The sequence below is a fragment of the Carassius auratus genome, chromosome 20 (assembly GCF_003368295.1).
Source record: "Carassius auratus strain Wakin chromosome 20, ASM336829v1, whole genome shotgun sequence".
Taxonomy (NCBI): Eukaryota; Metazoa; Chordata; class Actinopteri; order Cypriniformes; family Cyprinidae; genus Carassius; species Carassius auratus.
This window is the reverse complement of record NC_039262.1, coordinates 8053032-8178447: the sequence shown is the minus strand read 5'-3', so window position 1 is coordinate 8178447 and position 125416 is coordinate 8053032. Positions and strand designations below refer to the sequence as shown.

The 125416-nt window shown below is 36.6% G+C and overlaps 3 protein-coding genes across 7 annotated transcripts in view; all 3 read right to left on the bottom strand.

Annotated features, from left to right (window-relative positions):
* Nucleotides 1-5125: 5125 nt before the first annotated feature.
* Nucleotides 5126-73587, bottom strand: stxbp5a (syntaxin binding protein 5a (tomosyn)). 5 transcript variants are annotated; one of them, XM_026290815.1, is made up of 27 exons: nt 73012-73587; nt 70115-70212; nt 47572-47653; nt 45255-45355; nt 38606-38740; nt 33253-33316; nt 32219-32302; nt 27551-27674; nt 25305-25383; nt 24687-24841; nt 22949-23021; nt 22692-22839; nt 21951-22018; nt 21436-21476; nt 19208-19428; nt 17961-18145; nt 17066-17191; nt 16188-16339; nt 15604-15666; nt 13278-13325; nt 11823-11873; nt 9409-9690; nt 8270-8639; nt 7422-7587; nt 7216-7327; nt 5738-5958; nt 5126-5593 (listed from the first exon to the last, which is right to left on the bottom strand). In XM_026290815.1, the coding sequence occupies exons 1-27, from the start codon at nt 73147-73149 to the stop codon at nt 5552-5554; spliced, it is 3429 nt and encodes a 1142-aa protein (XP_026146600.1). In that variant the 5' UTR covers nt 73150-73587; the 3' UTR covers nt 5126-5551. The 5 variants fall into 5 exon arrangements, with proteins under 5 accessions (XP_026146600.1, XP_026146601.1, XP_026146603.1 ...); XM_026290816.1 differs by having other exon boundaries at nt 9409-9648; XM_026290818.1 differs by lacking the exon at nt 13278-13325 and having other exon boundaries at nt 9409-9648.
* A 6377-nt stretch (nt 73588-79964) lies between these two features.
* On the bottom strand, nt 79965-111343 carry adgb (androglobin). The gene is made up of 36 exons (XM_026290814.1): nt 111090-111343; nt 110298-110433; nt 109917-110006; nt 108850-108921; nt 108534-108731; nt 107137-107276; nt 106057-106146; nt 104060-104223; nt 102887-102967; nt 100439-100527; nt 100023-100197; nt 99856-99943; nt 99377-99518; nt 96366-96408; nt 94885-95041; nt 94683-94746; nt 93964-94077; nt 93565-93673; nt 93341-93473; nt 91798-91912; nt 91182-91325; nt 90284-90425; nt 90060-90182; nt 88266-88359; nt 87852-87983; nt 87605-87758; nt 87325-87512; nt 87017-87183; nt 85943-86061; nt 85583-85694; nt 82524-82678; nt 81746-81901; nt 81580-81658; nt 81401-81482; nt 80810-80993; nt 79965-80679 (listed from the first exon to the last, which is right to left on the bottom strand). The coding sequence occupies exons 1-36, from the start codon at nt 111164-111166 to the stop codon at nt 80491-80493; spliced, it is 4497 nt and encodes a 1498-aa protein (XP_026146599.1). The 5' UTR covers nt 111167-111343; the 3' UTR covers nt 79965-80490.
* A 1809-nt stretch (nt 111344-113152) lies between these two features.
* The window catches only part of rab32a (RAB32a, member RAS oncogene family), a 15181-nt gene continuing 2917 nt past the window's right edge, over nt 113153-125416 (bottom strand). The window contains exons 2-3 of the mRNA XM_026290813.1: nt 117839-118116; nt 113153-114173 (exon numbers count right to left, since the gene is read on the bottom strand). Coding sequence (XP_026146598.1) covers nt 114024-114173; nt 117839-118116 — 428 coding nt within the window. The 3' untranslated portion in view covers nt 113153-114023. The remainder of the gene's footprint in view (nt 114174-117838; nt 118117-125416) is intronic.

Here is a 125416-nt window from a genome sequence, read left to right as displayed (position 1 = left end):
GTTCAACGTCATAGGCGCCCAAGGCCAGATATGTGAAGCGAGAGCTGATAAAGGAGAAGCGTCTTAAGGGGGAGAATTAGAAGAATCCAATGGGACAGGAGAGACCACCAAAGACCATGGGCCCACCCTGCACATCACATCACTGCTTAAAGTCAGAGAAACTGACTGAAGAGCATGGAACAGATATCTTCAACAATTTCTGGTCCATGTCTTTCTGGGAGACATGCAAGCTGTATATCCAGACTCTAGTCCAAAATGTGCCCATAAAACAGAAGAAAGGTGGTGTTGCATCTTGGAGAACAACGTCCCTATTATACTACCTGCAACTGGCAGATAGACGTAAACTACCTGTGTGTAAGAATCTTTTCTGTTCAACACTTTGCTTTGCCCCCAGAACCATCGGATCATGGTTAAAATCCAAAACTGATCCGTGTAAACCCGAGATCAACAAGACTGGCCCATGTGTGCCCATATCAGATGTTGACCAGACCTTCCTGAAAGAATGGCTCTCTGGACTGCCTACAGTCCCATTCCATAAGTCATAAGCCTAAGTCACTTTTATTGGTTAGGCAATTGATGATGGATCTTTTTCTTTTTGCATACTTGTCCACACATCTGGTTGAATGTACTGTTATAATATCAATAAAAAATAACAATGTGATTTCTAAAAAAAATTGTTTTTTCTTGTTTACCAAAAACATTGAAATATAACTTTTATCAATTATGATATGAGACTAACGATAATATATATATTTATATATACAAAAGAGTTAAATGCACAGTCAGAATTCCTCACTGTTCTCTTGTTCAGTTTACTTAACAACAAACACATGCAACCACAACAGGCATAAGCTTATTTGAAGGCAAAATATAAAACAATATTGCAACCTGGAGAAAAAAAGAAGAAGAAAAAAAAAAAACACTTGAAAAAAACTTTAGGCTAGATTTAACCCAGAGTCACAATTTATGACAAAGTTTAAGACTATTTGGCCTAATGTTTTCTATTTTACTAAACAACAAACACAATCATTCTATTATTGCATATCAATTCTAAACACTGTAAATATTCATCTCAGGCATCATCTTAATTTTGCTTTAATGTGAACATGATTAATGTTACCTAAGTCTGTCAAATATTTCAGGATACTTTAGAACCACGCTACAGGGCTTTTATTTTGAAACGCACTGTTGTAGGCGGGATATCTGCAATCTGTTTTGCATCTCATGAATAGGAGTTTCTACTAGTAATAATACAATTATAGAGCTCTGTAATTGGAATTGTTACTAGTAAGAATTGAATTAAAGAGCTCTCTAATTCAGTTTTTACTAGTAACAATTACAATTAGAGAGCTCTATAATTCAGTTTTTACTAGTAAGAATTGAATTAGAGAGCTCTCTAGTGGAATTGTAGAGCTCTGCAATTGGATTATTACTAGTAACAACTGAATTACAGAGCTCTGCAATTGTATTCTTACTAGTAATAAATGAATTGTAGAGCTCTCTAATTGGAATTGTTACTAGTAAAAATTGAATTATAGAGCTCTTTAATTCAGTTGTTACTAGTAAGAATACAATTGCAGAGCTCTATAATTCAATTAGAGAGCTCTACAATCATAATTGTTACTAGTAAAAATTGAATTATAGAGCTCTATAATTGTAATTGTTACTAGTAAAAATTAAATTATAGAGCTCTTTAATTGAATTGTTACTAGTAAAAATATAATTACGACGAGTAACGCTGGAACGTTTTTTTTGCTGAAAGGGCCTCCCATAGTCCTTCAGCTGATCCAGAGTTGTGCCTCATTGCCGTTTGATCAACATTTTTCCTTGTCTTACTACCCCTCCTTGTGGTCTTTAATAGTATAACAGCATCCTTTTCATATCTTCTCAGTGCTTTGAGATACTATATCAATATTGATCATAGTACACCTCCATGATTAATAAGGGTGAGATTAACAGAAGTGGGACAAATAAGTTCCCTTATGTATCCCTTTATAAATCAGCAGACTGTAACAATCCTTAATAATTTAATTAATAAGAAGGAGTCATCAAAGAAGGAGATGGGTATATAATTGTGACAATCATGTAATTTGCCAGACATGACATCATTTTAGTGGGCGTGGTTAGGCAACATCCAACCTATCACAGCCAACACACTGGCAAATAGGTATGCTCTTCCTAAAGTTCTTTATAAAGAATACAAATAAAATATAAATAAATCTTTTGTTCCCACTTTATGTGTAATAAAATGGGACTGTTTTACAAACTGTTCTGATCAAGAACCAATTTTAAGAACTAGAACCATGAGACAGACAACACAGGAAAGATTTTTAAATCATTTATTTTCCATTGCACAGTCATTTCTATCTACAGAAATTCTAAATTGTTTGTGGCAGCAGATAGTCATAAACATCCAATGTGAAATTTGCATAAAACTGTACAAGAAATTGGCTACAATGAGAAAATACTGCAACCCACTGATAACCGTTATATTCAGGACAGAAAATGAACGAGGCTCTTCTGCATGTTAAAAGTGTAATATTTCAGAATGTTCTGTCTGAGACAAATAAAACACTTCACTTAAAGTCAACATGAAACATTACAAAAATGAATAAATTAAATTTAAGCCAAGAAAGCAACAAGAACTTTTTTTCTCCTTAGTCATGAAAGATCACAAAGGGCAAACAACCAGGTTCACATTAAGAGTGAGTCCGAAACCTCTCTGAAACAGACATGAATGAACTGAAGTTGTGATCAATAAATTCTGCTGGAGTTAGAACACTTATTACTGACATTTACAGCATTACAGTTCAACACGGCTGAATGGATACTTTATCGATTGACAATGACAAAATAGCAACCTAGGACATCAAATATTTCCTGGAAATATCTCATGAGTACATGAGCCAACATCTTGGTAAAAGCAATTTTTGGTTTTGAATTGTATCAACCATGTCGGGGCCTAAAATGTATTTTCCAACACACATAATCAAATGGATGGCATTTTTTTATAATGAACCACACTTGCATGTGATAATTTCAAGGAAAAGCTCACTCACTCACTCGTGTTGAATTCAAAAATCACCCTGTTGTGTCAGTGATAGCATGAACAAACAGATCACACAACAGAAAACAAAGATATGAAGACAAGTAACAGAGCACAACGAGCTCAAACTACATCCTCCTCAAAGCATATATAAAAATAATTTTGTAATAATCGATGATTAAAAATATGACAAGGATATCTATTCAGGGAAATACAGTACTGCAGAGAAAAATACACATTGTACAAATATAATTGAGTTAGTTGATCAGAAGAGATGACATACGAGCAAGATATTCAAAAACAAACCCGGTCTTCAGAAACACTATAACACCATGGCATGAAAACACATCTACAGAGAATATAGAGTCCAACACAGAGAAACATTTAGAGTCTGAGAGAGATTGGCTTTGTTTTGTTTTGTAATTCTTTTTTCCCCCTATTTTTCTTTGTTTGAAGTACGGCATACGAACACATGAAAGGCAGACTAGCACAGCGCCAAAAACATCAGAACAGTCCTCAACACGGAAACTGGTGAAATATGCAGTGGTACTCCAGACACAAACAACTGTCGAACACAGTCAGTGGAATACAGAACTCAATGAAAGAAAATCTTTGGCGTTTGAAAAGATATGGCAACTGTCTTGGGCTCAATTTATGCTCCCAGATTGTCGAACTACTTCTTTCATTCACAGAATGGCAAAAAACTTTGGGCAGAGAGGCAAGTGAGCATCAGTATCTGGAACAACAATGGATCATGTGATGAATGCAACATATATAGCAGCATTTCTTGCAAACCACTAATAAATATAATGGCACTAAAATGTGGTTTCAAGGGAGAAATGGGACAAGAAAGACGTTAGCCGTACAATTTTTATTTTTGTATTTAATGTTGCTAAATTCTAGTTTTCTGGTTTGGAATGTACACCTAACACTCATTGTAGTTGTTTTCACAGATGGAGATGATCTTGAAGTACGTTCTGTGCCACTGCATCACATATGGAGCACCAGTGTGGAACCAGATAGAAACATGTTATCCTGACATTCAGAACTACAATGAATATTGTTTCCAAGTCAGTGAAAGCGTTCCACCCTAAGATTAGAGCTGGAAAACTGCTTCAAATTCCCAGGTATGAAAAGAGCCGTTTCCAAGAGTACAGTAAGTGCTTTTTATTTGACAAATGAAATGTGGACCAAAATATTTACTACAGTACAATCTCTACATGTTCAACTAAAGCATCTATATTAAATCTACGTATGCATTATGCAGGAATGAGAAAGTTGGTCTAATGGACCAAATCAAGTCCCAGAGTCAACGCCGAAAAGACTGTGATGTCATTTTTGATATCACAACAGATATTCTAGCTGTTGAGGTCTATATGGCTGTCTACCCAAAAAAAACATGGATAACTTTAAACCTTAAATTTGCCTACTTTCTTTCACAACGCAGTCCAGACCAGATATTTTCTGTGCGAAGTTTCATTGAAAGTTTAAACATCTGTATAATGTATCACATGAAAATACCATCTTTAAATCACTTATGGTTGGTTTATAAATAGTTATTTCATAATTCATTCATTTACCACATAGATCTGTCGTTTAAATCTCAGGATCCTGTCAACTTATTATAAACCCTCTAGATGGTACTTTAATGTAAAGCATTATTGTAGTGATATTCACAATAATTCCATACAGATATCACCCAAAAAGCATTGTATATTTAATAAGACATACCGTTGATTTAACAAAATAATTTCTAGTTTTTTGCCAAATTAATAAAAATAAATAAATAATCAGATTACAGAATTATACTGAGTAATTTCTTGGAGAAGGGAGATGTTTTCTGTTCTTCTGAAAGGTTTGACTCCTCCGTGTTATGACATCATTTCCTGTGAACGGAGCTCTTTCCGTACTTCACCTGGTGTCTTTGTATTTCAGTTTTCCTTGACAGTCAATAGCGAATATGGCATTTTTACAGAGATTTATATAGTATTATATATATATATATATATATATATATATATATTTATATATATATATATATATATATATATATATATATATATATATATATGCTTTTTTATGTTTTTTGTTTTAGTTTTTGTATTTTTTGTTTAGTCTGTCTGTCTTTTTTGACTACTTACTGCTCTCCGATGAGGGAGGCAGGATGTGATTTGCAAAAAACAACAGCACAAAAACAATTTAAAGACTGAGAGAAGAAATGGAATTCCAGGGCATGCAAAGCCCAGCCGCCATGTTATTAAACAAACAAACAAAAACTGAAGAGTGGACGCCATCATGGTATGGTACTCCTCAGATTTGGGCCACTCTCAGTCTGTGCCACAGTTCTGTAAGCAGACTGTATTTAATATTGTGCTAGGTAAGAGCGAGGGATCCCACTGGTCCAGCAGAGGAGAGATAAAGATGGGACTGAGAGAAGGATTACAGATGAACTAGGCTGTGTAGAAGAGCTCCTGAGTCCCTTTGGGCTCTGCTGTTTTGCGGAAATCAGAACTGGTACCATTTTTTATCCTTACACTTTAACATCATCTGCAAAAGGGAGTAAAAAGACGATCAAAATTAGAGACACCAGCTGCACTGCCACAATGATTATAATGTACATTAAATGAAATGTTTATCTATTTTTACGAAGTGATTCATCTGTTATTGGCGTCAGCTGTGGTAATGCTGTACCTCATGAGCGTGTTTGGAGAATGTGTCAGCGCTGGCCATCATGGCTGCCGTCCGCTCTTCCACCTCGCTCAGTTTTTGCCCTCTCTCGTCCAACGCTATCCGAGCTCGAGCGAGATCGCCCACAATGCCTGACGCTGCCCCCTTCATGCCTTCTAAACCCCCAGGACCTGGAATGTGCTGAGCGAGACTGCGTGGTGCTTTTCCGGCTCCTGACTCGCCGACTGAAAAACAAATAGAGAAGCAGTGTGTGAAAAGAAGAGGAGGAAAGAATGCTGCAAATGAGTAGCACAAATTAGCTCTGGCTTATGACAACATAGTGAAGATGCCATTTTTAAGAGCAGAACTTAGATGAACTTTAGATGGCAAAGAGGCACAGGAAACAGCTAGGCTAGATGACTAGTTGTCACCAGTGTTATTTTTGCATTATATATAGTGTTAAAAAAAAAAAATCTATATATATATAATATTTAATTTTTATAATATATATATATATTTTTTTGTCATGTGCTTGGGTATTTTGTTATGTCCTTTTGTCATATTTATTAAATTTACTTAATAATAAAAAAAATAAATAAAAAAAAAAATAAAAAAAAAAAATATATATATATATATATATATATATAAAATAAAATATATATATATTATTAAATTTTTTTTTAACACTTTACTTGAAGCCTTTATGTGTAATGCATTATAAAAGTAGTTATAATGCATTAATTATGCCTTGTAATGCACCTAATAAATGCACTGTACAATCTCAATTAATTGTTACACTACGCATTTTAAATCCAGTTATTGTAATTATTTACAACAAGATATTCCCTCTGGTTTAACAGACAAGGTTTAAACATAATCCCAGACTAAAATCTAAGTCTGAGCTGTTTCACCTGAAAGAAACATGCTCTGACTGATCTTAAAATATATAAGCATTAATTTATTATTTAAAAGTTTTAAATCAATTTATTTTTTAATTAACAAAAAGCATTTTATATTTCAAGCTCAAAAAATAACAACATTAGTAATAGGTTTTTGTCAAAATTCTATCTCAAAACATAATTATGTTTCAAACACATAATTTTTCTATGTTGGATTCAAATGCCTTATTCAAACCATGTTATATCTGAATAATCTGTAAACTATTTAATATAATGATATTTTTGTAATAGGTGTTGGGTAAACAAGTAAACACCATGCGCAATAAAATACACTGGCATACGTACCAATTATTTTATATTTTGATTTCACACAACATTTATTGTGACTGGGAAATAATTTGTACCTATTGAGAATCTGACTTTATAATTTAATCTACCCTGAAAAATATATTTACTGAAGTAAAAAGTGTGCCAGCTATCTCCAGACTCCCCACATCTAAATGTTCATCTTTCTGTTCGTGTTCTACATTCTTACTATATCATTCTTGCGGATATACTTTAGGCATTTAAGGGTAAAATGCAGATAATGAAAAAATAACTCACAGAGCTCTTCTCTGTCTAGAGACTGCGCTCCTCCTCCGAACAGACCCTTAAAGAATCCCCTGTTAGGAGCTTCAGGCGTCTCCACCGGAGTAAACAGCTCACCAAGCATCTCCTGTAACACAGTTAAATCGTCATCATCATCATCATCTTCAATGATGTCATAAATACTGTGCAACAGAAGGGTCTAGAAGAACAGTTTTGCTCACCTGTAAGTTCTCGCAGACCTCCTGGCTGTAGGTGATCCTCTGGATCTCAGTAGGGGAAGTCAGGTACAAGGCCTGGCCGAGGTTGGTGAAGCAAAACGTTCTCGCTATCCGCATATCTGTCAGGGGTAGGTAATTTACATCCAGCAGTGGCCTCAACCCTGGCAGACTGAAACAGCATGACACAGTGAGACATTTCTTCAGCTCTGGGATTTCTCACCTCCTCTATTATTCAAGAGCTGCAATGCTGAGACTGTGGCAGTGCTGATTTTGTCCTTCAAAATGTGCCTTTAAATTACAGGAAACAAACATTAAGGACATTTGTAGATGATATCTGCAGTAATGCCCCCAAGGTCTTCATGTTGGATGGTTAACTTTGACCTTCCTACTGACAAACACACAGATGTTTGTCTGCCTTTCTGTCCTCTGAAGATTTATAAGCCAAAGCGATTCAGAGAGCAATACAGTGATTAGATATGTGTTGCAGTAGCAACAGGCCCCCTGGCTCTGACTTTGCTGAACAGTGGAGCAAGACGACAATATTGTATACTAAAAATAGAATTATTTCCAAATTTACTGCATGTGTTACAGTATATCAGTATCAGGCTACAAACAATTCCTCACATCACTGAAACAATAACCAGGCAGTCTGCAGATAAACAAAGCTTTAAAGGTTGACTGAGTTGGGATTTTTTTTAGCATTCAATATACTGTATTTGTTGTTTACGTCATATCAATTCTACACACTTTTAAAAGGACATCACAGTTGCTAGTGATTTTTTTTATTTATTTTAAATGAATGCATTTAAATCAACCCTCATCTGGCTTATGTTAAGGGCATCTTCTCTCACCTGAGGGTCATGATGTGTCCATTGGCACAGAAGCAGGCCACACAAATGCCAGTGTTTATCTGTACCACATCTGCCCGCAGCACAAAAGATGTTTCGGTGATGTTGTGTTTAAATACGCAGGTCTGAGAGGGCAGGGATATGACTTTGGCCTGTTTCTCAGAGCACAGCACAGCATATTGGTTTTCATTCAGCTCCTGGGATGTGGATGGGGAGACAGACACCGGCCGTCTCTTACGGACCTTGTCCCGCTCCTCTCCGTTGGCAGGGGCATTGGGTTCATACCATGGCTCAAAAGCAGAAGGGAAGAGAGACCCTGTAGAATCTAGGAAAGCCATGCGGAGAATGCTGCCCTTCAACCTGACAAGAGTTCCTGTACAGAGAGGGTTGAGATGTCAGAGTCAAACAAATTAGCCTTCAAATTAAAGGAATAGTTGATCCAAAGAAAAATGCAACCAAGATGTAGATGACTTTGTTACTTCACTAGAACAGATTTAGAGAAATTTAGCATTACATCACTTTCTCACCAATGAATCCTCTGCAGTGAATGGCTGCCGTCAGAATGAGAGTTCAAACAGATGATAAAACCATCACAATAATCCACAAGACCATAATTAAAGTGCTTTCACTTTAAACCTTTGCTTCTGGCCAAAACATGAGTCCATAAACCATAACTCTTCCTCCAGAGAAAAGGTCAACTTGTCTGAATCAGGAGAGAAATATCCACAGATCAAGAAGTGAAAACAGTTGTACACTAATAAATCAACTTATTTTGTTATGCGAAGACAACAGAGGATGGACTTCTTTTTCCTTTTTTTTTACATTATGATTGTGTTTGAAGTGACAGTTAATTTATTATAAACACACAGCTTTTTGCTTTATAAGGCATTAACCGATGGACTGAAGTTGTGTGATTACTTGTAGATTACTGTGAGGTTTTTATAAACTGTCTGGAATCTCATTCTGACGGCACCCATTCACTGCAGAGCATCCATTGGTGAGCAAGCAATGTACAGTAATGCTAAATTTCTCCAAACCTGTTTAGATGAAGGAACAAACTCTTCTACATCTTGGGCTACTTTTCCAGTAATTTTTCATTTATGGATGAACTTTTCCTTTAAACCTCTAATGTGCTAACTTACCACAAGGGGAGACAATGACTGGTTGCAGAAGCCTCTGCTCTCCAGCAGGGGGCATGTTGAGGGAAATTGCCAGGACTGTGCCCAAGGACGTGCCAACCCACAGACTAGGTGTAAGTCCGCCATCTGCTTTACGGTTGTATGTCTCACAGAAATAGAAAGATGTGACGGCCTCTCGTGCTTCCTTGTCAATACTGGTCACACTGGAGCTCCGTGAGCGGCTGAAGGAGTTGTCCCTGTTGTCTAGGGGTATAGAACCCCGCGGGGGACATACAGAGAGTAGGACAGTAGAAAGTAAAACACAAAAAAGTAAAGCCCCCACTCTGAGATGACAGCCAACAGATTAACAGATTACTTTCAGCCTCTTCGTCTTGAGCAGAATAAAGATCTAAATAAGCACTTTGTGATCATGGTTTATGCACAAGTTAAAACAATACCATTCAGTGTCGAGAAAATGACCTTTGATGTGGGAAATGAGGCAGTCTCTCCAGTGTGATGGAAATAAATGGTATTCCCAAGATTGGAATGACCAGATGCCCTATTTTCCTGGAACACTTACATATTTTAGACCCTTTTACCCAACCTAATTTATTTGAATATTGGTCCATCTTCTAAAATAAATTAGAAGACTATCTTCTAAAGTAAATTAGAAGACCATCTTTAAAATAAATCTGGGGTAAAATAAGGGGTCTGAAAATGGGACTATTCTGGGAAAAACTAGACGTCTGGTCATCCTATCCAAGGTGTGTACAGTCTAGAAATTAAATACAAACAAATAAATAAAAATAATGGAAGAATGTGACAGAGAATGAAATTGTAGTGTCCATTATTATGACATAATATGTGACTGTGGACCACAAAACCAGCTTTCCATTGATGTATGGTTTGTTAGGATAGGACAATATTTGGCAGAGATACAACTATTTGATAATCTGAATTCTGAGGGTGCGGGAAAAAAAAATTTGAATACTGAGAAAACCACCTTTAAAGTTGTAAAGTTCTTAGCAATGCATATTACTAATCAAAAATTAAGTTTTAATATATTTAAAGTAGGAAATTTACAAAATATCTTCATGGAAAATGATCTTAACTTAATATCCTAATGATTTTTAGCATAGAGAAAAAAATTTTTTTGGCTACTGCTACAAATATACCCCAGCGACTTAAGACTGGTTTTGTGGTCCAGGGTCACAAATCCTACTCATTTATAACCTATGCTATTGTTCAAAATTTTCACATTTAAGTTTGTGTCTTAAGCTCAACTTGGCTCCAGAAATACAGCTAAATCAATTCTATTGTGAAATAATTTAAAAAGTATGTTTTCTATTTTAATCATTTAAAATTTGCTTTACTTAATTTTTGTGATGTAAGCTAAATTTTAAGCAGCTATTACGTCAGTCTTCAATGAGTTGCTGTCCAATTTTAAATTTGCCTGTTTTAATATAGTATATAGTATAATACTTCCATAAAGAGGCACTTAAGGATAATTACATTTTAAAAGAGACATGGTCATTGTATAATTGTACCGTCTACACAAACAATTTTGTGCTTGAACCCCAATTATGGTTATATTTCTTAATATTATCAGTGCTGAAAAAAGTTGTTCTGCTTAATATTTTTGTGAAAACTATCATTATAAATGTCATTTTTGATTATTAAATGCAATTAAATGCATCCTTGATGAAAAAATTTTTTTTTAGAAAGAAAATAAATTAATGATCCCAAACATTTGAACAATTGTATACATTTAAAGTTTCCTTATTCAAAACAAATAACTGATATCCTGTAGAAGTTTATATATGGCATTGATATGCGAGGGGACAATCTTTACAATCTTTTTTTTTTATTATTATTATCTTTACATAAAACTACTCCTCTGTTTTCCATTTCAAATCAGTGCAATTCCAGAAAAGTACTCCTTAAGGGAATTCCCTTAAAAACACTCGTGCTGGAAAGTGATGACCGAACTGAATCTTATACTGAATTAATATACCAGCAAATGCTGAACTGGCAAATGCTGACTTGTGTTATTCAGGATAAAGTTAGAAAGACTGACAGAGGACCATGAGTACATGAAAATGAAGCAGTGGTTTTGCCCATGCTTACATGTACCATTTATGAAACACTCAAAAACACTGCTTTTGATAAACCAGTCATGACCCATATGTATGTCAGACACACAAATCAATACAAAAGAAAATCAGCTTCAAATGGACTTTTCTTTCATAACACATTTCAATCCCAGAAACTCGGTATAAACTCTGAAAGTTCGGGAATTCTGAAGAAACCATATTCTTGGGCTAACTGACATGTGATGTTCAAAGCTAATGGGCATGTGGACTCTCCAGTTTCTGATAATGTGCTGATGGACTCCACATTCAAAAGCTGTGTAGCATGAACACAAAGTCGAGGCTTACCCAAGTCTGGCTTTAGCTCAGTAGGCAAGCTTAATTTCCGTGACATCTTTGCTGGAAAAAAGAGAACACCTCTCTTTACAAACACATTGAAGCCTCAGTAAAAGCCATGCAATTCTTGAACGGGTTGTGCTGGAGAAAACACCAAGACAACATAGCTAAAGGGTTTTTTAATCATCCCGAGGGACACAAATGCTTCAAACAGGACAAAGGAGACACTGCAATATTTTTCAGCGAGTCGGAGACAAACATGCTGCTGGACAAACAGTACTGGGATGTAAATGGGTGTAATTTGGTCACACAAAGCCCTGAAAGGAAAAGAATTAACATCAGAACAGACAAAACAATCATTCTCAGCAGCCCATGCCACAAGCATGCACCACATAGGAGAATACAAACTAGACATTATGGCTTATATGGATGAGTTCGTACATTTTGTATAATATATGTATACCCTTGCGGCTTAGGCATACTGTATGTTGACTTATCTGTTATCTTTCATAAATAAACTAGCAGAGAACACGTGACCTTGTTTTGTTAGCAAAAATATCTAAACATTCTTAAAACAAGATAAATGTACTTGAGAGACAAAACTGAATTAGAACATTTTGTTTGTATTTTATTACTATTTTCCAGTGTACGTTACAGTTTTAGATATATTTTTATTAGATTTTTTTTACAATGTTTATGTTCGTTGATTAACTGAATACAAATTAAATTAATGATAGCGCTATTTAGTTTATAGTATTTTTGTTTTATATATCTTGAAAAGTTTTGCTTCTCAATTAAATGCATTTATTTCCTTTTAAAGATGCTAAGATATTTTAAGTGGACAAAATTGTGATTTAAAGTGTTTCTTGTTTTGTTTTGTTTTTCAGTGGTAATGAGCTCAGCAGTCAAAAAAAAACAACAACAACAACAAAAAATTCATTAAGAGAGCAACAAAACAAAAACAGGTTTCACAGCTTTATATAAGAAGTTTATATAAGAACAACTAAAGAAACCTAAATGGACAAATACCTAAAACTACATGTTCTGTTTCCTAATAGTACTCCACAAAAAAAAAGCATACATAAGTGAATACCACTGCTGGATGCAATCAATCTAAATAAATGTGTATTGTTCAAAATCCTGTGCAGAGATGTACGGACATAAAAGAGACATGAAGTACAGGAAGACGACAAACCCAAAACCTTCATTCCTACAGACAGACAATTATAGGACGTAGCCATCGGTGTGGCCAAAGAGAAACGCCTCAAGCAAATCACCACAAGCACATTTCACCATGTCACATGCGTGCTACATGAACGTAGCATGCAGAGGGAATTTCCATCAGGGTTATTCAAGTAACTATTTCTGAGAACAGCTGCTTCCTCTGTTTTGTTCACACATAGAGACAGAGACAGTGTGGCTGAACAAAACCAGTGGAACCTCTTCTACACCGTCATCCAACCTTACCTCCTCTCCCTCCTCCATTGTAGAATTGCTGATGGTTTGACATAAAGACTTTTTGGGAGGAAGTAAAGCATATGAGCAGTTAGAGATATTTAGGTTTTTTCGCGAGCAACATACAGCGCAACGTGAAAGATTATGTATCGACCCGGGTTGGTTTTGTTTGTTGTGCGTTTGGTTTGGCTTTCTGTGGCAGTTGCAATCATTTGTTCTGTATCTGCCCATGTCGTGGTGTTACCGCTAGTGTATTTGCACAATAATTACAGCGACCTTCAGTCAATATTTGATCAAACCACTTGCTGAGAGAATGGCTGCAGAGGTCTGTGCTCCAACTGGAAATACATTCTCATTCTGCTCTGACCTTTCGGAGCAAATCTTGTCTCTATTTTGAGATCTGCCCCGCTCTCCGAGTGTGAATGTCACGCTCTTTCTAGAAGGAGTTTTTTTTGGTTGTATGCAGCTTATCAAGCCACCTTCAGCTGCGCTAAATGAACTAAAGAAAGAGAATGCAAATGCTTTAAGATTACCTTGTCCTATCTGTGTTTTAACCTTGAATATTTTAGCATTTTATATTTGCATTCTATCCACAAAAACAATGCAAATTTGAATAATGATGGCTAAATAATGTTCTTTTTTCCCGCCCCAGAGGAAGACGTGATATTATAGCAAAGGTTAAGAATCTGGAGGAAAAAAAAAAGCATCCCTGGGAAAGTGTTATTTGCATAACATGAATCTAAAACATAAAAGTAAAACCTTTATGTGACACATCTGGGATTAATTATTTGGTTAGACAATTCAGTGACAGTATCTGAAAGCAATCAATACCTTATTAACCACAGTCTAAAGGAACTCTCAACTAAGAGTGCTGTGCTTTACAGTGCATTTACAAGCTTTGGTTGTCTAGTAAATTTAGATTTAATGTGTCCTTTTCGCCCACAGAAACAACTGAGTCTTGCTCAGAGTCTAAGCAGCTGCTACGTTTTTGACTCATTTGCACATATAATTTCAGACACCACTTCCTAACAATTCATCCAGTGTGGTCTTTATGATTGCTGTGGATGTTTACTTTAGCAGATGCTTTGAAACAGAGACCGTTTTGCTGAAGGGCACAATGGTGCTGCTCCTCAGGTCATGAATCACCCCTTCAGGGGTTTGAACCTATGACTTGCTTCTAGCCCAGATGTTTAACCACTATTCTCCCATCAGGCGCGAGCAAGCTGTCACGATGTCAGTCACCATTACCATTCATCACACTGCCAGCCTTCATCAGTCATCTGTGACCTTTGTGAACTTTTGTTCTCCTCCACAGACACATGCACAAAGTTTTAGGATGTTACGTAAGGTGTACCGTTAACACTGCCAACTATTTCAGCAGAGTGTTGTTTAATACTGAGAGAATAACAAAATAAATCCACACATGTGTATACATGATTTTTGATTAATTAGTGATGAATCTTAAAAGAAGCACTCAAAAAATCATTATGTACTCACCCTCATGTTGTAAACATAATTCAGGCTGGTTTTGTGAAATGGATCAATTAAGTTAATGAAAACTCATGAAGGGATGTCAAGATTTTCAGTAAATAATTTCAATGTTGATTTGAGCCCCACACAAAACTACTGTAAGGCTTCAGAAAACCTGACATACACTGTTCAAAAGGTTTAAGGGTCCGTTTTATTATTTAAAAATATTTCAAATATTTTTAAAGAAGTCTCCACATGGCTGTATTTATTTGATTAAAAAAAATAGAACAGTTTCCCGATAATTTTTTGAAATATTTTGTTTACGTTTAAAATAACTGTTTTATATTTTAACAAATTTAAAAATGCAATTACTGAGATGGAAAAGCTGAATTTTCAGCAGCCATTACTTCAGTCTTCAACATCACATGACCCTTTAAAAATAAATCTAATATGCCTATTTGATGCTTAAGTAACATTTCTTATTATTGTCAGCGGAAAATAGAAATCGTCTGTAACAATGTAACTGTCACTTCTGATAAATTGAGTGCATCATTGCTGAAAAAAAATTTTTTAATTCTCACTGACCCCAAACCTTTGACCAGCAGTGTAGGGTTGTAGTTCTTTTCCAAGAAGAAATCTAGTCAATGCTGGTTTCAAACAACATGACAATGAGTAAATAATGACATCATTTTCATTTTTAGGTGAACTATCCCTGTAGTCCTGTGCAGAGGAATCGGTTGAAATGCTAAAATGCCCCCCTGTGGAGCTCATATCATCTGTGTTTCAGCAGACTCCAGTGTCAGGACTAATCAGTATGATGGTGGCAGGAGGCAGTATGGATTGTATCATGCTCCGAGGGGTGTTTTACCTGAGGTGGGGGATTTGCAGCGATCCTCTGAGGTGGCTGAGCCCTCGTTAATGTCACAAAGCCCTGTTGAGAAGAAGAGAAACATGATCGTCACACTATAGAAAACGTGTAAAGTGTGCTAGTATCCGCTACCTTGTGTAAAAGTAGTCTAAGATGTATTTTAGACAGTACAACTGCCTATACACATTAGTGTGAGGTGCAGTGTGTAGCCTTTGCTCTGATCTTGGAGTTGAGAGGCAGATGGGCAGACAGGAGCTGAACCCAGCTGCTCTGATCAGCACTCTCCCTGTGCGCATATCCGACAGATCCCAGCCCCCCGCTAAATATCACTCATTACCCCCGCACATACACACCAGATAATCTAACAACCAATCCATTGCCAAGTCCCAGCAATCATCTCTTCCTTACTAGCATGTGTTTAGCTGCAATTGTGCCATCCACCAGGAGGGGACACACTGTTGTATCCCCTCGTTGCACAGCTGCATGTCCTGCCAATGATGTGCTGTTAAAAAAAGGCTCACTGCGTTCATATATATGTGCTGTGTCTATTATAGATGAAAAATATGTTTGTGTGCATATCAGACCTCCAGAAGGCTGTCGGCTCTTGCGGGGAGATCGCAGTTGTCTCTGATACGGATCATTAGAGCCGTACAATTCCACAGTTCCCAGATTCAACAGAACAGTCTTCTGTAAGTAATCCACTACTGCCAGGCCATTGCTATTGCCAAAGACCACCCTATGTTACACACAAACACAAAAGACAGCGAGTGCTTTGTCAACAAATTCGAAGGATTTTTGGTTTATGCTGGTTTAGTGCTGGTATAGTGATTATTAGATCAAATTAATATAATTTATGCACACAATGATTTATCATTTGTACACATATTCAAAAGTTACAGTAAAGACATTTTATTCTATCCACTTTATTCTATATTACTTCCTATTTTGAATTCTGAGGGGGAAAAATGGTTTATACTGGTATGGTAATACCTTAATAATGCCAAATCAGCATATTAGAATGATTTCTGAAGAATCATGTGACAATGAAGATTGGAGTAAGCAATTTATAAAAAAATAATAATAATAATGTATTGTATTACTGTATAATACTGTAATATTAACTGTATTTTCGATCAAATAAATGCACAGATGGTAAGCATTTGTAACTTTCTTCAAAAACGTTACAAAATACAGACCCCAAACTTTGAAGGATTGTGTATGCCAAGTTTTATTAAGCCTTACAATAATTTTGTGTGAGGAACAAACCAAAATAGGTGTTGCTATTTATTGAAAATATTGATATATGTATTAAAATGTATGTTAATATTGTAAAATATTTTAATATAACTAAAGAACTAAGCAAATATTGTGCTTTCATAAACACTCCTGACAGTCTGCTGCATGTTCCGAGCCACCTGACAAAAAAATTTAAAACAAGTCTTCAAATATTCAAGTAACTCACAAGCCATAGCTGGAGTTGATGGCCAAGCTGCTGATCTGCTGGGGTGGCTCTCCACTGACCCACACCAGCTGTACCACCAGCTCCACCTGATACCCTGGAGACTGCTTCAGAGGACTGCTGCGCACCCTGAGGGAATGACAGAGAGAGGACATGCGAAAAATGATTTCCTCTATAATGTCATATATTACATACTGAGAATGGGCATGAGTACCCTAGCACTTGAACGTGTCATGCTTAATCATAAAAACTAGCAAAATCTTTTAACAACTACACAAAGATGTGCCAAAAAGGGGCCTCACGGTGCACCTTTGTTGTCTGATTGTCAGACAACAATTTGCGTCAATTCTGTGAACACTAACTTTCAGTCAGTGGCAACTACAGTACATCCCTCAAGGCTCTGTTTGGAAACAGGGTGCAGCTGAATGGAACAGAACACAGAATTCCTAAAATGGGTTTGTAAAAGCTAAGAACTATTTTCAACTTGACACTTAAATGTGGTGCAAGTTATCCGTTGGGTTCTCAAAAATCAAATAAACTGATCAAGTGAAGTCCTTAGTAAGACAGGTGTTTTCAATCCAGTAAACACAAGATGCTCTTTGGATCATTGCTGGATCATTTAGTCATCAGGCTTTAAAATTCCTGCATTTAGCAGATGCTTTTATCCAAAGTGAATTACAGTGCATTCAGGCTATCAATTTTTACATATGTGTTTCCGGGGAATCGAACCCTCAACATATTTGTAATCAAAATGTTCTACCGACAATATCATTTGCTTTAGAAAAAAAAACATCTAAATGTAAAAAAAAAAGTAAAATAAAGGCATTTATACGAGTATGCTCAGACTTTTGGATTCCCTGTTATGTGTATTAAAATACAACTTGCAAAGCAGAATTACTTGAGGCAGGGTATGTTGTCTCGGATCCCATCTGATGAGTTGCTGCTAGTGGAGGTGTGTGTCTGTGGGGCGGCGGTTTGTGGACTGGGGGAGGTGCTTGGTGTGAGAGGAGCTGGTGTCTGATCTCCTCCCCCTTCTGGAGACTCCAGATCATTCAGCTCATACTGTAACCTGACCTCCAGTAACTGTAAAACCCACACACACATGTACACAGGTCATTGACACTATTGTGCTTGAGAACAGACGTGTATGAATCAGCTAAACACACTGAGTTAATTGATCCCCATTGGTGTCGCTATTCTTAATATGAGACACACTAATTGGCGTGCGTGTCTCTTCCAAGTGTGTGTTTCTATGTGTGTGAGAGTCACGGGACTGAAGGTGCTAATAGGCTTAATTTGCCCTCATTATACAGAAGTGTGAACGTTCTGTCAGCAGACGATGGTAACACTAATGGTTTTCCAACATTTGCTCTGAGCATGCGCCTCTGTTCACCAATGAGTTCGGGTCCTGTGCCTGAAATTCATATGTCCCCAATATGACTGTATTCGAACATTTGATTAATTATTATCCTGTTTATATGAGTCATGTATTAATATGTAAATAAGTTGCGTTGATTAAGCATTACTAAAGCACTATTGCTTAATTGCTTCAGTCTACCACATTATATATTTTCCAACAATAAATCATATGGAAATTCGAATTATTCACAGATATATTTTCTAATAGCATTATCATAAGCGCTCATTTATTTATGGGTCACGGAAGCATCAGTATGCAAATGTACAGCTTGCAAAAAACCAGTGAGAGGGCAAAATGAACGCAGTATTAATTATTCAAGCTCAATATACAGCTAGATGTGGAGAACATTAATTAAAACGGCTTTGAAAGGCTTAGGGATTTAGTTAAGCATCTGAGTAACAACTGTTCCTCGGATATCCTTAGTTGGCTCTGTAGACGGCACATACACGTACAAATGCACAAAAACATTCAAGTCACTGAACAACATCCATTTAATGAACAGATTTTATATTATTATTAACGTTATGAGTCATGGCAGTTGTCAGGAAACTAAAATAACTCGAGACAGGGAATGCGAGAGAGAGGCTGAGAGTGTCTATAAGGGCAACATTACTTATTACACCCCAGAAAACAAAGATTTTTTTAAGTGAAGAGAAAAAAAATAATCTTACATAATTCTTACAAAATAATTCTAACATTAAAAAGAAGAAACAACCTATTTTTACCTGCACAACCTCTGTGGTGATTTCTTGTTTGCTGAACCTGTATATGATGACATGGGCAGAGACACCAGCCACACAAAGCATGCGGCTCTCGGGACACCAAGACATCAACTGAATGGCAAATGGGTCTTCATCCACAATCTCCGTGTTGGGTTTCTCCTCCTTACAGCGTGCCTTCTCAAACACCTTAGCTGTCTTCAGCTTGTACAAAACCTGGAGCATTACTGAACACATGGCAAATTGAATTCAAAGGAAAAAGTGAGAGATAATTGTAGTCAACCAGTCGTCAACACAAATGTAGTGATTTTTGTCATATTTTCAACTAACACGACTATAATGTTAATAAAGTTAATCTTCAAAAGCATTAAATTGCTTTAAAAATGTAGTCTTATGTAAATCTCAAAACAAATATACATTTTTTTTCATACTGTACATTACAGTGTTTTGATGTCTAAATTCACCTGTGCCGTTTAAAACTGATTTTAGTTTTTGTGTGTTTTGTTTTGCATTTATTAAATTAGACTAGCACTACATTTAATAATGTCAATTTATTGTTGATCAGCCAAGAACATGAAAACAATTACTGTCTTATTGGTTTCAGACAGAACTTTAATATTGATGCATCCTTATGTTGTATTAATTTGAAGAGGTTTATTTTGCATATTCATTTTACATATTACCAGCAATCTGTACATTATCTGTTTTATTACACAACTACCTTTCATTTAAATGAATAAATGAATCAATGAATGACACAAACGAAATTTAACTTAAATTATTTTAGACATAAATCTAACACACTTTAACTAAATAATAGAATAGGAAATAGGTTGCTTTGGAAAATAAGAAAAAGACCACAACATTTTGAGAATAGACAAATCAGAATCTACAGTAGCAACTTCTAGATTTGTACAATTAATATTTTAGAGAATTAAATGAATGATGGAAAGTGTTTCAATGCCATCAAATGCATAAATGTGTTTTGTCCAATTTTTGAGGACCTTTAATCCACTGACTCCAATTGTTCAGTTCAGCCAAAGCAAAAAAATATTAAATGGCATAAGATTAGACTCTGTCTAAGCAGGATTAAAGAGTCCTGTCCAATTAGCTTTATATTTCATTGGTGAAACAAAATGAGGGCCACTTTGGTTTTAAATTATCTTCTACCACTAAGAAAACTCATTTGAATGTTAAACAAGCAATTTTGTGAAGGGTTTGCAACCTTTGTGGTATTTTTTATATTGCAATATGTCCTTTAGCACCTAGGAGGTACAGGAACAGAGGAAACTGTAGTCTGTCAAGCTCACAGTTTAAGCAAGGTCAAATGGCATGTACAGGTAACACTTCTCTCAGCGGTGCACAAGGTAAGAAAAAGCCTGTGAGATCTGGGGAGATTTTGTGTGACATTATAAGGTCAGTCTCCAGTTGGGTGATAAATCACGGAAAATTGCCTTATTGTTAAGGTAAATTAAGTGTGAAGTCAAGCTATACTCCAACAGTGGTCGGCAGAATCCAGTTTTTAATTAGATATTAAACAGCGTTAGTCAAATGTGATCATAACTGTGGCCAAAGTCCCTTTCAAAGAAAATCAGTTCAAATGATTTGCAATGCCTCCGGGCAGCTATTTCAGGCACGCAGCACCAGCAAAATATCAACTTGAATGGGGAATATCATAATCTAAAAAAAACTGCTTTACCAATTCACATTTAAATAACGTATTTCAAAATGGCAATAACATCTGACATAAACTGACCCATCAATGCAGTTCTCAAATTGCTCACATTGAATGAAAAAAAAGCATGTGTTTTTAGGTTGGTAAAGCCAATGGGCTTGTGCAGTCAGGAAACTGACTCCATCCGCACCAGAGCTTCAGTTTTGCCAATCGGCTCCTCCTGACTAATTCCTGTATGTTGCGTGTTGCACTTGCCATTCACAGTAATATGATTGAACTATTTTGATCCACAGTCTTTGCAGTCGCCAAAATAGCAGTGTATCTCACTAGCAATACCAAGGTCATGGGTTCATGTCCAAGGGATGAAAAATCTGATATACAACTTTTGTTTTTAAATAAATGTGTCTGCCGAGTTCAATATGAAATGCGAATGTGTTTAAAGCAAGTTTATGAGCTTTTAGAAACTACTATACTGCACACATTGTGGTAAATGGAACTATTATACTGCACACAAGCGGTAAATAGGGTGAATGTGAAGCCAGAAAGGCTCGGTACATACTTGCTGAAGCATCCCAGAACTTCACTGAACCATCTGCATGCCTGTATGAAGAGCAGACAATCTTTTATTCCAACTGTCTCATACATTTTCAAACATAAACCCACACAAACTCACTGGCACTTTCCCATTACCACATCTTTTCAAACAAACCACTGAGGTAAGCTAAGTTTCTATGTCAGATAAAAGCTAGTCAAGAGATGAGAGGATTTGTTCTTCCCACAGCTGTCAAACCCACAAAAAAAGCAAAAAAAGCAAGAAAAAGCTTCTGTCATCCCATGGGCGTTACATCAGAAAATGCTTACTTTTTTGTCACAGTTCCCTTTCGCTACCATCTTGTCCTGCTCATTACCCTCTCCTCTGCACTCCTCCTTTTTCTTATACCCTGCCTTCTTCTTTTACTCCATTTAAGTCTTTTTTCACCATCTCTGCCATTTCAGCAGAAATACGAATGGCAAGATAGAACAAAGCATAGACACACATTCACTGACTCACACACAAGTGCACACTGCTCTTACCCAGTTATTATTATTTCAGGGTAGCTTTGTGTGCCCAAGCCCCAGTTTCCGCCACTGATAGGCCATTCCTGTGATGAACAACAGAACCACATAAAAGCACTTAAATCCACGAAAGCTAACCACATAAATCCGACATTTCTCGACATATGAGAATAGAGGTAATTTAGTAGATATAGCCCTGAAGCATGTACACATTCCTGGGAAACTTAATAAAAGGAAATCGGCCAATTTGTACGTTTTAGTAAGCGTACTCTTAATATAATGACTGTGGCATGAACTGGCTGCCACAAAACATTTCTCCAACGTGGGTGGAACTGTTATTAAATGGCAGGGGAGACTCCATAGGAAAGCATTTCCTCACGAGGTGTGGAAGCTGAAGCAGTTTATTCAAAGGTATTCAGAAGGGAGTTGATTCAAAGTGGGCCGTCGGAGTTAACCTGCTCCCTGTGGGAGACAGACCCACAACTTACACACCGCACTCCAGTCTTGGCTGAGAGGTCATGATTTCTTCATACTCATAAATACCCCTTCTGTGTTTCCGACCCACATAGTCTAAGGACACAATGTGCTGCACGGCGGGAGCCTGAAGTCACGCAGGCATAGGGCAATGGGGCGATTCATGAGGGACTGTAATTTAGGCACTCAAAAGCCAAGATGCATGTGTGTAGGCAGGACATTTTGACTTAAAAGACATCATTAACCGATTAGCACCTTTAAATGAGTGTGAACATGCTGTTGTACCTTTTTGCTGTAGCCCTGTCGTTTCTGGCGAGACCCGACAGAGTAAAGTGCAGGTATGAGGTCCACAGGACAATCGGCTAAGTACTCACAACATGTCACAGGAGACTCATGAATCATCATGGGATACGGATTTTCAAAGATAGGGTAACTGAAAAACATCAGATGCCAAAAAATTAAGATTGATACTGTGGTGGTAAAGTGATAGCGTCAAACATGTTAGACACAAATATGATGCAAATGCTGTGGGTGATACGTACCCGTTTTGTGCAAGGTCAATAACAACTAAATCCTTTTCGAGGAGGACCACTACAGCATAGGGTTCCTGAAAATCTGCAGAGAAATGAAAAAAGGATGGGGAAAATAATGAATAAATCGCTGCATATTTAAGTATTTTTTACATATATATGCACATATTTTTACATACCATTTACGACTATTGATTTTTTTAAAAGAAATTAATATTTTAATTTGGAAAAAAGGGAAATTAAATTGACCAAAAGACTTATGTTACCAAAAATTTATATCTTAAATAAATGCTGCTCTTTTGAATTTTCCTAAAATAAAGTTTTCAACATTGATTATGATAAGATACGTATCCTTAGCATAGATCAGCACACTAGACTGATTTCTGAAGGATCACGTGACAATAAAGCCTGGAGTAAAATAGAGGTTGTACATCATCAGAAATAAATTGCTAAATAAAAAATAATATAATAGAAAACAGTTATTTCAAAATTATAATGCTATTTCACAGTACTGTTTTTCATCAAATAAATGCACCCTTGGTGAACATAGTACTCGGGAGTATATGAACATGAGAGAGGCATATGGTACCCATTCTGGCACAAATTTATAATAATGTATGTATCATATTTAAGTGGCCTGATCCATTAAAGTGACTAGAGACGTCACTGCATAAGTTTGAACCTTCTAAATGTCTCAATAATGAGTCAGAACCAAAGATGTGTCACTTCAAATATAGCTTAATCAACATACAGATCCAGACACTGTTATGCAAGCAGCCCATTTCTGCCTCACAGTTTGGCTTGATGCAAACTCTAAACAAAACGGTTAAGCCTTTAATGCAAATATACGAACACAGATGCTTTGTTTAAGCAAGAAAAACTGCATGATTATCTCTAAAAGCAAGGTGAATCACATTTTTTTAATCCAGCACCATGCACAAACTAAAGTATGTGATATGATCAGGGTGTTATGTAAGGGATAAAGTACAGTCAGCTTGTTATTACCTTAAAATAAACTCCAACACAAATCATGGTGACTAAAATGATTTGAGTTATCCTACTCAGATTTTCACTAAGAAAAAAGTCCATAACATAGAAAACATTGTTATGTATACTTGCATAATAAATTTATTAATTTCTTTCAAAAAAGAAAAAGAAAGACCCCAAACTCATATTTTCCTCTCTTTCGTCTTTATATCAGTAATGCTTAAAAGCAATGCTGAAATTTAGCTTAACCGACATTTTAGGGGGAAAAAAAAGTTTGAGTCTGGCCAATCGGAACACCAAGTATTTTAAAGAGCCCATAATAAGTATATTTAATATTCTCTTTTTCACAGCAGCAAATTATTGGCAGACTATTAACAAACTAAAGTCCTATCAGCCTTTGCTACAGCTGCCTGCAGAGAGGAAAGAAAACACTTACTATTCATAAATAGCCACCAAAGTGATAAATTATTCAAATGGCTCTGGCAATAATAAACTAATGCAGTCACAGAACTGGATGTTATGAATAGAGGGAGCTTTAAAAAAAAGTGATGTAAAATGTAATTACTAGGCAGCAGTTCCACTGGGAGAGCTCAAGCTCATCTACAAAAAACATGAAAGAAGAGAACAACCCAACAAAACAAAGCTTCAAATGTCAGCAAAAAAACGAAAAGAGAAGAAGTGGCATGAGATAAAAAGACGGAGAACTTATTGCAACAATATTGGACAGAGCAGGTGCTGTTAATGAGTAAATCGACCTACATACCATTAGGATATGGCGTTTCACACAGGGTGAGGAAATCTACAATGGGATAATCCATCTCCAGTACTGCCGTGCTTTTTCCATGCATTACTGTCAAGCATGGCCGTCGACCAACAGTGTCATACGACAAACCACCAGAAAAGATCATAAACGGATCCCTGTTCAGAACACAAACATATTGAAAGTGAGCTGAAAAGCTGAAAAGTTTGTGCTTGTATTGTTCTCAAATTAGATTATTTGCATAACAATCTGAGTGAGAAGCTGAAATTAATGCCTTTTAAAAAGCCTTTTCCTTTAACAAAAGAGGCACATGGGCTACACAACTTTTGTTTATTTGGTTGTGACCTAGAAATCCTGCAGAATCTTAAGTACTTGTTATTTATTGTAACTTTTTGTTCACTTCCAGGTTTAAATGAGCTTGAAATTACATTTTTATTCCATATTTCAATGTGGTCTCAGACTTTTGGACTCCACATATATGTAAAAACAACATTTAGCTAGAAAAGTTTAACATATGCTTGTTTAGCAGCTTCACCAGCAAAAACCAGCCTGGACCCCCATTCATGATGGTCTAAAATGGTCAGAAAAAACAAAACTGTATTGCTGCATATGTGCACTTACCCTGCTCGTGTGGTCTTGTACTCTACTTTAAGAATGGGTTTGCAAGGCTCTGGCTTTTTTCCATCTTTAGGCTGCTTTCCTGAAACAGTGGCAGAAAAAGAGGTTAGGAAACTCTCGGAATGAGTCCGATTCTGTCTCAAACAGTACAATTGGTGTGGACTTACTAAAGACCCCGTTAAATCATCTGATGAGCAAGAAGCCATTCACATATTTCCGATTGAAATAGGAAGTTTTCTAAACAAGTGTTCTGTTCATTTTAGGGGTGTAGTAGCAAATAGGGGGGTTCATATCCAATGGATTAAAGCCACAAAACTTCCTGCACATTTTCAAAACTTAAAAGAGTGAAGTTGTCATTTGGCATTTTAAGAGGAGACTTTACAGCCAACAATCTATCAAGAATTATGTCACCAATAAGTAGACGACTGCAGAGGCTGAGGGTGTCATTTGGAAAAGAGCCTCTCTCTCCCACAGACATGATGTGTGTCACAGAACTACATAAGCACTTTCACAACAAACAGAAATGTTCACTCTAAAACACATTGATTTATGTAATTTTCTTCTCCTCCAAAGCAGTTTGTTAAACGACGATCCTTAAAATGTTAACTTTCCCCCAAAAAATCTTTGAAATGAAAATGGTGATTCCAGGATTTCAGTCTTTAGTTGGGCTCAGAAGAATATTTTTGCCTCATGACCAAAAAGCTCAAATACTGCGTTTAAAATAATTTATAAATAAATAAATAAACTTAAAGAATTGTGCTGTTTTTTTATTTTATTTAAATACACAAAGTAAAATAAGAAAAAATGGAACAGATTTTTAATATGGCTAAAAAAGAAAAAAACAGCGGGGCTAATTCCTCTCTAAACAGGGCCTACTAATGCCTATGGATTGAAAACACAAAAATTCTGACAATATTTTTATGGCCTTTCCCAATTAGTTTCTAAGGGCCCTATTTTAACGATCTAAATGCAAAGTGTAAAGCGCATGGCGCAGGTGCACTCAGGGTGTGTCCAAATCCACTTTTGCTATTTTAACGACGGAATGGGTTGTCCCTATTCTCTTAATAATGTTCAATAAACCAATCAGAGTGTCATCTCCCATTCCCTTTAAGAGCGAGATGCGCTGGTGCCACGGCGGATTGCTATTTACAGGGCGGAATTTGTTAGTAGAAAAGCTGAAGAATATTATGTAAGGGATAAAGTCTCATGCGAAGAAACTTTAACTTCGCGCACGAGCAGATCATCTACGGGACAAGCAGGAATCCACCAAAGCTTCCCGAGGTGAATAAGGCTTGGGATGAAATATTATTTCATTCATCATTATAAGTAGTAAGAGGGTGAATTGCAAATAGGTAGCCTAATTCTAATACACGCAATGACTATTCATGATTACATTTTTATATTTATGTAGCCTACACAATAATATTCTTTTACACTGTTATCCTTTTGTTTTTAATATTTGGCATGTTTGTGTGATGCACATCCCTGTGTGTATTAAGCAAAGTCAATGCGCACTGTGGACCCAACCAGAGGTGCATTTTCTACCAACGCGCTCTTTAAATAACAAAAAAATCTTGCACAATTGACTTTAGACTTTAGACCAGGTTTGAGTTGTTCTATGGCGCAGTCTAATTTAAGCTCCTTAAAATAGCAATGCGCCTGAACACACCTCTTTTTTAGACCAGAACACCTATGGGCCCACAAATGGGCAAGAATGCATTTGCTAATTAAACGACGTGGCGCTGGATGGGAAAATGAGAATGGTGCGGACTAAAACTAGCAAACACACTTGCGCTTCGCCTTGTGTCGCATTGGGCCGGGTGTATGATAGGGCCCTAAATCTGGCTGTTTGATGTTCTCCTCTCATGAAGGGGTTCTTGTATAAAGAGCAGACCGTAGTGGAGTATCTTCAATAGAGCAGGCAAGGCCGTGCACTAACAGGAAGCACATGACCTCACCTCACTCATCACTAAAGACCACAATGCAGACAGTCTACATGGAGGAGCAAAATGAAAATTAAAGCTTCACTTGAAATGGAAATCAGAAAAGGGGAGGTGATTGTTTTAAGCTCCTTTGTGAAGAAAGGGGAGAAAAATCAAATTACAACCCTGCATTAACAAGTCTTTGTGATACAACCTTTTGAAATAGACATGAGAGCAATTAATTTTGCAACCCTTATCCTGACAAAAAATGAATTTGAAGAAAATGAGTTTGTGTGTTTGAGCCAGAAAAAGAGAAAGATCACTAACCGTGTGGCGTGATTGTCTGTGCGGGCTTGGCTGGGGACTTTATATTCCATATGGTCAGTGTGCCGTCTGAGTGACTACAGATAAACTGCTTCCCTTCGTGGTGCCAGGCCACAGAATGGATCGCCTGTAAGTGAGAATGACAGTTCAAGACAGGAAAAGAGCAGGAAACAAAGGTTAGCAATGCTTGCATGGGGAGAGGCAACTCAGTGGAAGATTTCCTAATAGTAACTCACACCGGTAATGCCCAAGAACATGACCCAGGGGTATATGTTGGGTCTAGCCAGGTTGAATAAAGAGGCATGCTAGGATAAGTGAAAAAAACTGTCTTTCTGGTGTTGAGCATCAATACAATTGCAACAAACATTGAAGCTTGTTGTGTAGGTCTGTTATACACATTCTGAATATGTGGCTTCGATGCAACCACAACAATAGGAACCAACAGTTGTGAGGATTAATATCATTGTGATATTTTGAATTTTTCAGGATTTCTTGATGAATAGAACGTTTAAAACACCATTTATTGAAAATTTAGGAACATATATTGGAACATAACCTATTGGAACATATATTAACCTTCCCATAATTCTTTTGTTGCACATCAGTAGCTGTGTTTTTATATAGCTTTGTTTTGTACTGTTATTGTATTGACTGAAGGCTCAGGCAATACTATAGGGAAAACAGTCAGGCCAATATAGCACAATGAATGGTACAGAATTGAATCAAGATGAAGAGAAAAAGAGAGAATGCACAGCATGAGACTGAAGTATCGAGAGAAAAGGGAGCCAGTGAAAGCACAAAGAAGACTGAAAGAGAATTCTCATTATTTTCTAATTAAGCGCAGTCTCCTCTTGTTTAGCATAATGATGGCGGCTCTATCTCTCTCTCCAGCAGACAGTGGGAACGAACCTCAGCAGACCTAACTAATCAATGAACCGAGTGCAACATCATTACAGGAGCATCCAGAGAGGAGGAGCCAGATGAACACACGCACCCACACACACAAAAATATGCTGAAGCACATTCACAACACCCCACTATGATTAGAAAGGATTATATTGCTTGCATAATATATGTTCTGAAGGTACAGAGCAAATGGATTTGAAACACAATTATTCAGCATAAATGTGTTTTACTAAACAAATGACATCCAATGAAGTATGAAACAAACTATTCAGAATTGCATTACATACATTTTCATTTCTGCAGAATATAGTATACGCCAGAATGTAATTTTTTTGAATGCATGGATTACCTGAATGGGCTTCTACATTTGCCAAAATATGCAACAGAACACAGCATGGAATACTGTATCCTATAAAGAAATGCACTTGACCAGAACTTCCTGATGAATAAACTGCAAGTATCTTAATATTGTCCATGATTTTTATCAGAACAAGAATCAGATAAAAATGCAGACTACCCCATTTTATTGTGCAAAGCCTGAGTAGCACTGGTGGAAAAATGCATGCAAAAAAGGGGGAATAAGGTTATATTTTAATAATGTCTCAAATGTTAATGAAATCAAATATATAAATAATAATAAAAAGAGAGAGAGCTGTAAGGCAATAACCAGTAGCAGACATCCATATTCAGATTAGTGATTGATCAGAATACAGTTCATTGTTAAATTACAATCACTATCTATAGTGATAATTCAGTGGCTGATTCCTAAAATTCATAAATGTAAAAGGACAGGTCATACAAATTGATTTCTAAATTAGATTATCGACCTTGTTGGGTTGGTTGTATCCTTGAATACCCTGCAGTACACTAGTATTCCATAGCTTCTGACTTGTAATTACACTCATACAGTGACAAGGACATGTGGGATGACTGTATGGATGTGTGTGTGTATGTCAGCTTGAGAAAGTACTATAGGATATGCCACCTGCCTTATTATCAACACCTTAAAAATACCAGGACCTCTAGCTCCACTCCCCTCTACTCTATCCTCTATATGTTTCTCTCTCTCTTCGTCACACTCTTGGAGATACCCACAGAGACAGGGAACTGTGACACTGTCATACCTCTGACACATGCACGCACACAGAGGCCCAATTAGAGCTAAAGAGGTCTGCTGGCTTTACTGCAGGCAGCCACAACCCGCCTCTTCAGTCCAAAAATATTGCTGCCACTGCCCTCACACACACAAAACACATCATTCCTAGAGTGAACTTCAAGCCATCCGTAACAGGGTCATCTTCTCCAAAAATGACTACTGTAGATGTGTATACATACATCTATATATATATATATATATATATATATATATATATATATATATAAATCATATATTAATTACAGCAAGAGCTTGTTATCAATATAACTGTTCCTCATATTTACAGTTAGGGACAGTATTTTGACTTAGACAATAAGCAATACCCTAGCAACAACTCTAATCACCCAAGCAACCACACAGCAATGACATCACATAAAATATATAACATACATGAAATTACCCGCAGCAGTCGGTGCTGATAACTTAGCAGGCAGTGCACCGACATATAATGCTGTTACCTTACAGGCGATCCAAGCTCGAATCCTGGCTTGAAGACCTTTCCTGTCCCCGCCCCCTCTCTTTATCCCAATTTGCTTCCTGCCGTGTCTACACTGTACTATCTTCATAAAGATAAAAAAAATTAAGCCCAAAAAATTACCTTTAGGAGATCTATACAGGTGGAGCTGGGGAAGGTGAAGGGTTTCTGCAAGCACTTTGCAAACTACTACAGAAAACACTGGTCAAGTATTTGAATATTAAGCAGCAAGCTCATTGGCCGCTGACGCAACAGAAACCAATCAGCTGCACCATGTAGGTATATGTGATCACTAGCAGTCTGTGTTCAGGCCAATCTCTGTTTTTATGACGGAACTTTGTATAGATGCAATGAAAAATTTAGTTTATTATTTATATCTCACTTTATATCGCACACAAAAATTATGAAATGAAAGATTAGAAGGAGAGGGGAAACGAAGATGGAGAAAGCAAGATTATTAAAATCTCTATCAAACAGAAAGTCTGTCCTTTATGCTACTTGCACTGATCCTTTCCTTATCCTTAGTTCAGCATTTCCAACCATCTGTAACCGCATAACTCCTTACCGCCTCAGTGCTAATTCTGCTGCTAACTGCACCTCAGTGACCCCTTCAGCACTAATAGCTTCCCATGATCTGATATGATGTTAATTCTGCTGTCTATTGCACTTCTGTGACCCCTTCAAAGATAAAAAGGTTCCCAGGCAACATCTGCATAACTAAAGACAGTCTGATCAACCTGTCTGAGCCTTTTCCTGGTCTCTCCTTCATAATTATAAACAATAAGGCACTATGGGGGGTCTGATGGACAATAGGGTTTCATGGTACGAAAATGACACCTTGCTACCCCTACGGAGCAGTGAATTGTAGGACATTTATCTCTGCTGTACTAATCAATCAAGTTAAATGAAGGCAGGAATATATCAGACATCCAGCCAGGCACAGTCATTCATCAGGGTACAGATGAGTTGTCCTCTGAGAAATTAACTCTCACTCTCACACACAACACACGTATACGCTAACACACCAATGAGGGAGTTACAACAAGAGATGGGTTTGACATGTGCATGTGTGTGTGAGTGTGTGTGTGTGTGTGTGTGTGTGTGTGTGTGTGTGTGAGTGCTTGCATGTCTGGGGGGGGAAAGCGTGTGTCAGTTTTAATTCCTTTGCACTTTTCTTTGGGCACATCATGCTCATCATAATAACTAATTTACGCTGGCTGCCACTGTTGACAAAAGCCATCGAACCAGATTAAACTGGAGTGGCAGATTAACTGTATGTTCTATGGGGGCTTTTCAGATGCATGTTAATAATTTCCAGGACAGTCAGACAAAAAAGACTATTTCTGGAAAAAATGTAAAATGAAATGTTCAAAACCATTTCAAGAGATACTTGGCCAATAAATGGATTTATAGCACAGCTGAAAGGTGACATTCCTCAAATTTCCAAGTTCATCCACTTTTAGCACAGTTTATATGTAAAAAGAAAATGAAAAATCAGATTTTTTTAAATAAATACTTTCACTCAGCAATGATGCTTTTATTTGACCAAGAGAGACAGTACATTGTAAAATTATATAATGTTACAAAAGCTTTATATTTAAAATAAATTTTGTTCTTTTGAACTTTCGATTCATAATTATTATATTAAAAAGTATTTGAGAAAATTATAATATTTAAAGTAGTTTGTTTTCAATCAATCAATTAATCAATAGATTATTGATTAGTTAATTAATGGGTTTAAGAACAACAACCAGTAGACTGAACAAACATACAAACTGTAATCCTCCTGTAGCTATAGTGCTCACTTTGCTGTTCAGTAAATAAGTTGGGGGAACATGTTGTAACCTAATGAATATGAATGAGTAATGAGTTTATAATGTGTCCCTCCACTTTTCAGAACATTCCTGAAGAAGACCCCAATATGAATGAATGTTTGAGAATAGGAAAAACTTACAGTAGCATCCAAAGTACACACTGCCACTTATTTTATATCTTCCTATGATGCTGTAGCACCAAGCTGAACAGACTACTGTATGTCTCATAAATATTTGTGCAACGCATTTCCATATTCTTAGCATTTGTGCCACTGCAGGCGACAGGAGCCTGGAATTCAACATTGTGTGACAATACATACCTCATCATAAGTGTATCGGTAGTCAGCTCTCTTTGATTTCAAATCCCACAGCACTACGATCCCAGACTCAAATCCTATTATGAGCTGAAAGAAGAAGAAAGATGTGGGGGGAACAAGAAAAGAAGCAAAATATGCTGTGAGGCTGTTGAACCTGACCTGTAAACTGATGAGAGTTCATGGAGGTGGTGATGTAAATCTGAAAGTAAATGATGCGTTTCATCAAATAAAACATTAAATAGCTGTTTGAGAAAATTCTAGTCCTTTTTTCTGATTTGTTAATCCAAACAAACCTTCATTCTCCAACAAAATCAATGAATCAGACAAAACATTCAGCTCAAAACATGGAAGAAATGTGCAAGTTATCAACATAATTCAACTCTGCATTTATTATGAAAGAAATGGCTCACCAGAAAATGAAAACTCAACTCAAAACCTCTTTGTTTTTAAAGATTCAGTGATTGTCTATGAATTGATAAAGTGTCAGAGTTCTGTCAGCCAAGAGGGTGGGACAATGTGTCTAAGGACTTTAAGACCCATTAAGAACTGAGTGGACTTTTTATGGATCGATGCCCCGTTCAGGGGCAGAAGTGGGATGGGAGAGAGAGAATAGATCGTCACTATAAAGGCGCCTATGAGGAGCTCCCAGCTGCCAGAGTAAGAGACAGACAGTTTTTCATCCATACAAAGGCAAAACCCCAGCAGGTGTGTGTGCCGGTCTCTCTGCTCCCTTCTGACTGTGTGCTGGCAATTAGCGAAGGTAAAATGAATGTCTAAAAAGATGTATTTGGAAGTAGCTGGAGCATTTGTTCACCTCCTTCATATCTCCTCGATCATTTGTTTTCAAAAACAACATAATTTGCTAACAAGCTGTGTGAGATTAGACCCAATTACTGAACTGTGCTGCACTGTAGGAAAGAAATGTTATGAGTTCAGAATGGAAAAAAACAAGAGCGTTGTGTGAAGTAAGGGAAATGAATTATTCATGTCAGGAATGGTTGATTTGTTTTCATGTAGTTGTGTAGGGATCGCCTTACCTTGCCCTCATCCATAGGATTGTCACTAATGTGAACGACTGGGCCGGGGTGGGCCTTGGAGGACCTGTAAGAGAAAGACAGGTTTGGGATTGGTGTTAGGCGAGGAGACAGGATAGAGGAGTTCAAACACATAATGGGAAATACAGTATGAAGAAAGTGAGGAAAGGATCCTTGGGGATGACTGTGAAAAACATTTCCAAAATTAATAACTACATATATAATGAATCATATTAATCTCTATTTGGATGACAATTCCTTTCAATAGACAAATACACACTTATCAGAGCAAATAAAACAATGATATATTCAGTCTAGAGAATTTTTCATAACGATTCAAATCCCCCAAACGGTTTGATGGCATGAGTTTAGATACAGCACTGGCTGGGATCATTGAGATTTATCACCACTAAAATGGGATTTTTCTCATAAAAAATATCTTCATTAACAATGCATTACAAAATCCAGGAGTGGGATACTTGCCATGCAAAGCTGTTCAAAATGAAAGGGTTTTACATAATGCTTCGAATAATTCATGACAGGCTCCTATAGAGGCATCTTATATTTGATGTTGTCCAACTGAAACCAACCTAATCTGAATTTTTCCATCCAGATGCTTACTCCATTAGGCTTTTGAAATATGAAATGTATAAGTCTCCACAGACATTCAGACCTCAATAATATTCACAGTTAAAATTTCATTAAATACATAAAAGAAGCTTTGAGATCTCCCCGGGACACAATGGTGTAAGCGAGAAATTTTACAAGACTACTACTGCCCACTCATTTGCAGCCAATGAATAATATGCCATCATTACTTTAGTTAAGAAACAGCCCAGTAGATCGGAAAGAGCAAAATGTTTCATTCTAATAAATACAGGCCTAATAAAAAGACAGCATATACTGATACTTTAATTTACAGAACCCTTCTCTCTATTCATCACAAAACAAGCTGCCTTGCCATCAATAGGTGCTACTTCAGCTAGCAATATTGTGGACACCCATAAGCCACTGATTGTACTGGCAGGAGTCTTATTCCTTTGTACCCTCTGACTACCCAGCAGGCCAACGGTGTTATTGACGGCTCACAGGCACAGCCTTAGACACCTATAGTGGTGACAGCCGTGGCCTAGACAGGGGTCCTTCTGTCCCCTTCAGCTACATTCTGTTGAGCTACAGTGTGATGAGGAGAGACGGAGCCTTATACATCTGTTACTGTGATGGAGCTTCGACAGACAGGGGTCCTGATCTGCGTCTGCGACCTAACTGACAGGTACATGGGGAATAAAAATCTGTAACACAGGGCCCCTCACCTGCTCACCATTACAAAATACTGTATATATGATATTTCTTTAAATATTGCAGTATTTATTATAAATTATTTATCTGTGCAACCTTGTTCATGCAACAAAATATCACTACAGTAAAAAAAAACAATCCAGCAATTTAGTCAATTCCCTATGGATAAAATCAAGTCCTGCCTTACAGGTTTTTTTTTTTTTTGGTTTTTTTTTGGAGCGGCCATTTCACTCTGATATACATCACATTAGTGAAGACTTTCACAACTTCTGTTTCATGCCAACTTTAAGGGTGTTTTCACATGTGATTTCTTTAAAGGAACACTCTATCCATTCAGCCAATCTCTGGGTCTGGCGGTAGCGCTTTTAGCTTAGTTTAGCATAGATCATTGAATCTGATTAGACCATTAGACCGTTGGAATGTAAATGTAGTTCCTAGCCATATAGGCCAAAAAAATGGCAAATTTCATTTTCTGTTAGTCTTAGTACATGATGTAACTACAGAAGAGTTTAAAATAGGAAAAATATTGAAACTCTTTGGTAAGTTTTGAGTGAGATGCTAACGGTCTAATCAGATTCAATGATCTATGCTAAGCTAAAGCTAAAAGTGCTACCACCAGACCCAGAGATAGGGCTGAATGGATTCGAAAATGGTAAAAGTCAACTGTTTAACTCTAGGGGAGTTGGAAAATGAGCCTATTTTTTTTTTTTTAAAGTGGAGTGTTCCTTTTTTTTTTTTTTTTTTTTTTTTTTTTTTGCCAGTGTTTTTTAAAAAGTTTAGTTTTAGCTTAAATTAGTTTGAAAATGACTTAATTTAATTATCCCAAATAGAGTTTATTATAAGTCATTTACTGATTCGGCCATAAAAGGATGTGTTTAAAAAATGAAACATTAATTATGCACATAACATTAATTATGATACTGTATGTACATACATATTATTATCATATTATGTATCAATAATTGCTAAGAAATTATCTTTAAAGATAAATGACGTGCATTATTTTGACAAAATAATTCAAAAAAGTTCACACAGGACAGGTATTTCAATGGAAGTATTTCACTTCATTTTAACAAAATTTCCATAGAGATTAGGAGGCATGGTTAATCTCTTATATTTTATTGCATTTTTTAAACAATCCAAACAGTCCCAAAAGTACACATATTTATTATTTAAAATATGTAACCACAATGCTCATTTGAGGTCCTAATTTCACCACATGAACAGATATAAAACAGCATTTTGGCCATTTTTAAAATAAATCTTATCTAAAGCCTCCATTTGTAAGCAGTAGTATTCATCTTCTCTGTCTGATATGATGAAATGTTCAGTAATCTAGCAGAGAAGAAAAATGTAACCTATCCTCACCCGGCACAGTAACCAAATTCAGTTCATGAGGTCAACGAGTACATTTGGCACAAAATTAGCCCTGTTTAGTTAAAAGACAGAGAGTGAGCGGGAGAGAAAGAAAGCGAAGGAGGGAGCAGTAGCACCTTCACACTGAGGTCAAGGTGGCAAACGTGTTGATAGAGTGACGGATATTAACTACTCCATTCCTGAGACCTCAAAATCCTAATTTACGCTCCCTCCAATCCCTCAACCCTTACTTTAGCAGAAACAGGCTGGTTTTAGAGAGCTGATCACTATGGCAACAAGAATAGGAAGGGCAAAATCTCATTCTGTAACTGCCGCCCTCACTCTTATTCACTCAAGACACCTTGTGATTACATAATTTCACCATTTCACCTACCTAAACCCTCCTACCCACAATTTTTTGAGGTCCAAAATAATCCTCACACTACCTTTTATTCTCATGCTTTCTCTCTGATTGTGAGGAGTGCATGTTGAAATGAAGTTTAATTTCCTGTCATTAGGAAAAACCACAGGGAAAGAGCAACACAGCACAGTATCTGCTTCCATCCCTACCAGCTGCGTGTGTGCACGTGTACACGTGCGGAATCCAAGATGCAATTCGTTTACATTTTAAGTGAGTGCATCCATTTGCTTTAAGCAGTAACACGTCGTTCAAATCGAGTCTCTGAAATGGATGTCAGTTGGTTAACAGACTCTGTATTAATTTCATTAAAGTTTCTGCTATATACTGTTTTAATGACTGTATGAGTACGTATGCAATCCCAGCCTACTGCTGTCTGCTTAACCTTGGCCAAGGAGAGATCCGTACATCAGTGGCTTTGTTGGCGGAGATTTGGATTTATGACAGAGTACTGTCACACCAAAAGACATGCAAAGACTGAATTGTGGAGACAATCTGTTTGTCCAGAGGGCATGCTGGCATTTCCTCACTTGCACCCAGTCTGTATACCTGAGAACAGCTTAAAAATTGCACCACCTGCTATTGTAACCCTTGTAACATGCCTCGATGTCCCCGTGTCAATATGGCATCACACCTCTCCATTATGCCCACCTTTAATCCCCTGACAGCCCACACAGTCAAAGTGCCAACTTACATGCCCCCATACTCTAAAACAACACTGTGCTACTGAAACCTGCAGCAACAAACTGTTTTTCTCAATGTCTGGCATCATGCCTACATCACCCACCACCATGTTATCAAGCCTACAGCAGAGTGGCATGCCAGATTTCTCTCTCTCAAACAGGCACACACCATCTTGGTTAGCTGCTGTGGTGTAGCTACTACTGTGAAGTGCATTCTGAGAGTGTGTTCATGGAGAAGGATGTTTCTGAACACACTTGAATGGCACTGATTTAAAGACAATTTCCTTGTTTTTTGAAGTATTATATATGTCTGATTAATTATGATAAAACATTAATCTAGCATGAAAAATTGCTAGTAATGCATCTCATGTGTTTAACCTTCTCAAATGTCATTAATTTAAAAATTATGTTATGAATTTGATCATGTACAAATAAAAATGATTTAACTTACATATAATATTTAGATTTTTTTTATATTTTGCTTAGCACTACAATAGCATGATACCCCCCCCCCCCATCTGATGAATTCATCAACTTCAAACATTGAAACCTGGTATTTATTGCAATAAATAAATAAGTACTGACCTTCAATTTACTGGAAAAATATTACATATTTTTAGAAAAGCAAATACATTATTTATTATACATATTATTTAACATTTACATTACATTTTATTTTATAAATTGTTTATTTAATATATAATGTGTATTCTAATACCGTATATCGCTAAAATACTGGTGTTAAATTGTATTTAGACATTTACTTAATATTTTGAAAACTAAGAGAGAAAATTTATTATTAATTTATTATTTATTAAAATATTAAATTATATAAAATATTTTTTTATCAGAAATACGATTTTATCACAAAATTAAGTTCTGACCTTATTTTGTGCCCTTCTTGTGGAAAGTACCTTTAACATTTCTTCAATTCACTGCCCAATAATAATCTTCCATTGTTATTTATTTGTGATTTATGCTAATGTGATGTGACTGACGTATGTGTAATATGTTGTGTGTTTACGTGTGAGAGAGACAATGGAGAAAATGCCCTGCTCAGTGACGTGAGAGTAAAGCCACGTTGATTGCCCATTTAGTCTGTCACTACAGGATCAACAGTAAAGGGCGGAGCAGCTCTTTCAACAATTGCCCTTCCTGTCGCAAGGGACACAGCGTGTCTGTCTGCGAGTGTTCGTGTGCGTAAGTACTAAAGCAAGAGGCAAGACAGGACATCTGTCTATACTAACACTGATCCGATCTGACACCTGTAAACACATATGTGTGTGTGCGTGGCTACACTGTCTGGGTCTCAAAGGCACTGCAGCCTTTTCAATGGGTCAGGGAGGAAAACAAAACTGCTGACAAAATGTTTGAATGAATAATTGAAGAACCTGTGGTACCTACGCAGAAGAGCGATGGAGGGAGAGCAGGTGAATTGACAATTTAAAATGGGATTTGATTGAAATGATGGCTTAGTTACAAATAAAACATAACAAGGCTACAGGAACAATGACAGATGTGACATATATGATATATTACAAATACGATTCCAGGTTTCAGTGAGATTACATTTCATTTCAAATGTGTGTGTGGCACTCACAGTTCAATGGCTTTGTTCCACATGATGGTGTATCCTGAGAGGGTAAAGGACTCCACATTCACAATGTGGATGTTTCCTCGTTCCGAGCCGATGTACAGCCATTTACTTTGGAAGGGCAGATGACAGAACGTTATCCTGCAAAAGAGGAATGTAGAGAGAGAAAATGTGTTATTATTTGCAATTCATAAGAAACGGCTCCCATACTCAAAAACACTTTACCCAGAAAGGCCTCATATGTCTCCGCTGAAAATGTAATATACTTTCTTATCTTAATTATCTTTCTCATCTGAATTTATTAGATACAGTCAAAATGATATATCTTTTATTGTAATTTCCAGGGTCATATTAGGTTATTTTTGTCTGGGGCCATTAGGAAAATTGTAAAATAAATTTGGATCAACGCTGAATCTTGATCCAGCAGCCTGTATTCTAAGGATTCTCATACTTCATACTTTAAATTATATGGTTTGGCTGCTCAAAAGTTGCTGCAAGATGTAGCATATTGCTGCAAATTGAATATTTGAGCAAACCTCATATAAGAGCACAATAGATTAGATACACTGGAACTCTTGAAGGTTGCCCTTGAAGGTTTCTTTTGGAATATCAATCCATTTCAGTTCTATAAAATAGTGGGAAGCTAATGTGAAGTAGAAAGATGGACTCTGCACTCATCCATGCATGGATGTAACTGAAATAGGAATTTGTATTAAAGGGGTAATTCACAGCTGACAAGATGGGGGTTTAATAAGCAGAAACTGCATACATAGAGAAAAGGGTGGTAACACCCATAATGCAAAATGCTCGATCAGACTTTCTCTGAGAAGGGACTTTTGCTGACAAATAAATGGTGCTATCTTTGTGCAGGGAACACAGTAAAATCATACACATTGTTCATTTATTTTACTGCAATACAAATTAGGTTAAAAGACGTTGGTCTCTTTTAGTTACTTGTAAAGTTTTTTACAGCACATAGCTTAAATGGTGACTTTAAATTTCCCCCTTATTATTATTTTTGAGACCCCAGTGATCTGTAGTGTCTCTTTTAGAGTTTCAAAAGAGATGTCACAACCTGTGCCCTGATTTACCAAGACACCAACGTCTGTGATTATGCTGTGATTTCAATAAAACACTTTTCTCCAATTTACTGGAGATTTATTCAAATTTTATAGACTCTATGCCAACAATTGAATCATATGTTTACTTCTCCTAAGCAAAGTAGGAGACACATCCGAGACGGTTCATAACATTTCTGACTCCCTCAAGTCTCCAAAAACTATGAAAGATCAACCTTTGAGAAACAGCATTTTTCTGTGGAAACTACCGGTAAGATAAGCAAAACCGAAAGCTAGCATATGTAATATTTAGCGCATTCAAAGTCAGGATATTGACAGTCACATGCTGCATCAAGGAACCACATGATTTTCTTCCAATTAAATATGTTTGCATGTAATTTACGACATTCCTGAGTATAAAAATGCTTAGTTTAGCTTGAGCTACAGTTCTGCTTACTCCAACTCAAATGTACTTTCCTGTACGTCCCAGAGGGATGAAAGTTACTGAAGTCAAAGACTGAGCTACTACATATTGAAATATTACTCAGTTTAAGTTCTATCTAAAGTATTAATTTTCCCAAACTCACATGCATCTTAATGAAAAAGTGCTTTTAGAAAAGTGGGCATATGGTATTATTTTATGAACAAAAGGCTTGTTTGTTTTGGTGCTGTGCAAACGGCTTGCCTCTCACCCCTTTCACACTGCTTTTTCCCTGCAACACAAGTGCACACAAACACCTGCCCCCAACACTTCACACCAGCACCTTATTTATATATTCATGAGTGGAAGAGTGTTGAGAGAAATACCATGCATCAAACTCAACACACTTCTTCCCTGTCCATCAGAAGCCGCTTTCACACTGCCATTCTGGCGAATACATGGGTAAAGTGTTCCGGCAATTGTTCCCGGGTCGCTAGATTTTGCACTTTCACACTGCCAGTGATTACCCGGGATATGTGCGTGCTTTCACACACAACCCGTAAAGATCCCTAAAAGACATGTGACATCAGGGCGTGACGTGTAATGTATGAGACGAAAACGTTAGGCACGTTATACATTCACTGAAGCAAGCAAACGATCTCAGCGTCAGCGCGGAAAGTGAGGAACTAACTGATCTCTGCTTCATTACAGTTTGCACATTTTTTTTTCATCGCGAACATTGATCTTCCTTCAAAACAGCCGGTAAAAGAGTCACGCGATAACGCGTGTCATCACTTCGACACGGCATTAGATCTGGCTTTTTTTCACACAGTGCTCATCCCGGATCGAACCCGGCAATGTTACTAGGTCCCCGACCCGGGTTCAATGCCGGAATCAATCCAGGGACATGGTTGCTTTTACACAGAAGGCGACCCGGCAATGTTCCGGCAATATGCCGGGTCCGATGTGCAGTGTGAAAGGGGCTAGACAGATGCGAGATGGAGAAGAAACTGAAAGAGGACACAAGTTGGCTGCTGACTGCTCTCTATTTTTCTCTCCCTTGAGAAAGGGCAAAAAGAAAAAAAATATTTAAGAGAAAACATAAGAGGCTTTCAAAGAAAACACACATGCAATTTTATTTAAAATGTATGAATGAAAAACTCCAAACACAAACAGCTTTCAGAAGGCACTCGTTTAAATATAGCTATGCAATACAGCTCTACACAAACTATTAGTTGAAATTAATCATTTATATTTTTATATAGTACAATTATACATATCTTAATATTTATGTCTACATTATGTCATTATCTCAGGTAAGTGATCATTCTGTCAAAAGTACTATCCGTTTCTTTAATTGCAAAATGCTTAAGTGGAAAAAAAGTTATGTATTTGAGACCTTTCTGGCACCTTTTCCATAATTAGCTAATGCTCCTTCTTTAATGAATTCATTAATTAGCACAGGAAAAAATGAATCACTTCTATTACTGCGAGTGTGTGTGTCATGTAACACAGAGAATTTAAAATGACATCCGCACATCTACTCCAGGATGACTAGGCAAGATTTATGACCAAATCAAAACACATATTTCACTCCATTCACTTGTATTATTTTTATACTTTTATATTTTGTATCCTCTAAAAAATTTGTATTTTTTCAATTTTCATTAAGAAATTGCTGTTCCCTGCCATTTATGTAGTTTTTTACTATAATGAACCTTTGGTCACAGCAATGTCAGTGAAATCTGAGCCATACAGTTTTTTTTCCCCACCTTTTTTATTTCTGTTCAGAAGAACCAGACACAACCACGTTTACAAATATCAATGGCCCTCCATGTGTGAAAGTGAGGTGTGCATTTGTTCAGATGGCTTTTCTGTGAACGTGTGATAATGAGCTAAATGAGTGTATTAGCATGACAGACGGATGCCCTGCACTCCTGACATTTGGCTTGCTCTTTAATAAGCCTTCGTCCTGCAGGGACACACACACACACACACACACATACAAGCAAAGAGCAAATCCATTCAGGAACAGCCTTAAAAACCTGCCAACCTCCCTGATCATCCGTTATGTTACAGCACCAGGATGGCGACTGTAAAACATTGTGTCTGTAAGGTCATAACTGCTTCAAAAACCTAAACGTTGCCTTTCATAAGGGAAAATTCATTTTACAGCTCTGAATGATGATTGAGACACCGGGCTCACTGAACAAATACAAGAAGATTCATAATCAACGACAGTGTTTTGCTTCAGGCAAGCCAACCGTATAAAACACACAATTGACCAGCTGCACATGTACAATATGGAGGAAAAGAATCTGCTTCGAATGAGCTCTAATCCATTTCCTCCCGTAAACGTTTGTGAAAACAAATATGCAGCATTTAAATCAGTTGAATTTTTGTTTTTCTTATGTGTCAGAATGGTTTGAGTGCAGCAAAAGCATTTAAAGTCAACATAGTCTAATATCTTTTTCCTCCAAAATGCTTTAATGTGCAATCTAGAGAGCATTTTCAGGGAGCAATTTTAACGTTCTATGCCAGGAAAGAGCATTTTTTAACAGGCTGTTTCTCTCTCATCCCTCTCTGGTTGTTGTAACATCTTCCGACAGCTTCTTGTCAGATCGTCAGCTTCTGTGATGCCCACAGTGTCCTGACAGTAGGTCCAACTGTGTTCCTCCCAAAAATATACTTTCCAAAAGAAGCAACCTTCAGCATCTCAGCCCACAAGTCCTTTGTGGGCCGATTCTTGTTCTTGCAAAGACTAAAGTCTCAAACCAGAAGAGACATTCTTCATAAAAGTTAAGACTTGTCCACGCTTCCTAAACACCTCGTTTAAACACGCCCCCACATATCTACATCACTGTGTTGAAAGATTTGCATAACACCACCCAAATGTTTACGCATAGAAAGAAGGCATAACTTTTATTCCTGCTGTAGTATTGTTGTCGCCATGTCGTGGAAACACTGTGAGTTTCCAAAATATGGTTAGGGGCGTAACATTTTCATCACACACTTGAGATATTAGACCAATCACAATGCACTTGACAGCCAGCCAATCGGAGCACACTTCACTTTTCATAACAACGAGCTTTATAAAAATCAACGTGTTTCAGAAAGGCAGGGCACAGAGGAACAACAATAATGAGGTAAATAATGTTTTTTGAACACGTAAACACATTTCTGTGTTCTCACTGTTATACGTAATGATGGAAGCCATCTACTTCATCTTTAATTTGATAATATTACTGAATTTGATCCAGATGTAGTATTTGATACAAATGTGATTATCTCAGCTTTTTGCTCAAAATGTAGTTTTTTTATGAATCCTACCTACATTAAAGTGTTGATAAATGCTTGAAGCAAGAATACATATATTTTTTTTCTTAATTTTTAAGTAGAGGGTCTGATCTTTATTTTGACGTTTTGCATGTTCAGATATTCATACAACATAATATTCTGGGGGCCATGACATTTTAGTGAAAATACCCTGAAAACCCTGAAAACTTTTTTCTGACAACTTTTTTCAAAAATGCTGGTGGGGAAAGAGTTAATCAAAAAGTAGTACATTTCAAAACTTACTGAACAAGTTCTGGCATCCAAGTTATTTTATTAAATGTAATATACATTTTTTCAAATACATAATAATATTAATATAATTACATAAAATTATATTCAATAATTCTAAATGGTACGAATCATAATAAAAATTCATATAATCATAAAACTTATATAAAATAAAATCATACAATATAATTCTACATATATAAAATATTATCGCTCAGAAATACATTGCATTACGCTAGAAAAAAAAAAAAAGTGTTCTCAATGCCAATTCATGTTAACATTACAGCTCAACAGAGAGATGATACCGTTTTTCTCTCAGAGGCACAGCCGCCCTTTTGCAGCCTCAGGGGGGAGACAGGTCGCAAGGGGAAACACTTTCTAAATGTCAGGCACACAGACACATCAGTCCTATACTTATGACCCCTACCTGTACTTTCTGAGGCAGATGCACATGTGCAGAGACCCGTACACACACAAACACACAGTTATGTGGTCAAAACGTGTTCGACCCTGAAAGCCGCTGTTGGCGAGTTGTCACTCTCATCAACAGAAGCAGTGCAGATTATAAGTGAAGGGCTGCCTCATGTCTTATCAGAGTCAACAGCTGTCCAAACCGAATCAGAAGGTTACAACCTTCCTGCACTGATCTATAGCTATGAGTGTGATTAAATGTCTCACACATTCTTCAACTCTTGCCACAAAGCTACAACACTTATTGAAGTGTCCTTAATATGAACACATGCCACTGTTGATGATACTGTTTCAAATAAGTAACTTTTTTGCTTTTAAAGGAGACATATAACGGAGAACTGAATGAAATAAAACAGTGTGATATCATGCAATGTAAATACATCTTTCATAACTCGCCTTCTAGTGTACTAAACTATAAAAAAAATACTGCAAATCATCTGGAAATCTGCCTGTTTTTAACACTGTGTAGAACCAAGTACAATGCAATAAGCTTTACCGCATATGATGGTCATTAAAAGGAATAGTTCACCCACCAAAAATATTTGGAACATAAAAGTCAACATTTAACATGTTCCACAGAAGACAGAAAGTCATACAGGTTTGGAATGACATTAGGGTGAGTATAAGACAGCATGACTAATATGAGCAGTAGTGCAGGAAACCTTGATTTGATGTAAAAGCTGAATTAATAAATAAACCGCTTCCAAAAAAGTAAAAGGCTTTCTACATTAGTTACATTTTTCAATTTTACCACTACTGTTTGCAAACATGACTACACATGTTGACTCGCCTCCCTGTGCGACCACCAGAGAATGACTGTTGTGCTCTGGTTTGCACCTGAGTACCAACAGTGAGTGAGCAAGGGAAACTGAATAAAGGGAGTTAAAGAGAGAAACAGAGGTATCAGATGTGAGTATGTGTGAAACGTAGTTTGCAAACCAGACAAGAGTTGTCGGCGATTCTTCGTTCAATGTGAACGCATCAGCATCTGAATGCTACCCCAGATAGTCGTGCAGTGTGAAAACAACGGGGAACCGATGACTTTGAAAACCATGCAGTGTGATCTCAGCATAACACTGATCAGCAGTCTGCATGCACACACACGCTCAGAGCAAGTGTAGATTAGGTGACCGTGACTGACCTCTCCTTGTTGAACTTGAGTGAGTGCAGCACAGCTGGTCTCTTCTGTCGCAGGTTCCACAGGTGAATACTATCATCAGCCAAAGCACTAACCAGAGCCCCCTACGAGACAGAACAAAGAAAGAGACACCATTTACACAACCTTTGGAATAAAGCCTTATGGAACACCTTGTATCTCACATTATCTACAAGCAACACACAGCCGTTTTTAAGTTTGGGGTCAGTAAGTTTTAATTGATTGAAAGTGACAGTAAAGCCATTTATAATGTTACAATAAATAAACAAATAAACACAAATCAATTCAAATAAACACTGTTCTTTTCATACAAAGTATCCTGAAAATACACAAAAATATTTCGTTTTCCACACTGATAATAATAATAATAAGAAGAAGAAATGTTTCTTGAGCAGCATATTAGAATTTTTTTTAAGGATCATGTGATGATGATGTTGCTGTTTGACAATTTTACTTAAAAACAATAAATTCACAATCTCATATTTCATATATATTACTTTGTGATACTTTTGCACAGTTGATTATCATTCAGTGTTTTGTTGGAGGCACTGCCTCTCTTACTTGCTTGGAAAAAAAGCCCCTGACATATACCATACATCTATTCATTCTGCAACATTTCTGGAGGGCTGGAAGATTCGAGATACAGTGATGGGTGGTGAATGTATGTGTGTGAGAGAGAGAGACAGAACTGAGTGGAAAAATAAATCGAAAGAGAGACAGTGTGGGTGGGACAGACAGAGGGGATGGAGGAGGGATGCTACCACTAAATATCTCCTTTCCATCTAGGCACTGGCATACTCAGACTAAAGACACACAGACACTGCCTTTCCTCTAGTTATAGAGGCTGAATATAAAACAGAACAGAGTCTGTGCTTTGTCCCAGGTGTGTGTGTGTCTGTCTGTGCAGGCTCTGCTTGGTCTGTTGAGCCCCAAACAAACACATACACACTGAGACTGAAAGTGCATACACACAAACATGCACTAATGCATGTGTGAAGGAACTCAAAATGACATTTTTGCTAAAAATAAAAGCTTATGAAGCCCAGCCATCTCCCATCTAAAAGAGGACTATCATACAGCAAAAACAGTATTCTTCATTCTTACATTCTTATTCTTAGTCTAAATACATCTGTACATTTTCAAAATCACTCAAAAAAAAAAAAAAAAGAAAATTTGCAGCTACATAATTTTTTTCCATAAATTTATATGACCAATAATATTAATAAAAAAATAAATAAGCAAGTGAGTAAATAATTTAAATCACTATACACACATATACATATATACATATATATTATATATATATATATATATATATATATCAAATAGCTAAAATAAATAAAACAAATAATGGTCATTTTATATGTATTATATGCCTGTCGTACTTGTTCTTTTGTACTAATTGTACTTTTAACATGATTACATTTTGGAATTTTCCAAACAGATTTTTAAGGTCTAAATGTCAAGCGATCATCTTGAATGTCGTTCTATTATTATTTCACAATGATGCTACTAATAGATCATGATACGACTAATGCAGATGTCATGGTTTGATTCCCAAGGAATGCTAAAAAAAAAAGTCCTTGATAAAGCATCTGTCATCCAAGTGGTCTTAAAGAAGAAGTACAAAAAATAGCATGTTCATGTCAGAAATAACTGATGACTGCTGATGAGAAGTCTGTTTTTATTTTATTTTTTTGTAATAAACCTCATTAAATATATTTAAAAGCATACACATACCACTTTTAATACAATTAAAATACATACAATTATAACCAATTTATTCCTTATTTTCTAACATCTAATATTTATATTGCACAATAGAAATATGTTAATTAAAATGAAATAAACGCAAAGAGAAAAGCACTCTCATTTTCTACCTTCAACCAACCAAATATCAACATTCAAAACAAATCAAGATGTACTTAAATTAATTCAAGAAGAAAAGTCTCTATAAATAGCCCAAAATTCCCGTGAACGTAGAGTGAACTAATCGTTCTGACTTATAGGAGTCACAATCTACAAGGCGGCTTAGTGTAAGAGATCCCTGTGGTCTTGACTGTGGGAAACACTCTGGGGAGGAAATGGGAATATCAGCTTCCTCTCTAGGATCCCTCCAGGCCCACTCTGGAGGACAAGAGGGTTTGTGGCAGCAAAGGCTCTGGGTTAAGAGATCATCTAAGCCTCTTGAGGCTCAATGATGGATTATTTAAACTGCCTCTTGGAGCTCCATGGGAATAGGCTCTTAGCATAAGGTTCAGCAGGACCCAGAAAGAGAGGGAAAAAAACATGAAACACTCACTTCATTTATGAGAAACTGTAGCTGGATGACGGCTGCTCCACTCTCGTGCTGACAGTAACACTCCACACCGGGTCGACCGAATCTGAAAGGGTTCTGAGTCAAGGAGAGAATCAGGATAATCAAGACTAACAAGACCAGGACACTTTTGGGTCAAAATCTGAACATGCCACTTATTGTTTCAGCATTTCAATCCTAATTTGTTTAATTAAAGGCACTGTTCCAGTGAATGCATGTCAGTTATTGTTCACCCTCTGTGGACATACAAGTTAATTACCTCTGCCAATCTCTCTGGCATGGCTGCTAGCAATGAAGTCTGTCAGTCACTGTCAAATCTGCTCTATGAAAGCCGGTAATAAAACACAACAGCTCACTTTATAGACATTATTGTTATTTTGACAACATTTTCCAATGTCACAGACAGGCTCTCCCTGTCTGAAGAGATTATATTAAAAGACTGATCAAGTTAATATTAAAAGTTATTTTAATTAATTGGCAAAAAGTTGGGGGAGAGTATGTAATTTTCAGCAGGCTCATTGGACGCTTGGCACGTGGTGTGTGAATGTTTGTGTCTGTGTTTGTGCTGTAGAGATATAATTTGATGATAACCTCTACTGGGAACTGCACACACACACACAGAAATATTTCCACAGCATGTAGAGCGAGAAAGAGAAATGAAGGGAGGAGAGAGCAAAGACATGTATATGCGTATGCAATCAGGGTGGTGGAAAGAGGGAGGGAAGAACAATTAAAACAGATTAAAAGAGTGATCACTAGAGCTCAAACTGTTGGCACAGAGACAAGATGCAAATACACAAGCACGCAATAAAAAACAACAACATGTAATGGAGTCTCACACTCAGGAGGATTATGAACACAGATACATGTCTGATGTTTGGATATGAGTATTATGAGAGAAATAATAATTATTAATATCACATATTTAAATAATAAATATAAACAGTAGAGTTTATCATTAATATACTAGAATGTCACGTTGTTACATTCATCACCTAGAGGAAGCCAGTAGAGTCATTCAGTGGCTCGTCCCCTCTATCCATCACAGACACTTTGAAGTGACAGGGATGGAAGATACCGGAGGAAATTGTGCATATCAATAAGGACACGGCTTGTATCCTCACAAATCCTCCCATCACCTGTAGCCACACGCTTTGGACCCTCATCATGTAATGACTAAACGCACACAGTGGTCGGCTGATATGGGGAGGAAAGTGGCAATCGGTATGGGTAAAAAAAAAATAAGAAAGACAGATACAAAATACTAGCAAAAATACTAATGAGAGAGATCATCACTGCATAAAGCATGACAACACCAATCTGAGCCAAAGACTCCCTGACATCAGAAACATGTTGAGAAGAGGGCAAAGCAGTAGAGAAAGCGTGAAAGGGAATGCTGGGAAGAGAAAAACACTGCTGACTCTAAGCCTACACGCAATAAAGTCCAGTGGGCTGTTCATGGCTATAAAGAAATCACCCATTAAATCTTTTCACAAACAGCAATGAGCAGGCGAAGATGTTGCCATCCATTACTAGACAGTAACCATGCATTTAATGTATTAATTATGGCTCTGTTCCAAAACCTAGTAAGCTGTCTACAGAGGCAGCATTTTAAGTCATCATAGACACAAAAGCAGTTCCACTGACTAGATTATATCAACTTCAAAAACTCGCTTTGCCCAAATGCAGAAGGCTTGACATATTTGTGTCTTTTATAATGCTTAGCAAAAAGGGCAGATGAGGTTAGATAAACATTGATTAGAAACTTATATTTCACTCAATACGAAAAAGCATTGATAAAAAACAGTTCAGGGTCATTAAAAATGCATCTCTCTGTATTTATCTTACCAACATGCTAACCTCAAAATCTATTAAAATCAATAGTGAAACGAGACTCATTTTTCATTTCTGTAAGAACGCTATCTTAGGAGGCAGCTTACTAGGCTTTGGAACAGAGCTAATGTCTGTGTGGCTACATCAAAGACATTAAGTCAGTCAAAAGTAGGCTGAAGGAGGGACAGAGAAAAAAAAGCAGGAAGAAAAAAAAGCTGCCTACGGGGTCAATAGTGACGTTTATTCTGTTCTGACGTCAGGAGTGTCCAGTCATGCTTTACCCTAAGAGAGACAAGACAACACAACACACAAACAGATGAATATGCACATAGAGAGCTAACATGTTACAGTAAGCTCCAGTGATGCTACCAACTGTGTGTGTAACACAAGCATACGCTCTCTTTCTCTCCCATGCTCCTGGGAGTCATTCATTTGTTTAATACGCTTTCTAAATAAATAAACTCCAGAGGCACGTTTGATTTATTGGGGACCCAAACAATTAAAGTTGCAAGCACTGTGGCTGTCGCTGCAACAAACTGCCTTCACCTTGAGCACGCTTCAGTGCACATACGCTCTCAAACAAGCCACTCTGCAGATACACTTGACACGCAGCGTGCACTGTTAAAACATCCTATACTCAGCACCACTGTAAACACCTAACATGCAACCGGGACGATTCATTTTATTATACTCACTAATGTTTAGCTCTTTTCCAGTACACGCCTGTCTTGGGAACTTTGCATATGGGGAAATTTTTTCTCCACACTCTTGGCTTCCTGCCATGTTATATCTTTGCAGCTTTTATGTGTTGAATCAAGCATGATAGCTTGCGCTTACAGCCATGATTTTTTTACATTACATTTTCAACACGCTGAAAAAGATATACACTATGTTGCAAAAATAAACTGATCAGCGGCCAATACGACCGTAAAACACACATTCTTTGTGTCTATGCAAAAGACAAACGGATGAAACAAATCGGCATACAACAAACAGACAGAACATTAGATACTGTAGAATGACAACAGATGGACAGACAGACGAAAGACAGAACTACAGACAGATGGACTGATAGACATAAACCAACATACAAAGAGACAGACAAATACGACAGACAGATAGCTATTTGTGTTCATGTGATCATCTCATGAAGAAGCATTTAAACAGTAAAAAGTATACAGGAGGACTCAGAAGTGAAAGAAAGTGCTGTGTGCATCATTAAAAGACTCTCTTTCTGTAGGTGGGTGTGATTGATTCCTGGAGATTGGCCACAGAGTATTAATGACCCTGTTCTTCAAGCTAAATTTAGATCTAGCGTTCACCACTCACAGAAGATGCTTTAGACCCTCAAACACACACACACACACACACACAAATATAAGATCTAAGAAGCTGCAAAGGCAAGAGAACAGCAAGGGAAAGAGGAAATAAAAAGCTAGTAGATTCTCTTGTTGCCAGAGGGCAAAAGAGAAAATCTATAATGCAAAGTAAAAGCAGGACACTCTTCAAACTTTCTTAAGGGCTTTCCAAAATTTGAAAGTGAAACCTTCTTAGTTGTTTGCCAATGAGTTATATAAGCTGAATCAGTTCATTCAAGTCTCTATAATTTTAGGGGTTTATTTTCCAAAAAATCATATTCACTACCATTTGCAAAAGATAATTCCTCAGTTCAAATCTCAAAACTAGGTTATACAGCTTTAGGACTTTGCTATAGGACATTGATACAGCTCAAATTGCTTCATCTCATTCGTATGAGTCTGTAAAATGTCTTCTGACTGTATCTCTCCTATCAAATGTGCTTTGTGTTTAAGATGAATAGATGTAGACATAATCGATGTCTGAAAGAGAGAGAAGCACACTGGGTATTGTAAATGAAACAGGATATTGCTACCCATGGGGAGCAACAAAAGACACTCCAAACATCAAATCAATCAACATTTAAACATTCGGTGAGACTGTGGACTGCTTATGATGTTGTGTCTGATACCCTATGGAAAGTCTCAAACTATAAACTAAAATAACTGTTGAATAAATGTTTTGATACAAGGTGTCCTATTAAAACGCATGGCCCCCATGAGGGAAGGCTAGAAAAGTGACCGCAATGCATTAGTCCAGAACACTTCTGTCAGGTTTTCAAAGAAAAGGCAGAAATGAAACATACATAAGCTCATTTGCACTTAATGTAAGGAGGAGTGGAAAGAGGATTATAAGTAGAGGATACTGAAATGTGCTAATATTTTACACATTCACTGTTCAGGATATATGTTATGCAGTACATTAAAGCTAAAAAAAAAGAGAGTTACTTTAAATGATAAAACTAGTCAATGGTAATATTCAAAATTTCATCAGAGCCATGCATCTCTAGGCTTTTGATTCAAGAAACATTGTTAATTTGGTTAACAGCATCAAACTTTAAAGGATAAGTTATTACCACTATCCAATATCCAAGTTACTTAAGTAAATTTTTTTAAGCTAAAAAAAAAAATTATAATGAAGATATTTTTTTTTTCTTGGTATTTGAATGAATTTATCTGAACTACAACACCAAATTTGAATAGATAAATTAATACTAACTTAAAAAAAATGGCTTAAAAACAGTAATGAAATGCAGCAGAAATGAATGACCTGATTCACTAGAATTAATCAGATTTTCAAACTCTACTCTAGAGATAACAATTTACGAGAATATTAATGCTCAACAGTAAAGCTACCAACACAAAATGTTGCTTTAAAAAAACACCTCTACTTGTTGGAAAAAGCAACTGGTTACTAGAAAAATCACTGTCATGCTACTAAAAGTGTGGTTAGAAGTGTTGCTTTGGTAAGATTCTCCCCAACACTGAAATGTCCACACAGACAAAAGCTCATGATTTCTGGCAGGACGATCTACTCTGACTTCGACAAGGTCATGGCGCAATGCACTCACAATAAAGATGGGTAATATTTAGCTTTTAATTTAACAAATGGAGAGCCAACTCCCACTGAGAGACTTTTCTATTTGTTTTCTCCTGCCTTTCCTTCTAACGCTACAGCAAAATCAACTTCTCTTTCACTAACTTATCTGTCCAAGGACACCATATAGCACACACACAGTCAAGAATTCCAGCACTGGAGCAATTCCCAGGGCATAGTGCCGATAAACCAGCCATTAAACAGATGGAAAAGAAGGAGGGGGGAAAAAGAAGAGAAGGTGAGACAAATGGGGAGGTGGAAGAGATAGATTGAAACAGTATTGGAGGGAGGGGAGTTAATGAGAGGGAAAAGAGGCAAGAGAATAAATGAAGAAGCAATAACAGAAGATAGAGGAACAGGTATAAGAACAGAATGTCCTTAAGTGTTGGAAGGGAAAAAACATTCTGTTCTGTCTGCTGAGGATTTATGTGTGTTTAGAATTTGCCTCTTTGTTTTTCAAATTCGGTATAGAAGAAAATGATTAATAATAAAATAACGATTAGTGAATAAGTTGAAGGGTTAAATCAAACCAGCTCCATCCCTTGGTGAAGACAGGAAATTAAAACAAAGAATGAATGTGAATTAAAAAAAAAATACAAGCATTGAAACGTGAAAGAGCAAGACAGAGAAAGAGAGAGAAAAAGAAGTCATGTCACTTTTGAGTGCTTACAAATTGTTGCTGACCCCTCTCAACAAGCCCGAGGGTGAATCAAAAGCCAGAACGTTAGCGAGCTTGTCCACTGACCCATAATACCTCAGCCTCTTCCAGATTCTCGAGAATTCCATCAAGGACAAAGCCTCTGTGTGAAGCCAGCAGCACTACTCAGCTCTTCCCTCTGCCCATGAGTCAGCATGCTGCCTGGACAAGAAACATCCTTCAACACAATCTAAGAAATGCCAACTTGCTGCACTATCTGTTCTTTCCTTTATCCTATTCCCTTCCCTCTAAACTACTAATGCTCCTTTATTCCATGGTTTATATTAAAAGGATGAATTAAAATTGTCATTCTTTACTCACCCTCCTGTCATTCTGATCCTGTATGACTTACTTTCTTGTGTGCAATAAAAGATGCCTAGCAGAATGTCTATGCTGCTTTGTTCCATATAATTAAAGTGGATGGGGACCAAAGTCTATTAAACTCCAAAAACCACAATAAAAGCATCAATAAATGACTTGCATGCCCTACATTCCGAATCTAAGCCATCTGATAGTTTGTTTGAGAACAGACTGATTTTAAACATATGATTCACTGAAAATCTTGCTCGCCAGCAGTGATCACCATTCACTTTCATTGTATAGGCTAAAAAAAAAAAACTTTCAAATTTTGCTATAATTACCTTTTTTGTGTTATCCAGTAGAAAAAAATAATTGTACTGGTTTGGAATGTCTTGAATGTGAGTAAATTATTTCAGTAATGGGGTGGACTCTTCATTTAAGCTTAAAAAAAAAAACACAATCAGCCATACTGCTGTTAACAATCTGCCAATAAACTTCTGCTTGTTGGTTAAATTCTGTTAAACATACACTACCTTTTTTTGTGTGTGTGCATTTTTATAATCTCCTCCAGCAGTGATCTATTCAACTGCACCCCATTAAAATAAACCAGAAAGAGAAAGCAAAATGGGTTTTCTGCCTCTGGAAAAGAACAGTTAGGCACAGCCAAAGGCTGCATAAATCCAACAGCCCTCCCCTGAGATGTACTACATCCCGCCTGCAGCAGACAGGGGTTAAGTGCGGATTTCAAGGACATGACTGTATCTCGCCCAGATGCGAGATGTGTCCCAATGGGAAAGGAATATTTCCAAGGTTAAATGATTGTTTTTAACACTGAACACCTCCAAAAACACACGCTCAGACTCAATGCCACCTGATGATACCCTTGCACACCACTTATATGGCATTTCAGCCAACGCAAATTACCATGAGTGACAGTCTCCTGATTGTCCTGACCTTTACTGTTCTCGTTCTCCTGCCATATCGCATTAGACGGCATGTCTGCATCAGAGCGTACGTGGGGCGGAACATATGGACACCGCTGTGTATAATATCATTACCATCTCCATCAGTCCACACCGACAGTCCTCTAACACCACGTGAAGGAGATTAATGGAGATGGATGAGATGAGGAATGGAGAATGTGAAGTAACACTATGCAGTTTATATATGTAGCAGACATAGACATAAAGAAGAAGGCATTGATTAGTTTACAGTTTTAAGCCCGTTCTAACTGGCACTTCTTTCAAAACTTTCACTTGCCATTTCACTTTTACAATCTACCTCATCTTTGTAAGCCTGGTAGGTAACATTTACAGGGGCCACGAACTGCTTTAGTTTTTTTATCTTGTACTGTTCTCTGAGGTTTACTTATGTTTTCAAGATTTTTAAAAAGTGAAAGTGACTTGACATACAGCCAATTAGGTGACCCATACTCAAAATTTGTGCTCTGCATTTAACCCATCCAAAGTGCACAAACACAGCAGTGAACACACACACACCGTGATCATACAACCGGAGCAGTGGGCAGCCATTTATGCTGCAGTTGGGGGTTCAGTGTCTTGCTCAAGGGCACCTCAGTCATGGTGTTGCCGGCCGAGACTCAAACCCATAACCTTAGGGTTAGGAGTCATACTCTCTAACCACTAGGCCACGACTCCACACAAAACTTCAACTGTTTGAATAGGCATGGAGGATTGTAAACTCAAAAGCAAATGCCCAGTGTTATGATTGGCTAGTAATTGTGTATGATTGACTGTGTACATTCCTCAGAGATGGACGCTGCTGTAGTTTAGGTAAAAAATGCATGAATAACTCAATATATATATATATATATATATATATATATATATATATATATATATATATATATATATATATATATATATATATAAATATATATATATATATATAAAACGATCTGTAACAAGAGACAAAGCAATAGTGACTATTTAATTTAAACATGTTAATCACACTTATGTTGTAACATTATTGTTGGATCCCATATAGGGCCAGACTCACTATCAGCTTGAGGCAGCGCAAACCCTCATCAAGCATTAAAAAAATACTGTCAGGATTTACTAAAGACGCAAAGTGGGAAATTAGCGCTGAAAATGTTTGAACAGTTATTTTTGTGACTCAACATATAGAATATGCATTTGTAGGATTCTCCCTTTTGATCTGTTAATTTATGGGAAGAGAGTATTTAAATAAATCACACAACGCGATTTTCTAAGATTCAATTCACCGTAATTTTTATTTAACATACAAAAAAAGCATGCCTTAAAGCAGGCGGTAATTTGCGCAATTCTTGGTAGATTGCACTGGTCTGTGTTTTTTAATGTGCACCTTGTCAGTAAATCACCTGGAGAATTTTCTCTTCTGATCTGTGCTTTTAATTGAATTGCGCTCTAGTGCTAATTTGCCCAGCATCATCTTTTAAGGTGCTTTTACACTTGGTTGGCTTTTTTTAAGCAGACTCAGTAAGGTTCATGGGTGCACAGCCGAGTTCGGAATACAGGGTTCATATAATCCAAATGAACCGAACTCTGACGTCAATCAAATCCGGGTGCGCACCAAATTATTTTACCAGGGAACCCCCCTTGAAACTAGATTGAGCTAGTTTTAGGCTAGTTTTGAGCAGCAATTGGGTGGGTTTTGTTTGCAAATACCTGGCATTTCTACTCCCTTCTCAGAAGAGTAGTTTTGAGTAGCAATTGGGTGGGTTTTGTTGCGAATACCAGGCAACCCTGTAACCTTCTCATGCTCAAGCGCATACCGGTGTTATGGTATATCTGGTGATGACCATGTTACTGACCTCCCACATTGCTTTCAAACACATTTTTTAACTACCACATTCCTATTTACGATGATTCTGGTAGCAAGTGAAGGCAGCATTAGTGAAAACAGGTTACAGAGCCTTACAGAGAGCCAAGAAGCTCTTTTGGAAAACAAAATATTGTGCGTGATGCTTACTTTGTCTGGAGTCTGGACGTTGGGATGCTCCAGCAGTTACAGCAAGAGAACAGTTATGGCAGACTGCAGCTTCTCACAAAGGGCTGTAGTTTGCTAATAGGGCAGAGAGCGTCACAAATGGGCGCGACTTTCCCAGACTACTCTTCATTGTCTGAATCTGCTTGGGATTATAAAACAATAAGTGAGTGGATTTTTACCATTATAGGGTGGTTGTATTCACACACTGCGGCCACACAACTGTGTTCAAATACCTTTATTTTATAAAAGTGATTTTTGCATTCTTTGGCACCCTTAATGATTGCTTTGTGGCTTTCAACACATTTTTACCGATGCTTCCAAGATTATCATAAGTCATCTTTGCAACTTCTTCAAAAGCACATATGTTAGATAGTATTAACAAATAAGGAGAATTTGCAACAACAATGTAAAATATATCACAAAAAACAAACGCCTGTGCTTACAAGGCATAAGAATAAATATACAACACCAATAATTATAAAATAACGCAGCAATGGCCGGAAAGGGCAAGTGATTATTCCACCAATTGTCCTGAAACAATAGCACTGGCCCCAGGCCAGCGGGCCATCCTTGTTGTTGAGCCCTGAGTACACGTTGAATCCTAAACAGTCATACTGTCTGAATTCTGTCCCCATCTTACTGACTGGATCCAGCTTTGGCATCAATGAAAACCTTCCAATCTCCCTTTCTGATATCCAATTCTGCGTGGATGTGAGTATTATGTAAATGCTGTTGTGTTGTGTACGATGTCACAAGAGCCCTGAGCTAAAGCTGACGGCTAGAGAATGAGAGATATGGGTGCACAACCCCCACCAGCCTCCTCTGCTTTAATTCTCTTCCCTTTTCTCTCTCATTATCTCTCTCTTCGTTGCATGCTGTCACTTACTCCTTCTATACATTCATTCTGTTCTCTAGAATACATGTGTAGCATGCCCCCTGTGTATCTTCTGACCTTCATCCTCAATGCACGTCCTCCAAGGATATCAGCTTTTTGACTCTAAGACATCGGAGACACCTACACACACACACACACACACACACACACACACACACACACACACAGTCTCTGTTCTCCAGAGCAATGTGTCTGCCGGCTTTAAAAGCACCACCACACCCCTTCAGTGCTCTGTCTTCCCAAAGCTCCTCCAGGCTTTGTTCATAAACCTCAGCTTGGCAGCTTGATTGGTGATACAAAACACAGCTGTTTACTATACCCACAGGATACAGAGTTAGAATCAGACAGAGGGAATCTAAAATCTTTTTAATGATTCAGGAATGCATCTATCTCTGTTGAAAAAAAAAAATCACATCTAATAAACAGTGGCACAGTGAACAAAGACTTGCACATACATATGGTGCAGTGCAAATGTCTGGGACTATTTTGAAATTTTAACCTGAAAATAAAATGAAGAAAAAAACATAATTAAATTTCTATGCATTAAGAAATATTGAAAATGCTGTACTATTTCTAGGCATCTAATCAAATAATTTGTGACGTTTGTGAACTCAGACAGTCTTTTATTGAAGCTTAAGACGCTGTATTTTAAATTCTCAAATCATGTCAGATATCATATAATTTATGGTTTTACACAAACACCAAATACATTTTTTATTAGAGAATGCAGATCTAAAGAATTGTCACTTGCAGTCCCAGATATCTGAACACCACTGACACGGTATCCTTCACAAACAGCAAGACACAATACGGCTCATGCTGATTTTACAACATTTATAAAAGCAGTATTTACTAGCAAAGCTTTCACACTCACCTGCACCATTAAATCTTCAATACAGAGGGCACACAGGTGAGACGAGCTTTTGTTCAAACACACACACACATACCCATTGAGCACAGTGTGCAACTTTGGGAAGTGCATTAAAAATGTATGGTTCTGCAGCAACTCTGTAATAGAGTAAAAGGCCAGCAGAGATTAACGGGATGACCTATGTTCTTTTGGTGTGTCGGTGTATGAGTGAAAGTACATCTGATGGGAACAATAAGATCTGAGCACACAGAGCAATTCTATCAAAGTGACTTCAAGGATTTAATAATACAGAATAAATGTACAGATGTGTTAGCAAAAGGCAACATCACTAACAGACTACTATTGCTTATACTTGGAGCTAGAGATTTGAACCCCTAAACCTAAGTATTTCAGCAGACAGAACGACAGATAGATAAATATGATCTGAATGATAGACAGAATGACTATGAAAATTACAATTTTCAATGACAGACACATAGGCTGAACAACAGACAGACTGATAGAATTATACATTTTACAATATATAAAACAATAAACAGCAACACAGATATACTGCATTAGTTAAACAGAAAAACAGAAAGATAAAATGATAGAATGATACACCGATTGACAGAACGACAGATAGATGCTAGCATGATACATCTATAGACAGAGAGACATCAGAGATAGATACATACTGTACATACATACATAAATGATAGAGGGAGAGCGCGAGAGAGAAAGAGAGAGAGATCAGTATAGATTCTTGTTAAACAACTGTTCAGTTGGGCTGGTCCTTGTTTATGTGTGTCTGTTTGTGTGGGTGTTTGCCCTGTCATAGGAGGCCGCTGTTCGCCAAACATGGCCAAAGAAGCAGCATGTGGGAGGTTGCAGAAAAAGCAACACTTGGACCAAAAACCCTGTTTAAACTGTGACACACACACACACACAGTGCCACCCACATCACACTTTCTATCACAAGTGACAAGATTCAGAATACTGAAATAACTGCCCTTCTGTCTCGATTCAATCCTTTTGCTCTTTCCCGTCTTCCATCTCTAGCTTCCCTGTACATTTGACATGACAGCCTAATCAGCAATCCGAACTAATCAGACGTAAACACACAAACATCCCTGTGGCCACAAATGTCCCAAATCACACAGGTTCGGCATGAGTGTGTATGTATGTGCACATTTGAGCGAGATATGCCAGCTGTGTGAGCATTAAGAAAACGGTGACTCATCATTCCACGCATTACATGTGTACCTCTCTCTCTCTCTCTCTCTCTCATCTATAGGGTCTCTGTATGATGTCATGAAAGCAGTAGAGCAGTGCTCTCAGCATAGGACAGGAATTAACATCACAGTCACTTACGTCTATAATGCATGTGTGTGTGTGACGTGGGGGAAGGGAGGCAAGGTATTGCATCTGCACTGATTGCACCGTGTACTTCATGGACTAACAGCACAACAAATTAAATTCAGATTCCAAAGGCAGCAGTTTGTAGCAACAGATACCAGTCTATTGCAATCATGGAAAAAAATTAAAATAGCACAGCTGGTAGAGAGAAATATGTTATTTGGTCAGCGCTCTTCTTTTTATTTAGCCTTTTATGTTAATCTTTCTAGAGTTTCTGTCTAGCGTAAATTTTGTGCGATACAGAAAGTGTAAAGGGTGTTAAAGCTTGGGATTTCAAGTGTGTGATATTGTGAATTAGCACACAGATTCATACTCATACTGCTTATTTTATGATTATTTTTATTTTATTATTTTTCTACTGGATTATATATGGTTTAAATGTATCTGCAGTACAGAGATGCTCACAAGAAGCACATGCAATTAAAAGCTGTTCATTGCTGACAAACAAAAGAAGACATTAAGCAGTTCTGTTTCAACCAATGGATTCTAGGTAAATATTCATCTCATCCAGTGCTCTTGTGTTCTGTATTATACAGAATTTGTTAATAAAGCACTGAAAATGATGCAGCATGTCAGTGAACTATACAGGTGAATCAAACTGAATCACAAACAATTTTAGACCTTTTGCAAACCCATTTGATATAAACCAAAAAAAAAAAAATGCTGTCATCACCAATACCCTAATCTGTCATATGTTCCTGTACAGATTTATCCCAGTACCTATATAAACCAACACTAACATAAGCTTCCGACACAAAGAAGCACTGTGAAAGAAAAGCTGATTCGACATATGGAGAAAAGGCATTAGGATGTGAGTGACAAATCCCAAGAAGCGAGGATATGATTGTTGAGGAAGCTAGATGACGCTCTGATCATACTGAAAATGATTTCCCTAAATACTGGCACATATTTGAGGAATAAAGGTCATGAACTTCCAGTAATCTGTATGCACTCACTTCCATTTTCAGAAATCACTGCTGAACAAACTACAGATTACGTTTTTTTCCCTCTCTTTCCGTGTTTTCATTTGAATATCCTTACTTTCAATTCCTGAGGCAAAAGGGAGTCAAACACAGTTAAGAGTGTGATTAAAGACGAGGTATATTTAGCTGTTCCAAAAGCCCAATGACGCTGACTGTGGTCTTCCTTTTGCTGAGTAACGGAATGAAAAGCTAAGATAAAGCAACAGAAATGATAAAACAACGAGTGGGAGGGACAGGCAGAGAAAGAGAGCATTAAAGAGAAGGATGTTTCTGCTGTTAGCGCTTGATGTGAGTGGTTCTCAGCCCACAGGAAAGCGTGAATGCAGAAAGAGAGACAAATAGAGAGTGGTTTGACCTGCGCACCCACACTACCTCTCTGTCAAGGTCACACCTGCTACCACACACTCCAGTACAGTTTGTTTGGCTGAAAGCCACTCTTGCCATGAGGTCCATTCAGGGACTTGGATGGTAGTACTTAATGATCAAAGGCCATCTCATGGGTGTTACATGCATTGAATCCCACGACTGCTGATGGGGTTACCAGGATCACAGTCCAGCTGCTAAACCAACAGCAGGACAATTAGCCCTTGTTTTCTCAAAGGTGGGGCTGTTCTGGCGACTGGTCGATGGCAATCTGTCAGCATAACACTAAATGACAAACTGCAAATGCTTCAGAAGCCTTACCCAATAAAAAAAAAAAATTGCCTGTTTCCAGAAATTTACTGCGAAAATATATATCTACTGTATGTGTATATATATATATATATATATATATATATATAAAACAACTACAACGAGAACTAGTCACTTAACTTTAGGAGATCAATCGTTATTAAGGTTTTTATCATCTTTAAAAAAAAGTCTATAAATCTATAGTCTATAAATAATAAACACATACAATAGAAACAGTATGCACTATAAATATTAAGCACAATTATTATGATTATTATTAGTAGTAATATGCAGAGCTATTTTGTGAACTAAATCATTACAAATTTAAATGTCAACACATTTTAAAAGTACAGTTGAAAATTGTGGATGCCAGTAAAAAGAAATACTACATAATTAGCGATTTATCTTAAAAAAAATAAATAAATCAAACAACATAAAACACACCAATGAAATGCCGTGAGCTACAGAGTGCATAAATTATACTTTTTATCCCTTAGAAAAACATAGTTTTAACAAATGTTTTACTTTGGATATACTCTAGTTGAATTATGTACAGTACATGTTCACAGCAAAATACAGTAAAGCTTCGGAACTTAATTCTTCACCATAACTTACAAAAATTAAGTTTACTTAAAAAAATAAGTTATTGTTTTATTGTGTACTGTATTAAAAAAAATTTTTTTTAGCATTTCTACATCTTACTTTTTCTGATAAAACCCACTTTCAATGATTTTCCAAAGCTATGTCAACACAACCTTGATAAGCGAAGAATGCTGTTCACTTACACACGTTCTGTGATCTAGACACAAAACACCCAATCAAAGCAAATGTGTGTGTGACAAACATTTGACAGGGGAGAAGCTCTGCTGAAGGGGCTGCAGTAGTGCAGAGTGATGGAGGGGTGAAGGGGAAGAGGAAAGTGGTAGGGGCTCTGGGACTGGAAACCTCTTTGAAGTGATGAAACAGATCAATGAGCCAAAGACAGGCTTTGATGGTGAGAGAGATCAGCTTACAGACAGTTTGCGGAGCCTTGTTAGCGTGATGAAGTGTAAGCTGGGGTGTGTGATCGCGTGTGTTGTGACTGACTGATTGACTTGACTGACGGATGTCACCGAAAACAAAATGCTGAGCTTGTATGCGCATATGAGTGCGGCAATATGTTTGTTTGGTTTCCGAAGAGCCAATGAAGCACAGTATTCCATCGTTTGTGTGTAATTACAGAGCAGGTAAGTGACCTCAAAGGCACAAGGGACTCACAGATCTGCCCAGTTTACCGTGAGAGAGCAGGAGTCTGTCTCGCCTGGCAACTGCATCCCATAAACTGCACTGCACTTTCTAAACTGCATAGCAACCACTTAGCACAAACCGAAACAAAAATCCACTGCAGTGAGGGGGGGGGGGGGGGGGTAAAGACACAGAAAGGAGAGAAACAGAAGGCGTACGGAGGAGCGAGCAGGTGCAAAACAGACAGAGCAACGTCAGAAACAATAAACAAAACCTGAATATTTGGCTCTATGTGAACAATCTGCACTGTTTATCTTGCTAAACTGGTGTCAGGTCTCTGCAATTTGCTATTGTGTTATTTGTTATTGCCTTTTTGCCTTAATGGAAAGGCCATGTGTCTGAACTTTGAGAGACATCACAAACAAAGGCATTGTTTTCCGAAAATGAAGACAATATTGAATCCTTCCGCAACATTTCCATTACCCTTTCCTTGAAAGTGGTGACTCACAAGTGCCCTTATATGAGGATCCAGTTCAGCCCTGCATCCTGTCTGATGGGCCGACACTCCTAGACTGTATAAGGAGGGTAATTTACTGTAAATATTTAATAGCTGCTCTGCAAACGTCACAAAGAACATATTTCTATGACGACTAGGTACCGGGTCCGGCACACGCAAGGCCTTTTTCATGTCTCTGACATTAAGAGGTTTTCTCATGCAAGCCTCAGGGGAATCGGACTGCGATATATGCCGTGCTTATTAGATAAGAGCAATAAAAGAGGAGCATTTCAGATGGGCCTATTCCATTTCTACTACACAGAAAATAAAAAGCACAAGTATTATAGGAGCTTTTTTGAAGAGGTTAGCATAAAAATGAGCTGATAGACTTGAAATTCCCAGGGCCAGGATGGGGTGAACTGAAGTGAACCTAATGCAGACAGGGCAAGTTCAGATGCAGAGATGCTGGATTAATGCGGGTGAAGCATTATAGTAATGTGAATGAGGACCTTGAGAGGTGAGGGAGGGCATAATTAGGTTGGACTGGAGAAGTCAACTTGAAACAATGTCCTGAAACAATGCAAAGCCAGCACACTGTCCCCTAAAATCACTGAAGAATAGCTCATGAGTCCCTAAGAGACCATTCAAGGTAAGATGAAATTAACCAAGTTACAAATGACACATAAATTCATTTTTATAAATACAAAATGAACATTATAATAATGTATCCAATTTAAAACACCAACTATACACACACAAGAAGATATATACATATACATATACATGTATATATATATAAATCAAATATTCTTAGAGAGGGTTTTTAGCATGCACACAGTATGACATGAAAAACGGTAACTGTTACTGTCAACATAGTAAAACCCTTTCCGAGTACTTGCGTTGCTAAATGCATCCCATTTAAAGCACCGCCGACACAGCCAACAGATTCACCGCCTTCACCAATAAATTTCAAGACAATTACTGTCAGAATACAAATGCACAAATGTCTCTCGCTATGAGCATTGCATTAAGACGATTTGTCAAGTTAAAAACTTCTTTCAGCTTTAAAAAATGCATCTCAAGGCCTCTGAGTTCAGTCCTACTGCATTTTATCTAGGGCTAAGAACCCCTTCTCATGACATCTGGTCTGTGAACAAGCCCTTAGCTTGCACAATTTTACCAAAGTTATCCATTTTTGCACATTCCTAATGTGGACACTATGGAAAAACTAAGAATATACAATCATTTATCAAAAAACACCATCATCTGAATGTTATTCTGCACCATTCTATCCCTCTAGGTTTGAGTGCCTAGTCCTTCTGATCAGATTTCTCTGAATTGGTGGCCCTTCCTGTAGTTATAGAGTACAGTAAGTTATACAGTCACACACTCAATCATAGATGGCTGCTGCTGTGCCATTATGGACTTAAACTCCTTTGCTTGAGCCGATCACAGCGCACAACTGTGCACAAACACACACTGCTGCCAATAAGCCTCGCTCCTGTGGATTACGTAAGAAGTGGCATAGGCATCCTCGGGCAATGTCTGTGTGTGTGTGTGTGTGTGTGTGTGTGTGTGTGTTAGGCTCAGCTCTACATGCCTGACACTCAAAGCAAAACAAGTCACAAGTACTAAAACACATACATAAGCACCACAGCCATGTCACAGCCAGTATATTTCAAATCATATGTGGAATCATACAGTGGGACGCATCACCAGTTTCAGCATTCTTAGCAACAGTGTAGCATCACTACTACTAATCATTAGAGACAAGATGAGGTACCTTCGAAGCTGATGTGTAGATGATAATGTTGTGCGTGTTACTCTTCAATATCCATTTCCCAATGGTCAATGGATGTTTCTTTAAGCTGAAAAATGCTAGCCTGGTAATACCAGACTCTGCTACTTCACTTTGCTTCGTAGACAGAGTCTGGAATGGCATAATAGAGAAGTGTTTTCTCTCTCGCTAGGGGGCGCTTGTCTGAAGTTTAAAATCATTCGTTACCCGTAAGCCAATCAGATACGTTTAGTTATGACGTATGTTATGCGCCTGTGCAGCCGCATCAAAGCACAGACATCATGCATCGAACTCAAATCTATGATTGAACTTCCACTGTAAACCTGTTGTAAACACATGATGATGCGAGCGAAATACCGGAGTGAACATGGCTGTAAACGACTTTTGCAGTTTGAAAAAGAGTTGAATGTTCTCCATAACAGAACGAATTGCATCCCGTGTCTCGTTTCCGATTTCCACGGTCGTTTCGGTTTTCGATTTCTCTAACCTACAATGTAAAACTCGGCGCTTAGCATCTACGTCACGGCTCTCAGCCCGCCCTCTGTTCGTTGATTGGCCCGGCTGTTTCCAGACCGGTGGCAAACAGAAAGCTCTGACGCTGTATCAGACTGAGTACAGAAGCGAAATAAAATTGAGCGGAAGTAGGAAGTCTGACATAGTCAGGCTAGAAAAATGCTGCATTCTCAGGCAATATACTATATAAGTCAGTTTTTGCTTCAGAGTAAAAAAAAATAATAATTAAAAGGTTTAATGTCTCATGATATCAAATTTGTATGTCCCAACTGGGACAAATGTTTTTGAAAGACATCACTTATGCAAACCAATTTACAATGACTATTTTCAGATATTTTCAAATATAACTGATTGCTTTGATGGCAAAGCTGCATTTTCAGCAGCCATTACTCCAGTCTTCAGTGTCACATGATGTTTCAGAATATGTTAGTATTTGCTGTCAGATTTATCAATTTAATAAATCCTTGCTAAATAAAAGTGTTAATTTCTTAAAATAAATTAATTTGTTTTCACATAATTGTTAATTTATCTTATTTCACCTGTTTATTTAAAGGGATAGTTCACCCAAACATGACAATTCTGTCATTGATTACTCATGTCGTTCCAAACCTGTATGACCTTCGTTCACATTCAGAACACAAATGAAGACATTTCTGATCAAATCCGAGAGCTTTCTGACCTTGCATAGACAAGACAGCAACAGAACTGACATGTTCAAGGCCCAGAAAGGTAGTAAGGACATTGTTGAAATTGTCTATATGACATCAGTGAAAATTCAACCTTTTTTAATCCTTTTCATTTTATGAAGGTAAAAGACTTTTACGGGTTTGGATGGCAATAAGGGTGATTAATTAATGACAACATTTATCAACTATCTCTTTAACCTTATTGACTTTTTACTCTGAGACGGAAATAGGCTTCTGTAGTATAGACATATTTGCATAACATACTACATAATAAGATGACACCATCTGGTTGTTGTTGGTTTTTTTTTGTTGTTGTTTTTTTTTGAAGGAAGCATAAATGTGTCCTTCACAGCCTATGTATTCCCACAACCCTGTGCCTGAAATTCAGTGGTTGGTTGAAAACATAAGAATAGTGTCTGAACAAACAGTATACATTAATAAATTAATTTAGAAATATCATTGTTTTCTGCCTTTTTCGTCAACCTATGATTTCATGTCCGCAAAGAAATAAGCATCTTTAAATATTTGCTTATGTCTAAAGCTTACTTGAATTTGTTCTACATCACTAGATGTGATATTACAATGAGATAAGTTATCTTCATAGAAAAAAAATATTGTCTGATTGTGTGATGAAGCTGCAAGGTTTTGCACACAGCCTTCATATCTTTCAGTGACATTAAATAAGTGTATTCATTACAAGCCCTGAACATGATCTGTTCAATAATCTGCTACCTATAATGCAGACGAGGCTTGATCATTGTGACATATATCTTCTTTAGAAATAAATACCCCTCATTAAATTTGAATAGATGATCATTGTGAATATAATTTTCAGACTCATAGTGGGTTATGTTCTAAATTACAGTGATTATGACTGTCAGCAATCAGTGCTGGAGACATATTTGTGCATAGCAGCCAACAATCTCACAGTATACTGCAAAAAGAGGAAGTGCAAATACTCAGGAGACTATTTAAAATGTATCTGCTTTACCATGAGGTCATCACACCACTTTGTGCATGTCTGTGTGTGTGTGTGTGTGTGTGTGTGTGTGTGTCTGAGAGGTTGATCAATAGATCTTGCGTGCGAGCCGTACAGTCTTGGGGCCCGCGAGGCTAGTTGAGTTATGTGTCTGCCATTCGCTCTCCTCTGCGCTTGAAAATACAATTCTCAAAGGACAGGGACCACCCAAAACTGTCTGCTACACAATAACCACCATTTCACCACCCACAATTTAATTATTCAAACGGTAGACCATCAATAACAATACCTTAGCCTATAAAAGGTTGTTTAAAACAGAATTTTGTAATTTTCTTAACAACAACAAGAAATCCTGATACTGCAAAATTGGCTCAACTGATGGTGTGAGTTTGGGGGTGGGACTATTTCTTTGTCCGACCAACGGTAGACAGCGGAAGTGTTTCATTTGATGGTGCAGAAATAATTTACACGCCTTTGATGCCAAAGCTTAAAAAAAAAAACACATTCTCTTTCTGTCTCTGATCTTTCTCAATATCTGACTGCCGTGTCACTTTCTGCAAGCGAGCTGTGGGAAGCAGAACACTTTTGGGATCGCAGCGCATTTGCCCGCTGGCCTGAGACTGAAGACTCGTCTCTCTCTCTCTCTCCCTCCCTCTCCTCTAATCTTCAGGATGATTTTGCCAGGATTCTGCCATTCTGGTCTCTTGATCTGCCACTTTCAGTCATTCTCAACCGGGGAGAAGTTTACACAACTGAAAAACAGATCTTCACAGCGCAATGCAGCACACAGCTACAGACACACAGCTACACATACCAGTGTCATCTCATTAGCATGCATAGGTATTCACACATTAATTGTGCATTTAGCACAGAGACTACGTTTATCAAAGTGATGATAGTATCTAAAACTTTATATAAAACAATTTGCATAGAAGATTAAATTAATTGAAATGGTTAGGTGGGTTTTATTGTATACCAGTGTTCAAAAGGTCTGAAATATTTTTTTATGTTGTTTACATTTTTACAATCACTGTATTTAGCTGTATTTATTCATTTTTACTAAAAAAGAAAAAAAATTATTCCTACAATGCGAGGCTTAATTTTCATCACATACACAGTCTCATGTCACATGATCCTTCAGAAATCATTCTAATATGTTGACTGGGGCTCAAGTAACATTTCCTATTATCAATGTTGAAAATATGTACTGCTTAATATTTGTGTTCAGCAGTTCAAAAGAACAGTGTTTATCTGAAATATAAATGTTAACTCTTAACTGTCACTTGTGATCAATTTAATGAATCCTTCCTTCATTTCATTTAAAAAAACAAATACATATATATATATATATATATATATATATATATATACAGTACACAACACAAGTTTGGACACACCTTCTCATTCAAAGAGTTTTCTTTATTCTCATGACTATGAAAATTGTAGAGTCACACTGAAGGCATCAAGGGCTATTTGACCAAGAAGGAGAGTGATGGGGTGCAGCGCCAGATGACCTGTCCTCCACAGTCATCGGACCTGAACCCAATCAAGATGGTTTGGGGGTGAGCTGGACCGCAGACAGAAGGCAAAAGGGCCAACAAGTGCTAAGCATCTCTCGGGGAACTCCTTCAAGACTGTTGGAAGACCATTTCAGGTGACCACCTCTTGAAGCTCATCAAGAGAATGCCAAGAGTGTGCAAAGCAGTAATCAAAGTAAAAGGTGGCTACTTTGAAGAACCTACAATATGACATATTTTCAGTTGTTTCACACTTTTTTGTTATCTACATAATGCCATATATAATGCCACATGTGTTCATTCATAGTTTTGCTGCCTTCAGTGTGAATCTACAATTTTCATAGTCATGAAAATAAAGAAAACTCTTTGAATAAGAGGGTATATATATATATATATATATATATATATATATATATATATATATATATATATATATATATATTCATGTTTCAAAAGCTTCATTTTCAATAGAAACAGACATTTTAAAAAATATATATCAACAAATATGAATGAGATAACATTGCAATTATTACAAAATACTATGAGATTTGTGCCATGTATATCTGACCAGAAATACAAGCACATTTTTGCTAGTCCATCCAAGATTTGTCAACTAACTCTACCCTTGTAGCTTAGGTACACAGAAGAAAATCAATCACAAAATCAAAGATAAGTCTTCATTCATACCATCCCATTCAACTGAATCTTGAGATTCGTTTTGCACAGCAGATAGCTCGGGATGAGATGTGAAGAAGAAAGAAAGAAAGAAAGAAAGAAAGAAAGAAAGAAAGAAAGAAAGAAAGAAAGATGCACTAATCACAATTTGGAGTCTCTTTGGGAGATTTTCATTTGCCCTCATCTCACGGCAGCCGACATTTATCTGATCACAGTCGCTCAAGGAGGCTAAGTATCACAGAACTCCTCAGAGCAAATGAAAAGACAATCAGTTTCTAAAGAAGCCGCCGCATGTACTGTATCAACTTCCACCAATATCATTCAACATCTGACAAAGGGCGGTGTCAAGTGCGCTGTTCTTCCGACTTGACTGACAGCAAATTATCCCGTAGTGACAGCAGAAGAAATATTTTCAATTAGAGCCGCAATCACTGTGAAAAGTAATGTCATGCCTTTGTGTGTACGAATGAATCGGGGAACGTGGAAATTCATTTCGAAATCAAAGGCCATCTATTTGAATACAGAGTGTGAATGCAGATTTTGATTAGACAGGAAGTTCTTTGCCGTCTCTGAGATGGGAATAGACCTTAGTGACTTGTTCGGTATAATTAATATCTGAATTTATGTACTAGGATCATTCATGAGGATGATGAAAGAGTCACTGTACTAATGTGATGTGCCTTAATGATCCAAAAATCCCAATCCAGTGACAATAAACGTCCTTTTACAAAAGACTTACGATGGCTCTGACTGACAAGCCATGACAGCAGATCAACTCAGTTAAGCACAACAACTGGCATCACTTTAAAGCAGATGAAACTTGTTATGTTGTGGGGCAGCATAACATAGTCACATTTCAGAAAGGCAAAACTAACAATGGGTCATCAATGTCCTAATGAATTTGTTTTTAGCTTGACAATGCCCTTAAATGCACCAGTAGTACCAACTAATAACACAACTGACAAAGAAACTAAATACTTACAGACAGGTTCACACTGCACCTGAAACAGAGCAAGAGATTATTTCATTTCAATTGTGAAAAGGATACAATCGTAAAGCCCCATTCTGAGTCCCAATGGCAAGAATTTTCTGGACGGGGTCGAATGCCATCGAGGAGGGCTGATAAGGGAAGCCATGGCGCACAGTCTGAGGATCAAATCAGAAAAGAAAAATGTTTTAAAAAGTACACAATGTTAAGCTTGGGGGCATAATCAGCACTGAAATTTACTTAAAGATTTCAGCAAGCAATTAAACTATTTTACATTGTATTTATTTTAAAACATTTGTTGACATTTTTATTATCTGTTTTTATCTATTTTTGCTTATGATGCACGTTTCACCATTTTGTTTCATTCATCATTTTAATGTGACAGAGGTTTTGCAGTCGTGTTATTGTTAAACTAAAACATTTTTTTAAATGCTAATTAAAACAAAGCTGAAATAAAAATATTAGATTAACTTTATATATATATATAAAATTAAAAACATGTAAAATGACTAAACTAAATTTGACAATTTAATATATAAAAATAATAGTGAATTAAAAATTGAATAAATATTATTACAATAATACTGGTTGTGTGGTATTTACGGTCTTGATTTGAATTATTGTGGCAAAGCACAATGGAGTCAAACTTCCCCTTGGGGACAATTCCATATCAGTTTCAACTATATATATAAATATTCAAATACCCAGCCTTTTGAATTGTTCAAACAATCCTGATGTGCTATAGGTAGATAAAAACAACAGGCAGTGATAACACAGACCTTACTGGATCCAGAGAACAACAACAAAGGTTGACTAGTTACAGGTTTACAGCACTGGCCTCTGCTTAACAGCTGTCATTGTCGCACTGTCTGTTTGAAAACCTAGAGGGTGCCTACACTGATAACACTTCTGAACATCAAGACGTAGCCTACCTATAATGCTATCTAGCTAGGCAGCTCAGTGTGTTTTTAGACGCAGCCTCTCTGTCTGTGTATGTTTGTTTTAGCGGCTAAAGCCGGTTACGTAAGCGGCGCTCGCGGGGACGGGTACCTGTCGGTGAGCAGCAGTAGCAACAAGCTTCACTTCATCCTTCCCATCTCTCTCGTTTCTCTTTTCTTCTTTCCGCTAATTATGAAATAAATATTAAAATAACCCAGCGTTCGTATGCGTCTATTAAATTTCAACCTGACAAAAAGACCAAAGCCTCTGTAAATGCACTACGACAGTTTGTAACCTCGTTAAAAACGTCAAGATTAAGGATTATTCAATTCCGAGCGGTGTTTTAAGAAACAACTGTAACAATAAACGTGCGAGTCGCCATTGTTCGAAAAACGGTACTAAGTGTGAAAATTCCCTTCTCTTCAGAAATCATTTAGTGCTTAATAATCATAACAAGTAAACTCTTGAAAACAATTCATGTGGAAAAGATCTGAAAACATGCTCCGAGTACGCCCCCTTCAATGAAGCAGTCGATGTTTGAACTGAAGGAGGCCTCACATTTATGAACAAACTGAATTGGTTTGCCATTCGTGGTTGTATGCTGAAAATGTATTATAAATCTATTTAAATTACTTTTTAATACTAACTGATAAAATAATGCCCAACAGTCGACAAATATGGAGGCTAAAATGACAATTATGCTGTCATTTGGGATTCTTGTAGCGACTCAGCAGATCTCTAGACACAAACTTAAAATAGCGTAATAAGATTTGTGAACGACTCGGTGTTCAAAAGAATCGAATGATTCAATGACTCACGCATAACACAAAGAACTTTTCGCCACCTATCCTACTGTACTTACAAAGTAAACATAGCAATGTTGAATGTGCGAACTGATTCGAATCTTTTAAATGAATTAAAATCCCAGCTGCAGTGCTGTCATGCTCCTACAGTTTCGGCACATGTGTGAGTGGGTTCATAATCTAAAATGGGATTCATTTGGACGTGGTTTTGCGCTGAGCGAGATAGATGAGAAGAGAGAAGCCTCTGCAGATAACCTGTTTCTCACCGAGAACTATTAACTCCATCCATTGTGCTGCCAGATTTAATCCAGAGAGGGCAGCTAAACCAAATCAACACTTCAAACTTGGCCTTTTCAAAACACATTGCACACTCGCAGTCTCAGAACCTACGTTAGCCAACAACCTAGTGATCTGCCTACCTAGAGAACATTTGGGCACCTATGATGGCCCAAAATTATCCTTCGATAAACATAGGCTTCAGTGTGTGTGTGTGTGTGTGTGCGTGCGTGCGTGTGTCCAAAAAGAGTCAAGAATGGTTTTCGGTTTGCAAGTAAATACAACAATTACACTTTAATCCTGGCACAGTAGATTATGCAAGAAACTGGTTGTTATCCCCCTCCCTCCTCCAGCGTCACCGCTTCATTCTATAACCACACATGATGCAGACGCTTCAATAAAGTAGCATGTTTAACACTGGACACTGAAACGAAAGATATGGACAGCAAAAGTAACCGTGTGGGTTCAAACTAATCTCAGTGTCACGCATGAATATTTTACGCATTTGTGCGCATTTTCCAAACACAGTCAGCTCTTTCCACGCACAGCTTGTGAAAAAAAAATCATTTAGTCTTGGTTTGAGGGTGCAGAGTACGATAGAACATTGTGTGTCCAGGCTAATGTACCGGCGATTTAATGTGAAACGCATTCCGGAGGACACTGTTATTTTCAATAAAACATAGGCTATGACATCATAACGCTTCCATACAGATTAAAATTAGTTTTTCATTACAACATTATGTGATGCATCACATCTAAACAGAAAAGACACGCGTTTACTATATTCTAGTTTATCTATAGATATTCTAGTAAATATGTGGATAAAGTGAAATCACAGCATGCACTGAGTGGCACTTGCGCGAGGTTTATTAAAGAAAATACACACACACACACACACACATCAGGTGATGTTACACATTGACTTGAAAGCTTCCCCACCTTGCAGAGCTGGAAGTGTTCAGACTGGAGCGTCTCCGGGATGAGCTCGTTCTCCTTGGCCCCGAGCTGCGGGGATGGAGAAGGGGACGACACGGCCGTCAAGCCGTCCAGCACCTTACGAATATTAAACTTCTTCATTTTCCCCCCGGTGCGAGAGACGGAGGGGGACGGGAGCACCGAGGCGAGATCAGCCGTGGATGATGAGAGGGAAAGCCGCTCTCGCTCGTTTCTGCAGCACGTCACTTTAAACCTCACATTTTAAGTGTTTTTCACCGTGTCCTCCATGACTAAAGGCTTGGGTTGGGAACGATGATTTTTTTTCTTTTTTTTTTCTTTTTATTAGCGTTTGTGGGGTGTCCGTTTATTCTGTCCCGCTGCGTCTCAAATTCCCTCTATCCTCTGATTCCTCTCACTCCCACTCTCTCTCACTCCCTCTATCCCTTCTGCACGCCACTCAACGCGGAAACACCGCTGCAGCGCCGCGCATGCGCACTCCAGAGTGGAAAACGCTTTTTCCCGGTGACCAGGCAAGACTGTGGAGCGCTGAGTGAGTCTAGCGTCACATTGCAGAAATGAGGGGCGGGACTCTGCACCTGGAGCCGCAGGGATGCAGGACGGAAAGCGCATCAGCTAACACATAACAGTCATAATATGCATCAGCTCTTTAGGTTAGCCTGCACGCTGTAAAATAGATTTGATAGGGGAAATATGTTTTTCAGATTATGATTATGATTTTTTTAAGGTTACTTTCTCCATAAGCACATATCTCTTTTTGGCTAAAGAAAATATTTAATTGGGTTGAATATATATATATATATATATATATATATATATATATATATATATATATATATATATATATATATATATATATATATATATATATAGAGCATCATTTTAAATTCTTACCTGGTCATCTGAATGAATGTAAAAGTCATGGAAATTCACTGATCAAAATGTATTAGTGCAAAAAGAATAAGCTAACTGAAAACGTTAAATTTGTGACTATGTACTCCAATAGTGTGACACTGTATGGGGTAAGTTGTCACAATGGAACCTGCTGCTGTAAAAATATTAAACAGCATATTTTTGTACCTCTGAGACATGCATTGTCTGTAAAGCTGCTCTGAAACGATTTGCATTGTGAAAAACTATACAAATAAATGTGTATTGATTTAAGCAACATTAAACAGGAAATCGGTTCAAGATAACAAAAATGTGTACAAAATGTATTTATAAACATACTGTTGTCTGAATCTATCTGTGTGGCTTTGTTACCTTAAATTGTTACACAAAAGCTATAACTATAAATATGATATGCAAATGTTAGTTTGCAGGATATAACTGAGGTATTTCTCCTTTAAGACAGTTTGAAATAAACATGAATCCACCACTACAGAAAACTATTTGTGCAACTGCAATAAGATTTTAACTAGACTTTTAATCTGAAAACTGAATATTATAAAGGCTTGCCAGCTATCTAGCTGAGTGTTTGCTTTGGTGTGTCTGATGTAAGATAAAGAGGGTCAGACAATAGAGGTCACAAAGGCTCAACCGTCAGTCTTGCCACTGCTGTTTAAGAGTGTGTTGCTAGCAATTGATTTAGACACCTGCCCCTGTTTAATGAAGGCCAAGTTTACTCTTTGCGATATGCAATGCATGTTTGGTAGAGCCCAGATTGTCTCTGTCCATGAGATGTAATTCGATTATTTTGTGGAATATTTTGACACTTCTTAATCAAACCAGCTGCTGAGAAGAACTGTACATGCCAGGCAGTGTGTCCAATTAATTACATATTGCAAAATCAAATTAATACCTCATTCATCCAAATTTGGATTCAGTTGTAAAGTGAAAAGCAAATGCATCCATGTAAATGTAGGGTAACTATTCAAAGTTTAGATTACATACACATCATTATAACATAGATTATTATGACCTGATAAATGAACAGATTTAAAATAAAAAGTTAATCACAGTATGTTAATAAAGTCGATGAGTACCCATCACAACCACGCTGATGAAGACAAACACTGGGCCTTCACTGAGGTTTGGAGATCCCTTTGATTTTCTACCCTTTAATACTGTAACGATGGAGATAAGCGTTGAATGCATTTCCTTATCAGGCCCTGGGAGAGGCTGAAGAGACCCTTATAAGGTAAGGGCCGTCCTCATGTGCGTATGAGGCACTGACCAATCACCTGCTCACTACACACACAAAACACTCCATAAACCACACACTGGAACATCAATGACTTCAATGGTTTCTCAATCACTCTGCTCCCTTTTATTCATGACAATAATAAGAGAGAGAGAGAGTTTAGTATTCAGCATTAAGTGGGTATGAGATTGACATTTGTAAGCTTTGCTAAGACCCTCCCACTTATGAATGTTTGGCTTGTTTGCTAAGGAAGGGCCATGTATGACTAAAGCAAGGTACTCCATTGCTGAGGTGGGTTTCATGCAAGAAGCTATAAACCCCTCTAATTACAGATGCAGGATTGCAATATAGCACACAGTGCACGTTTACAAAAAATATATATGTATATATATTCATTATATTTTTATTTAGTCATTCCTCTTCATGTGGGTTATCAGGTTAATTTAGTTGCCATGTGCAATACATAAATTTTTTTAAATATATTTGTTTTAATACGAAATAAAATACAAAAATAAATAAAAGTAAACTTAAAATGTACAATTAAAAACTTTTTTACATTTATATTAATACACATATACATACAGTACAGTACAAACTCACAAACACATTTTCATTTAAAAATGTTTAAAGAGTTATGCTAAATTAATATTTACAATTATTATTTATTGCTATAGTATCATAACTCTATAGATTTTTTTTTACTTAAATTATATTATAATTCACAACTATATTTCTCCCTAATTTTTATTAGAGTTTTTGTGAAAAATCTGAAAATTTTTACAGTAATAAATCTTCTCTGCATCAATCAAAAAACATGAACAATCTTTTTATGACAATATCTGAACATTTTGACAGGAATAAAGATAATCTTCTCCGCATCACCACAGAAACTGCATTCATTACAACCTATGATGTCAATTGCCTGTCCAATCTAATTAGATGTCCCTTTCCCCTTGGCATGTTTAGCCCCGCCCCTTTCAAACCAGGCACCTATTTTACTATGATGATGATTACACAGTGTTTGTGTGCTTTATTTCATAATCAGAAGGCCCATGTCATTATTAGTTTGTTTTGATGACCTCTAACAAGTTATGAATAATTCATAACGTGTTTCAATATGCAAATATCCGTCTTCTGTGATTGAACACAGGGTTTTAAACTGAGGGGAATGTAAAGTGTGTTTAATATTGAACTGTATTATAAGGAACTGTGTATTCAAATTAATCCACCCCTAATACTACAAAGAAAGAGCTGGATGTGACATGGCTTTAAAGGGACAACATTAAGCTATAATAACAAATAAACTCACACATTTACACACTCACACACACAGCAGAGCACAGGGCTTTAGCAAAATTCACTACAAGAGCTACATTTACATTTCAAATAGGCACAGTTATGCTTCCTAACATGAATGCAGAATGTGATCAGATTGCCAAATTGTTTACAGTCTTTGGTTTACAGGTCTGTACGTGGCTCTCACAAAAGATATCTTCAGAAGGATCCACATCTATGAATGCCAGATCCGTCTGTTTGCATCATCTGCTTCATGAACAGATGTTAATTCTGTATTACTGCATTAAATAATGCATCGACAGCATCTTAATGATCTGAGAGTTTTATGTTTTGGAGAGAAAGTAACATTTCCAGCCACTTCAGCAAACAATCCCAAAATGTATCCTGACGTTTACCCAAATAATGTTTTTAAAGGGATAATTCAAACAAAAATGTATTTTTTTGCTCATCCTCATTTAATTCAAAATCGGTTTGAATCTATTTCTAATATAATTTGAAGAAATTGAAGGCATTTCTGTTTTTGGATTGTTTAGTTTTGTAGTTGCAAGGGGTGAAATCCTCATTTGGGAAAATGATAAAGTTATAATTAGCATTACATAAAAACAACAGAAGACTACACTATGGTACAGTACTGTATGTCCCCATTTGGATAGGCAGGTAAATGTGTGTGTAGGTGTACAGACTTGACAACTGAAAGTCAGTGCTACCAGGAGGAACATTATAGGAGAAGGATGTCTCATTTGCACTCAATGCAACACATCTGCGATCAGCGGGAATAATCAACAGATGCGATAAGACACCCATCAACAATTCTCAGCAGACACATTCACACACACACACACACACACACATACAGATGAACTCACTACTGTGATGACTAAACTGCAGCCTGCTGGCAATGACACTAAAACACCCATCTTTGAGCTTTGGAGGGAGGACCTGAAACGTAAATAGCACAATAAGATACAGAAGGACAGAGAAATTATGCTAAACATAAAGGAGACCCCTTCGAATGACAGAGGAAATACAGATACATGTTATCATGAGTTTCATTAATTAATTATTAAAATAGTTTTTTTTTCATAGGCACTGGACTATAAATCATTTGACTGACTGAAAGGTCAATCTAACTGAAGGTCAAGTACGGTGTCAAAAGTGTACATTTTTGAAGTGTTCAAAGTTCTTGATTTGAAGCATTTGCCCCGATTTGGAAGATCATTTAAAACAAAAAAGATCATTTAAATGTGAACTCCGAGGCCTGTATTGCACAAACTTTCTGTCTCTAGAATCTTATCTGTTCACCATGATGATTTATGATCTATTTAGGGTCTAATTTTAGACAGAAGCTATTACTGAACTTTAGGAAGTTTCTGTAATATTGCTCTGAAAGCAATATCCGAGGCACACTATCTCAAGCACAAAAATGTAGCAAAGAGGAAAAGTGATTTCCAAAGGTCAAATGGTAGTGGTCTTGTGTGTTGTCAGGGTTTAAAATAATACCATTACAGTTTCCGCTTACAGCATATAAGGGCAACCAGCACGACCTCTGTTCTCATCATTCTTGTCCAAGTCAGAAAATTATTCCAAAGCTTCCTGTCAACAGCATCTCTCAGCACAAGTGTAAGATGGCAAATGGCGCTATGTAAGGGCATGTTCATCATTGCCAGCAACCAGTCTGATTGAACAACTCCCTGGTATTAGATAACTTTAAACGACAGCCATCATTCACTCAGTCTGATGGGAGAGACAACCTGTCCACTCTCTTTCCATTTTTCTATTGTTTCTAGACACACTATATGGTTAATATTATATGACTATTCCTCTGAGCTGGAATGCTTCAACAAGGAATGAGAAGACAAGCAAGCCAGCTGACATTAAGTTTAGGGTTTAGCTGAGGTGAATCTGTGAATCACAGTGAACTGAAGAAGTCATTAAACCATCATTTCTTGGCATTGACCCTGAGTGTAGCATCTAATTTGAATGACATTTGAAAAATGACATTTTAGTACCCTCACAAACGCCGAAAAGAAATAGCCAACAGCGCGTAAACGTTTCTCTGAACGAGCACTTAAAATGTATTGAGTCATATGTCTTATGTATTAAGTTTTTGCTTGGTTGTTTGTTGCGGTAACTTGACATGCAATTCTGACATTCTTTCGTTCCGTTCAACTTCGGAATCGGAACAATGTGATTTCATAACCAAGGGTTAAAAACGCTAGCACCCTATTAAAATTATGAGAGCAAATCGCTTTGGGCCATTACTAACACAGTTACGAAACCTTCTCAATTAAGTGCTGTCATTCAGATTGTGTTATCAGACACTGTACAGAAAGTCCCATCATAACACATCATGTGCCCAGATGATTCTGTCTTATAGCTGTCAGCACACAATCATTTTCTAATTACATAAACAGCAGGGATTTATCTCATAAACCAATACTGGTATATGTTCACCTGAACATTTAAGGCACTGCTATGCACCACACACGTAAATATTCCTGGTGGTAATTATCAGGGCTTAGTAGAAGTTAGCAGAAAGTTATCATTTGATATATATATATATATTTCTTTTTATCGTGGTGTGTGGCACTCAGGGACTAGAATTAAATCTTGTGCATTTGCTCAAGCACTTCCTCATACCTTATACTGAGCTTACTGGACTGCAAAAAAAGAAAAGAAAAGTCATGTTTTATGAGTACATGTGCAAATTCTGACTGTGGCTTAGTGGATTAGCTCCCTAATATGATTTCTGGGGAGGTGAGGGTTGGTGTGGCTGGAGGAGAACTGACTGCAGACTGAGGAGAAAAGGGAACACACCTACACACAGACCCTACATCACTTCAGATGTCTTGCTTCATAGACAGAGAAAAAAACACCCAACTCAGGTTTGCATCTGTGTTTGTTGTAGGGATGAGACAACAACAGAGACACAGAAAAGGGACACAGAGAGAGATTTAACCTCAATTATCCTTATGAGCAGAGACATCTTATGAGAGGCTGTGACTAATGCTCTAACCGTCCACTGGATTGGAATAATATCTCCTGGAGCAGGCCTCCCAAAACTACAAAATACTGCAATCCTACAGACAACTGAAGTCACTTTGCTGCATGCAGCTGGCAGGAAACATTCTGATTCAATCCAGCATTCCATTTAAAGATACAGAGGTCTCACACATTAGCTTGAAGTGGAAACTAAAGCATCATGGCATGAATCAATACATGTGGTCAAATAAACATTTAAATAGGAGATTTGCTATATATATATGCTTTATGTTCTGGAAACTGATCCAAAAATGTTGATGACTCATCCTGCATTATGCAACTTTGTCCAATAAACTGCTCTTTAGATTGACAATTTTACATTGTTGGAAAGATTTATTTCTGCTGCAACTCATATCCTCAAATATCTCAAAAGATGACTAAATAGTTTAAAATAGGTAATTTATCAAAGTTTAATGTAGCTATCCATTCCTATAAGAAAAGTAATTTAATATACTTGGAAGATTCATCAAGTGTTTCACTGTTTTATTTTTGTAATCACATCACATTGTCATTTTGTTTGTGCTTACGTTCCAGCACTCATTTTATCTCATGTGATAAAATATATAAATGAACTTTTTAACTAGAAAAACTTGGAAACCATACAAGGATTTAATTAATTCCATCTGTAAAGTATGCAATAAATTGCCATTTAGTAATTAGTTTGAATGTATAGGAACAATAATATTCCGGAACTACTCTAGCTGTGTCTTCTGGGAAACGATATCTGCCGCTCTGAGACAGGCTGTCCTTCAGAGCAGCTCAAATCAATCCTGACAGTAATCATTTAAATAAAGAATCACAGAGGAAGATAACCTGACAGTGAGAGCACGGTGACTCGGCATGCTAATCTTACAAACCGAATTCACTTGTTACAAAAGAAATCTTATCTTAATATATTTTCACAAAGGACAGGCAATGCAATATTCTTAATAAAATGAAGAGTAAAATTAGAATTTATTGCTATGAAATTTTGGTCGGTCAGATCACTTCCTCTTGCCCCCACTCTTCCGTCCACTCGACTGGACCGTAGTAGGGTTTTTCTCTAGCTCAACCTGTTCGACTGTTTCCATAGGTGGCTCTTCTATTTTCTTATGTGACTGCTCCTTTAGGATGCGGGAACAGAATGCCTCACGAGCCTGCAGCATCTTTTGCCGATATGCATCCATTGTGTCCTGTAACAGGAAATCATATGTTTATTTTTATTTTTCTAATGACTTCTCTGCTATGGTACAAATACCAACAATAAAAATAATGATTTTGTGTGATGTAAATCTGCATCTATAGTATCGTCACACCACAAACCTGAAAGCCAATGTAAGTCTCTAGCTGTCGTTTCATCATTTCCTTGCGTGCAATTTTTTCCTGTTTACGCTGCTCCAGAATATTGTCCCAGATCAGGCGGAAATTTTGGAACTTCTCTGAGCGTTCCCTCCTCTGCTCCTCCTCCAACACTTCATCCTTCAGACGAGGCTGCAGCAAAGACTTCCTTCAAACAAAAAGAGAGAGAAAATATGAGAGAAAGAAAAGATCATATACATAACCTAATTTTTTACTTTCATTAAGCAAGGAGCCTTTTAAATATTGATAATGAGAAGAAATGTTTTTTAAGTACCAAATCAGCAGCTTTAGAATGATATCTGAAAGCTTCGCTATCACAGGAAATAATTAAATTTTAAAAATAAAATATAAAACATTTAATTCAAATTTGCAATGTCACAATATTACTCTTATTACTGTAATTTTAATCAAATAAATGCTTTCTTGATTTACATAATTTCTTTTTTTTATATATAATCGACCCCAAACTTTTTAACTTTTATAATATAATATAATATAATATAATATAATATAATATAATATAATATAATATAATATAATAATAAATTGTGGTACCTGATGAATGGTGTATAATCAATATCATTTTTGTCAGTGTTATGTATGAGCTCTCCACTCTCTTGGGGCTGAGGTTGATTGTCTACAAAAACAAATGTTGAAAATATTAGGCCATATAATAATTATACCCATATAAAACTGTATAAAACAATATGGTTGTGTATATCTTTGAGGATGACCTGTTTCAGCCGTGCCAGGCTCTTTACTCTCTGCACGTTCTTGCAGCTCTTTGAGATAGCGCAGCCGGGTCTGATGAGCCTTCAAAACAAACCAGTCAGTTGCACATGCAAGGATTGTTTGAGCACACAGAGCAAATGTACTTCTACCGTTCCAGTTATGTGGTACCTTAGCTGCTCTGCCGGGCTCAGCTGCTTCCCAGGCCAGTTTCATGGCTCTGATCTCCTCTAGTTTCTCAGTGTCTTTCTTCACCTCTATACTTCCTGCCTCACTGTGGTCACTCACCACACGCAGGGTCCAGTGGGGCTTACTCTCATCCAAACTCTGCACACACACAAAGGAACAATCTGATATTTACAGTACTCTTCAAAAGTTTGGGGTTGGTAATATTAAAAGAAGTCTCCATTTGGTCAAAAATAGAGTAAAAATAGCAATATTATAAAATATTATTACAATTTAAAATAACCATTTGCTTGTTAAATATATTTTAAAATGTAATGTATTCTTATGATGGCAAAGCTGATTTTTTCAGCAGCCATTACTCCAGTCTTCAGTGTAACATGTTCCTTCGGAAATCATTTTAATATGCCATTTTAATGCTCAAGAAACATTTCTTACTATTATCAATGCAGAAAACAATTGCTTAATTTTTGATGAAACCATGCTACATAGTTTTCATTTTTTTTGGAATAAAAAGTTCAAAAGAATGGAAATCTTTTTTACAGTATAATTGACTTTACTGTTACTTTTGATCAAAATACTTGTTGAATCAAAAAAAAAATCTATATAAATATAAAGAAACTGACCTCAAACCTTAAAAATTAGAAAAATATAAAGTCTCTTTCTTACATTTCTGTAAGAAATGGGGCGAATGATTTAAACATATGGTGGGATTTGATACTGACATTAAAATAAATGCACAAACACACATATACACTGTACTGACTTGCTCCATAATGGAGCTTGACTTTGATGTTAGTTTATCTTTGTCCTTGTTTCGTTCCTTGTCCTTTTGGGTGGATTTGGGAGCAGATTTCTGGCCCTCTTTTTGTTGGTCTGCACCCAAAGGCATGGATGTGCTATCCAAAATATCCCCAAACACTGCCAAAGAAAAATAGATATCAAACAGACAAGATAATACTGAATACAAAATAAAATAAAAATAAAAACAGAGGTCTTTAACCAAAAGTGAGCCAAAAGTATGTCTATAAAATAAAATAATTAATAAAATGATTGTTATTCTGAATACATGATTAACACATTTGTTTTTAAATACAAGATTTATTGTTGTAAATATAAAGGCATGTACTTTGCCACTATTTATATAAACAAGTAAGTACATACAATTAAATTTAAGTAATTATATAATAAGTACAAACTATTACTAAATATCCATTTACAAAACGTTTTTAAATTTATATTAATAAGCAAGCCATTTCTAGGTTGGTAAAAACTTGGCATTGGCTCAACCAGTTGTCATTTATTTTAAAACAGTTATTTGTAAAAAATATCTGAATGCAGTAACACAAAAATAACAATTAAAACATTTAAAGAAAAGTGTTTTAATCAAAGCCTCCTGAAGTGTTTAAAAATGTAAATGCAGACGTATATCCTGCTAGATGGCAGTGTTGCTCTATTCAAAAAACAGAACTAAATCTCGTTCACCTTTTTCAGTAATTCTATGTGTAAGGGTACATCCTACTGGACACCCTCAGTATCCATAAGGACACCATCACAGAACCTCTCTCACAGCACAGTGTTACCAACATGTCACTTAGTCTCAACTCACTCTTTGTATATCAAACTCACTGAAAATATGAGACTGAACCAGTATAACAGAGTTATTTTAGGTGTTTGAGTGTGGATTGTCTATTGTATGTCAACAATTATGCTTAGATTAAATGTAAAATAAAGTCATCAGCAGGGATGTGATTTGTACTTAATTTAAGTTTTTTTTTTTTTTTTTTTTAAGGTTACATTTATTTTTATTTATTTTTTACATGATATGGGAATACAACAAATCCCTGCACAAATCTCAGACACAGGGAATTGAAAGCAAGCACAGAGGTCATTCCAGTTGGAAACCAAAAGGGCAGCCATATTTCATGCCTTCTATATGTGCCGATGAACATCCGGCAGAGTGCACTGGGCCTGGTTCCCATGTGCATTTATTGATTGGTGTGTGTTGTAACTGTTCAGGGTGGCTCCTGCTCTGCCGAGAGCCACTCAATTGGGTTAATTCAATTATTTTTCCTCTAGAAATACTTCCCAGGGCACCAGAGGCCAAGAGCCATCTTCATTTGACTTCCCATTGACCCATTTACACAAGCTTATCAGGAAATGAAACGAGAGGCACGTGTGGATTGTGACGCACACGCTTGCATAAAGTACAGTGAGCACACGTGGATCTACACAAACTCACACCAGTGATAAAAGCCCAATACGAGACATTTAACCACCTAGATTTTTTTTTTTATTATGGATTCACAATCAAAAAAAACAAAACAAGGAATACATTTGGTATCAAGGGATCAGTAGGACAAAAGAATCTTAATATTATTACTGGAGCCAGGCCATCATGCAAACTATTTAAATCTCCACTACCACTTCACAACATACAAGCATCCAATAGATTAGCTCTCTCTTTTATTCTCCCTCCATCTCAATCCTTTCCATTTCCATTTCTATGAGCTTCCTGCTTATTAATTTTTCCTCAAAATCAAGGTTGTTTTCAGCTTTTCCACTGAGCTGACCCACAACAAATGACCTTATGTCACCCGTCCAAGGGCAAAGCAGATCACATCACCCTATTTACCACAAGAAAATGAATTCAGTAGGCTAGGCTTTCATTATATTTTTGACGGCCAGCTTTCAGTTAATCAAAAGAAGCACAGGTGGGACGAGAGTCAGCCTATTCAGTACGCTTCAGACTGAATGAGAAAACATGAGCAGAGATTCAAATCACATACAGCCAGATGAGTCTGGGACAAGGATTAAAAAAAAAAAAAAGGAAGAAGAATGAAAAATATATTATTAAGACAAAACCAAGCAGTGAAAAATTCTTTGATTAAAGATTATATGTGATGCTATCTCAGCAACCTTGAGATCTGAGAAAACTATCCAGTGAAGACCAGAAAATATCAGAGACAGCTTTTTCTTTTGTGTATATCAGAGGGATTTCAAACCAGGAGCAGATCATTTATTATATATATATATATATATATCAAATAAATTTTCTTTTTTAATATAAATATATTAAATATATATTAAAAAAAAAGTTAATGTTTAGCAATCTAAAGTAAATAGACTAAATGGCAGATAAATATATTTTTTTAGATTCTTTCTTTTCATTTTTTTCATTTAATTACATTATCCAAGTCGGCTTCTACTACTAAAACATAATAAAAACAAGCAAATGACAAATGCTTTTATTAAAAATACAAAATTATATATATATAAAAAACATAATAATAGACTTTTAAATTATTCTGCTAATAGCAAAACTAAATAGAATGGCAGATAAAATTACTTCAGTTTTTAATTTAATAATAATAATAAGAAGAAGAAGAAGAAAGATTTTAGTCTTATTTTAATGATACAAACAACCTCAAAAACGTGAGATTCGATGGCATGAACTTCACAAACTTCAGCAGGCAGTTGTTTTCCAAACTGAGTGGATCCAGTATGAATCAACAGGGCTGGATCAACCGGCAAAAGCACATTTTTAGCACATTTCACTGTCAAAAAGTTGATTTTTTGATTCATTGATATGCTTTGAGTCCAATCTTTATGGTTATTTTGCATTTTTTTATGATGCATTCTTATAAAGTGTTGCATCTGCCAACATTTCTGTCATTGGTCCAATTTGTGTCACTATTATAATCAAAGAAAACTAAATAAAATTGTAAAAATTAGTCACCAAAACCTTTTTTTAACCAATGAAGGACAATGTGTGTCCAATACACTGCATTTTTCACTAAGCATCTTCTGTTTGACTGACCGTACCTCTCATTTCATTGCGCTCTATGTCTCTGAGTTTCTGGATGAAGGAGGAGAGAGATTCAGGTAAAGGCCAGCTGTCCTGTAACACCTCCGCCTGTATATAATACTTATGAACCTGAAGACACATACATGCAATTATAAAACATCAGACAGAAACTGCAGGGAATGAACATAAAGGGCATGTAAACTATACGAGATCTGCAATCCACATACAAACAGACTGATTTCAATAAACAATCAGAAAAGAAAAACAAGTATTCTTTCTTAGAACTTTGTAACTAGAAGTTCAGATGCCACCACACACACACACACACACACACACACACTAAAGTGACAGCAGAAGCTGTCTGTGGTGACAGGTACCAGTGTGTCTGTAGGGTGCTGGTCACTCCCTTCCTTTCCTCCGCCCCCTCCTGTCACTCTCCCTTCTGCTATAAGGCTGCCCTGATCCTGCCTCGCCCCCGCCTGGGCCACAGAACCGCCTGCAACCAATAGACACACACATACAAACACAAATGAACACCCTATAAATACACTCTTGAGCTGGCAGAGTCAGGCTGTAGCTAAGTAACTGAGACAGTGACTTTATAAAGTGAATATGTGTTAAGACAAAATGTGGAGTGGGTGGACAAGAACACTTGGACTAAAGAAAAAGAAAGGGGTACAAACTATACCTTAGTTTTTGTGAGTCTACAGAAACATCACAGTCTGTGGGTGACAGACTATCTGTGATTTGTTTGAAATATGTGCATACGTGAATGTGTCTGTTTAAAAATGGCAACAGTTGAATCAAAATTATTAAAATTACTGACAACTGACAGTAGGTGTATAGATAACTTAGTTTGATCTATGAATTATAATTAATTTCAAGTTTAAGATGATCATTTATGAATTACTGAATTTCTTTATCTAAAAAAAAAAAAAGCTGTAGAATGCAATGACATTCATACCATTTTTAAGTGTTTCAATTCTGCAATTACTTTTTGGGGCCACTACAAATATACTACCATTAAGAAAAACACTTATTTAAAAAAAATAATAATAATTTATTCAGTGAGGATTAATTAAATTGAAGCAGTAAAGACATATCATTTGACAAAACAAAATAGTGTGTTTTGCAGCATTTTGCACATGATACAGACATGGAGCTTAAATTAAAACATGTTCTTTTAAAAAAAAAAAGACATCTCAAGGCCTTGCGTTTTTTCCCAAAAACAAAATGATGCACATTTTTAGTCATCATTTTGTGTAGAAAGGCTTTATGGAAAACAACCTTCTTGTTCTAACCAAAATGACAAAAACTGACGTCGTAATTAAGACTTGTCAACCCGTAAGTATGAACGTCCCAGAAGGACTTTAACAAAGCAAGCAACAAACAGACAGACAGTCAGATAGATGTTTGTGTGTGTGTGTGTGTGTGTGTGTGTGTGTACAAACCATTGCTGGCCAAGAAGCAGTAGACTGGAATGATGACATGCCCTTTGCCCTGACTGCTGGCCACCTCTTTCTCGTGGTCTAGGATACTGAGTTTAATGTAGACGTCTGATTTTGAAGTCTGAAACTGCACAGTTGCACTGTGGTCACTGGAGACTTTTACCACATGCCTGGCAGGAAAAACAAAAATGAACGCTTAGATCAGTCTTGATGCAACAACTGTTTGTTTAGCTCTGGAGTGCTTTCAATATAACTTCATCGTAACATATACATATAAGCTATTACTTAGTATAATTTATGCATGTGCAAACCTGCAGATGATATCCTTTTGATTAGGGATGTAGTAACCTTTCAACTCTTTTACAGAAAAGTTATTGCTTGGTGTTTCTCTGGCCAGCTGTGGCAGGGGTTCCCGGCAGCCAATAAGAAACATTCGCCATTTTCCTCCAATCACAGGCGTGTCTCCAGTCTGCGCCTCAGCTACAAATGTATAACCGCCCTAGGAGTGTGAAAAAGAAGTCATACAATATAAAAAATTTGTAAGTTAAAAAATAAATAAAATTAATAAAAAAATGGATAGGAGAGACAAACCTTATTTGGGGTGTATATATATGGCTCCACCCTGTTAAAGACTTTAGGAATCTCCTCTAAAGTGTCATTATTGATGACATGCACAATACATACAGGAAGAGGGGAGAAAATCTTAGGAACAAGCAGCATGTTCTTAGGAACATGAAACACCTCCCTGAAAATGCGAATAGACCAGAAAAATCGCTTAAGCATATTTTTTTAGTAAACTATTGGTTTGCTAAAAGTGTTTAAAATGACCTTTCCTGACCTGAAGATCAGAATCCAGGAGTTTGTTATCTCTGGTATGGGCACTGAATAGTCAGAGAACGTTATTCTGTTGCACTCATCCTCTCCACAGGGGTACAGCTCTGCTATTCCTTCACCATTAGCAACCATGTGTCTACCAGAAATGCACACTTAGTACTGGATAAAGATTCAAGCAGACAAAAACCGACCTATGACACCCAGACTGTCAGAGAATACTAGGTTAGGCTACAAGCGCTGGGAGAAGATACCACCCGCCCACTGAGCCCAGACACATGCCACATTCACCCCCCAGGCCAGAGGTCACTCTCTACAGACCCTCCTCGCATCTAAAGCCAGGCACACAGACAGTAAACAGCAGATGGTACCACCGAGATACACAATGGAGGAGAGAAATGATTCTTTAAAATTAATTCACCTCAGTAAAGATACAGCATTTTTCTCTAGATCGGATTCCACAGGAGCCCACATCTCTTGCAGAGTTTTAGCGACGCTCAGATTTTCCTTGGTGCCTAAGAACACACAAACAACATGAACACACTGTAATAAGCATTCGTAAAGATCCAGAAAGTTTTAAACTAAAAGATGATGCAGAAAGGCCTCTTTGACAGATAAATGAACTCAACAAATTTCAATCCCTCTGCTTCTATAATGCCAATCAGCTTACCAGCCAGGTCTGACTTTATCCTTTGAAAAATTCTTCTCTCCTCTCACATAAAATTGTATTTATTATATCTGCCCAGCTACTGCCAAATGAGTATTAAAGAAAATAAATGCCTCTAAAATGAAATTAATTTCATACTGACAGGTAGGAAACAAACCGTTCTGAGGCTCATTTGTGAATAAAAGTCATAAAGACAGAAACACTTTCAGAAAGATATAGAGAAGGACATCAGTCAAGAAGAGGATACAATGCCACCTTATACCAGCTCCCACCTGGCTGTGAAGATAAAACATATTTAAAAAAATTAAATGTATAATAAAAAAAAATAAATAAAAAAAAACATTTTTGCACAACTAGATCCAAAATTTGTCCTTTGTTTTTTGCAAAAAAAGAAAAAAAGAAAAAAAAGTTATAATTATAATTATATACAGTATATATACAGTATATAATATAATTATATACAGTATATTATATATATATAGTTAAGATATATTATACAAGTTTTTTGTTTAATTTTGGTTGATCCCGGTTCTGGATATGCACACAAACTGCAAACTGTAATAATTCCCAAAATGTAACTTGTGAGAAAAGATGATTAAGTCTGTAAACAGAACACTAACAGAAGCCAGAATCGGACACACTGGTGACGGATACAGAGAGGCGAGTTGAATGTTTTTCTGAAGGAAACATTTTGTTTTGTGCATTTATGTTTCATGTAGCATAATTTAAAAAAGCTAAAGCTTTAAAGGCCGGTTCAGCCTGTAATAGAGTGCAGGAACAAGACATTTACTTGCTAGTTCATTCTTTCTTGTCTCTTGGCAGTGGAAATCATCCCATTTTGAAAAACACGATCAGTCCATCCCTACTTCTGAAGTCTATTGAATATAGTTTTGTTTATCTGCGTGTGACTGCTGAGTCTACACTGTAATTTTCACACAATAAATGAGTTGTCTGAGGTAAATAGAGCTTGATGAGCAATACTCGGATCTTTAGAGACTGCTTGCGTCTTTTGACTCTTTGAGCTTCCCGGATGCTATTCCTTCCAGAAATATACATTATCTTGCTCAGTAAGATTCTGCTCCTTTTTTCCTTCCTCTCACACTTTCCCTTCATCCTTTCTGATACTGCTGCATCTTTCTTTCTTTCTATCTTTCTTTCTTTCTCTCTCTCTTTCTCTCGGCCACTCTCCCTGTCACTCATGTTGTCATGCTGAGGATGGAGTGATGCTTGGAGGTAAGAAGCCAGATGGAGAGAGAGATGGAGAGGTGTGTTATTCTCTCTGCTGTCATACTCGTTTAGAATGACTGGCAGCTTCATTGATAAGTATGAGCTCCAGGGCCTTGCAGCACTCTCTCTCTCTTACGAGCATAGAAACCCACAGAACAGATGTCAGACATAACTGACCACAAGAGAATGGGTATGAATCAGATTGCAAAGACAATTGCCATAGTGTCTTATGAGTCAAGTCATAGTCTTGAATATAGTGTCTCCACTCTTCCATTTCTCCCAGGTATCATAATATATCTTTCAGGTGAAGCTGGACTTTACCTGGTCTTGCTGCAGTGAGGATCTCTCTGACTAGGTATCCTTTCCAGCCTGCCTGCAACACTGTGGCTGCCTGCATTTCCTTGTCTGTGGCCTGCCTGTCATTCCAGAGCTCTGGAGTGTCATCTTTTACAGGGAAAAAAACACATGGGTACATAAAGTCAGGATGAGCCACATGCTATAATAGGTCTAAACCCATAGAGAAACTCTGTTAGCCCCACATTGACCTGATCGTGCATCTAAGGCTTTATCATTGCTGCCATGTGGCGATGGGTCTCCTGTCAGAGTCTGTACTGCAAACAACTCCTCAGAGGTCAGTTTCCGCCCCAGAGCAGAGCAAAACATATGATACACAGCTTCACTGAAAACCTGTATAAGGCAAAAATAATAAGTATTTCAATGTATATATATATATATATATATATATATATATGAAGGCAGTATACAGTTAGTGCCATTCCTAATTATTAAGGGGGTCTTTGAAATGCAAAGTCAAGCCACTTTTTTATTTTAAATATTGTGCTTTATACAGAGCAGATTGTTCCAAAGCAGCTTCACAGTACTAAACAGGAAAATGGCAGAATCAATGATGCAAACTTCAACAAATTCAGACAAATTCAAATTCTGATGTAAAGCATTGTCAATATTCAGTTTAATAGTGAGGGACAAAATAAATGTAGGTTGCATGGTTTTGACAAAACAACAAAAACTAAATAAAACCCCAAACAACCCTAAAATTTAATTAAAAAAAAAAAAAATATATATATATATATATATATATATCAAATGAACTTCAACAACTAAGAATTAAAGATTAAGATTGAAAAATGTAAATAAACAATGTGTTTTTAAGTAAACTAGAAATTCAAAAGATTAGCAATGGCATTTCAAGGCTGCTCGCTGGTAGAGTGCTGTGAACATTAGTGATGAGTCATAAAGAGCTCAGTTTCAAATTCTGAAAGAGTACATATTTTATTAATTAAAATAATAATGTGTTCCCGTGGCTGTTAAAATTCAAAAGGAAATGCAAAACAGTTTGTTAAAATACACATGTTTTGGTTACACATTGGTCTAACAGAGGGTGCAAGAGTCCATCCCATTGCACCAGGCCTGTGTATAACCTACCCTTTGTTGCTGTATGCCTACACCATGGGTCTTCTCAAGTTCTTTGGTGGTTGATGGTTGTTCCTCTGGATCGGAGAAACAGCTGATCACTCGACCCAGGGATCTCATGATCATTACAGCCTGCTCACAGAACCTCAGACTCTCCTAGACAATTCAGAAGAGAAAGATGAAGCACAACAGCTGAGACTTTTTTGTCATGCGGTTGCTGCTATAAAGAACTGACACAGTGGCAAGTGTCAGGAATAATGGATTATGGATCGAAATGGACTTTCCATTGATGTATGGTTTGTTACGATAAGACGATATTTGGCCAAGATACAACTATTTGAATATCTGGAATCTGAGGGTGCAACAATTTTATATTTTATATATAACAATTATACAACATATATATAATTAAGTTTTGATATTTCTACTGTAGCAAAAAAATTTGAAAATATCTTCATTGAACATGAGCTTTAATTAGGTAATATACTCATGATGTTTTGCATAAAAGGAAAATTTATAATTTTGACCCATACAATGTTTTTTTGGCTATTGCTACAAATATACCCATGTGACTTATAACTGGTTTTGTGGTCCAAGGTCACAAATGTGTGTGTTAATGTGTGCATGCCTTGTCAAGGTGTGGCATAACAGACTCCTCATCACCAAAAACAAAAGGAGACATGCTGAATAGATGTAGGTGGACGGCCAATGAAGCACTAGTGTGTACATGAAGAACATGACGCCTAGTGAGAAAAAAACAACAAAAACAGTTCTGATTAGAAATTTTATAGTGTTTTTTAATAGTCATTGGTCTGTAGTGTTACACTGAAAAATTTATATAGTAAGTTTATCTAATTTTAATCAAATAAACTGCCAGATCTATATGAACATATCTATTTTTATAGTCATACCTTTACACTTACAGTACAACCAGGAGTAAATGCTTATGTTATTGAAATAATTTAAAGTACACAGTATTTGATCATCATATGACTAAGATTAAAGCACATATAACCCATTAAGACTGAGTTAGCAAAGCAGCAAAATACTCTGAATTCATAAATACCAATTAAAAGACTGATTTGAAAGACCATGAACCATTACTAGTGTTAAAATTAGGGATTTCGTATATGTAGCATTTCATACATGTATTTATTTGTAGTCAGAAAAATCTCTTTATGTTAATAAAAGCTATTATTACAATTTCGACTGAAGTTGCACTTACGCCTTTTAAGCACCCCTCATAAACCCCCATGGAACTGGACCAGCTTTACAATGACATATTAGCTTTACAAAATTTCTCTACAAAAATCTGATTTCTCAACACCAAGAAGTATTAGGTGAAGACAGAGTGAAAGAGAACAAAGGAAAGAGAGAACCTTAAAAAAAACATAATTTTTTTATCCTGAATGTATGATCCTCAAAAAACAATTCAGATGTGCCTACACTTGGCCCTCCCCTTCCCTCAGTATGACCTCTGAATGTAGGCTTCCAGCTTTTAGGCCACTATGCTGCTAGAAATAGCAGACTGGGTCATATCGCTCTCTCTTTCTGTATCTCAGCCCATCTTCTTATCTCTCTCTCTTATGTTCTGGGCTCCTAAGAGAGAGCGCAATACATTACATGAACCTTTCTAGTGATGTTGAGTGCTTTTTCTTGGATTTGAACAACTGCAACAGTTCTCATCACAGGGTCGTCTGTCACAGAGCTGATATCAATGTTGGGACTAGTTCTGAGAACACTTACATTTTTCAATTTCGTAATAAATATATTAATATATATTATGTTTACATATACATACACATATTATATATATATATATATATATATATATATATATATATATATATATATATATATATATATATATATATATATATATATATATATTGTATTGTTTGTAGCACATTTGTAAACTGGTTATAAAGGTCTGATCTCACAGTATTTTCTTTATTATTTTTATTTTAATATTTAAAATATTTCTAATTTATTCATTGATTTTTATTAAAAATTTCCCTTCTGTTTTAAATAAATGGCGTTACTTAAACTCCAAATCAATTATATTAGAATCATATAAGATGTCATATTAGAATGATTTCTGAAGGATCATGTGACACAGAAATCTAGAGTAATGGCTGCTGAAAATTCGGCTGTTGCGGTGATATAGTTACCCTGGAGGAAGAGGAAGCAACACAGCTTTACTAGCAGTAGTCTGAATCTGCACCACAGGGAGTTCAGAGACCATGCTCTTCCACGAGAAAGGCTTAGCTGTTAGAGAACCAGGCCTGACTGATGACTCCTTTTCTGTACACAAAACAGACACACACTTTAGACAGGATCCTTGTTCTTGTGAACAGACAAACTGAGTGTGTACAGTATCTCTATCTGTCCTTACTCTCTTCCACACTCTCTCCCCAGTGCACCAAAGCTGAGAATCCAATGACAATTTCTGTGGGTAACAGGCTATCTACAAACAGGAAGTGAGTACCTTTTCCATCTGCAGACTGAGGGAATCAAGAACAATGGACAGAATGGAACAGTATCAGCACAGACCTTATTAATGCATTTCGGTTTTGTATGCATTCTCAGGAGACTATAGACTACACACACACACACACAATACATAAACTCACACTCACAGTAATTACCAAATATTAAATCAAACCACATGCTCTCTGTGGATAAGGAAAAAAAAAGAAGAAAAGGCCCAGCTCACCAGCATTACAGCAAAATGGGGAGAGAAGAGCAAAAACAGCATAGTTATCAAAAACTTCTATTTTTTGTTTGTGTGTACCTGTGTTTGAACAATTGCAGTTGAATCAGGTTGTCTAGCATGAGCGGAGATGGAGTGGGTGGAGGCCACAGCATTGGACAATGCAGCAGCAGACAGCCGAGAGGATATAGAGTTCTAACAGAGAACTGAGTCACTTTCATGTTCTTTCCTAACACAACACATCCCTCCCACCACAGATACCATAATTATACCAAGCACCATTACAAATGCCACAACAACAGGTTTAGATGATTCTTATATTATATGTTTTTATGATAATGCGTTCTGAATGTCATATATATATAGTCAGCAAGGGTGTTACCAAAGCTACAGACTCATGGGGAAAAGTAAGATTAATAGGGAAGCATTTTTTTTTATTAGATTTTTTTTTTTATTCATTAAGGAAGTGGTTTGTGTTTGTGTTTTTTTTCCCAGCAAGGGCACATTAAATTGATCAAAGGTGACAGTAAAGAGTCAGACACTTATAATGGCAAAAGATTTCCATTTCAAATAAAAGTTTCAAATTTGTTGGTGAGTTCTGAAAAAATTGCATCACATATAGCCTATTAAATAGCAATTTTTTTAAACTGATGTTGATGTCCCTACTTTCAAAATGTTATTATAATTAAACGTAACCCCAAATGTGAAAAGAAGAATATTTATTAGTTTCAGTATACACTGGTAAAAATATTACTATATTATATTTAATATTAAGCTTGTCCTTTCCTTCAAAATCCTACCTTAAAGTGTGATGTCTTACACTGATGTGCATAAGTATCTGGCTTGTGAAAAACCAACAGTGTCCTGCAAAACACATGATTATTAGCATATTGTAGCCTGCAGATTAATAGGAATTTAAGAGCATGAGGAGTTCATTTGACAAACAGCAAAGGGATTAGCATAATATGTCTTAGGCTATAGCAGAAGATGATTGACCCTTACTGGAAGCATTTAGTGAAGTTGTGCAAGTCCACCCAGGTCTCCAGCAGGGGGGGTTTGTCTGATGCTGATGCATCCTGGGACAGAAGCAATGCACCACTGGACTCTTTGGCTGTCTGCAGCCTCTCCTTCTCCTTTCCATCCGTCTCTTTGTCAGGCCCTGAACAAATATGGAAATAAATCAAGAGAAATATGTACACTAAAATAACATCTTATTGACCGTCTTATTTAGCATTATATAGTTATCAATATAGGACATAACAATGGGAAAAAGATGCACACAGTTGGGGAAGCTACTGAAAGTTAAAGTTGCAATTAAACAGAAGAAGCAACAGATATTTTCTTCTGTATTATGATGTGTTCAAGTGAAATCAGTTATTGAAAAGAAAAAAGTAGGACAGTGACTTGGTACTAAACATCACGGTTGATTGGATAGGGGCAGACTTACAACTTATACATAGATGATTTGTCCACAATTAGTCAAATACCATACATTTAGAAAATAGTGAATTTTTCATTTCATGACAAGTGTAAAAAAAAAAAACTATTTACTTAAACTTCAAGCAAGCAACTACTTTGAGAATAAAAATGAAACATTCTAAACCAGCATAAAATGGTTTTCTATGATAGATTAGCTTTTCATGAAGATACCATGATTAACTCAGTGGTACCAATCAGTAAAGCTCATTTTGCCAATCAAGCACTGTATTGAATTTATAAATGCTCTTTTATTGGCGTCACTCAATTCCTTACGCCAATTTTGAGAAATACTGTAATACTTTGCAGCTTGAAGTCATTACACTCATCTGTGCTGACGTATTAGACCATGATAATATAGATGCTGTAGCAAAGCCAATCACTCTATTTACTTATCCACAGGTGTTACCAAGCAACACACTGGGCGCTCTGGGAAAGCACATAATTGGCCTGTCGTGATGAGGGGCGAGCGCATGAACATGATCACAGAGATAGAGATGATGCCATGCGTCTATGTGTGTGTGTTTGTATCTGTGTTTGTGCTGATGAAAAGAAGATGAATTGGATGAGGGAAGAGAAGGATAAACGAGAAAGTGCATTTGTGAAGGCAGTCAGCTATCATATCATTACAGCAGCTATTAGCCTCACTGCTCTGATGGCTAAACAATGACTTGAGGGAGATAAGTGAGGCGAATTATCGTCTGTTTTTACAAATGCATTCTTTTCACTTCACTTTCATTGTATTGCACATTGTTCCAGAAGCACTCAATTGAAAATGAGTAATGCTTTCTCAATCTTCCAACTGAAAATAGCTTGTAAATGATGGCATGGATTATTTGAATACAAATATTTCGCTTGAGGTGTTTCCAGGTTGGCTTTCAACTTAAAAATTACTGCTAATTGTAATACAGAACACGTATACGAATATGAGCATTACACATATACGCTATGTGTTTGAGTAACAGGGCGGATGGAGCCGCGGCATTGCTTACGGAGACACATCTCACCGTTGGCGATGCTGTCGTCCTTTTTCTTGTCCTCTGCTGTTACCTGGGGGGAAATGGAGGGATAAAAAATGCACAGGGTGAGCTGGGAGAGACATGGCAGAGGAGGGCAGAGGAAAGCAGTGGAGACAGAGGACGTCCACATTCATCCGGTCAGCATGCGCTGAGCTCGTTTGGCTTCCAGAAGCTGATGAGAAATCCACTAATCTGACATCTGGACTCCAACCAGAAAGGGTTTTCTCCTTCAATTAACTGCTCGCAGGAGAGCAAGTGCCATAAACATTAAGGGCACTCAGATGGTGACAGGATTAAGGGACATAGGTTTGATTAGCATGTCAGTCTTTACACGCTAATTGAGACAAATTTTTGTATAACTATTTAATATATATAACTATTTGAATGTGTGTATTTTCTTTTTTTACCTTGTAAGTAACCCAGTGTGATGCCATGGAAACAATCCAGCTGTAGGCTTAAGAAACTTTACCAATGTCCTTTTTTTCCCCATGATTGAACCCAGCCTCGTGTCATTTAGAAAGCCTTTTAAAGCTTGAGGAGTCGTCCGACTGTGCAATTTAAATGTGGAGGACAATTAAGGGCTCTCTATACGCCACATCTAACGAAAGACAGCGCCAGTGATTCAGAGACTGTGACTCACCACGGATCTGAGGTGAGGAGAAGGGGAAAATGGAATGCAGAAAAAGAATGGAGAGCAGAGAGGAGTGAGTGGGATAGAAAGAAAAGAAGAGAACCAGCAGTCCAGCAATTTAAATGTAATTTTTTAAGTGGTAGTAAACCCCTCAGGGTGCATTCCACACATTACTGTGTTAAACTAGCTCCTGTTCATACCTAATTCAGCTTACAACATTATCAGAAACTCAATATAGGTCTAAAATATATCAGGTGACCTCAACTAAAAAAAGAAACAAAAAGAAAACCTGTAGGACTTTCTTCTCTCTGTGGAACATAGAAGATATTCTGAGAGATGTCTCAGTGTTTTGTGTCCATACAATGTAACTCGCAACTGCAAGTTTATATCATGCAATTGTGACAATTCATAATCCTGACATTATACAGTAACTCATAACTGCAAGTTTATCATGCAATTGTGAGAAAAAAGTCAGAATTGACGAGTATGTGTCTCATAATTCTGATTTTACAAGTCACAATTATGGGTTTATATCATGCAATTCTGATAAAAAAAATGAGAGATATAAACTCAATTGTGAGATAAAAAGTCTGCATTGCAAGTTTTTTCTCAATTCTGACTTTTTTCTATAAATTATTAATATCTCACAATTCTGACTTTATAAGTCACAATTGTGAGTTTATATCACACAATTAAAAAAAAAGGCCGAATTGTGAGATAAAGTTTCACTTCTTTGTTATTTTTACCTTTTTGTTTATTTTTATTCTGTGGCGTAAATGGGCTCCCATAAATTTAAGTAATTAAGGACTTTGAACTTATTTTAGCTAGTTGCCAAGGAAACATCTCTAATTTTCATGTAGGTTTTTATAAGTTTAAGTTCTTTATTTCAATTAACAAATGTTCATGTAAAAAAAAAATGGAAAAGAGAGGCCAGTATAAATAGTCAATAGTCAAATTTTTGTGTTCTACAGAAGGTCAGAGCCACTGTAAATAATGTAAGTAAAAGACATGAATGATTTTATTTTTGGGTGAACTATTCCTGTAAGGGTACATCAATCCAGTTAGATCCCACAGGCACATACACACACGTCCACTTATCTTACAAACTACATGGAAGCTATCTGTCTCAGTCTGATCTAAGCTGAACCCCTTTTGAGACATCCACTCTGATGACTGACAGGCTAATTGTGCTGCTTTTTATATCATTCCGAGGACATGACCTGTCCTTTTATGCAACGAGGCACGCGTGTTTTACCATACTCTCTCTCTTATTCTCTATCTACGTAATGCTGGATCTGCCAGAGGTGCTCTCTTGATTAGGGAGACAGGCAGAATGACATTGGAGCTGGAAAGATAGAGGCATTAGACGATGTCATAGCCTGTCTCGGCCTCCTGGCCACCAGTCACACTACAGCCAGAGAGCAGAACATTTTGATGCACACTGCTTGTACAGATGGCATAAACTGAAACACACTGCCACACAGCGCAAACCCTGGAGTACAGTCAAACCCTTCACTGCATCTGTTCAGAGAGAGAGCAGTCACCTAAAATATAACAAAATACAGTTCGAAAGTTTGGGTTGGTAAGATTTGAAAGAAATGCATACAGGTGCGTCGCAAAAAGTTTTAATATCGAGGAAAAGTTCTTTATTTTTTGTCAGTTAATTCAAAAAGCAAACTTTCTTATATCCTATATTCATTTCACACTAAGTGAAATATTTTAAGAGTTTTTTGTTTTAATTCTGATGGTTAAGACTCAAAATGACTCCTTGTGAAGTTTGTCGAATGATTGTCTTCTGGACAACTGTCAAGTCAGTAGTTTTTCCCATAATTATGGTTGCATGTTCTAAACTAGCCCAAGAGGTACCCAGTATTAATACTCAAAATTGATCAAACTAATGAAGCTCAAAATGGAATATTCAAATTTTTTGAGATACTGAATTTTTTTTTTCCTAAGCTCCAAGTTGTAACCATCAGAAAAACAAAATAAAAGACTCTTGAAATATTTCAGTTTGTGAGCAATGAATCTAAGAAAGAGATCTTATATATAGAATATAAGAAAGTTTGCTTTTTGATTTTGAAAAACACTGAAGTCTGCACTAATGGCCACTGAAAAATCAGTTCCACAGGAATAATTTATATTTCAAAATATATTTCAACATAAAACACTTAGTTTAAATTGTATTTTACAAAATTACAGTTTTTTTGTATTCTAATTAAATAAATGCTGCCTTTATAAACACAGGAGACATTTTTTAAAAACAGTAAAAAAATAAAATAAAAAAAATTCTTACTGACCCCAAACTTTTAAACTGGTGCACCATTCACATAATAGTTGAAGACAACATATCAATATCTTTCAGAGATACCTGGGAGGTTTCAGCGGTTTCCGATACATTAAGGGTGTTCTGGGTGATGTCATTCTTAGTGTGGTCATCTTCACTATCATCCATTTCAGAGAATGAGTTTAGATTAGAATTATATCCACGCCTCTTTACACCACCCTGCTCCCTAAACACACACACAAATGCTGCATTTAATTACATGCATTACTATCTTGTGTTTGTATCCTAGAAAAAAACTAAAACAAAAGCACCACTTCCTGAGGTTAAGCACAAATGTTTCATACTCTAAAGAGTTTCAAACTACTTAAGAGTGACTGAATACTGTCTTATGCTCAAAGAGAACCTCAGCACAGTCTCTGTCCCTGTTTAACTCTCCCACACAACCAATTACTGCTTTTAGCACACACTGTGCTAATGTACTCACACGTGCAGCTGAATACCTGCAAATAAAACAAAGCTCATATTCGCAGTCTACAGTACACACACAGACACACAAAACTTACATGTCATGTGCAACCATAGCCATGAGTTTGTAGTTTATAAAGGGACTGGAAACTTCAATGAACTGCTCTGGCTTCTGAACAATGGGTTCTAAAGAACAAAAATATAATATGTATAAAAGTAACTACATGCAAAATTAAAACATACACACACATAAAACACATATTACCCTTGGGTTCATCAGTAATGTTAGTCTGCTTGCGGGGCCTGATGAGTTTCCATTGTGGAACTGGGGGAGGTTTAGGAGGGGCCACCAGGGGGCAGTCTCGAGTGCAGGTGAGCAGCACAGGGTGACTGAAGAGCTGAGAGAGCCCATACTGCCTCAGACTCTCAGACGAATCAGCCTGGAGAACACACCACCCACCACGATCATAGAGACTTAATAACGGATTAGACAGCCAGCACTAATCCAAACAGAGCCAAATATTGCTTGAGACTTCGACAGAGGGAGGGAGAGTACCATTTGATTTTGATCAATTTACTGCATCCGTGTTAAATAGAAGTATGGACTTCTTAAAATAAATCACTGACCTTCAATTTGTAAAAGGTAGTGTATATTCTACGGACTGAAAAACATGTGCTTACCATCCTTGTAAGCACCGAGGTTCTTTTCTCCATCAGATGTAAGGGTTGGTAACTGGCACACACTACAGTCTGAGAAATAGGTTTAGTGGCTAAATCAGAAAGAAAGGGAGAGAAAGAAAAAGCATCTGTGAAAAAGACTCAAAGAAGTATACATGAAAGAGGTGACATTTCTACTTTATATGCATGAAAAACTTCGCAGGTCCTCAAAATCCAAGATGAACTTTTTTCCCGTTGTCAGGCTTCTGTCTCTTTAATACTTAAAGCACAATGAAATGAATGGAGTGCAGTCTATATTGAATAAGAGGAAGAGAGAATGAGTGGATAGATCAAGGCATGAGTTTCAAAGACAAAGGCGTGAACAGCAGAGAGGGCACTGTAATCTGTCAAACCATATTTTCCTAATTCACATAGCACACAAACTTCAAGTGTAGAGGAAGGAACAGAGGCACAGCATTATCACTGTTTGATCTTCATCTCCCAAGGCCATCTCTGATCTCTTATCAGGCCATCAGTGCCCTGACTGTTACATGATCAAGCTCAAGGCCAAAAGGAAGAGAGGGAAAAAAGATAAGAAAGGGGCCACGCTCAGTTTGTGGGTTAAATTATAAAGTTAATTTGACCACTTGCTCTTCATGTTTAGAAACACAATATACTGCAAACATCTGAATACTATCAAGAGACTATCCATAAAATAAAGTACAGTTGTCTACTGGGCTCTTTTTTATTTATTTATTAATTTATTGTAAGAACAAAAGACAATAACTTTAGCCTGCCTTGATTAATCTATCCAACAATTAAAACCAAACCCTAAAATGTTGACAATCTAATAACAATAGTAAACTAATAATGTTTTATCATTTTTATATGTAGAATTAATTTCTTAATTTGAATCGCCAAAAATAAGATTTTGCATAATTTTAATTTTCTTCTTAGTAATCAGTATTTCAAACCAACATTTGAGCCCAAACTAGCTATATCCCGCAGAGTGATAAATTAAGAATTGAAAATGCTTTTTTATTTAAAATTAATTAATTTAGGCTTGTCCTAAATGTGATAAAAGGTTTGAAAACCTCAGAGAAAATACAAAATAAAATCGATCATATAATATTGGCCACCTGAGGCTGACAATTAATATTTTTTACCTTTCACAGTTTGTTGAAAAAGATCTAAAACTGGTTTTAAGAAGTGCAAGACCCATTTTGTGTTCTATTCATGGAAAGTGCCATAAATAGAATGAGCAGCGATCATGTGTGTGCATGTTTCAATAAAAGAGATACCGCTTTAGGCTCTGAAGATCTAGGCCACGCTACCAAAGTGATATATGTCAAAGCATGTTATAATTTCCAACCCATTAATTAGTATCAAACACCCAGAGGAAGTGAGAGGAAGACACAGGGGATGGATTCATTATATGGATTAAAGGACCATATAGATAAGAGGACAGAGCAAACGAAAGAGAGACGGAATGTTTACAGAGGATAACAAGAGAGAGAGAGAGCAGATTTCAGCAGCAAACACTGCATTATCCCAGTGTAATCTGAACCACTTGCATGCGGAAGCCAATTATCCAAAACAGTCTATCTGAACAGCAAACCATTAGTCTCAATAGACTCATCAAATCGTTAGTCTCCACAGACATGTCAGAAATCCATGTATACATGCATACCGACAATTACACCTCCTTATCACAATAGCACTGAGCTTTTCTAAGCAAGTCAGTATAAAATTGATGCATATTGTGTATGTGTGAGTGAGTGTGCGTGTGCGTGTGCGTGATTCACTGTTCTTTTCTCTATTTGCATATTTCAGTCATAAACTGCACGGTGACAGAATTGACAGTGATTGCCCGAGGCCATGCCAGATAATTCAATTCAGATCACACTACCTGAGAGAAAAACACTGGCGCTCTGCTCACAGTCTGACACAAACACACACATATTACCGCTGCTGCACACTTCTTTAGAGCAAACACAAATACAGTTATGCACACACATAACCGTTTTATTTATTCATGCTCATGTTACACATCTTGCAGTGATGGTTATGGCACTGATTCCATAATACATGAACCTGCGGAAGAAATGATGCATGGAGATGGAATGGGTGCTAGCTGAAGACAAAGAGTCAGAAAGGAGAGACTGATACTTATGGGTCATTTTACCCTTAATGCACTGCTAAACAGATCACCATTGCTTTATGGAAAGCTCAATGCCACGTTGGCTGCAAATTATTAATAGCCGTTTACAGAAGGCATATAGACTGTTTCTGTATGAGGATCAAATATTCATACCTCAACTACATTTTTCAGAGTGAATAATGTATGGTGAGGAGAGAGGGGAAAAGAACCATGTATGAAAATGTCTGTATGCACACAAACAACACACACACACTCACACACACACACACACACACACACACACACACACAAAAAAGAGATTTCAAACTCACTGTTATTTGCATGGATAGCTGCTTTGGGCTGAATGGTCTTTCTGTCTTGGTCGTCAACTTTATTCTTTCTCGTAGCAGACTCTTGACAAGAAAAACATAACATTTCTGGCCAAACCTTAAGGATTTTTTTTGTATTAGTATTATTATTATTTTTTTATATTAAAACATGAAATATGATGATTATTTCCACCCTTTTGTGATGACTGAATATGAATTTTCAATAATTAAAAAATTATTTAGAAATTATTAGAAATTATTTAGATTAAAATTATTTGAGTGCTATGAGAAAAAAAAAAGATTGATTATGGCAAGATCTTTAGGATATTTTTACACTACAGTTATTTCATAATATTATACATTTATTATTGTATTATTAATGATTTTTCCCCATGATACTCACAAAATAAATAACTTGAACATTACCAGGAAAATTTAGATTGACTACATCAATTTCCATGACTTTCCAGGCCATGAAATCATGTATTAAAAACTGAGTTTCAAACATAGAATCATCAATATTTCTGTGCCTTTTCCCATTTTTCTGTATTTCTGTATATCTGCTAAAGGGTTAATTTTTATCAACATTTAGGTGAGCACTGTAGATAACCTCAAGGCCAACACACACAAACTGAAACCCACCAAACATTGATGTCATCCAAAAATGAGTTCTTCAACTCTTGATATCTTTATAGTGGTAACCACAGGGCTTCAGACTGATCATGTGAGGCCTTGAAGATTTTAAACCTACTGTATGGCTAATAATACCGCTACTCTCTCTGAACACTCCCATTGTATCAATATGCATGAGGTCAAAAGGTTACCACTGTACCACTAAGCCTCCACACTGCAACATTCTAAATATAAATCATAAATATGACTTTCATTAGCCTAATTGACAAAGAGTGTTAACAGAAAGTATTAATCACTGAGAAGCCTCAAATACTTGTTAAACACTTAATATTTTACACAGTCAAACTTAAATGACTTTGAATTCTAAAGCACTCAGACCATTTTAAACTTTCATTAGAAAAACTCAAAAAAGTCATTTACACAGCAGGCTATCTTGCCGTATCGATTATCTCATTTACTCTCTCTGCCGGTGTCTTTTAATCAGACATGTCACATTCCGACTGTTAATGGATAAATGACTGCAATGTGTGTGCAGGTCTGTACCTCTGTTCTTCAGTACTGTGGGAGATTCCCTCTTCATCTCGTTCACATTAGAATCTGTTGTCATCAGGTCAGCAGGCGTAGTCTCCTCTGAGCTCTCTTCCTCCAACTGGAATTGAGGAATATTGTCCCTCAGAAATTCCCAGATTTTCCCTGTATACCAAGATCTGAGAATGACATTAACACATGGAAGATCAGAGTCTGATGTTTTGATCTCCATCGCTTAAATAGCGTTTACTGTGAACTTATCTAATAATCGCAATTGATTAAAGCCTATTTAAGCCTGGACTAACTATCAATTTAATGTCCAGTCACAGGATCAATGGATGAAACTAATGAAGCTGAACAAACAAGCCTCTGGACTTTGGACCAATCAATAAAGAGCAATTAGAGGAAAAGCAAGCAATGCTCAATTAACTAGGAGAGGTGATCACTACAGCTTGAATAAAGGTCTAAACCAATAACAACAAATGCAAACAACACACTCTCTCACTTGTTTTTAACTTGAATCTTTAATATTCCATTTATATACACAAACGTTCAAAAGTTTATGGTCAGTGCTCCATTTATTTAATCAAACTGACCTTTGAAAGTGAATATGCATTCTTGGTAATCTTTGAAAAGGTTATTTCCAGTCATCTGCTTGCCCATGTTTTCTAATTTCATGCTGAAATTTTGTCAAAATGTTTCGCTACCCGGTGCTACATGGATTTCTTGACATCTCTTAGCTCTCTGATTTTCTGGTAAATATGTGAGCTGTTGGAGTGAGATACAACTACAAGATCCTGCAGGGCTAGAGACCCTAGTTTGATACACACACACAAGTCAGGCCTTGAAAAAAAAAAGATAGCACTCTAGAAGATATGACAGCAAGATGTGTGCACTCATCTCACAGCAATTTATTTTTCCAAAATACGAGCGTACACTCTCTAATTGTGTGTACTGGTCTCTGAGGAGTCTATGAAACACAGAAACTCATCAGAGCGTAAATTACAAGACACCACGCTGTGTATCCCAAAACCGAGCAGATGTGAGTTTTGCTGAGGACGTGACAAACAACTACAGAGACAGAGTCAAACGCTAGAGAAGAGAAAGTTACACGCAAACTTCACAACAACAACATTCCTGCAGTAACTTGATAAAGCCAGAACAGCGGTGAAGACCAGCCATTTTTCTGCAGAACAACAACATAGTGTCTGCAGCCCATTTTCTCCTAATAAGGGAGGCATCTGTGCACACTGTGAGGAAAAGAAAGACATTCTGTGGATCGCAGAGCACAGCTTAATGAAGCTTGTTAGCACATACCACAGACATAAAGACAATGGTAGGCTGAGGGAACAAATTATTAACTATAAAACTTAACTAAAAGCAAAAAAAATAATAATAAATTGTGAGAGTCAATGTTCAACACTGACTGCGAGTCAACATTTCAAGTCTTTAATTAAACATATACATGGATGAATTGTTCACAATTATATAAATATGCTTTTAGAAAATAGACTGGGTGAATTTCTGTTTCATGTCAACCTGTCATACCAGCCTGTTAATTGTTATAAAAAATTATGTACATTGTCTTATACCATATAAACAACGTAAAAATGTACAGTGCAGAAAAAAAGTTTAGAAATTCCCAGATCAATTAAAAATGGGTTTTTACCAAAATTCTTAACATTTTGTATTAACTTAGTATTTGAAAGGGACACCACAAACTCCATTCATCCATTTTCCAACTTTGTGTCCTATGTAGGGCCACTGGGATGTTGTGTACTAACCTTAATTGGTAATTAATCTGTAAATCAATAAAGGTGTGCTGAATCTTCCAAAAAAAGAAACCTTTTAATCGCCACATTTAGTTTTAAAATCAGGCATCACAACTGCAGTAAGGCCATAACCTAATGATACATTTCAGCTAATAAATCCTAATAATTTATTCTAACTAACACTCAACTTTGAAACAGGAATCTGCAGTAAGTTTGAAGAGATTGTAAAGAGAGTCTCACTTTAAAGGAATGATCTCCGGTATCCAGCCGGTGAGACAGTGGATGACTGTAAACTCTCCCAACTCTCTCCCGGAGCCTGAGACTGGAATACTGGAGAGAGAACACCATAACATCATTGTCACACCTCTAACAGGTTACTTTTTTGCTGGACACCCATACAATAGATTCAAATAGATGTACTAGCAATTTTTCTTTGCTCAGTAAGGGCTGCATGAATATGCACACTCAGTTCCAGCTCCACTATGTGTCACTTCAGACATTGATCTGTGTGTGTGTGTGTGTGTGGTGTGTGTGTGTGTGTGTGTGTGACCTCTTGCTCTCTTTCTCTGAAGAAACCAGATGGCTGATGCTCTAATTGTGCCTCACGGGATGCTGTATTCAACCAGTCCGGCAGCTATTAATTAACTGCACGATTTCACTGTTCATCTTCACGCAAAAACCATTCCATCATTATAACTGCCACAGAAGAGGACAAGCACGCTTTAAAAAGAATGTACTGTGGCTTCAGGTGAGTGACGCCTGTGATTACTTCTGCACCAAACCTTGGCAGTAAAGAATCTTATGTGTGTTAATTGGGAAAAAGCCCCCTGGAAGGACATCTTTGTGCTTTTTGTTTCCTGTTCATGTTATTTAGAACCATAAATGATTAAGTGGCTCAGAGATTGTCATTTCCTAAACTAAATGAAACATTTAAATCATGAAAAGAATGTTTTTCTATGGAGCACAAAACAGATATTCTGAATAATGTACTTAATACTTTTTTGCATGCAATTACAGTGCTAAAAAGGACAATAAAGTATAATTAAAACATAATTAAAGTGATCCTATATTCCAAGCTTTGTGTGACATTCAGACTGAAATTTAAGTCATTTTTCAATAATAAACATCCACGTCAGTGAGCTAAGCATTACATCTGGATCACTGAGTAAAGTTGAGCTAAAATTGAGAACCTGGTCGGTCAGATTCATGAAAAAATCATCCAGGCTGGTTTTGTGAACTAGATCATCCAAATTAAATGAAAATATTAGACTTAATGACATTTCAAACACTTAATTGTTTGGATTATTTTCAAAGACTCACTCAGTACTGGCCACCTTCAGTATGCCTTTAACCAAGAGCATAGGCCAAAGCTCTGATTGGTTCAAAGTAGCAGGAAGCAGCAGGTTACCATCCTTGTCAAATGGTAGCATGTCATCAACAGTAATCTTCCTCCAACTTCCCTAAGAAAGCAGAAGACAATTCTTGTAAAAAAGTACATTCATTAATGAAACAGCATTTATGGAACTCCACATTTGTTAAATAGCATGAATTAACTCATGGATGTGCTGTCCTTTATAGCACAGTAATATAAAATTCAGATTTTAATGATCTGCTCACCATCAAACCCATCTTAATGGAAACAAAATCAAAGGTGTATCAATCAGCAGTCAGATGAGCCTTTAAAGTCCATGGTTCATTAGTGCATATTTTGTACACAGTAAAATGAGCAGCGTAAAATACAGTTATAAACATCATTAACTCTAATAGAGTTTTATTAAAGAGAGTGAACTTAGAAGATAAGTCAGCAACAAGATAACTATTGTCCAGCACATAGGCCTTATCTAAAATGTTTTGTACCCGAGAGAGTGTTTGATATCACCTAAAACTAATCACAGCTACCTGCGTGTAGGTCACTGTTTGCTCATTTAGGACTAGGAGCTGTTAAGGTAAATAATTGTTTCTCAGTTTCTTGTGCCCAGAGGATAGAACAACCTGACAGACACTGTTCTACCGACTCTCTTGGCTCCCTGATAAGGGTTGTGTTCTCACTTAATCACCACCTAAAGGACACAGTGTCCTTCCAGCAGGAAAACGTGGACACATGCTACAATAGGTGTTGAGCAGCCTGTGTACATTTGTTGTGTACATATTTTATACATTACACCTATAGCCAATCCGATTCCTTTCCTTCTCCAGTTCTGTAAATGACCAACCGGAACCTCTTGTCCATTAAAGATTATTTTTAAAGAAAAAAATTAAACGAGAGTGAGTTTTTTTTTGTTTTGTTTTGTTTTTTGTTTTTGACGGAAATGTCAATTTTTGCTTAGCTATTCCAGGTTATTTTGAGTTTCCATTATTTATTTATTTGACAAAACTCTTCTAGTTATTCAAAACAAAGGGAAACAAACCTGACTAAAAGTCTAAATAAAAAAAAATAATAATAATTCAGTGATGGCTTTTAGTAATTGTTTTTTATATTAAATTGATTGTATTATTCCTCATTTGTAAATCACTTTGGATAAAAGCATCTGGTAAAAACAAATAAATGTTGCACTTATGAGTGCTGAATAATGGATCATCTGACATAACATAATGACATACTGATTAGACCATTATGTGTGTGTGTGTGTGTGTGTGTGTGTGTACGCATGTAAATTTTGCTATTTCAGTGTTACACAATACAAGTATTGTGGTGTCAATATTCAGCCTGAACTTACCATCCAGTAGAGTTTAATAACATACTTCCCATAGGCATTATAGAGGGGCATGTGATCTTTCACTGCTTTACACAGGGAGTAAATGTGTTCCCAGGGTTTCCAAAGGCTGGAAACTATTTCTGTGGAGATGGCCTTCTCCTCTGCTGTGTTACAGACTTTCCACAGAATGTAGAGCTCACTAATGACCCATCGCATAAGCTGTGAAATCGCCATGCAGGACGAAGAGTGAGACACAGTGTAGGTTAATTCCAACTAAATGAATTATTCTTAGTTCTAATCAGTAATGCAGGCCATCCGAAATGATTTATTCACTCACCTCACTAGAGAGTAAATGCTCATTTGCTGAGGTAAGGTCGAAGGCAGCTTCATTTTCCACTACAACAGGAGTCTGATTGAAAGGATGAGATACAGTAATTCCAGTTCCTAAAGATCTACATTGATGAGTTTCAGCTTCCTTGCTTCAGCTCAAATAAAACAGAAGATTGCACCATAAAATATTATGAAAGTTATACCTGATTAGTAAAAGTGATTATAGTTTCATAGTTACAGTTACACATTATAGGTGTATTAGATATCACAATTTCTGTGCTCAAACAAATGAAAAATATAAAACATTTTCTCACATTTCCCAGAGGTTTTTTCCCCCACTACTATCACAGATCATACTGACCCTCTGAGGGACATGAATCCATGAATATTTAATAATCTTCTGTTAATGGACTTTTAATCAAATGTAAATTGAAGGCTCTTAGTATCACTCACATACTTGGAGAGAAGAATCACTGTTTTCATCTTTTTATCCCAACTGTTGCCATGGAAATGGCAACAGAGTTGACCTTCATTCGTTCTGTCAATTAAACATCTTAAATACAGCTAGTCAGATGGCAAAAATAATTGGTTTCAGACCTCTAGTGCCTAGCCTTGATTGCCCTGTGATTTTGCTGCTTGTTGTGACTATTTAGCATCCCATGACTTGCATAGACTCATCAAAATGGAGGAATAATTGTGAAATGTTGTGCTGGGCATGAGGTAATTTAATCACAACCTGAACTCTAATGAAAGCACGTAAACAGATTCCATCAATTAAGCTCAGCACTGAGGCTAAGATTGGATTTTCCCAAAAAACATGCAACTAAAGAACAGGACACACAAAAAATAGACAAGTATGCTTCGTGTGCGTGTTGGTTGGTCATGTCAGGACAGGATTAGTTTAGTGTCATGTTGTAATACATCAATCGAACAGAACTACATTCATTAGTACACTTGACAAATGTTGCAAACTCTGTTCAACTTCTACTTTACCTACTCAGGTTAATTGAGCTTCTCCAAGTTTGTTTATTGCTAGAGATGTGAAAGCTACTAATATCGCTGATAAACCCTTACCTTATTAAGTATGTAGTCTGAAGGACGTTTCCAAGTGTGTACTCTCAAGGAGGCAGGAAGTTCAACCTTCCCTTCTGGATCATCAAAGAGCTGTTGGCAATGTTGTTGCATAAAATGCTCAATATGTTTTTAGATTTGCATTCAAAGGAAAACAAATATAAAACAGATTAAAAGCTATTAAATATATAATGATCAAATTACAAAGTGTATGGTAGTTGCCAAACACTCTGACTCATCAACTGAAACAATACAGTGCATCTCTCAAGATAAACAGTCTGCTGAAACAGATTTCTGCACTCACCAATCCAGACATTGATCTGTAAAGCTTTTATAAAGGAAAGGCATTGAATATTAAATCACGTTCAACTCATCAATTCTCACCTTGCTATCCTTAGAGGCTTTAGCTGCATCCCATTTCTCAGCATTGACCTCAGTGTCGCTCCACTCCGGCCAGAGAGAGATGAGACTCTTCTTTGGCTCTTCAGGACTTTCTGATGCACTGACCGCTGAGGATGCTCTAGAGACAGCACGTTTTTAATGTAGTCTATTTAAAAAGATGACTATTTAATATAATAATTTCATTTGAATTGGCATGATTTGTGATGAGTCTTTTCAATTGTTATTTTCAATCTAAACTGCATTTTACTATCAGTCTCTCTACCTACAGTGCCTACTATATATTTAGGTTTAAAACTTTTTCCTTTGCAAACATTATTTCAAACACTGTTTTTCTTCTTCTTCTTCTTCAGGGAACAAAATTGTAGCTAAAATGAATGCTAAATTTTTTACATTTGTAAATTATGTTTATTAATCTACTGCAAAGAAAATGTGATTGTATGTTATTAATGTTAGAAAAGTAGGCATGTTTTTGTTGTTAATGCAAAATACACACACAAAACACAATTTCGTATTAGGCTTTCATAAAAGGAAAATGTTGTAAGTTATGTTGTCAAATTCAAAACTCACGTCACTCATACCGATCGTCCACCAATAATATTTTACTAAAAACATAAACAACTTTCGTAAGCTTAGGCTGAACACAATACAGTAAAGTTATAGGGTGGAATAAATGTTTTATTAATTATATTATCTGCGACTTATCCATATTATTTAAATATTTCGAGAGGATAACCATAGCGAAGTTGTATTAATGAATCTTCAGTCATAGCTTACTCTTTTTTGGGAGAGTGTCCAGGCGAAGAAGCGACGAGACTGGAGGAAGACGTCTTTTTCTTGGGTGTCTTCGACATTGCGAGTGTTCGTAGGCCTTATTTCTAATCTAAGAGTTCATAGTTTGAAGCAACACTTGGCTGATTAAAGCACGAAAGATAATGATGAATAGGAAGCAATGCCCAGGGTGAGACTCAGGCAGTAGGGAAAGTTTGTCATGTTGCTAGGCGACAGGATCGCTTGGGATTGCCGACAGCACGAGCGCAGGGCTTTATTACCACCTCGCGCCAATGAACTCCTCCTGACCTCCTCAAACAAACCCTTGAGGACACTGTCGTTTAGCGACAGGAAGAAAGACTCGTTTCTTTTCTCCTCTCTCGAATAGTTCATTTCAAAGAACCGATTCATTAATTTTAGGATCTTTATATATATATATATATATATATATATATATATATATATATATATATATATATATATATATATATATATATATATATATATATATACTTTCTTTTTTAAATTTGCAGATACAAAAAAACATTGGCTTACTCACGACCACTTAATGTACCTTTTAAGTCAGCAAGTAATTACGTCATCTCGCGATACCTTACATTGCATCATCTTTTTTCTTTTTCTCTTTTAAAAAGTCTCAGTTGAGATTTTCTATTCAAATAAAATAAATATTAATTTAATTGTAGTTAAAGTAATCCATTACATTACACATTTTAAGGTAATATGATCAGACTGCTTTTAGATTACTTATGAACTATCTCGTTTATCGCATTTTTTTAAATAGGATAATCTTATACCATATTGATAAAAAAATACAAAGATATATTATAATATATATATAATATAATATATTCCTTCATTGTTATTAACAACATAGATTGCATTAAACATTACATTACTGCAATGTTTGTGAAGGAACTGCAGGGGGTTTATGAATTATGAGTTTAGTGAAAAGTTAATAATTAATTAAATCATCAAAATGTAACATTTAAATAAGTCATTATAAAATAAAACACTTACTAAAAAAATGAAATATTTGTTTACTTGCATGTCATGTGACCATAACTAACTTCAGAGAACCATGAACAAGCAAATGTGATAATAAAATATTTATTTTAAAATCTCAGGGGTCCTTCAAGTAAACATATTAGGTGAAAGAGCATCAGTTTGTAAATTTGTGCATTTTTATGTGTTTGAAAGACATAAGCCTTTTACAGACATAGAAATACATGGTTAACCTACAGCGTGATAATTAAAATAAAAATGGTAACACTTTATTTTGATGGTCCTTTTTGAACATTCGGTCTACAATAAGTAACTTTCCACCTACATGTCAATAAACTCTCATTAAAGTATTAGTAGACTGTCTGATTAATATCTACTGAATGTCTTAAAGGGACCACCAAAATAAAGTTAAACCAAATGAATGTTTAGTTGATGCAATATTGAAACACTTGAAAAAGCTGAAATTATTTTTATAAATACAATGGTCATTTAAATTAAATTGAATAATGTATTGCTATTGTGTAAATAATATGTTATTATGTAAGCCATAAAAAAGTAACTAGTCTGATGACATGTTAAAATCTAATTATAAGTACATTACTTATTTTTTGGAATCTGATTATGTACATGTAATCATTTACTACCCAGCTCTGCACATAATAAACACAATGACTAAATGAACCCATTTTCCAAAGCACATTTGTCTTTCTATCGCCACATACATGAATGGTATGATTACTGCTTGTACAATTTTTCTGAAATCGATGGCACTCTTAACACATCTACAGCACCTGTGTAGTCAAGCATAACTGATTCTGTCCCCTTTTCCCATTATACACAGCTCATCCTCCATCTGAAGATGACCTACGGCAATGTTTCACCTGCACTAAATCCAGGATTCTCAATTTCAGCATCTATGAAAAACAGCCAATATATACTGCCACATTTCATATTATCATAATTATATGATAATGCAACTTTTGTTAGAATTTCAAATTTTACAGCACATCCTCTCACATGTTCATGGAGATCACACAAGATAAGACTATAAACCATTTAAAAACTTTTATTCTGACATTGTTACTATATGCAATTTTGATAAACTTGCTCCAGCATATTAAAATGTATATTTGCCTTCAGGTGATTCTAAAATAAAGCACTGGACAGAGCAAATGCTCAGATCCCCTCACTGAGCGCCAATTAAAAAAACAAACAATTAATAAACATATTTTAACATTAACAAGCCTGAGGAAAACCAACATGATCTTACTCTCTGAACCACAAATACACATGCTTAGGCCCATGATTCTTACAGATCTCACATTAGAGGACGATTCATTTTCTTGATCAAATTATTTTGTGGTAAGAGCTTCAAGATTGATGACTGGATCTTCACAACAGACTAAATGCCCTGGGAATATGTACTATTATGCCATAAAGTGACATCTTGAGAACTTCTCCTGCAAAAATTTAGGGTGGTGATTCCCAGCAGCAGATGCAAATAGTCCAGAATTTATTAAAACAGCTCACCCTCTGTGACAAAAGCATTAGTTTGATTTAATTTTGGCTAAGAACTTTTACTGTTTTTTGCCTGGTCCTATGACACCCATTTAGTTTAATTCGTTTTAAGCAATATTACAACAAGCACACACTGAGGTAACTTGCTTGACGCTAAAAGGACAGAACAAGAGTGAGAGAGAAAAACTGGTCATTAAAAGCATCAGAAAAATGTTTTGATCTGATCATCTGTCCTTTGGCAGTGATGTCTTCTCCCCTTTTAGAGCTCAAACTGTTGACCCCTGATTATGCTGTGATCCGTGGCAGGTGTTCGGGATGAGGTGGAATTGGGGAATTTCTTGAGCTCGGTCCCTGGCCTTCTTTCCACGTCAGACGATGGGACACACAAGAGCATCCACACTAGCAACAACCTGACTTGCTCTCAGCAGGCACTATATGTTGATCCAGTTTAATCTTGTCACCATTGTTCTCTTCAATTGGAAGACCTTTATCATTGAGGAGGATGTTCTCCACCAGGAACCGGGCAGCCTCATCAACATTGATGTTCTCCTGCAGTGAACAGAGTCAAATGTTAAAGGTATAGTTCAGTAGAAAATCATTCCTCATGTTGTTCCAAACCTGTATGAGTTTCTTTCTTCTCCATAAGATAAAAGAAGACATTTTCTTGTTACTTGAACTGTTTTTGATCATACAATGGAAGACAGTTGGGTCCAAATATCAGTCGACCTCTGAGTGATTTTCATTGTATGGATAAAAAACACTGAGCCATTCTTCAAAATATATTTCTTGCAGAAGAACTGTATTTTGTTGCCTTGTACCCACATGTGCAATGACAATAAATTTTAATCTAATCTAATTTAAGAAAAAGTCATACACGTTTGGAACGACATTGAAACCTTTCCAGAATACTGAGATCATTTACAGAACGGTCAATAGACCTAACTTGTTAAGCTAAACTGAGTGCTTAGTGAAGCTTCGAGAGGTACTTCAGCATGAAGCTGGATTGATGGCATCCGCCTACACGACGTCTCTCTTCTCATCGCTCTTTTGAGACAGTTCACTGTCTTTCCATTTACATCCCTCTATCCCTCAGCAGTCTGTGGCTTCAAAGCAATAAAGTGGGAATGAGACAGATTTGAGGAAAAGGGCAAAAAACCGAAAGGTTAAACAAAAGCCAATCATCCATATTTGTCATTCACCCAGAGTACTGAACACAATAAAAGTGGCACGGCCGTGCTGAGTGACAATGACTGTTTCTATTAGACAACTGATGTCCAGCAGTGGGCAAGAAAAACAATATAATCAGTAATGCTAATACATGGCCTACGGAACACTATTTGCTTGCAGTGAGCCGTTCAAATAACTTGAGTCTTCAAGCTTCATCATCATCAGAATGTTTGAGACATGACTTTCGAAAAGCTTTCTGTGCTCTTGCTTGTTTTAAAGGGCGATGAACTGTTGTGACCTCCTTTGGTAGAAACAATGGTTGAAATCATTGCCATTTTGAAATCTGCATGGGCCATTGAGAAGCTTGATTGAATTTAAAGACTTGTTATGAAACTATAATGATAATCAATTAAAACTAAAGAGCTCACAGAAGCCCTGTAGCCTACTGGTCTGCCCACACATTTAATAGGAAGTATTTTGCCCAATTATCCAGTAAAAACGTCTAAACATCTTTAAAAAGATTTCATTTTCTCTAGAATCAAAAATGTGTGCCAGACTCTTTTTATTCAAAGAACTTAACCTGAATAAAGTTTTTAGTTTTCTTGCTCAATTTGCGAATTTGTTCTTGTTTTATGCATTAAATGAACTCAAGGTTCATGAGATTTATGCTTAAACAATTTTGTTACCAAAATACATTTATTTTTAAGGATGTTTAGTCATGTACACTGAAAAACAAGGAGGAAAATTATTCTTTAAATGATTCTGCTTTTTATCTATCTTTTGTAGTTTCATGTGTTTATACTGCATGGATTTATTTCTATCTCAGAACAATAAAAAAATGATTGCAGTTTCTTATCATTGCTATAATATATCTCCCAATGTCACTTCATACAGTATCTTGCAACGTGACTTCATTTCTTACAACGGTTACATTATATCTCCCAATGTGATTTTATTTCTTATTTAAAACTCTATCTCACAATAATTTTTACGTATGTATTTATTAATATTTTTACTCTAAGGTTTAATGGTCTTCCAACATTTCCTACAATTGTCATTTGTTCAAAAAAGTGGGGCAAGGTGCAAAAACAAAATACACATGCTGTCCACTGGGAGAGGAGCAATAGCAGGAGATAAAAAGAGAGACGGAAACGATCTTTAGATCAGTCAACATCGAGGCTTGATTGAACATGAGGAGGTCCCGATAGATAAGAGCCGACATATTTACCATACACAAACATGCACGTGCACACACACACACACACACACACACACTTACACACGACAGGTGCCAGAGCTCCCTGCCAGACATCTGTGTGCTTGAGTCCCTAATGGGGAGATCTATTTGAGAAACATGTGCTTATGCAGACTGACTGATGAGACACCTTCTGTTAAACAGTTAAGACCAGACACTGCTACAGACAGAAACCGAACAAACACTTTTTAAATAGCAAGACACAGTAAAGATATAGTTAAGGCCAAAACGTGTGACTTGAAAATGCATTTCAAGGGGTATAATTCAACAGGGAGTTAAATACCTACACAATCACACACTCTTCAAGACACTGTACTCCCCAGAATTAACAAACAGACATCTTCTTCTCCTCCTTCCTGTTCCTCTTTTCTTCCTTCTCTCAACCCAGAGTATTTCTCTTTAGCTAACTTAATTTATCCAGACTCGCCTAGCATCCCTCAAATGTGTGTAATATAGGAAACAGATTAATGTGCAGAATACATCAAAGGAACTGCTGATGTAAAACTTAATCTTTTGCAGTGTTTTTAAGATTCCACTGATACTGTAAAATAAGTGACTATATGGATCTTAGTCGGGAATGACAACCATTTGTAATAAAAACCATGTGAAAGTAAGGAAACTAAGGAAAATCACTTATTTAGACAGGATGACTTCCATGTCACAAACACAAGGGCTTAAATAATAATAGTGAAATATAGTTGGATAAATAATATAAATTAATTCTAATAATAATATAAATGATAATATATAAACAAATTGATCAATTAAAATAAATATTTAAAATGCATGTTTTTACTGATGTAGCCTGCAGATCATAATACAATATTACTATGATTATTATGTCAAAAAGCAAAAATACTTGTTTAGTTTGTGGTCCATTAGATGTTTTAATGTTGTTAGTCCTTTGTTTTTCCAAGGTTGAATAAAATTTTAATATTATGAAATATTATTATATTTAAAATGTAAAATTTTTATAATTTAGTGCTCATGAAACATGTCTTATCACACTTGAAAACGGTTATGCTGCTTAATGTTTTTTTTTTTTTTAAACTGGGATTTTTCATAATTCTTTGATGAATTTAAAAGTTCAAAAGAACAGCATTTATTTAAAACATTATAAACACCTATACTGCCAATTTTGATGGTATATCCTTGCTGAATAAAAGTATTGATTTCTTTAAAATAAAAATGACTCCAATGATACTACTTTCAATTTAAATGACTCCAAACTTTTGAATTGTAACAAAATGAAAATAACTCCTTTTAATAAATTAATAAAAACAATCAAAAAATGTACACAAATAGTATGTATTGCAATGCACTCAGTCAATCTGTAAACATAGCTGTATCAATCAAATTTGATATTCATGTTTAAGCCAATGTACTAAGAAATATTGTGCTACTAGTACAACATTATAAATCAGTGGGCAAAGTTTCAGCAATTCAAGCTGAGATTAAAAACTTCTCCCTCAAAAATCCCATACATCCCCTTGCTTCACGTGATATGTTACACATTGCACATTTGACACAAGTCTGGTGATTCAGGCAGGAGGAGTGGCTAATGTTCTTAAGACTGCCGTTTTGGCCTTAATACCACAGAGAATGTCAGCCATTTTAAATACTTGATCTAATATGGCAGCTTTCATGGTCGTCTGAGCTGATTAGAGAGGAAAGGTGTAGTGAGAAGCATCTATTCTTAGCAAAAATGTCTCGTGACAAGTTCTCCTTCAGTTTGACCAAGCACAAACAAACATTTAAGTGGCTAAGTGAACATAGGACAAGCTTATATTACCTTAGCCGATGTTTCAAACCATCCCAAAAACCCAGCCTCCTTGCAGAAGTTGTCCATAAGTGAGGAATTGTTTGATCCATCTTTCTTCTGGTCACATTTATTGGCGAGAAGGACAGAAGGGATGGGATTGCCATTGGCCAGTTTCACCTTGCTGTCCAAATCGTGCTTCCATTTTGAAACGGCCTCGAATGTAGAGCCTCGAGTAATGTCGAAAACAACAAACGCACCCACTGCCTCCTTATAGTAAACTCTGGTCATGTTCCCGAACCGCTCTTGACCTAAACATGAGACAAACATATAATACAAGCACAAGTATTATGAGTGATAGAGAGGAACAAACATATTCATCCAGTTGAAATTCCTAACATGTTTTCCATACATTTTTATCAAGGGAGTTAATGAGAGCATTTGGTGTTCCAGCCCACAGAACATAAAGTCTGACTGATTCTGGTCACAATCAGTCTGAGATGTGCTGCTCGGTCTCATAGTTCATTTTGCCTGGGGAGGGATAAAGCCAAGCACAGCGCAAAATCTTTGAGAACTAGATGGACAGAAAAAAGGAAGAGTGGAGCGAAAGATTCACCCAACGGTAGTTGCTAATAACACATCAAAGAACTGACTCAGTGCACACACCCCTCTCATATCCCTCTCACCTAAATTCACCACACTCGCTTATCATTACATTTACTGCCTTAATGTGTAAAAATCAAGAGCATACACCAAGCTTTTATATTCAAGTGTATATTTTTTAAATGTACAAAACAGCACATTGTGGAAAGCGGTTAAGAAATAGCTTTTGAACCTGCCATTTATTCTGACTAGCTTAAAAGGAAAAAAACTGAGCTTGACCTCCTTTTTGATACAACACAGCAAGGCATTAAAACTAAGAGCCGGTGAAGAGGACAGATGTAAATTGTAAAGAGAAAATTTGTAAGAGACCAAGAACAAGGTAAGACAACAAGAAAGAGACAAGCAACAGACAATTAGAGAAGGAGAAAATGATAGAAAGAGACAGTGAACTTGCTTCACTACAAACCAAAACGGTTGTCATATTGAACGAAAGAGAGAAGCTAGGCCTGTTGCGATTATTTGAACTAATCACAATCATTTGCGATTACGGTGATTGTTACATACTTTCAATTCCAGTCACATATGACATCCAACATTAGGGAATTGTAAAGGGATATTTCACTTGTACAAACACACGCACACAACACAAGGAGGTAGGTACGGATATACACCCACAACACAAGGAAGATTGAATGATGCATTTCAACAATAGCAAGATAAACTGAAGGCTTTTGAGTAATGCTGCAATTAATTGGTATATTTTTAGCGGTATGCTAGCTAAATGCTATTTTTTTAAAGAGAGTTGTGAACACCTAGCATCAAGTAACACAGACCCCTCAGAATCAGATCTGTGAATTTTCCACAGCAACAAAAAGACTTCAGAGCAGTTCCATAAGTCTACAACACTCTGGTCTCATTGTTTATGCAGCAGTAAAGCCAGATCCCAAATCACTCTCTCTCCCAGCTGCTGTTTATTTTTGCTTGACCAGCAAAAACTGAAAGTTGAAATGAATGATTCAATGGCTCGCTCGTTATGGCAGTCAATGAAGTAATTAATGAATGAATAAGAGTTGTTGATTGAATAGTTGAATGAACGACTCACTTATGAAGACAATCACTTGTTGCCAACTACTGGCATAACAATAGCTATGTTTCCATCTTTTTTTTATGCGCATTTTGGATTAGTGCATAAAAATAAAAACAGCTGGATGGAAATGCCAAGATGCACATAAATTAAAAAAATTTGCATAAAAAAACGTATGCACACAACTAATTAGGATAAACTTTTAATTACTAAAACGTTAACTACGATGGAAACAAATTGAAATTCACATATTTAGACACCTTTAATAATTACAAGTAAGAGTGACATATTCAGCTGTGCATAAATTTATTGTTACTTATTGCAGTAAATGTACTTTACTGCATCCTAATCAAAATAAGTGCTTTACTGTCAATTGTGCTTTTTAATAGGCAAAATAAGCAATATTAATATAGTTAACTGAATCCTATTCAGTATTATCTGCTGTTATAGATTTGTGGTATTTATTTATTTAAATTTAAAAGTCCCAATAAGCACTCATTGACATTCACAAAGGTATGTGTGGGCCACATGAACTTGGATTTTTACAAAGCCAAATTTTTGTCCCTGTCCAACCCTGCTCTCTACCGCTGCATGCAATGCAGTAGGTTATAGTGTGTAGACCTTCAGATGTCTATATTAGGTTTTCAGTGATCAGCATTGAAACATAGAGCACATTTCACCCCCCGACGGTCTAAGCTCCATTATCTTCGCTTGTTCAGCTACGCACTTCACACGCCAAAAGCTCCTTAGGTCTCTCAGCAGCTAATTGCTCTTGATTGCTGGTCTAAATTTAGACCATTTAACCTAAGGTGAACACACCGGAGGGCTGACACACAAGTAGACAGAACCTAATTCTTGGCTCCCAGTCCATTTTGGGCACACAGCCCTAAAAATCTTTTTAAAAACTCACTCTGATGTATTAAAGATACTGAATAACCAGAGACCAGCTACATACGCACTCGTGAATACATTTGGTGCGCTGGGCCAGCTGTCACAGAGCAAGAGAAGAAAGAAAATCTCAGAATTGCTTTTAGTTCCTAGAAACAGCATTTAAAGGGCCAGAATCGTACCCTTGATCAATACTTTATGCCCCAATATGCTGTGCATGCGGTTGTGAACTGGTATTTTCTCAGAATTAAAGCGCTACCATAGAAAAACAGAAGACCAGTGAACCAAGCGAACTGTACCTGCAGTGCTTCACAGTAAGTCGGCTACTTATCGAAAGAGAAAAGAAGAACTGCTGAGAGAATAGTGTGAAAGCTGAGGCTTAGCCCGACATGAAAAAGGCAAATGGAGTAGAAAGCTCTTGTATTAACTGTGAAAAAAGCCACAGTGTGATGTAATAGTTTCACAATGAAAGGTGCTTTCCCTGGTCCTTGGCTCCCTGAGGGGTGTGTGAAATTGCACTAAAATGAAGAAGCCAAGAAGAACATTTTTGAGTTCATCTAGTTTGGCCAATTCAAAGAAATGCACTTTTTCTTTGATTGTGAAAACAATTTGTACTAAAGTTATGCTTATAAATACTTTTACTTTCTCAAGAAGATGTGATGGGCCTGATCTGACAAAACAAACATCAAACCGATTCCGTTTATATATATATATATTTATTTATATATATAAATAATATATATATGTGTTTTGTAATGTAAAGTAATTTTTTTTAAATAAAAATGGCAGATAGTAAAAAACAAAAATGAACACACGGCAGGATTCATGATTATTACAGGTGTTTTTTGGCAGGCGAGGTACAGTGGTGGTAAAGTTTTAGGTCATTTTTATCATTTTTCATCATTTGTGCCTCTGATCAATAATGCAGATACCTCAAACTGTTCATGCGGGGAATGAGAGGGTCAGGAATGGTGGCGTCAATAATTGTGAGGTGGGAGACCTCATTCTCCCTCCAGGGGAAACAATGTCAAGAATCCATCTCCATTTATCACCAATCAATGGACTTGTTTTTACAACTCACAAAAGAATCGATGGGATGTCGACCCGCCTGTAGCATGTGCAAATATAGCACAACACAAACTGACAGTTTCTCAACGGCACAAAGGGACCCGAGGTAAACAAAAGCTTTGACTGCATGGCGGCAAAAGAGACGGGCCAATCAACATTTTGAGAGGTCAATAGCGGCTAATGATTTAAAATAAATATGACTAACAATGAACAGTTTTGACAACACTGAGTGAGTCTTAATGATAGAGAAAGTTTATTAAGTCACTAGTTCTCTGATAGCAGTTTCTGTTACTTCCTTTTAAAACCACACCACTGGCTTTATTAAATACAATATATCAGATCAATGAGAAATCATATGTGGAACAGAAATTAAATCAGTCATAGACAACTGACATCTCTAGGAAATGGCTTGCAATAAACTAGGTTTGTCAGAGTACAAATTTTAGAAATTCAGAGTAGCTGCATAATTGCATTTTTCAATTAATTAATGTATAGGGTAAAAAGCTGTAACTTTCAAACTACAGTAATGTGACCAACAGCATTTTTTCTTATTTTAAAGTACCCTGTTGCTTAATTTCTTGGTTAAACGTCACAACAAATCTGTACACTTCTACATATGACTACTTATGTGAATTATTGTGATCCTGAAAAAAAGATCACTTAAAAGCTTGAGACGGTGAGAGAAAAGAGAGGGTGGTGGCGTAGGGAGACAGGGATACTCGCTGTCCATAGCCATGGCAACGTGAAGTTTCTCCTGCATGGCCTTTATCAAGATAACAATCTTGTGGGTGTGTTGCTATGGGAACAATCCAAGCCAGACGAGCCAGCTGCATTTTTTTTTGGTGCTGCGTGGAACATCAACACACTTCAGTCGCTTTGGGCCACTGTTACATCCCTAAACAACAGTACAGCTAATGACCAGAGACAGAGGCTTCACGGCACTGGAGTAAAGACTATCTGCAATCAACACCCCCGAAGACAAGCCAATATTGACACAGAACACTGTAACTGTAGTTTAGAAAAGTTTCAAAAAATAAAATAAAAATGACATACATATAATAAACAGAACTTTCAGCTGATTTTTTTTCAGATATTAATAACTTTTATTTATATTTTATTGACTACGTTTTTAATATATGTATATATATATACACGGTAGGAAATTTTAAAAAAATATTCATGGAACGTGATCTTTACTTATTTTCCTAATGATTTTTGACATAAAAGGAAAATGTATAATTTTCACCCATAGAATGGTTTTTTGGATATTGCAAAAAATATATACCCCAGCAATTTAAGACTGGTTTTGTGGTCCAGCGTCACATATACACACACACACACACATACATACATACTGTACATATACATCTGAAGATGAAATAAATACATTAACAAATACCATATTTTGGATGGATGGACGAATGCATTGCTGCTCCCAATCCTTGGCACAATGTTAAGACTTTCTTTAAAGCTCCATGTCTGTAATAAGCATGTTCCTTTCAGACAGCCCCAGTGGAGCACTGCTATTCTGGGCCAAGGTAGGCGGGTGAGCCCCTGGCTTCAGTCAGGGTCCGACACATACGTATTTGCACAAGGCCTTGATTACAGTCATCCAATTCAGGGTCATTATCGTAATCGCTAGTCGGTGCGGGTATAGAAAAACTGCGTACTTGATTAGTACCACTGAGATACCAATTATGTGCATGATTAACAGGGTTAATTAGCAGTGTAGAAGTAAATGCATAAATGGGGCAGACTTTGATCAACTTTATCCAGAATGATACAGGTCTGGACTAGCTTTGGGAACTGGGCCAGGACGTCACAGTGAACAGATGAGATGCTTGTGTTTTTACAATTGCACATCATTGATATGGTACACCGCATAGTAAAGTACAGTATTGTTGTATTGTTCTCCAGATACATTCACACATGCACCCACATACACACTGAAAGAACCTCTCTAATTCACACTTCATTGACATTGTCCTTGCAGCTCACTGTGACAACCAAGACCGAGCTGAGAGAATAAAAGGCTGAGTGAGAAAGCAATGAAGAAAAAAGGGTACATAAACTATTTTAAAGAAACACTAGCGTCTAAATGAAGGACAATCCACGGTTGATGAAACACTGCCACTCAGTCCTCTAAAATGGCTTTTAAATGCTGAAAACTAGCTCTTTGGCTAGAGACAATGTACATGTGTTTGCCATTCTAGGGTTTAAATTTTGTTTTATATTTGTTTTACAGAAATATACTTGATGTGTTTTATTAGTTATACATTTTATTAAATTATAAATGCACTAAATCTCATTCATGTAATCCCCATTTCATATAAAATAATGAATTTTTAACTATATATAGTAATGTTAAAATGCAATATGTTTTTTTTTTCCTATAGGGCCCGTATTAATCTTTCATTATAGCTTGGACTTCATACTCAAAATGTCGAAATAATTAGTGCAACTAGTACAGGTAATTTATCACAATGTAAGAAAATGTTCTATGAAAAACTTATGAACTCTCAAAAAATAATAAAGTATATTATTTACAATAACTTTGCCTCAGGATCTGAGATAAAAAAAAATTAAACTAGACAAGTTAATGTCTTTTAAAGGCTAAAAACAAAGTTTATAACTTTTTGGCTGAAGACTGTATGTTTGTTTGCCATTCTGTGTTTGACAATTTTGTTTTATGCTTTTTACAGAAATGTATGCATGTTTCATTTGCTACACATATATTTTTATTTGACATGAAACATAACTTTTTTAATTTAATCTCCACTTCCTGTAAAAAGCCAAAAAAAAAAAAGGAGTAGGCTACTGAAAGTCCAAATGTTTGGGGAACAACTTGAAAGTCCAGGCAATTTTGCGAGAAAAAAGAATTTGAAACTTTCTGAAGTAAAAAAATCTCATCACTCTAACTATCACTCTTCCAAAAATAAAAAATAAAAAGGAAAAATTATGTTTTATTAGATGTTAGATGTTTTCTCTGCATTGTGTCCCAGTAACAGTGAAGTTGTGTGCGATTTGTGAAAAAAACCAGAGGGGGGGGGGGTGCTTTTGGAAGTTTTTATGTTTTTTTTTTTTTATATGATAAAAACTGTATTTAGTGTGATCTCAGTTAAATTAAAACATTGTAGGCCTACGTTAGGCCTATTAATTGTAATGATTTAATGTCCACAGTTATTCAAATAACAAATATAGAGAAGAACACAAAGTAGATTTTTGAAATTCTGAATCAGTTAAACCATTGCGTCACAAAATGATTCTCTATTTCGAAGCACTCCATTCGGATCGCAAATCACAAATCATTTAATTCAGATCGGGAAGTCAGAGCAGGTTTGCGGGATGTTTTGTATCCCCACAGGGGATAAAAGTAATTCAGCAGATGCAGAGATGCATAGACCAGATGGGGGGAAATCCCCCCCATCCCCCCTGGCAAATCGCAACCTTGCATTTATTAAAGAAACATGGCTTCAAAGAGCACGTCAGAGATATATTTCAATTTAAAAATACTTGTATCATGCCAGAGTACAGAGTTTAGGGTGCAGAGTAGGCAAGGTGATACATCATTATTTAGACCAATAAACCATCCCTGCCATACAAATCCACACGATTCAATTTCACAGGAGGCTGACGCACATGACACTGAAATTAAATTGAAAACTAAAGTTGTCCATTTGTTTGCTGTGGACAGTTGGTACAGTATATTGAATTACACATGCCTCCATGGACCTATTGTGCTCTTAGAATACTGCAGTGGAAAGACATAATCTGTCTTTGGGGAAATATAGAGATTGCAGTGTGGGTCTGCCTCTTATGACAGCAGCAGTGCAGTAATGGGAAGAGAAAGAGTGTGAATAGATTGCAGACAGACAGCTCTCCAATGTCTCGCAAGCACTTTAGTGTGAAAATGCTGAGTCATACTGAATCATAAAGTACATTATTAACCCTAGAAATCTTACTAGATT

Bases quoted from the DNA above. Each gene is read 5' to 3' on its own strand.
- stxbp5a (XM_026290815.1), bottom strand. From the start codon at position 73,149: ATGAAGAAGTTTAATATTCGTAAGGTGCTGGACGGCTTGACGGCCGTG. The intron at 27,675-32,218 runs GTATGTATTGTC...TCTCACTTACAG, and splicing joins ACCGATACACTTATGATGAG to GCGATCCATTCTGTGGCCTG. The intron at 8,640-9,408 runs GTAAGTTAGCAC...CTCTCTGTACAG, and splicing joins AGTCATTGTCTCCCCTTGTG to GAACTCTTGTCAGGTTGAAG.
- adgb (XM_026290814.1), bottom strand. From the start codon at position 111,166: ATGTCGAAGACACCCAAGAAAAAGACGTCTTCCTCCAGTCTCGTCGCT. The intron at 95,042-96,365 runs GTGAGATGTGTC...ATATTTGTTCAG, and splicing joins GGACGACAGCATCGCCAACG to GGCCTGACAAAGAGACGGAT. The intron at 82,679-85,582 runs GTACGGTCAGTC...TTTCTTTGGCAG, and splicing joins AGAGCGCAATGAAATGAGAG to TGTTTGGGGATATTTTGGAT.